General features: G+C 42.2%; 1 protein-coding gene across 4 annotated transcripts; it reads left to right on the forward strand.

Moving 5' to 3' along the window:
- The first annotated feature begins 6699 nt into the window (after positions 1-6699).
- si:dkeyp-19e1.3 (USP6 N-terminal-like protein) lies at positions 6700-96819 on the forward strand. Of its 4 annotated transcripts, none has more exons than XR_010464763.1 (15): positions 6700-6893; positions 43597-43670; positions 61295-61380; positions 61610-61649; positions 61720-61800; positions 62165-62272; positions 62837-62946; positions 79706-79754; positions 86208-86328; positions 86490-86584; positions 86738-86803; positions 86948-87047; positions 91055-91207; positions 91852-95541; positions 95588-96819. XR_010464763.1 is itself a non-coding variant. In XM_029668821.2 (15 exons), the coding sequence occupies exons 2-15, from the start codon at positions 43605-43607 to the stop codon at positions 93486-93488; spliced, it is 1788 nt and encodes a 595-aa protein (XP_029524681.1). In that variant the 5' UTR covers positions 6700-6893; positions 43597-43604; the 3' UTR covers positions 93489-96819. The 4 variants fall into 4 exon arrangements, 3 of the variants coding, with proteins under 3 accessions (XP_029524681.1, XP_029524680.1, XP_064878821.1); XM_029668821.2 differs by having other exon boundaries at positions 91852-92171; positions 93096-96819; XM_029668820.2 differs by having other exon boundaries at positions 91852-96819.
- Positions 96820-110961: the final 14142 nt, after the last annotated feature.

Here is a 110961-nt window from a genome sequence, read left to right on the forward strand (position 1 = left end):
ATTTGGCATGAGTCCACAGATCCTCAAAAGGTTCTACAGCTACACCATCAAGAGCATCCTGACTGGTTGCATCACTGCCTGGTATGGCAAACAGAGGGTAGTGCATTCGGCCTAGTACATCACTGGAGCCAAGCTTCCGGTCATCCAGGACCTCTATGCCAGGTGGTGTCAGAGGAAGGTCCTAAAAATTGTCAAAGACTCCAGCCACTCTAGTCATAGACTGTTCTCTCTGCTTCGCATGGCAAGCGTTACCGGAGCGCCAAGTCTAGGTCCAAGAGGCTTCTAAACAGCTTCTACCCCTAAGCCATAAGACTACTGAACATCTAATCAAATGGCTACACAGACTATTTGCATTGACTCACCCCCCCCCCCCCCCCCTATTTTACACTGCTGCTACTCTCTGTTGTTATCATCTATGTATAGTCACTTTAATAACTCTACCTACATGTACATATTACCTCAATTACCTCGACTAACCGGTGCCCCGCACATTGACTCTGTACCGGTACACCCTGTATAAAGCCTCGCTGTTGATATTTTACTACTGCTCCTAATTATTTATTAGTTGTATTTTTTATTTTTTTGTGTGTATTTTTCTTAAACTGCATTTTTGATTAAGGGCTTGTAAGTAAGCATTTCACTGTAAGGTCTACACCTGTTGTATTTGGCGCATGTGACAAATACGTTTTGATTTGATTTGAATCTCTGGTGGAGGCATTGCATCTGATGCAGGGAGGGATGTCTCATGGGTGTGCGAGAGTTCTTCCGATGACCCTGACTCTGACAGTGATACAGAGATGCTCCCGTGCAAAATAATGTGTTTGGGCACGTATCGTGTATGCAAGCCAATTATGATGTTTTGCAATATTGCTATTGTTGTGTATGAACGGAAGATTAGCCCTGCTTTACATTGTATTTCATTAAATGAAATAAACTATTTTGGCTATTATCATTTCAACAGTGCCGAATCCACAACCATTGCCATCTGCGCCTGTGCCACCCCCACAGCGCCCAGACCGCCAACACCTGTAGGCCTGGTGGGTTGTTGACTTTGTATTTCATTTTACATTTGACACCTGTTGTTACAATGACATGAAACGGTTTTGTTCCATGTTTCATTTTTGTATTTTTAAACCATTAAAACAACAAAACAAAATAATCTGAAATTAAAAATAAAAAAAATCTTACGGTCAGAAAATTACAAAATTGTCTTATTTTATTATTTTACAGTCTATGCGCATCTGAATCAATCAATAAAATGTCTGACTGATTACAATTTACATTTTGTGTCCTAAGGTTTCTTATCACATATTTTAACATAACAAATGCATTAATTTACTATTTTATTATATATTATGGAATAATTACAATTTAAATATAAACAGTCAGACTGACCGTCATGGCCATTCTAGTAGCCATGGAATTCTGGCGCTCCGAGTGTTAATTGCACTTTAGATGTTGTATCAATACACCCAGTTACTACAAAGATACAGGCACCCTTCCTAACCCGGTTGCTGGAGAGGAAAGAAACTGATCAGGGATTTCACCATGAGGCCCAGTGGTATAAAAATAAATGGAATAGAGCTAAGCACAGGCAAAATCCTAGAGGAAAGCCAGGTTCAGTCTGCTTTTCAACAGACACTGGGAGACAAATTCACCTTTCAGCAGGACAATAACCTAAAACACAAGGCCAAATATACACTGGAGTTGGTTACCAAGACAACGTTGAATGTTCCTGAGTGACCTAGTTACAGTTATAAATTATGTGGCCCTTTTCCCATGAAGACTACAGTAGAGATGTGTTTTCAACTGTCCAGCATCTGTGGAGTCATTGTCAACAGAAAAATTGGGGTGAGGTAATGAAGTGTGTTTTATTTATTTTACCTTTATAGGCAAGTCAGTTAAGAACAAATTCTTATTTTCAATGACGGCCTAGGAACAGTGGGTTAACTGTGTGTTCAGGGGCAGAACGACAGATTTTGTACTTTGTCAGCTCAGGGGTTTGAACTTGCAACCTTCCGGTTACTAGACCAACGCTCTAACCACTAGGCTACCCTGCCGCCCCGGCTACCCTGCGTGCGTAGTAGAGTAAGTGAAGTGGGATAGAAAGGTATCGAGTGATGGTGCAGTTGAGGCTGGATTGATAATAGTGTAGCAACCTTAACTCAACACCCAGTGACCTTGGCGTAACGGCTAAGGTGTTGGCTTGACAACTGCTGGACCTGGGTTTGAGTCTCGGTCAGGCTACCCCCTGAATTCACTTCATTGGTGTCAGAAGTGGGATCGTGTCTGTGAGGCCATCTGAGAGGTGTTTTTTTTTATTTCACCTTTATTTAACCAGGTAGGCTAGTTGAGAACAAGTTCTCATTTGCAACTGCGACCTGGCCAAGATAAAGCATAGCAGTGTGAACAGACAACACAGAGTTACACATGGAGTAAACAATTAACAAGTCAATAACACAGTAGAAAAAAAAAATGGGCAGTCTATATACAATGTGTGCAAAAGGCATGAGGAGATAGGCGAATAATACAATTTTGCAGATTAACACTGGGGTGATAAATGATCAGATGGTCATGTACAGGTAGAGATATTGGTGTGCAAAAGAGCAGAAAAGTAAATAAATAAATAAAAAAAACAGTATAAAAACAGTATGGGAATGAGGTAGGTGAAAATGGGTGGGCTATTTACATTTAAGACATTTAAGTCATTTAGCAGACGCTCTTATCCAGAGCGACTTACAAATTGGTGCATTCACCTTATGACATCCAGTGGAACAGTAGTGCATCTAAATCTTTTAAGGGGGGTGAGAGGGATTACTTTATCCTATCCTAGGTATTCCTTAAAGAGGTGGGGTTTCAGGTGTCTCCGGAAGGTGGTGATTGACTCCGCTGTCCTGGCGTCGTGAGGGAGTTTGTTCCACCATTGGGGGGCCAGAGCAGCGAACAGTTTTGACTGGGCTGAGCGGGAACTGTACTTCCTCAGTGGTAGGGAGGCGAGCAGGCCAGAGGTGGATGAACGCAGTGCCCTTGTTTGGGTGTAGGGCCTGATCAGAGCCTGGAGGTACTGAGGTGCCGTTCCCCTCACAGCTCCGTAGGCAAGCACCATGGTCTTGTAGCGGATGCGAGCTTCAACTGGAAGCCAGTGGAGAGAGCGGAGGAGCGGGGTGACGTGAGAGAACTTGGGAAGGTTGAACACCAGACGGGCTGCGGCGTTCTGGATGAGTTGTAGGGGTTTAATGGCACAGGCAGGGAGCCCAGCCAACAGCGAGTTGCAGTAATCCAGACGGGAGATGACGAGTGCCTGGATTAGGACCTGCGCCGCTTCCTGTGTGAGGCAGGGTCGTACTCTGCGGATGTTGTAGAGCATGAACCTACAGGAACGGGCCACCGCCTTGATGTTAGTTGAGAACGACAGGGTGTTGTCCAGGATCACGCCAAGGTTCTTAGCGCTCTGGGAGGAGGACACAATGGAGTTGTCAACCGTGATGGCGAGATCATGGAACGGGCAGTCCTTCCCCGGGAGGAAGAGCAGCTCCGTCTTGCCGAGGTTCAGCTTGAGGTGGTGATCCGTCATCCACACTGATATGTCTGCCAGATATGCAGAGATGCGATTCGCCACCTGATCATCAGAAGGGGGAAAGGAGAAGATTAATTGTGTGTCGTCTGCATAGCAATGATAGGAGAGACCATGTGAGGTTATGACAGAGCCAAGTGACTTGGTGTATAGCGAGAATAGGAGAGGGCCTAGAACAGAGCCCTGGGGGACACCAGTGGTGAGAGCACGTGGTGTGGAGACGGATTCTCGCCACGCCACCTGGTAGGAGCGACCTGTCAGGTAGGACGCAATCCAAGCATGGGCCGCGCCGGAGATGCCCAACTCGGAGAGGGTGGAGAGGAGGATCTGATGGTTCACAGTATCGAAGGCAGCCGATAGGTCTAGAAGGATGAGAGCAGAGGAGAGAGAGTTAGCTTTAGCAGTGCGGAGCGCCTCCGTGATACAGAGAAGAGCAGTCTCAGTTGAATGACTAGTCTTGAAACCTGACTGATTTGGATCAGGAAGGTCATTCTGAGAGAGATAGCGGGAGAGCTGGCCGAGGACGGCACGTTCAAGAGTTTTGGAGAGAAAAGAAAGAAGGGATACTGGTCTGTAGTTGTTGACATCGGAGGGATCGAGTGTAGGTTTTTTCAGAAGGGGTGCAACTCTCGCTCTCTTGAAGACAGAAGGGACGTAGCCAGCGGTCAGGGATGAGTTGATGAGCGAGGTGAGGTAAGGGAGAAGGTCTCCGGAAATGGTCTGGAGAAGAGAGGAGGGGATAGGGTCAAGCGGGCAGGTTGTTGGGCGGCCGGCCGTCACAAGACGCGAGATTTCATCTGGAGAGAGAGGGGAGAAAGAGGTCAGAGCACAGGGTAGGGCAGTGTGAGCAGAACCAGCGGTGTCGTTTGACTTAGCAAACGAGGATCGGATGTCGTCGACCTTCTTTTCAAAATGGTTGACGAAGTCATCTGCAGAGAGGGAGGAGGGGGGAGGGGGAGGAGGATTCAGGAGGGAGGAGAAGGTGGCAAAGAGCTTCCTAGGGTTAGAGGCAGATGCTTGGACTTTAGAGTGGTAGAAAGTGGCTTTAGCAGCAGAGACAGAAGAGGAAAATGTAGAGAGGAGGGAGTGAAAGGATGCCAGGTCCGCAGGGAGGCGAGTTTTCCTCCATTTCCGCTTGAATATGTAGCGAGGGCCAGCCGACTAGAGCATACAAGTCGCAGTGGTGGGTGGTATAAGGTGCTTTGGTGACAAAACGGATGGCACTATGATAGACTGCATCCAGTTTGCTGAGTAGAGTGTTGGAAGCCATTTTGTAGATGACATCGCCGAAATCGAGGATCGGTAGGATAGTCAGTTTTACTAGGGTAAGCTTGAGTGAAGGAGGCTTTGTTGCGGAATAGAAAGCCGACTCTTGATTTGATTTTCGATTGGAGATGTTTGATGTGAGTCTGGAAGGAGAGTTTGCAGTCTAGCCAGACACTTAGGTACTTATAGATGTCCACATATTCAAGGTCGGAACCATCCAGGGTGGTGATGCTAGTCGGGCATGCGGGTGCAGGCAGCGATCGGTTGAAAAGCATGCATTTGGTTTACTCGCGTTTAAGAGCAGTTGGAGGCCACGGAAGGAGTGCTGTATGGCATTGAAGCTCGTTTGGAGGTTAGATAGCACAGTGTCCAATGACGGGCCGAAAGTATATAGAATGGTGTCGTCTGCGTAGAGGTGGATCAGGGAATCGCCCGCAGCAAGAGCAACATCATTGATATATACAGAGAAAAGAGTCGGCCCGAGAATTGAACCCTGTGGCACCCCCATAGAGACTGCCAGAGGACCGGACAGCATGCCCTCCGATTTGACACACTGAACTCTGTCTGCAAAGTAATTGGTGAACCAGGCAAGGCAGTCATCCGAGAAACCGAGGCTATTGAGTCTGCCGATAAGAATATGGTGATTGACAGAGTCGAAAGCCTTGGCGAGGTCGATGAAGACGGCTGCACAGTACTGTCTTTTATCGATGGCGGTTATGATATCGTTTAGTGTGAGGACGTGGTATAGACCAGTTTGGGGACACGTTCTACCGAAGGAAGGGGGTAATGTAGCGACCTTAACTCAACATCCATGACTGTGACTGAAATATTCTGCATTTACTAAATGTTATGCTGTTTTCAAATGAAAAACAATACCTTGCTCTTGTTAAAGCTTTTAGGTTTATGACTGCAATCACAGATTATGAATTGGCGTCATTCGTTCAAGTTAATTTGGCTGACAATGCAAGATGCGACACGTTGCTATAATAACATATAACAGTTTATATCTAGTCTCTATCTAGTCTCACCCATAACTAGAAATTGTTGTATTTTATACACACTGATTCTCACTTTCACTTTTATTTCTAGCCCAGAAATAAAGCTGAATGATTTTAGGTCCCCTGAGAAAACAGTAGAATGTCCTAGACAGGTCACATGGTCGGGAGTAACGGTTCCTGTCTGGGGGACAAAGAGTTACCTTCACCACCATCAGTTACAGAGAAGAGGAGACTCTGGTTGTATCTGCTACTTGGGTTAACATAGTATGATTATTTGGTAGGGTAATATTTTTCCCAGCTGTGTGTGTCAAAGCGCTTGTATTGTAAAGTAGTAGCCTCTTTCTCTTTCGTTTGTACAAGGTTGGGCTTGTCACTCATCTTCCTCTAGTGGTGGATGCAGGTCTTGACAAAATATTAGAGGATTTAATGTTTTAGAAGTGACCATGCACCCAATCACCCGGTAGAGGACGTAACAATACCAGCAATTGTTGCACAAGCTTTTCAGACCTATTCAGATTTCAAAGATTGTGATTGATGTATAGGCTATATGGATACACATACATGTCTTACCTTCGCTTTCTACGGATTTAAGGACGTTCTCATTTGAATTGAATTAAGACATATTGGAATTCATATTTTGGAGCTATACCACCCCGCGCTCGTCACATTGCTCTATCGTGCGCATTTTGTGAATACCATTAACCATGTACTATTTTATCCCCCTCAGTAATTATGATACCGTTGGAAGTAACCTGGATGACAACACCTTTCACCTATTTTATCTTTCCTAAAACACCTTGTCGTGTGCGCGCCTCCTGCCGCTGCTGCGCGTGCTCCATTCTGTCACTGCTGGCACCCAGACAGCTGCAAGCTCGTGGCAATGCATCTTTCGAACGAGAGGGAGGGAGAACAGCAGCAGTCGTCTGGGCACTCGGCAAACTATCGCAGTTGTCTGGGTGACAGCTACCTCGGCTCGACAGTTTATGAGCGTGTAAAGAATGAGAAGAGAGGATTCTCTTACCGACTGGACAGCGCAGGAGACTCACCCTAAAAAAGTACGGTATTTGTGTTTGATCGTGTTTGTTAGCTAGCTAACGTTAGCTCGCTGCTGTGTAGCGCGAGCGACCGCCAGTCGGGAGGCTTTGTGTCCTGCCTTTGTGACAATGATGCTATGAGTGTTCGCATTGTGGATAGTAAAATGACATAGCTAATGTACTGAGGCTAGCTAGCAATCTAATTTATGTCGCGCTAGAGTTGATATGTAAAGAACAAACGCGTTGTTTGTCACGGAGGAAGTGTTTTCTTTTTGGAGCAGAACATGCTAGTTGTGGTTTCTCCTCCATCTAAGCTCTCTGGATTGTCTTGTCTTGATGACACAACACGTTGCTAGTTATCGGACTGGATGGAGTGAAGGAAGTTTCTGATGAACTTTACCAACTACGTGGAGCCGATAGCGTTTACCAGGCTTTGTGGAATCTAGCTCCGACTAGGATAAACTCCGTCAAGGACGATACTTAAAAACATTGAAATTATGAAACTCCCACCTTGTACCCATGTTTGTCCTCTGTATTTGCGAACCTTTTTTTGTTTGCTGAAAATATAAATTTTTCAATAAACGTGAATCAAGTACTACCACCTCCTGTTTCCTTTTTGAGATTACATTGCCACATGCGTATTTGCGCTGAGTTGCCATTTTAGTGCTACAGTAATGCGCATGCAGTCGTGGTTGTATTTGATTAACGTTTATTGAAAAAGTACGGTTTTGAGCAAACAAAAGGCATGCAACTACAAAGGACAAACATAGGTACAAGGTGGGCGTTAAGTAAACCTTTTTTTAGTATTGACCTTGGGCGAACCAATGTAGCTAGATTCCGCAATGCCCGTTCTCGGCTCCTCGGCTCCGCGAAGTTGGTTTAATGTAGTTACTTTTCCTTGGGTCCACAGTACAAATACTGTACATGATAAAGTACAGAACAGTTATAGACAAGGACATCAACATCTTAGAAAATGCATCATTTTAAATTGCCAATAAGTTATTGGAAAGACACCAAGAGACAACATACTATTTACACTTCATATGAACAGATTCTTATACAGTAACATTTTAACTTTAGAAAGAGGAGGCGCTTGTGATACAATATGTTTTATAAAGCTATACTTGCTTTTTACCTGAGTAACATCATGATGACATGGCTCTATATGTAACTGAGCAACGCATGAAATCAGTTTTTTGGGTACAGTGCAGAAACCCATCTTGGCATGTCTGGTGGGGTATATTACAGTTGAAGTCGGATGTTTACATACACCATAGCCAAATACAATTCCTGGCATTTAATCCGAATAAAAATCCCCTGTTTTAGTTCAGTTAGGATCACCACTCTATTTTAAGAATGTGAAATGTCAGAATAATAATAGAGCAAGTGATTTATATCATCTTTTCATCTTGTATTTCTTTAAGCACATTCCCAGTGGGTCAGAAGTTTACATACACTCAATTAGTATTTGGTAGCATTGCATTTAAATTGTTTAACTTGGGTCAAATGTTTCGGGCAGCCTTCCACAAGCTTCCCACAATAAGTTGGGTGAATTTTGGCCCATTCCTCCTGACAGAGCTGATGTAACTGAGTCTGGTTTGTAGGCCTCCTTGCTCGCACACACTTTTTCAGTCCTGCCTGCGCATTTTCTATAGGATTGAGGTGAGGGCTTTGTGATGGCCACTCCAATACCTGGACTTTGTTGTCCCTAAGCCATTTTGCCACAACTTTGGAAGTGTGTTTAGGGTCATTGTCCATTTGGAAGACCCATTTACGACCAAGTTTTAACTTCTTGACTGATGTCTTGATGTTGCTTCTGTAACCGATATGAAATGGCTAGCTAGTTAGCGGTGGTGCACGCTAATAGCGTTTCAATCGGTGACGTCACTCGCTTTGAGACCTTGAAGTAATGGTTCCCCTTGCTCTGCAAGGGCCGCGGCTTTTGTGGAGCGATGGGTAATGATGATTCGTGGGTGTCAGTTGTTGATGTGTGCAGAGGGTCCCTGGTTTGAGCCCGGCGAGGGGACGGACTAAATTTAAACTGTTACACTTCAAAATATCCACATCATTTTATTTCCTTATGATGCCATGTATTTTCTGAAATGCACCAGTCCCTCCTGCAGCAAAGCACCCCCACAACATGATGATGCCACCCCCGTGCTTCACAGTTGGGATGGTGTTCTTCGGCTTGCAAACCTCCCCCTTTTTCCTCCAAATATAACGATGGTTGTTAAGGCCAAACAGTAATATTTTGGTTTAGTCAGATCAAAGGACATTTCTCCAAAAAGTACGTTCTTTGTCCCCATGTGCAGTAGTCTGGCTTTTTTATGGCGGTTTTGGAGCAGTGGCTTTTTCATTGCTGAGCGGCCTTTCAGGTTATGTTGATATAGGACTCGTTTTACTGGATATAGATACGTTTGTACCTGTATCCTCCAGCATCTTCACAAGGTCCTTTGCTGTTGTTCTGGGATTGATTTGCACTTTTTGCAAAAGTACGTTCATCTCTAGGAGACAGAATGCATCTCCTTCCTGAGCGGTATGTTGGCTGCGTGGTCCCATGGTGTTTATACTTGCGTACTATTTGCACAGATGAACGTGGTAACTTCAGGCATTTGGAAATTGCTCACAAGGATGAACCAGACTTGTGGAGGTCTACAATTTTTTTTCTGAGGTCTTGGCTGATTTCTTTTGATTTTCCAATAATGTCAAGCAAAGAGGCACTTTGAAAGTAGGCCTTGAAATACATCCACAGGTACACCTCCAATTGACTCAAATTATGTTAATTAGCTTATCAGAAGCTTCTAAAGCCATGACATTTTCTGGAATTTTCCAAGCTGTTTAAAGGCACAGTCAACTTAGTGTTTGTACACTTCTGACCCACTGGAATTGTGATACAGTGAATTATAAGTGAAGTAATCTGTCTGTAAACAATTGTTGGAAAAATTGCTTGTCACGCACAAAATAATGTCTTAACCGACATGCCAAAACTAAAAGTTTGTGGAGTGGTTGAAAAATGAGTTTGAATTAATGACTCCAACCTAAGTATATCTAAACTTTCAACTTCAACTGTTTGTCTGACATATGTAAATTAAATATACAAGTGGTTAGGCATTTTCAACTCGCAAATGTCTCTTAAAAAGACTAGAAGTAGTACATTTGTTGATGTTTTGTGTGTGCTGTTAAGGGCAATGCGTGCTGCTTTGTTTTGAGCCAGCTGCAGCTTTGCTAGGTCTTTCTTTGCTGCACTTGACATTTAACCAGACAGTAATCAAGATGGAACAAGATCAGAGCCTGAACAACTAGCACAGTTGGTCTTTGTGTCAAATGCAGAACATATTTGTATAAGACATGCCTCTCCCCATCTTCACAAGAACTTAGTCAGTTGTAGTCAAGCCATATAGACAATCTGTTACTCCTAGGAGGTCAACTTGTTCAATGGTAATACCCTTTATGCACAACTCCAGTTGAGGTCTAGGTCAAAGAATGCTTTGAACCAATTACAGTGCTTTTGGTTTTAGATATATTTAAGACCAGTTTATTGTTATTTACCCATTCGGACAATGACTAATTCCTTTCTATGAGTCTCAGTGAGCTCATTGGCTAGATGCTAGTGTGTAGTGTGCAATCATCAGCATGCTTGGGCTGACCCCAGTTAGTCGACTGATCGATTGTTTGGTCGTTGGACTGTTGGTCGACCGATATTGTTTTAGTCGAGCAGTAGCATATATATTTGCGCCCATCTCGGTGAACTAATCCATTGCGGAGGCCTAGACTAAAAGACCATTTATGCTTAATCAGAAAATGTGGTCGAAGGCGCCATATGGAGATTGTGGAGCCTCTAGAGGCATGCAGAAACTAAATCGAGCTCCATACCGTATCGCCATGCGCCTCCCAACAGTTGTAACAATGCGGGGGGCTCTGTATACCTCCACATTGACATGATTTGTTGACGGTAGGTGGGGGCGGTACATCCTGTATCAATACAAACTCACTTCCTTGACAGCTCTGCACTTCTCTGTGAAGCCAAGAGGCATGAATGCCCTGACTTCTACTGAGCCCATGTTACCATAAATGCTGCATGGCCTATGCAGACGTCGGATTGACCATGCACTTCTCTCTCCAGAATGCGCTCTCTCACGCCAATTGGTGCACATTCATTGTTTCGTGACTTCATTGTGTGAATATTTTGTTTGATTGTTAGTGTTCAGTGCCTCCGGGAAAGTATTCAGACCCCTTGCCCTTTTCCACATTTTGTTACGTTACAGCCTTATTCTAAAATTGATTAGATTTGTTTTTCCCCTCATCAATCGACACACACTACCCCACAATGACATAGCAAAAACAGGGTTAACAAAATAATAATTGAAATATCACATTTATATAAGTATTCAGACCCTTTACTCAGTACTTGGTTGAAGCACCTTTGGCAGTGATTACTGCATCAAGTCTTTTGGGGTATGACTCTACAAGCTTGGCAAGCTTCTCCCATTGTTCTCTGCAGATCCTCTCAAGCTCTGTCAGGTTGGATGGGTAGTGTTTATTGCACAGCTATTTTCAGGTCTCTCCAGAGATGTTCGATCGGGTTCAAGTCCGGGCTCTGACTGGGAAACTCGAGGACAATTAGAGACTTGTCCCGAAGCCACTCCTGCATTTTCTTGGCTGTGCTTAGGGTCGTTGTCCTGTTGGAAGGTGAACCTTCACCCCAGTCTGAGGTTCTGAGCGCTCTGGAGCAGGTTTTCATCAAGGCTCTTTGCTCTGTTCATCCTTCCCTTGATCCTGACAAATCTCCCAGTCCCTGCTGCTGAAAAACATCCCCACAGCATGATGCTGCCACCACCATGCTTCACTGTAGGGATGGTGCCAGGTTTCCTCCAAACATGACACTTGGCATTCTGGCCAAGGAGTTCAATCTTGGTTTCATCAGATCAGAGTTTGTTTCTCATGGTCTGAGAGTCTTTAGGTGCCTTTTGGCAAACTCCAAGCAGGCTTTTCCCGTCTGGTCACTCTAGAATAAAGGCCCGATTGATGGAGTGCTGCAGTAGATGAGTGTCCTTCTGGAATGTTTTCCCATCTCCACAGAGGAACTCTAGAGCTCTATCAGAATGACCATCGGGTTCTTGGTCACCTCCCTGACCACCTCCCTCCCTCCCGGATCTTTAATGCTGCCTCGGAGCACTACGGACAATTCCTTCGACCTCATGGTTTGGTTTTTGCTCCAACCTGCTCTGTCAATTGTTGTCAAAATGTTTTTTCACTTTGTCATTATTGGGTATTGTGTGTACATTGCTGAGAATTTTTTAGTTAATCCATTTTAGAATAATGCTAATGTAACAATGTGGAAAATGTCAAGCGGTCTGAATATTTTCCAAAGGCACTGTATATCAATACCCCATTACATATCACAAGTAGGACATTTACAGTTAATTACTATAATTTCTAATCTACAATGTTCGTTACTTAGGTTATGGTAACTTATTTTAATGCATTCAATATTATTATTCCAGTCTTCACGTTCTCATTGTCAGCAAGCAAACTAAGTCTGTTTTTACACCCATTGAGAATTGTAATAGTTCCTCAATGAATTTGAAAAGTTTTTTCAGCTCTCTCACTTTCGATAACCTCTGTGTGAAAGGGAAAAATGTCATGCTCTGATCAAGTGGAAACGTCATAAAATAGGCCTAACTGATTTACTTTTTTATCATTTTGGGTGCTGGTACTGTTTTATATTTAGGTGCAGGAGTTCCACAATACTTTTGAGCTCATATTCTATAAGCAGAACTGGAGCTCAAGCAGTAGAACATTTGAGGTGCTGAGCTCTTGCCCAAGTCCAACACCGCTTCTTATCCCTTACTCGTATAGCCTACAGCAGCGTCTGTCCTGAGCTCACTGGCACGGGAAACTGAGGACCCTTAATATTTTATACAATGTTACAAGTTTGCTAACACACACTTCAGGCTAAACCCAAGTTAATAGTTGATACAATGTTTCAAGTTCGTTACAGACAGGCCATGTGTAGCCAATGTGATTCATATGATATATATATATCATTTAAAAACATTTTTTATGCAGGATATTCTGTATCTGCCGGCTGCAATGTTTTTATTTGTTGGCTTTGTGGGCTATTTGTACATAGTTGGCAATGGCAATATAATACTTAGTTGGTGATAGACATTCTAAATTAATTTGTTTATGAAAACCATAACTGGCACGCAGATCGGTAGAAATTAAGATAAATTGGCATTCCACATTAGAAAGGATGCTGCATCCGGTTATGTTGTTTTCCCTTCTGGTTATCTAGATCTCTTGCTCCCTCTTGAGGCATGTCTTATTTTATTAAACCGTAAGCTTAAAGCATCAGACAAGCTCAATGCATATAGTTTATTTTATTAAAACATGTGGTGTGTGTCTGTCAATATATGAGAAAGAAGAGAGAAGAACAGACTTTCGGTCGACCAAGAGATTTTTTTGTAAGGGACAGACCTACAGCATATGTAGGCATTTTAACTTTTTGTAAGACTTGGCAAATCACTTGTAAAAATAAAGAGTAACGGCCCAAGGCAACTGCCCTGATTGTTACCGCATTGTACATACTGTGGCGGTTTCGGCGCCAATAACTTTGTAAGGCAGGCTTTACACATAGAAATAATACACCGGTTTAACCCATCAGGCTTAGGCAGTGTTTCTGATATAGAAAACTCAAAAGTAGGGAGGTGAGTTCCACCATCAAAGTCCTGCAATAAGAGCGAAGACTCTAATATATTAAACTCTACATAGTTGTGTTTTGTGGATGTCACTGAGTAGGCTGATAGCCCATTTCATGGGTGCACAATCCATAGGTTAGGCTTTACAGTGCATATAAATAAGTAGGCTATGCCCCCAATGCAAATCTGATTTCAAAATATTTTTGGGGTGAGGTCAAATTTTGGTTGAAATTATATAACATTTCAACTTTGTTTATCATTATCTGGTCCAATTGTGGCATGATTCCGCTATTTTTATCCGTTCATCAGTTTCAATGAGTGACTTTTATTTTGAAGGCAAACAGCCTGAGCAACAATAGTGGAATCGGCAAACGTTGTTTACAACACACTGGTTTGAAATGAGCTCTTTACCCTACCAACGTCAACGATTCCAATCCATCAATGGACTGTACTGTAGGCTACAGCTAGCAAGACTAGTGCTCATAACAAAGATATTGGTAAAAATAAACTGAAAGCCAAACTTTGTGAGTGATCTTCGGTTGTCTATAAATGGCCTTGGTTCTTGTCATTGTGTGTGACTGTGAGTCAAGAGTATCTCTGCTATTATTAGCCATACTCTGCCTGTTTTCATTCTGTTGAACCTGAGCTGAAGACCAGCACAGGAAACGGATGTGTTTTTTTGAGTGGTTGGTGAATGGGCTTACTTCCTTTAGCATTTGACAAAGGTGGTGGGGAGGGCTGAATCAAGTCGAATAGCAGCCCTAGACGTACCAAAAAAGAAACCATTTTGTCATCCTACATTCTATCATAAACTTAAAATTATTGGGTTACTTGCCTTTTTTTTTATATACATTTGTTTTGTTGTGATGGGTGTAATTGAGCAAGTGCATCTGCCTTGTTAATTAAATAAGTGGGATTGTATGGGTGTAAGCCAGCATCCTGCTCATACCAGCCTCTTAACTAGTTGCTCCTACCCTCTACTTTTTTGAACATTTTGTTAAAAATCGCGCAACATTTCAGCGCCCTGCTACTCATGCCAGGAATATAGTACGTTCATATGGTTAGAATGTGTGTATAGGAAACCCTCGGACGTTTTTAAAACTGGTTAAATCACGACTGTGGCTATTACATAACGTGCGTTACATCGGAAAGCGCAGGGAAACCTGATCACAGAAAATGGAAATAAATATCCTTGCGCCACTTCCAGCAATTGTTAACAGTGAGCCGAATTAGATAAGACCGAGTATTCAACTCCCACAGCATCCCCATGCAGTCGAGTATCTTGTGAATTTAATCCTCTTTGATTCTTGGTTGAACCGAAAGAGGGGCACGACGTACCTCCGGTCTCCGCCCAGATCATTCCGGAAGAGCTCTCTCCTGAAATTTTTTCCAAGACGACAGCTAATGATATGTACATCGCCTACGGATGAATTTATCGCTTATTAACGTTTACTAATACCTAAAGTAGCATTACAAACGTATTTCGAAGTGTTTTGTGAAAGTTTATCGTCTACTTTTTGAATTTTAAAAAATGACGTTACGTTGTGAAATCGCAGTTTTTTTCGTTTATCACACAGTCTACATATAACGATATCTTGGCTTTATATGGCCCGATTTAATCGAAATAAAGACCCAATAGTGTTTATGGGACATCTAGGAGTGCCAACAAAGAAGATGGTGAAAGGTAATGACTGTTTTCTATTTTATTGTGCGGTTTGTGTAACGCCGAAATGCTAATTATTTTGTTTACGTCCCCTGCTGTGCTTTTGTGTTGTAGTGTATTGGTGCATGCTATCAGATAATAGCTTCTCATGCTGTCGCCGAAAAGCATTTTAAAAATCTGACTTGTTGCCTGGATTCACAACGAGTGTAGCTTTAATTTGATACCCTGCATGTGTATTTTAATGAACTTTTGAGTTTTAACTAATACTATTAGCATTTAGCGTAGCGCATTTGCATTTCCAGAGCTCTAGTTGGGACGCAAGCGTCCCAGGTAGAGGTAAGAGGTTAACACATGTACACACATCACACACTCACCGTAGATGCTTCCGTATCGAGAAGTAGGCCACTAACCGGCCTGTATGTCATGTCTTGCCTGTGGCGCTTCTACTACACTAGAGGCATCTCACTGGAGAACCCTTATTCATATTTATGGAAAAGGGAGGGCCTTCAGACTGGGCTAATATGAGCTGTCTCCTGTCTGGGGCAGTTTGTGTGTGTGTGTGTGTGAGAGAAAATAAATAAATAATGGACACCAGTCAGAGGATCTCTGTTTGTCAATTACTACCACAGTGTTATTATTCACCACAGATGTGAGTAGGGCCTAAAATTAACACCTGCCAAAAGCGGCATTTTTTGGGGCATTGGGTAAGTGACATGGTAAGATGTTTTTTTTTTTTTTAACCAGGCAAGTCAGTTAAGAACAAATTCTTATTTTCGATGATGGCCCAGGAACAGTGGGTTAACTGCCTGTTCAGGGGCAGAACGACAGATTTGTAATGTTTAGCTCGGGGGTTTGAACTTGCAACCTTCCGGTTACTAGTCCAACGCTCTTAACCACTAGGCTACCCTGCCGCCCCAGTTTCACTAGCCACGTTGGTGGATGGTCAGGGCTCCACAGTGCGAGCATTTCACTCGCATTTGTGAATTAATGTTGAGTATGAACACATTTATAGTAAAATAAATGCTGCAGTAGCTATTTTCAAAAGCATTTCTGCCGTTTGTTTCATAGCTAGTAAATTCAGTCTAAACTACGAATCCAATATAGCCTATCCCACCTCGCGCTGCAACATGACAAGGCATCAGTTACTCTTCCTGGGGAAGAGCAAAATTAAGGCAGTTATACCATTTAAAAATAAAAATAAACATTACAACCACAACAGACTTCACAACACTTCCACATATCTACAACACAACATCCATGTGTGTGTATGCATTTCTGTGCCTATGTTTGTTGCTTCACAGACCCCACTGTTCCATAAGGTGTATTTTTATCTTTAAACATTTTTTATCTAATTTTACTGCTTGCATGAGTTACTTGATGTGGAATAGAGTTCCATGTAGTCATGGCTCTGTAGTACTGTGCACCTCCCATAGTCTGTTCTGGACTGTGAAGAGGCCTCTGGTGGCGTGTCTTGTGGTGTATGCATGGGTGTCCAATAGAGGTCGACCGATTAATCGGAATGGCTGATTAATTAGGGCCGATTTCAAGTTTTCATAACAATCGAAAATCAGCATTTTTGGACACTGATTGTGGCCGATTACATTGCACTCCACGAGGAGCCTGCGTGGCAGGCTGACTACCTGTTACACGAGTGCAGCAAAAAGCCAAGGTAAGTTGCTAGCTAGCATTAAACTTATCTTGTAAAAAAACAATCAATCTTAACATAATCACTAGTTAACTACACATGGTTGATTATATTACTAGTTTATATAGCTTGTCCTGCTTGCATATAATCGATGCGGTGCCTGTTAATTTGTCATCGAATCACAGCCTACTTCGCCAAATGGGTGATGATTTAACAAGCGCACTTGCGAAAAAAGCACTGTCGTTGCACCAATGTGTCCCTAACCATAAACATCACTGCCTTTCTTTAAAATCAATACACAAGTATATATTTTTAAACCTGCATGTTTAGTTAATACTGCCTGCTAACATGAATTTATTTTAACTAGGGAAATTGTCAATTTATTCCTAACAAAGACTGTAATTAATTTGCCAGAATTGTACATAATTATGACATAATTTTGAAGGTTGTGCAATGTAACAGCAATATTTAGACTTAGGGATGCCACCCGTTAGATAAAATACAGAACGGTTTCGTATTTCACTGAAAGAATAAACGTTTTGTTTTCGAAATTCCAGATTTGACCGTATTAATGACCTAAGGCTTGTATTTCTGTGTGTTATTATGTTACAATTAAGTCTATGATTTGATATTTGATAGAGCAGTCTGACTGAGCGGTGGTAGGCAGCAGCAGGCTCGTAAGCATTCATTCAAACAGCACTTTCGTGCGTTTGCCAGTAGCTCTTCGCTGTGCTTCAAGCATTGAGCTGTTTGACTTCAAGCCTATCAACTCCCGAGATTAGGCTGGTGTAACCGATGTGAAGTGGCTAGCTAGTTAGCGGGGTGCGCGTTTCAGTCGGTGATGTCACTCGCTCTGAGACCTTGAAGTAGTTATTCCCCTTGCTCTGCAAGGCCTGCGGCTTTTGTGGAGCGATGGGCAACGATGCTTCGAGGGTAGCTGTTGATGTGTTCCTGGTTCGAGCCAAGGTAGGGGCGAGGAGAGGGATGGAAGCTATACTGTTACACTTGCAATACTATAGTGCCTATAAGAGCATCCAATAGTCTAAGATATATGAAATACCAATGGTATAGAGAGAAATAGTTCTATAATTCCTATAACTACAACCCAAAACTTCTTACCTGGGAATATTGAACACTCGTGTTAAAAGGAACCACAAGCTTTCATATGTTCTGAGCAAGGAAATTAAACGTTAGCTTTTTTACATGGCACATATTGCACTTTTACTTTCTTCTACAACACTTTTTATTTTTGCATTATTTAAACCAAATTGAAAATGTTTCATTATTTATTTGAGGCTAAATTGATTTTATTGATGTATTATATTAAGTTAAAATAAGTGTTCATTCAGTATTGTTGTAATTGTCATTATTACCAATAAATACATAAAAAAAATTCAGACTAATCGGTATCGGCTTTTTTTGGACCTCCAACTATCAGTATCGGCGTTGAAAAAATCATAATTGGTCGTCCTCTAGTGTCCAAGCTGTGCCAGTAGTTCAGACAGCTCAGTGCATTCAACATGTAAATACCTCTCACAAATACAAGTGTGATGAAGTTAATCTTTCTTCCACTTTTGACACAGGAGAGATTGACATGCCTATTATTAGGGTCAATAACGTAAACTCAGTGTAACGCTCATTCCTTCGACGATAAACGCAAATCTGACCATCACCCCTAGTGAGACAAAACCGCAACTCGTTAGTGAAGAGCTCTTTTTTTTCCAGTCCTGACTGTTCCGTGTCTGTGGGCTTGTGCCCATAGGCGACATTGTTGCCTATGTGAATAATGAAATAATCTGTCTGTAAACAATTGTTGGAAGAAGTACTTGTCATGCACAAAATAGATATCCTAACAATACATTTGTGCAGTGTTTGAAAAACGTTTTAATGACTCCAACCTAAGTGTATGTAAACTTCCGACTTCAACTGTATGTTGCAGTGCTTCTTTTGCGATATTGCTTTTGTTGAATAAACGTTGGTCAATGGAAACCTGCCTACTGGCTGTTTAGATGAGTCCTTAGGGACAGAGGGTCTATTCTGGGGGCCTCTGCTGTGATCTGGAAAGCGCCAGTGAATGAGGGGAGAGAAAGGGGGAGGAACAGATTATAGGAGTGAGCTGGAAAGGGAGAGAGTGGGAAAAAAGAGACCTTGAAGGAGACAGCGACAGGGACTGACAAGAGAGAGAAATTGACAGAAGGCGCAAGTCCCCTGTAGTAACTCAGTACTTACAGTGACATCTACTTGATCTGAACCCAGAGAAATAGAAAAGCCCTAACGATCCAAATGAACCCAGTCAGTGTTGTACGGGGTGAGCAGCTTACACAAGGAAACCAGTTCACAGAGGTTGACATGCCGGTAGTCCCTAACGGTCTTTTGCTGTCAAAGGGAATGTGTTCTTCTCAGTCAAGTTCCATGTTAAATCTCACTGAGACTTTGTCTTGACAAGGCACTGGAAACAAGGATGTAAGCCAAGTACTAGTACAGTAATAGCAAGTAATCATGCTCAGCTTTAGTACTTCAGCATTATTGCCCCTTGTACTTTAGATGATATCAGTCCTCAATATGTCTCAATGGGCGCACATATATCTATCTCACACACACACACCCCTAGCTAGTGCAGTTCCATTGAACAGTGACTCTTGAGAGGAAGCAACATGGTCAAGCATAAACAATTGACTATTGTCCATTTTGTGGCACACCTGCAGAATCAATGCGTATCTGGTAGACTAGTCATGTCTTTTGCATTTGGAATGTCATTGTATTTCACTATTTTCAAAGGGCAGCCAGGGACTATTCACTTACATTTTATGGTTAGGCCTAACTGAATTCTGTGGTTTTCTTATGTTTGATAGCCAGTATTCACTGCTATATTAACAATATATCAACCTTCTTTGTGCCTTGACCCACCTACAGTGATTTTAGCCATTGTCCTGGCTAGGGCTGGGAATTGCCAGGGACCTCGCGATACGATATTATCACGATACTTAAGTGCCGATACGATGTGATTATTGTCATGTAAAGATGACCCATGAGCACTAACGTGAAGTTGATAGGAGCGTTTCAAATTATGCGATGAGTCTATATTTTTGGAATTGAAGGCTTTGATCTGTTTTTAAACCATTTTCCATCCTAAAAGTTAGGAATAAGCAATGGCTTTGATTTCTGTTCACACAGATGGGAAAATTAGTCTTAAGCGGTTAACAAAGAAACAGGTCTTCCTATATGCTTACTTTAGTAATACAAAGGTCATGTGGGGCGGCAGGGTAGCCTAGTGGTTAGAGTGTTGGACTAGTAACCGAAAGGTTGCAAGTTCGAATCCCCGTTCTGCCCCTGAACAGGCAGTTAACCCACTGTTCCTAGGCCGTCATTGAAAATAAGAATTTGTTCTTAACTGACTTGCCTAGTAAAATAAAAAAATAAAATGTGGTTTGGTTTGGTAAGAAGAATGCACCTCTCCCCACCTGAGTCAGGATTTGAGTCCATGCTAGGCCCGGGCCTAGTTCATGTTGTTTGGCAGTGTCTGTGATGATTGTAATCATGTACTAACCAGCATGATACTGGTGGCGTTAACTACAAGCTACTCAAAATGCTAAAACCTTCTTTAAAAGATGTAACTTAACCCAGGCTACAGTTTGTAGGTTGTTCTCTACACAAGTAACTGTGGAATGTAGCCTTGCAATAACAAAGCTGCCGATGATCAGGCCATATGTAGAACATCCCTGTAAGCTCCTCTCTTCTGACACACCAAAGCACAGCTCTTAGCTATAGCAATGTCTTAAAGGGATAGTCCAGCCAAATTACGTATTGGTTTCCTTAGTGTAAGCAGTTTATGGACAAGGTGAGACAGCAGGGTAAGTAAACTAGTAGATCTGTCATTTTGTAATTTAGGTAAACTATCACTCTAAGGTGATGTAGCCTACTTTTGTGTTCTTGGTTTAAAGCTGTGAGACGGAAGAGGGCTGAAAGTCACTGTGCTAGTTTGGTCTGGGACTTGTACTGGTCTTTGCCAGATTGATTAGGTAAGGCAAGTTGTTGGCCAATGCCAGTGAGGTATTAACTCATCATTCAGCACCAAGAGAGATAGAAGTAGAGAGAGTCTGTCTTCTCGCCCCTCATCACTCCATTAGCAATATGAGAGACTGAGTCGGGTATGTGTGATTTTTACTTTACCTTCTATAACGGTATTTTAATGTTTGATTTGCTACATTATAATTATGTAAAGATTCGGAAAAAATCATGGCAGTCATTTTTATCACCAGTATAAAACTGCTAACAGCTGAGAGGAGAACTGCTAGTTAACTTGCAAGCACAACAAGTCTTTGAAAACAACTTTGGGAGTACAGACCCCCAGAAATCGCCCAGTTTTGACCCATTATTTTTTATGAAACTTAGGCTGAATGGTTTAAAAGTCAGAATGGAGAAAGCCCATTAAAACTAGAGGTTGACTGATTGATCGGCGTGGTCGATTAATTAGGGCCGATTTTCAAGTTTTCATAACAATCGGTAATCTGCATTTTTGGATGCCGATTTACATTGCATTCCATGAGGAAACTGCATGGCAGGCTGACCACCTGTTACGTGAGTCCAGCAAGGAGCCAAGGTAAGTTGCCAGCTAGCATTAAACTTATCTTATAAAACAACAACAATCAGTCTTCACATAATCAGGGTATATGCAACAGTTTGGGCCGCCTGGCTCGTTGCAAACTAATTTGCCGAAATTTTACATAATTATGACATAACATTGAAGGTTGTGCAATGTAAACAGCAATATTTAGACTTAGGGTTGCCACCCGTTCAATACGCAACGGCTCCGTATTACACAGAAAGAATAAACATTTTGTTTTCGAAATTATAGTTCCCGGATTTGACCATATTAATGACCTAAGGCTCGTATTTCTCTGTTCATTATATTATAAATAAGTCTATGATTTGATATTTGGTTGAGCAGTCTGACTGAGCGGAGGTAGGCATCAGCAGTCTCGTAAGCATTCATTCAAACTTTACTGCCTTTGCCAGCAGCTCTTAGCAATGCTAGAAGCACAGCGCTGACTCCAAGCCTATCAACTCCTGAGATTAGGCTGGCAATACTAGAGTGCCTATAAGAACATCCAATAGTCAAAGGTATATGAAATACAAATGGTATAGAGAGAAATAGTCTACACGTCATAATTCCTATAATAGCTACAATCTAAAACTTCTTAACTGGGAATATTGAAGAACTGGGAATTTTGAACCACCAGCTTTCATATGTTCTGAGCAAGGAATTTAAACGTTAGTTTTTATTACATGCCACATATTGCACTTTTACTTTCTTCTCCAACACTGTATTTTTGCGTTATTGAAACCAAATTGAACATGTTAAATTATTTATTTGAGACTAAATAGATTTTATTTATGTATTATATTAAGATAAAATAAGTGTTCATTCAGTATTGTTGTAATTGTCATATATATATATGACAATTACAACAATACTGAATGAACACATATACAGTTGAAGTCGGAGGTTTACATACACCTAAGCCAAATACATTTAAACTCAGTTTTTCACAATTCCTGACATTTTATCCTAGTAAAAATTCCCTATCTTAGGTCAGTTAGGATCACCACTTTATTTTAAGAATGTTAAATGTCAGAAAAATACTAGAGAATTATTTTATTTCAGCTTTTCCCAGAAGTTTACATACACTCAATTAGTATTTGGTGGCATTGCCTTTTAAATGGTTTAACTTGGGTCAAACGTTTCGGGTAGCCTTCTACAAGCTTCCCACAATAAGTTAGGTGAATTTTGGCCCATTCCTCCTGACAGAGCTGGTGTAACTGAGTCAGGTTTGTAGGCCTCCTTGCTAGCATACGCTTTTTCAGTTCTGCCCACAAATGTTCTATTGGATTGAAGTCAGGGTGTTGTGATTGCCACTCCAATACCTTGACTTTGTTGTCCTTAAGCCATTTTTCCCCAACTTTGGAAGTATGCTTGGTCATTGTCCATTTGGAAGACCCATTTGCCACCAAGCTTTAACTTCCTGACTGATGTCTTGAGATGTTGCTTCAATATATCCACATAGTTTTACTGCCCCGTGATGCCATCTATTTTGTGAAATGCACCAGTCCCTCCTGCAGCAAAGAACCCCCACAACATGATACTGCCACCCCCGTGCTTCACAGCTGGGATGGTGTTCTTTGGCTTGCAATCGTCCCCCTTTTTCCTCCAAACATAACGATAGTTGTTAGGGCCAAACAGTTCTATTTTTGTACGATTTTGTATGAAAAGTACAATCTTTGTCCCCATGTGCAGTTGCAAACCGTAGTCTGGCTTTTTTATGGCAGTTTTGGAGCCGTGGCTTCTTCCTTGCTGAGCGGCCTTTCAGGTTATGTCGATTTAGGACTTTTGCACCTGTGTCCTCCAGCATCTTCACAAGGTCCTTTGCTGTTCTGGCATTGATTTGCACTTTTCGCACCACAGTACATTCATTTCTAGGAGACAGAATGCGTCTCCTTCCTGAGCGGTATGATGGCTACGTGGTCCCATGGTGTTTATACTTGTGTGCTATTGTTTGTACAGATGAACGTGGTACCTTCAAGCGTTTGGAAATTGCTCCCAAGGATGAACCAGACTTGTGGAGGTCTACAATTCTTTTTCAGAGATCTTGGCTGATTTCTTTTGATTTTCCCATGATGTCAAGAGGCACTGAGTTTGAATGTAGGCCTTGAAATACATCCACAGGTACACATCCGATTGACTCAAATGATGTCAATTACCCTATCAGAAGCTTCTAAAGCCATGACCGCATTTTTAAAGGCACAGTCAACTTAGTGTATGTAAACTTCTGTTCTGACCCACTGGAATTGGGAAATAATCTGTCTGTAAACAATTGTTGGAAAAATTACTTGTCATGCACAAAATAATGTCTTAACCGACTTGCCAAGACTTTAGTTTGTTTACAAGAAATTGTGGAGTGGTTGAAAAACATGTTTTAATGACTCCAAGCTAAGTGTATGTGAACTTCCGACTTCAACTGTACGTGTGTGGGTAGATAGAAATGATTTGTTGCCAGTTGGGGCGGTTCACACCTAGCTTGGCTATTACAGAATTCTTTAGTAAAGGTTGAATAGTCTATTGTTCAGCTAATAGCCCATCATTGAAACATTATTAGCAGAATTCACAGCCTGATCCGCTTGTGAAAAATAAATACTTTTTGCCCTTCCCACTTGTTAAAGTTTAGAATTGATAGTGTTTTTATCCACAATCGGCTCCGTCCCCAATTAATACATTTGTGCACAGTCAATTGCGTGCTGGACTTCTGGCTAGAATGTTGAGGGTTCGAAACCTGCTCCCTTCTTGTTTCATTACATTATTATGCCGGTCTCAGAGCAAATAGCCTGGATTGTTACTCCCATCTCGTTACTCTTCCACGCGTCATTCTCTTTTTGTGGGCGTGCTGGCAGGACATGGCAGCACCTTCGGTTCAGCATAGGAAGTTTATATGAAGGTCTTGTAATTCACAGGCAAATGGTAATATGCTCTAAACCGCTCTGGTGACAAACAAACTTTGCTGCCCTGTTTTCAATCATCCACATAGTCGGGAGAACCTCCTCAGATTAACCTCTCTGGGATATGTGGGACACTAGCGAACAGCCAGTGAAATTGCAGGGCGCCAAATTCAAACAGAAATCTCATAATTAAAATTCCTCAAACATACAAGTATTACACACCATTTTAAAGATGAACTTCTTGTTAATCCAGCCACAGTTTCTGATTTCTGAAAGGCTTTACGGCGAAAGCACACCTTACGATTATGTTAGGTCAGCGCCTAGTCACAGAAAACCATACAGCCATTTTCCAAAGAAGGAGAGGTGTCTAAAAGACAGAAATAGCGTTACAATTCATCTCTAACCTTTGATCTTCACCAGATGGCACTCCCAGGACTCCATGTTAGACAATAAATGTGTGTTTTGTTTGATAAAGTTAATCTTTATGTCCAAAAACCTCATTTGAAATTGGTGCGTTATGTTCAGAAATGCATTGTCTCAAACAAACATCAGGTGAAAGTGCAGAGAGCCACATCAAATTACAGAAATACTCATCATAAACATTGATCTAAGATACAAGTGTTATACATACGATTATAGATAAACTTCTCCTTAATGCAACCGCTGTGTCAGATTTCAATTTTCTTTTACGGTAAAAGCACACCATGCAATTATGTTAGGTCAGCGCCTAGCCACAGAAAAACATACAGCTGTTTTCCAACTGAGTAGAGATGTCACAAAACTCAGAAATAGCGTTATAAATATTCACTTACCTTTGATGATTTTCATCGGAATGCACTCCCAGAAATCCCAGTTCCTCAATAAATGTTTGTTTTGTTTGATAAAGTCCAACATTCATGTCCAAATACCTCCTTTTTGTTTGCGCGTTTAGTCCAGTAATCCAAATGCACAATGCGTGAGCATTAAGTCCAGAAAGTTGCATAACAGTTAGTAGAAACATGTCAAATGATGTATAGAATCTATCTTTATGATGTTTTTATCATAAATCTTCAATAATATTCCAACCGGACAATTCCTTTGTCTTTAGAAATTAAAGGAAACGCAGCTCGCTCTCACGGCCACTCGCGTGTTTTAGCTCATGGCATTCTGCCAGACACCTGGTTCAAACAGCTCTTATTCGCTCCCCTTTCATAGTGAAGCCTGAAACAAGGTTCTAAAGACTGTTGACATCTAGTGGAAGCCTTAGGAAGTGCAATCTGACCCCATTTACACTGTATATTGGATAGGCAAAGACTTGAAAACCTACAAACCTCAGATTTCCCACTTCCGTGTTGGATTTTTTTCTCAGGTTTTTGTCAGACCTATGAGTTCTGTTATACTCACAGACATCATTCAAACAGTCAAGAGTGTTTTCTATCCAAATCTACTAATTATATGCATATTCTAGCTTCTGGGCCTGAGTAGCAGTCAGTTTATTCTGGGCACCTTATTCATCCAAGCTACTCAATACTGCCCCCCAGTCCCAAAGAAGTTAATGCAGATGAAAGGAGTTAGATGCATAGGAAGTGTAGTTAAAAAAAAATCCTATATATATGAAATACAAATCAGCCTTTACTTAAATCATGTTTCTAGTCTATTGCATAGTTACAATGTGTAATGATTTGATGTCCCAGGAGGAGGAGTGGTGTAAAAACTGTTGAAGTGTATAATTATAATGCATACATGCAGACACGGCATCATTCAAAGAATGGAGTTTAATACACCTGGTATTGCATATGGCTGAAAAAAATCTTGCTCAAAACAATCGTTTGTCTCTACATTAACTAACATATTCCTCTCAATTGTGCATTTTTTGCTTGACTCGTTATGCCGTTATAATTACTTACATTTGCTTCCACCGTAACGTTTTTGTCAGACATCTTTGCTGAAAAAAAAGACACAAGTGACAGGTGGCATAATGTCAAATTTGTATTTGGAACCACTCACTATGATTGATTGGTCATATAAATACCTTGGGACCCAAATGCATAATGAGTGCTCTAACTCCCCCTGCGGTGGTCTGGAGCAATGAAGCCGTGACGCTGGGTACCTCTAAGTTCCGCGACGTAAGCTCACAACTTTTAAAGGAGGAACCACTGTCGGTCTTCTGAGATCTCTTTTGTTCAATGCTCACATCAGGCAATGCTTCTTGTGAATAGCAAACTCACATTTTGTGAGTTTTTTATAGAGCAGGGCAGCTCTAACCAACATCTCTAATCTCGTCTCATTGATTGGGCTCCATGTTGGCGCACTCCAATAAGCACACTGTGTTTGTCTATCGTTGTGACTTAAACGAAGATCCTATCAAATGTTCTAATCAATTTATCGAGAAATTTAGGTAATTCCAATAGGTTGACACATTGTTTCTTGCCACTGTATATTGTTTTATGGCACACGAGACTGTCTTATTTGCACCCATCTCAGTCAACTAATCCATTGCGGAGGCAGAGGCTAATCCATTGCGGAGGACGCGGGGATGACACATTCCAAGAAGGGTTGTGGCTGCAGAATGCGTGCTCTTCCGTCAGTTTGTGCACATACAGTACTAGTCAAAAGATTGGACACACCTACTCATTCAAGGGTTTTTCTTTATTTTAACTCTTTGCTCAATTGTAAAATAATAGTGAAGACATCAAATCTATGAAATAGCACATGGAATCATGTAGTAACCAAAAAAGTGTTAAACAAATCAAAATATATTTGAGATTCTTCAAAGTAGCCACCTTTTGCCTTGATGACAGCTTTGCACACTCTTGGCATTCTCTCAACCAGCTTAACCTGGAATGCTTTTCCAACAGTTTAAGTTCTGGAAGGAGTTCCCACATATGCTGAACACTTGTTGGCTGCTTTTCCTTCACTCTGTGGTCCAACTCATCCCAAATCATCTCAATTGGGTTGAGGTTGGGTGATTGTGGCCAGGTCTTCTGATGCAGAACTCCATCACTCTCCTTCTTGTTCAAATAGCCCTTACACAGCCTGGAGGTGTGTTGGGTCATTGTCCTGTTGAAAAACAAATTATTGTCCCACTAAGCGCAAATCAGATGGGATGGCACATCGCTGCAGAATGCTGTGGTAGCCATGCTGGTTAAGTGTGCCTTGAATTCTAAATAAATGTCACCAGCAAAGCCCCACCACACCATCACACCTCCTCCTCCATGCTGCACAGTGGGAAATACACATGCTTAAATCATCCGTTCACCTATTCTGTCTCTCAGAAAGGCTGCGGTTGAGACCAAAAATCTCAAATTTGCACTCGGACTAAAGGACCAATTTCCACCGGTCAATTGTCCATTGATCGTGTTTTTTTTGGCCCAAGCAAGTCTCTTTTAATTTGTGTCCTTTAGTAGTGGTTTCTTTGCAGCTCTTAACCAATCATGCTATTTTGTTTGTGTTTTTGCGTTGTTCGTAACTTGTTTTGTACATAATGTTGCTGAAAAAAGCTTCTGGACATCAGGACTGGGATTACACACCTCAAATTGGACAAGGAGTTCTTCAATAAGTGGGACACGAGGGATATACTATGGACACCCGACCAGGCCCAGATCCCCGCGATTTGCTGGAAAAGGAAACAGGTTTTGCGGAAAGAGATCAGGATGCCTTGTGAGGATCAGGCTAAAAAGTAAATGGGATGAACATGTATATCCTACCTACGGGACATTAACTGTAATATCTTATATTTCACCGAGTCGTGGCTGAACGACAACATTAAGAACATACAGCTGGCGTGTTATACACTCTATTGGCAGGACAGAACAGCAGCTTCTGGTAAGACACAGGGCGGGGGCCTATGCATATTTGTAAACAATAGCTGGTGCACGATATCTAAGGAAGTCTCAGGGTTTTGCTCGCCTGGGGTAGTGTGGTCTACAGCTTATCATGAGATACTCTATCTACCTAGAGAGTTTTCATCTGTATTTTTTGTTGCTGTCTACATTCCACCACAGACTGAGGCTGCACTAAAACCGCACTCAATAAGCTGTATTCCGACAACTTAACAGGAAAACACTCATCCAGAGGTGGTGCTCCTAGTGGCCGGGGACTTTAATGCAGGTAAACTTAAATCAGTTTTACCTAATTTCTATCATCATGTTTTAAATGTGCAACCAGAGGGGAAAAAAATTCTAGACCACTTTTACTCCACACACGCATTCAAAGCTCTTCCTTGCCCTCCATTTGGCAAATCTGACCATTACTCTATCCTCCTGATTCCTGCTTACAAGCAAAAATTAAAGCAGGAATCACCAGTGACTCGGCCTATAAAAATAAAATAAAAAGTGGTCAGATGAAGCAGATGCTAAACTACAGGACTGTTTTGCTAGTACAGACCGGAATATGTTCCGAGATTCTTCCGATGGCGTTGAGTACACCACATCAGTCAATGGCTTTATCAATATGTTAATCGAGGACGTCGTCCCCACAGTGACTGTATGTACATACCCCAACCAGAAGCCATGGAGTATAGACAACATTCGCACTGAGCTGAAAGCTAGAGCTGCCGCTTTCAAGGAACGTGACTCTAACCCGGAAGCTTATAAGAAATCCTGCTATGCCCTCCGACGAACCATCAAACAGGCTAAGCATCAATACAGGACTAAGATCGAATCTTACTACGCCGGCTCCGACGCTTGTCGGATGTGGCAGAGCTTGCAAACTATTACAGACCCTGCCACATACTTCTCGTGTGAGCCGTTGAATTCCGACATTTGGTATGTTTGATTGCCTTCGCTTTCAGTTTTGTGCGAATTGCCGCTGTCTATCCACGGCTTCTGGTTAGAGCAGGTTTTAATAGTCACAGTGGGTACAACATCCCCAATACACTTCCTTATAAACTCACTCGCCGACCCAGCATATGAATCAATATTCTTCTCTGAGGCTCACAGTGAGGTGAGTTTGAAAAGCACAGTACTTTGTTGATAAGTGTTTGATGTGATTTTCGATTTCATTTGCATTGATGTCAGAGTTGTTAGAAGGACAATAGAGTTCTGAGTACCAGAGTTGGGTACTACCAATGCATGTCCAGAGTGCATAAAGGGAGATTACCGTGACTCACCGATCAAGTGGAATTTTACTGCGGTCATGACTCATGGCTGCCAGTGTTGTATTAATACGGTCACCGCAACAGCCCACTCCCCCCAAGGGCTACTGTATACACATTATACACAAAAGTATAATTTGTGTTTTGTTTCTTCATTCTGAGACATTTCATTTTGTGTGCAAATGTCATTTCCATAATCCAGGAATTGCCCCTAAAACAGGCCTTTGAATGTCTGGCTGCTTGGCTGTTTTTGTCTCCGCACTTGGTCTGCTGAAATGTTTACTTCCTGTAAGGCCTCGTCCAGGGGAACATGAAATTCTGGGTAGCCTTGCAGAAGAGAGAAACTTCCTGCCCCACTTGTCACACATCTTCAGTAGACTGTAATGATATACCAACAGAAGGTTTTGGCCCCCATGATTCAATTGTAGTGGATAGGAGGTAGGGCTGTGACAGTCATGGAATTTTGGATGACCGTAATTGACAGCCAAATGATCGGTCACTGCACATTTTCTCCTCTGCTCCCGACTGCATGTGCTGCAATAGAAGGGCGTCCCTATTCAAGTAAATTATGGCGTAATGGGTGGACTGGCGGCCGGAAGTAAGCGTACCCATCAATATTTCTTGATTCAACTGACATTACAAAAAATACATTCCATTGCATGAACCACATCGGTTAACATTTTAATAATCATTCTACATTACTATGGAATAGATTGCGTCATAATACCAGGCAGCCATTGAGAGTGTACACGAGTTACCCAGTCAAATACCCAGGGTTAGAGGTTCTAAGCCCCTTCTATTCATTCTATTTATAGGTGTCTTGCTGCTGCAGGGAGGGGGTGTTGCCTAGACAACCAAAGACTCGTTTGCGACAAAACCTTGCTTGTTTCAGCAAAGAGCAACAAAGTTTTATCACGCTAAGAGCCCATGCTTTTTTGCGGTTATGACGGTTATTTTATTTTCATGACGGTCTTCATCCATAACCGTTGGTGAGTAGGCCAAAAGCAGTCTGAACAGTCTGATTAAAGATTTGATAAATTTACTTTAAAGATATAATGCTAGGGGCATTAATCATAGTTTCAAACCATTGCATCTTGGTATAGGCCTAGACTGGTTTTATTTACACATACAAATACATATGCTGAGAAACATTTTGTTTGATGAGCTGCTCAACAAATGTCATATTGGCTAACATTCCGTCACAGGACATTTGTATTCCAGAGTTAGAGTCTGCGGTCACCAACAGGAAATTATGTAATTCGGCCCCCTGCCCTGTAGAAAGACGAGCTTCCTTAATGTCATCATTGTTTTGGCCGCAGTTCAGAATATCACTCCATCTCTCTCTCTCTCTCTCTCTCTCTTTTACCCATGTCTTTCACTCTTACTCTGCACTGGGCAATTCCAGCATTATGGACATGGCATTTGCACACAAAATCACAACTTTCATGACAAACCAAATATGAAATAAACTTTTGAAGTGTCTATAGTACACCTTGGGGGAGGTGTATAACCCCAAACAGTAGACTTGTAAATAATGACATGTTGGAGAAATAAAGCAAATAAAACCTCTTGAGCTGACAGGTGTTTTAAACTGTTTTGTAAGAAGGCAATATTTTGAATAATGTATGGTTGGCTTTCACCTGGAATTGTTTCTCTGAGAAAAAAACAATACTTTTCAACCCATATGATCTATTAAATAAATAAAGGTATAATTAACCTAATACAAATATCATGATATCATAGCCTTTTCATACTTTGTTTTTATATACATTACCAGTCAAAAGTTTTAGAACACCTACTCATTCAAGGGTTTTTCTTTATTTTTTACTATTTTCTATGTTGTAGAATAAAGACAAACTGAAATAACAAATATGGAATCAAGTAGTTACCAAAAAAGTGTTTAAAAAATCTAAATATATTTGAGATTTTTGGTTCGAACCGCCTTCTCTTTGTGAGATGTGGTGTGGGTGAACGGATGATCTCCGCATGTGTATTTCCCACCGTAAAGCATAGAGGAGGAGGTGTTATGATGTGGGGGTGCTTTGCTGGCGGCACTGTCTGTGATTTATTTAGATTTCAAGGCACACTTAACCAGCATGGCAACCACAGCATTCTGCAGCAATACACCATCCCATCTGGTTTGGGCTTAGTCCCACGATCATTTGTTTTTCAACAGGACCATGACCAACACACACCTTGCAGGCTGTGTAAGGGCTATTTGACCAAGAAGGAGATTGATGGAGTGCTGTATCAGATGACCTGGCCTCCACAATCACCCGAACTCAACCCAATTGAGATGGTTTGGGATGAGTCGGACGGCAGAGTGAAAGAAAAGCAGCCAACAAGTGCTCAGCATATCTGGGAACTCCTTCAAGACTGTTGGAAAAGCATTCCAGGAGAAGCTGGTTGAGAGAATGCCAAGAGTGTGCAAAGCTGTCATCAAGGCAAAGGGTGGGCATTTGAAGACTCTCAAATTTAACATATATTTTGATTTGTTTAACAATTTTTTTTGGTTACTACATGATTCAATATGTGTTTATAGTTTTGATGTCTTCAGTATAAGTCTACAATGTAGAAAATAGTTTTAAAAACTAAAGAAACCATTGAATGAGTAGGTGTTCTAAAACTTTTGACCGGTAATGTATAGTTAGAATCAATTTTAGGACCATCTACCTACATTTTTTCCACCTGTCATGACATTAGTGAGTCAAAATGTGACAAAATTGTGAATGTCTAAATCAACTTTAAAACGGCGTGTGTAGGTTGCAAACTTCATCATACTGCTGTGATAAATGTGACTCCCCAGTGGCACAAGGCAATGCATCTCAGTGTTAGAGGCGTCACTACAGACCCTGGTTTGATTCCAGGCTGTATCATAACCGGCCGTGATTGGGAGTCCCATAGGGCAGCGCACATTTGGCCCAGCGTCCGTCCGGGTTAGGGTTTGGCCAGGGTAGGCCGTCATTGTAAATAAGAATTTGTTCTTAACGGGCTTGCCTAGTTAAATAAAAAAAAGATATACAGTTGAAGTCGTAAATTTACATACACCTTAGCCAAATACATTTAAACTCAGTTTTTCACAATTCTTGACATTTAATCAGAGTAAAAATTCCCTGTCTTAGGTCAGTTAGGATCACCACTTTTATTTTAACAATGTGAAAAGTCAGAATAATAGTAGTGATTTATTTCAGCTTTAATTTCTTTCATCACATTCAGACATACACTATATTAGTATTTGGTAGCATTGCCTTTAAATTGTTTAACTTGGGTTAAATGTTTCGGGTAGCCATCCACAAGCTTCCCACAATAAGTGGGGTTAATTTTGTCCCATTCCTCCTGACAAAGCTGGTGTATTTGAGTCAGGTTTGTTGGCCTCCTTGCTCGCACACACCTTTTCAGTTCTGCCCAAAAATGTTCTATAGGATTGAAGTCAGTGCGTTGTGATGGCCACTCCAATACCTTAACTTTGTTGTCCTTAAGCCATTTTCCCACAACTTTGGAAGTATGCTTGGGGGTCATTGTCCATTTGGAAGACCCATTTGCGACCAGGCTATTGAGATGTTGCTTCAATATATCCACATAATTTTCCGTTCTCATGATGCCATCTATTTTGTGAAGTACACAAGTCCCTCCTGCAGCAAAGCACCCCCCACAACATGATGCTGCCACCCCCGTGCTTCACGGTTGGGATGCTGTGCTTCGGATTGCAAGCCTCCCTCCAAACATAACGATGATAATTATTCCCAAACAGTTCTATTTTTGTTTCGTCAGACCAGAGGTAATTTTTCCATAATACCATCTTTGTCTCCATGTGCAGTTGCAACCCGTAGTCTGGCTTTTTTATGGCGGTTTTGGAGCAGTGGCTTCTTCCTTGCTGAGCGGCCTTTCAGGTTATGTTGATATCGGACTCGTTTTACTGTGGATATAGATACTTTTGTACCTGTTTCCTCCAGCATCTTCGCAAGGTCCTTTGCTGTTGTTCTGGGATGGATTTGCACTTCTCGCAAAGTACATTCATCTCTAGGAGACAGAACGCATCTCCTTCTTGAGCGGTATGACGGCTGCGTGGTCCCATGGTGTTTATACTTGCGTACTATTGTTTGTCAGATGAACGTGTGGTATCTTCAGGCGTTTAGAAATTGCTCCCAAGGATGAGCCAGACTTGTGGAGATCTACAATTTTTTTGAGGTCTTGGCTGATTTCTTTTGATTTTCCCATGATGTCAAGTAAAGAGGCACTGAGTTTGAAGGTAGGCCTTGAAATACATCCACAGGTACACCAATTTGTAAGTCGCTCTGGATAAGAGCGTCTGCTAAATGTAAATGTACATCTCCAATAGGCTAATTAACATCATTTGAGCCAATCAGAAGCTTCTACAGCCATGTCATTTTCAAAGCTTTTTAAAGGCACAATCAACTTTGTGTATGTAAACTTCTGACCCACTGGAATTGTGATACAGTGAAATAATCTCTCTAAACAGGTGTTGGAAAAATTACTCGTCATGCACAAGTTAATGTCCTAACCAACTTGCAAAAACTAGAGTTTGTTAACAAGACATTTGTGGAGTGGTTGAAAAACAAATTTTAATGACTCAAACATAAGTGTATGTAAACTTCCAAATTCAACTGTATATATATTAAGAAACTCCTGCTTGATAGGAATCCAGTGACGTCTGTGTAATGAGCAAGTTGAACAAGAGAGCAGCTTTTCTAAGGACTCCCCTTGACTTGGCAATCTGCTGATGAAATGGATTGTAACGACCCAGCCGACCACTGGATGGAGACAGATTCACGGTTATTCGACAGAGAAGCCTGAGTTTTTTTTGTATTTTTTTTGTATGCTGACATAACATGTTGGAAAATGAATAAGGCATATAAAACATAAGTAATTACCAGTAAATCTAGTGCCCGAATGTTGGCACTGTAATCTTAAGTGGTTTTTAAGAAGCATTGTGGAAGATACATGAAATGAACAAGCTTGTAAGTCTTAGGTCAAAACATGATTGACATTTCGAAAGAAAGGCTTGGCTGAACACATTGTAATTTTTATTTTCTATTGCTTTAGAGAGGAAAAACAACAGTTATGGATGTTAGTCTGAAATAGAAATTCAAATCTTAAAGGTTTCTTGATCAATATGTATATAACACATTTGTTGTCATTTGGAATGTTTTTAAAATGTCAGCAGAAGGCGTAGTACCACAGGCTTGCATAATTGCAGGTAGCCTGCATTTCAGAAGAAGAAATCACAGAACAAGCACACAATGTATTGAATGCACAATATATAATACCTCAATATCCATCACATCCACAACCGTTATGGAAGTTACAGGTATAATAACGCTGAAAAAGTATACTGACTAAGAGAAACATTTCTAGACCATATAAAACCTTTACAGTTACAGAAATGTCAACGAAAACAACAACATTATGGATGTTACATTGCCTGTCCTAACCATGTAACCCCCCCCACATCTTTAACCTCTTGCTTCTACTCGGGACGCTTGCGTCTCAACTAGAGCTCTGGAAATGCAAATGCGCTACGCTAAATGCTAATAGTATTAGTTAAAACTAAAGGTTCATTAACCTGTTGCTCCTACCCTCTACTTTTTTGAACATTTTGTTAAAAATCGCGCAACATTTCAGCGCCCTGCTACTCATGCCAGGAATATAGTACGTTCATATGGTTAGAATGTGTGGATAGGAAACCCTCGGACGTTTTTAAAACTGGTTAAATCACGACTGTGGCTATAACATAACGTGCGTTACATCGGAAAGCGCAGGAAAACCTGATCACAGAAAATGGAAATAAATATCCTTGCGCCACTTCCAGCAATTGTTAACAGTGAGCCGAATTAGATAAGACCGAGCATTCAACTCCCACAGCATCCCCATGTTGTCTAGAGTCTTGTGAATTGAATCATCTTTGATTCTTGGTTGAACCGAAACAGGGGCACCACTTACCTCCGGTCTCCGCCCAGATCATTCCGGAAGAGCTCTCTCGTGAAATTTTTTCCAAGACGACAGCTAATGATTTTTACATCACCTAAGGATGATTTTTATCCCTTATTAACGTTTACTAATACCTAAAGTAGCATTACAAACGTATTTCGAAGTGTTTTGTGAAAGTTTATCGTCTACTTTTTGAATTAAAAAAAATGACGTTACGTTGTGAAATCGCTGTTTTTTTCGTTTATCACACAGTCTACATATAACGATATCTTGGCTTTATATGGCCCGATTTAATCGAAATAAAGACCCAATAGTGTTTATGGGACATCTAGGAGTGCCAACAAAGAAGATGGTGAAAGGTAATGACTGTTTTCTATTTTATTGTGCGGTTTGTGTAACGCCGAAATGCTAATTATTTTGTTTACGTCCCCTGCTGTGCTTTTGTGTTGTAGTGTATTGGTGCATGCTATCAGATAATAGCTTCTCATGCTGTCGCCGAAAAGCATTTTAAAAATCTGACTTGTTGCCTGGATTCACAACGAGTGTAGCTTTCATTTGATACCCTGCATGTGTATTTTAATGAACTTTTGAGTTTTAACTAATACTATTAGCATTTAGCGTAGCGCATTTGCTTTTCCAGAGCTCTAGTTGTCCCAAGTAGAAGCAAGAGGTTAAAATACACATGCAGGGTATTGAATTAAAGCTACACTCGTTGTGAATCCAGGCAACAAGTCAGATTTTGAAAATGCTTTTCGGCGAAAGCATGAGAAGCTATTATCTGATAGCATGTAACAATACACTACAACACAAAAGACCCGCAGGGGATGTAAACAAAATAATTAGCATATTCGGCGCTACACAAACCGCACAATAAAATAGAAAACATTCATTACCTTTCACCATCTTCTTTGTTGGCACTCCTAGATGTCCCATAAACACTATTGGGTCTTTTTTTCGATTAAATCGGTCCATATATAGCCTAGATATCGTTACATTTACATTTAAGTCATTTAGCAGACGCTCTTATCCAGAGCGACTTACAAATTGGTGCGTTCACCTTAAGACATCCAGTGGAACAGCCACTTTACAATAGTGCATCTAAATCTTTCAAGGGGGGTGAGAAGGATTACTTTATCCTATCCTAGGTATTCCTGAAAGAGGTGGGGTTTCAGGTGTCTCCGGAAGGTGGTGATTGACTCCGCTGTCCTGGCGTCGTGAGGGAGTTTGTTCCACCATTGGGGGGCCAGAGCAGCGAACAGTTTTGACTGGGCTGCGCGGGAACTGTACTTCCTCAGTGGTAGGGAGGCGAGCAGGCCAGAGGTGGATGAACGCAGTGCCCTTGTTTGGGTGTAGGGCCTGATCAGAGCCTGGAGGTACTGAGGTGCCGTTCCCCTCACAGCTCCGTAGGCAAGCACCATGGTCTTGTAGCGGATGCGAGCTTCAACTGGAAGCCAGTGGAGAGAGCGGAGGAGCGGGGTGACGTGAGAGAACTTGGGAAGGTTGAACACCAGACGGGCTGCGGCGTTCTGGATGAGTTGTAGGGGTTTAATGGCACAGGCAGGGAGCCCAGCCAACAGCGAGTTGCAGTAATCCAGACGGGAGATGACAAGTGCCTGGATTAGGACCTGCGCTGCTTCCTGTGTGAGGCAGGGTCGTACTCTGCGGATGTTGTAGAGCATGAACCTACAAGAACGGGCCACCGCCTGGTTAAATCACTGCTGTGGCTTTACCAGAACGGCATTTACATCGAAAAGCACAGGAAAAACTGATCACTGAAAATGGGAAAATATATCCATGCGCTACTTGAACCCATTGATAAAGGTGAACCACAATTAATTGACTGAGGTTGCAGTACCTACAGCTTCCACACGGTGTCTAGAGTCTTGTCATTTCCCTTTGAGTTTTTTCTTGGTCAAACACATACAGGGCACCGTATCTCCTCAGGTCTAGGACCGGATATTTTCGTTGAGTTTCTAGCCGGACATTTTTCCAGACGGACAGCTAATGATCTTTACATCGCCTCCTGATGAATTTTATCGCTTATTAGCGTTTACTAATACCTAAAGTTGCATTACAAACATATTTCGAAGTGTTTTGTGAAAGTTTATCGTCGACTTTTTGAATTTTAAAAAATGACGTTACGTTTTGAAACAATGTTTTTTTCGTTTATCACACAGTCTACATATAACGATATCTAGGCTTTATATGGACCGATTTAATCGAAATAAAGACCCAAATAGTGTTTATGGGACATCTAGGAGTGCCAACAAAGAAGATGGTGAAAGGTAATGAATGTTTTCTATTTTATTGTGCGGTTTGTGTAACGCCGAAATGCTAATTATTTTGTTTACGTCCCCTGTGGGTCTTTTGGGGTGTTACATGCTATCAGATAATAGCTTCTCATGCTTTCGCCGAAAAGCATTTTAAAAATCTGACTCGTTGCCTGGATTCACAACGAGTGTAGCTTTAATTCGATACCCTGCATGTGTATTTTAATGAACTTTTGAGTTTTAACTAATACTATTAGCATTTAGCGTAGCGCATTTGCATTTCCAGAGCTCTAGTTGGGACGCAAGCGTCCCGAGTAGAAGCAAGAGGTTAATGAATAGGTGTCCAAACTTTTGACTGGTACTGTAGATCTTAAGGATACTTTGGAACATGCTTTAATTTGAAAATTACTAACTTTATTTGTGCATCGTCAGGTTTAATTTTACACAATCACCTATATACTAAGGCTACTATAAATATTTACTGTCTCCCTACCTATTTTGTGTAATGTGACTACTACACATGCCACTGATTTGAATAGGCCTTTTGCTCTCACTCTACATCAAAATATCTCCTCTTTTTCACTTTCCCATTCACCCTTTCTTTTTCTCACCTCTCTCGCCCTCGCAATCTCTCAAATGTTCTGTTTTATTAGTGCTTGATTTGATCCTCTTCTGCTTATTCACTTGTTCTTCCCGGTTAGTCTGTCTTCTGTTTCATACTCTGCTGATCATGGCTAGTCACCACTTGAAAAGAAACCCCTAGTAAAGCAAGGCGCTTTGAATTGATCATAAGCCATCATGCTTTGATTCAACCGACAAAGAGGGTGGAACTCAACTGTTGCGTGCGATTCACAGACAAAATAAGGACAGTTGGACTTAATTTGACCTGGCTGCTCAGTGGCCGTGCTGACTACATGCAAACACACATGCAAGAACGAGCCCACAGAGCAGTGCACTTTGTGACCGGAGATCCTGTTCAGTAGGGGACACTCACTTCATTTTTTCTCCCCCACTAGCCTCACGTAAATACTAGTCCAAGTCACCAACAACACCATCATCCCTTGTATTGAAGGAGTGGTGGCGGTGTTTCCTTCTCTTCCTGACCAAACACAATATTATCAGCAGTCTGAGGGTCATAACACAGGAAACCGACTGGAAATCTTAAGAGCAGCCTTTTAAAGGCCCAGTGCAGTCAAAAACCTGATTTACCTGTGTTTTAATGTATGTACTGAACAAAAATCAAAACGCAACATCCAACCATTTCAACGATTTGACGGAGTTACTTCATTTAATAAATGTGTCAATTGAAATGAATTCATTAGGCCCTAATCTATGGATATCACATAATTGGGCAAGGCCACCCACTGGGAAGCAGTCAACCTAGCCAATAAGAATATTTTTTCCCCCACAAAAGGGCTTTATTACAGACCGAAATACTCCTCAGTTTCATCAGCTGTCCGTGGCTGGTCTGACGATCCCGATATACTGGCTAATTCTCTAAAATGACATTGAAGGTGGCTTATGGTAGATAATTTAACATTCAATTCTCTGTCAACAGCGATGTCGGACATTCCTGAAGTCAGCATGCCAATTGAACGCTCCCTCAAAACTTGAGACATCTGTGGCATGGTGTTGTGACACAACTGCAGATTTGAGTGGCCTTTTATTGTCCCCAGTACAAGGTGCACCTGTGTAATAGGCATACTGTTTAGTCAGCTTCTGTCAGGTGGATGGATTTTCTTGGCAAAGGAGACATGCTCACTAATAGGGATGTAAACAAATTTGAGAAGTTTTTTGTGCATATGGAATATTTCTTGGATCTTTATTGCAGCTCATGAAACATGGGACCAACACTACATGTTGTGTTCATATTTTTGTTCAGTATATATTTCCAAACTGAGGTTGCAATGATACTGTGAAAATGATGATAATGCCCTTTCAGTGTAAGCTGTTTGAAAAGACTGCCTGAAATTTCAGTCTATTTTCGTGGGATGGAGTTTTGGCCTCCCTGGTGACATTACCAGGTGATATAAGTTAACCTCTTCCCTCTACCCTCTACTTTTTTGAACATTCTGTTAAAAATCGCGCAACATTTCAGCGCCCTGCTACTCATGCCAGGAATATAGTATATGCATTTGCTTAGTCTGTGTGGATAGAAAACACTCAGACGTTTATAAAACTGGTTAAATCACTGCTGTGGCTTTACCAGAACGGCATTTACATCGAAAAGCACAGGAAAAACGGATCACTGAAAATGGAAAAATATATTGCTGCGCGACTTGAACCCATTGATAAAGGTGAACCACAATTAATTGACTGAGGTTGCAGTACCTACAGCTTCCACACGGTGTCTAGAGTCTTGTCATTTGCCTACGAGTTTTTTCTTGGTCAAACACATGCAAGGCACCGTATTTCTTCAGGTCTAGGACTGGATATTTTGGTTGAGTTTCTAGCCGGTCATTTTTCCAGACGGACAGCTAATGATTTTTACATCGCCTCCTGATGAATTTTATCGCTTATTAACGTTTACTAATACCTAAAGTTGCATTACAAAAGTATTTCGAAATGTTTTGTGAAAGTTTTTATCGTCGACTTTTTGAATTTTAAAAAATTACGTTACGTTTTGAAACAATGTTTTTTTCGTTTATCACACAGTCTACATATAACGATATCTAGGCTTTATATGGACCGATTTAATCGAAATAAAGACCCAATAGTGTTTATGGGACATCTAGGAGTGCCAACAAAGAAGATGGTGAAAGGTAATGAATGTTTTCTATTTTATTGTGCGGTTTGTGTAACGCCGAAATGCTAATTATTTTGTTTACGTCCCCTGCGGGTCTTTTGTGTTGTAGTGTATTGTTTCATGCTATCAGATAATAGCTTCTCATGCTTTCGCCGAAAAGCATTTTAAAAATCTGACTTGTTGCCTGGATTCACAACGAGTGTAGCTTTAATTCGATACCCTGCATGTGTATTTTAATGAACGTTTGAGTTTTAACTAATACTATTAGCATTTAGCGTAGTGCATTTGCATTTCCAGAGCTCTAGTTGGGACGCAAGCGTCCCGAGTAGAAGCAAGAGGTTAATAAATCAATAACAAATAGTTTCAAATATTTCTGCCAATAACAGCTAGTTTTAAGGTTACATATCCCTCCCATTAGGCACTCAGACCACTCCCAGGCAGTCCTAGTGAACATCTTGCTTGTGAAATTGCTCCCTGCTAAGAAGCTCTTTTTTGTTTATTTTTGACCATTTTAATAATAAAACAATTGTCACCCTGAAATTATTTGATATTGAGATAATGGCTGCATTGAGCCTTTACAACCTAGCCACCTCAAGATGATAAAAACAGCTCAGACCGAGAAAGGTTCTAGAGCTTAGATAAGAATATGGCTGGGTCGTGAACATTAGGCACCAAACAGAAGAAAACAGACCATAATAGTTTGGGACCTACCTAGACTTGTCCAATAAGAAATGCACATTTTTGCTTTCTGTTGCAAAACATTTTTTAAAGTTTTCAGTTATTTTGTCCGAATGAACACGAGCTTAGATAAGAAATTGGCTGTGTCACTTTATGTGCTTTGGGACTTGGTTATTCACTTGTCTTCATGATTTCCAGCCTAACTCTCGTCATTGCAAACTGTTGAGATTGATGGCCAGGGGCTGTATGTAAGCGAACAAGCGTGTCAGATTTTAGAACCAGTTTTGCCTTTTAGATTACAATGAACAAGATTACATTGACAGCAGGGTCCTGATCCTAAATCAGCACTCCTACTCTGTGACACTTGATATTGCTCCAGATAAGGAGAAGAGACTTCACTATTATCAATCGTTTTTGTGTAGGCTAATCATAACCTAGGCTGTCGGAGCCTAGCTCATTTGTTAGAGCTGTGATTGTCATGTCATTTTAGATGATGGTTATTGGTGAGCCAAATGACTGCGGTCACCATTATAGCAAAATATATACAAATGTTTTAAAGACAGTTTCTCCTCCTGATTTATTGCTGCCATAGAATATTCATTATAGTTATACATGCTGCTGCGGGGAAGGGGAGCATTGCCTGTAGGCAAATGAAGACTCGTTTGCTACAACAAGAGGCAACAAAGTTTCATCACGTTAAGAGTCCATGTTACCACAGAAATGGACTAAACTACACGAATACCTGACCGTCCAGTCTTCAGTCAGCTTTTCATTCCTAACAAAAAAATCATCACAACTTGAAAATGTGGTGTTCTTGCTAGCTGTTAATGTATTTATGGTTGTGATATAGTAGTGGGATTGACTGGTTATAGTTTGAAAAAGTAGATAGATTGAATGATTGATTGGATAAGCCTGAACATGAGAAAGTTGGTTCGGTGTCTCTTGCTTGAACAGTTCAAGAGTTACTGTTGGAGGGTTATTTTATGCATATGTCTATAGTTAAGAGTTCGATTTTAAATAATTTGAAGTTAGAATACCCTGAATGTTTTGAAGTTGGCCTTGGAAGCAGTACCATTCACAAAAGCTACCTCTGTATTCCTATGGTCCTCATTTAACCCATGTTAATTTATGCAAATGGTTACTGCTAGCTAGCATGAGGACGAAAGTAGCAGATTTCCAGGAAAACGAGCAGTATTTCAATCTTCTCAATGGAGCAGTGTGTATTACGGTCAAATTTGAAGTGCAGTGGCATATACCATCCCTGTATTACGTTTTCCGACCCATATCTCTCGCCGGCTCAACGGTGTGGAACCAAAGAGACTTTGATAAGGGCTTCACATAATGTGCTATTCTATTGTTACTAACAACACGTTGTGGGAAACATCTTTCCCTAAACAGGCCAAAGTTATTTTGACCACTGTCTGCTCTCACTGTGCTATGCAGACCTTGTACATAATCAGATCAGGTAAAGACTGGAGATAATGTAGACCGACTATTGTTTCTTTCTTTCTTGTGTCTTTGTGGCACGAAGCAAGGCTAGTAGTAAAAGTTATTGATATTGCTAACTGTTGTGCATAGGAATGTTGCCTACAGTTTGGGTTTTGTCCTGTCATCACATGCAACTGCTAGCCAGTATACTAAATGCCTGCTCCAGATCACTTCTCCAGACCTAGCCTAGTTGATGTGTGAACTTAAGCTATGAGTACTGGATTTGCATGTGGTGGATTTGCTATTTGCTGGTACTAATTTTAAACTGAACATCGTAGGATAGTAGGCAGTGAGAAATACCAAAAATAACAGGTGGTCTCGTTAGTACATAGTTGTGAACTAGGCCCTATATGGATTGTTACTTTGCTTGCTCATAGGATGTGCCACATGCCGCTATCTTGTACTTTCTTTTGGCAATTAGGTGTCTACGAGTATTTAGGGTAGTGAGTGATGATGATGATATAGCCTGTAGACGACCTTGATCGAGCAGTTGATTGATTGGTTGCTCTGATCCATGACCTTTGAACCTCTTACTATGCTAATGTTTGGTAGGGTAGTGTCAATACCAGTATTGCGATACTTCTTAGTATCGTGGCAAGGAAACAAAACATTAAATGGATTTAACTTCTTTAGGAAAACAGCCCTAATGTTGTAAACAAACATCGTTGTCATCCTGTCCCATGTGTTTATTTTCCAAGCTATAGGATACAACAGGTTTTTTATAGGACCGAACAGTTTGGTCTGCTTCGTGTTTCATGTTTGCCGTGGAAAAAATATTGCGATACTGGTTTTGTCACAGCCCTGTTTGGCTTTGTGCTAGTGATTAGGATGAGTGGCTCAGAGAACCACTTTAGATGTCTTATTAGGCTAATGGGAACTAAGAAAAGAATAGACTACGGTACTAGACTCTCTTTGTGATCCGGGTGTTTTTGTATTTCATTACGTTATGTTATCATGCCTATTATGGATGATCAATGTTGACTGGTGTTAAAACTCATCTCTTCCCCCTCTCCCTTCAGACTTTGACATGAAGAAGGATATTGAGACGCTGATAGCAGAGGAACGGGCTGACATCATCTCCAAGTATGACAAGGTGAGTTTGTGTGTGTGACATCATCGGTTCTGTAAGTCGCTTAAGACGAGTGCTTTGTCCAAAATAGGGCTGAGTTTAAAATCACATATGGTGCCATTTCAGATTTTCCCAAGGTGAGTGTGACAGCTGTGTGTGTGTGCGCGTGCGCGCCATCAAGTATGACAAGGGCTGTTTGCCCCATTTTATATTTGGATTGTTGTTCAGATGATTTGTAGCCTAGATGCCGAGACTGTCAACTAACTCAAATTGATTTACACAAAACGAAACGAGCAATCTGGGATTGGTACATACATTTTTTTTAAACTTTTGAATTAATGATATATAGGCCTGGCCATTTGATCTTAAAGAATATAACTTACGATTGCATGTACTCGATTATTTTGTTTTACTCCATTGTTTGTAAACAATGTAATCGTAAACAAACACTGTATAGCTTCCAAACATTTTGATCTCATAGATAGTCTATGAATTTGAGTGCGATTACATTTCTCCAACCCCATCCCTCAGCTGTTTATCTAAACAAGTGGAGCGCTTTGTTGTTTTCGAATCCCAGACTGTCCCTTTATTAGAAATGTCTTCAGTCTTCAGCCACTCTTGCTGTGCTCTTGTGGAAGATTAGTTGAAGGGACTGCTCAAATGAAGGACCACAGACAGATAGCTGTGCCCAGTCCTGACTGTAGGGACAGATTGTACCGTCCCTGTCCCCTGCCTAGCCTCCATGCAACTGATGACATTAGACCGGCAGACACTCAGAACAGCCTAGCTGAAACGTTTGATAAACAGTCTAGTAAATGTAAAACTCTAATGAAGGGTAGGGGAAGCTTCTTCTTTTATTCCAGTGTACTTTTGGCAAAGTTTGTGTGATTTTGCAACCCAAAATAAGGGTAAATAGAGCAGCTTTATGGTGAAGCGAAGCCCCAGAGTAGAGGTCTTCACAAATCCACCTGTACCTGGATTCACAATTCTAAATATTGTCACTGGTTTGGGTCGGATCTGACACGATTGTCACAGGTATTAGGTACGTGTAATTTTAACTGATTTGTCCGGAAGGACCCATACAGATCCGAATGCGACTGCTGCAGTAGAAAGAGGGAGAGACATTGTATCATTATGCTGCTGACTCGTGCTTTTCACGAGAGTGGCTTGTGTAGCTTGTTGTCCAATCATAAGTGATCAAAGTTGTAATAGGCTATAGTGATAGAGCCTCTGTGTGTGGCAAAAGTTAGGAGATACTAATCAGGATACTAATCAATGGGGTGGCAGGGTAGCCTAGTGGTTAGTGTTGGACTAGTAACGGGAAGGTTGCAAGTTCAAACACCCGAGCTGACAAGGTACAAATCTGTTGTTCTGCCCCTGAACAGGCAATTAACCCACTGTTTCTAGGCCGTCATTGAAAATAAGAATTTGTTAACTGGCTTGCCTAGTTAAATAAAGGTAAAATAAAAAATTTAATAAAAAAAATGGAAGATGGTGTTAAAATTACGGGATTAAAAGTCAAAGGAGAAGGATACGCTACAACAGCCAACATATTCTGAATGTTTGTAACTGTGTAGAATAAGAGCGCATGCAGCCTCAATTAGCCAAGCTAGCTAGCTTAATTAGCCAAGCTAGCTAGCTTAACTAGCTTCTTCTGGTTTGATGCAGTCAAGACAGACCGTACATAATCATATTGGATAACCTAACGTTAGCTATGGCAGCTAGTAGTCTATTATAGCATGAGTAGGCTTGGTTGGTTGCTGTCTCTCCCTCCCTCACTGCTCCGTGTGACACTTGGTCACACTCACAGTAGCCAACACGCACAGAACGGCCCCTGCTAGAGCGTCACCTCTCTCTACCTCGTCTCCCTCACTCCCTTATCAGCTTTGGGCCCAGTTTCCCAAAAGCATCTTAAGGCAAAGTTCATCGTGAGAACCTTCGTAAGAGCATTTTAAAATGTCCAAGCGGTGACCCAAAACTGTCTTTATTAACGCTGCACTTGAAATCACTGTATCTGCTACTCCCACCATGATCTGGATATGTGTAACGTTCAATATAACTTCATAGGGGTCTCTATATTGTACAGTTAGCTGTACTCCCTCTCCTATGAGCAATCCCCTGTAACAATATACATAGAGGAGTGGTATCATTCCCCAGAGACTCTATTACCCACTTCCTTAATTTATGAGCCCCACGATTTCCGCCCCAGTCACATTCCGCTCTCCCAATTCCCTATAACGTTAATGCATTGATTTTTGGGACTCCACAGAATACACTGATGTCGGTCCTGCCAGTCTCTGCAATTAACAGCTTTATGAAAAACATTCTGTCTCAAACACAGGCCACGTACGTACCTCGTCTCCTGCTACAAATACATTTGCACATAAATCATTCCATCAAAACCATAACACAATCACTACTAATCCACTTCTATAGTTATCTACATACTAAAACATTCTCAAGTCAATTAGTCAATTTCCAACAATCCCTCCTCTTGAACAATGATCACTCTTATGTTCCATCACACCTAAAAACATATTGACTGAACAGGGAAAAGACAAAATACACTACCGGTCAAAAGTTTTAGAACACCTACTCATTCAAGGGATTTTCTTTATTTTTACTATTAAGTGAAGACATCAGAACTATAAAAGAATATAGGAAATAGGAAAAATAAAGTAGGGAAAATAAAGAAAAACCCTTGAATGAGGTGTTCTAAAACTTTTGACCCATAATGTACATGTTTAATGATTTCACAACACACTTGATGCGACTTAGACTGGGGAAAGAACTGTCCATCTGTTCTGTTTCATGCCCATGGGATGCTAGTCGTCTTCATCCTCGGGTGTCAAGGCAAGACAGACTATGAGCCTTGTACGTTACTTGTACTGTATCATCCAGCAAGCCATATGTATTGATGTGCTTTAACATTAGGATTATGATGACATGGTAAAACAAAACCCCTTCATGGTTGACCCAAGCTATCATCTAGTGGGTTCACTAATTTTGTCAGAGGTCATTAAAAGATAATGTTTCTAGGGAGAAAAACCCTTTCTAGACCCAATAAAATCGAGCAGCTCACCCTCCCCCCTCCTCTCCTCACAGCTTAGGAGCAGCACTCTCTGTCTCTCTTTCTCTCCTTTCCTAATCATAATTAAAACATTTGATATATTAGAATGACAGTCCTCAGTGCTTTACATTGAGTCTATCACTCGAATTCATGCCCCTCAACCTAGCACACATCATCACGGTTAGAATGTACATTTATAAACAGGACCATATATAACGGGTAAAAACTTTTCTCCTTACAACCCCCGATTGTCCTTGTTTTACTGTCGCGAGTGGCATATTAATGACAGATCGGTATCGCGATGCATTCTTAATCTAAATTACTATAAATTTTGCAGTGTGCAGACCTCCACAGTCAACCTGATACCCCAAATAAACAATTATGGGCACGGTTGACCCCCCCCCGATTTCAATATCTGAGGAAATAAATTTGTTTTTCCCAAGCACATGAGTCTCTCACCTGAGCTGCCACCACCATTATGTACCGTTCATTCTGTCTGGTCCATTTTCCCACCAGTACCCCCGTAGCATGAGAGAAGATTGGACGTGATATCTCGCCATGTTCACTCCACATGCACAGTCTCAGGCCTCATGCCGCACTCCTGCCGCTCGTACACAAGTTGATGGCTCGGACTCATATCACAGGTAGGAATGGTGGAAGATAAGGTCTAGTGAACGCCTTTGTCGCTATTTCTTCAGCTGGTTGGGGGTGAGTTGAGGTACACACTGTTCTTGGTCAAATTATCTCTCCAGGCATTAAGACACCATCTGTGTTCACCTTCACCATAACTTGATAAAGGACAGAGCAGAACAACAATTTAAGACATTTCTGATTCTGGAAATCCAGACCATCTATTCACCGTATGACAAGTTATTACATTCCCAATTTTCTTAATACCTAAATCTCTCAGACAAATGTCAGAGCATTATAAAACACTGTTGAAACCATTTTCCAAATTCGCTCATACTCCCTTATCATATTGGCGACCTCACCGCAGAGTTACTGGGTCAGGGAGTTAGAGCACTAACCCTTAGGGAGAAATCCTGATAATGCAGCAGACCCAATCTGGTATCGAAACAAAGACATAAACAAGAGCGAAAACAACAGCAATATACATATCACAATCTATTCAGTCACTATCAACATATATTTTCCTTTTTAAATGCAGAATTAACATAACATTTACATATTTACCAAAGGGCCTGGGCCCCAGGGAACTGGTACTTTCCCCGTTGAACACGACTCACATCGTGATTCAAAAACAAACAACACTTCCTGTTAAATCAAAAATAAACAAATTAGAAGAACAAATCATATTAGAATTGCAACTCTTGATAACTCCGTAAGCAAATAATTGTAACCCATAAGGTGATGGTAAAATAGACTAGAGACAGGTGTCCCTCATTCATACACTGCTCAAAAAAATAAAGGGAACACTTAAACAACACAATGTAACTCCAAGTCAATCACACTTCTGTGAAATCAAACTGTCCACTTAGGAAGCAACACTGATTGACAATAAATGTCACATGCTGTTGTGCAAATGGAATAGACAACAGGTGGAAATTATAGGCAATTAGCAAGACACCCCCAATAAAGGAGTGGTTCTGCAGGTGGTGACCACAGACCACTTCTCAGTTCCTATGCTTCCTGGCTGATGTTTTGGTCACTTTTGAATGCTGGCTGTGCTTTCACTCTAGTGGTATCATGAGACGGAGTCTACAACCCACACAAGTGGCTCAGGTAGTGCAGCTCATCCAGGATGGCACATCAATGCGAGCTGTGGCAAGAAGGTTTGCTGTGTCTGTCAGCGTAGTGTCCAGAGCATGGAGGCGCTATCAGGAGACAGGCCAGTACATCAGGAGACGTGGAGGAGGCCGTAGGAGGGTAACAACCCAGCAGCAGGACCGCTACCTCCGCCTTTGTGTAAGGAGGAGCAGGAGGAGCACTGCCAGAGCCCTGCAAAATGACCTCCGGCAGGCCACAAATGTGCATGTGTCTGCTCAAACGCTCAGAAACAGACTCCATGAGGGTGATATGAGGGCCCGACGTCCACAGGTGGGGGTTGTGCTTACAGCCCAACACCGTGCAGGACGTTTGGCATTTGCCAGAGAACACCAAGATTGGCAAATTCGCCACTGGCGCCCTGTGCTCTTCACAGATGAAAGCAGGTTCACACTGAGCACATGTGACAGACGTGACAGAGTCTGGAGACGCCGCGGAGAACGTTCTGCTGCCTGCAACATCCTCCAGCATGACCGGTTTGGCGGTGGGTCAGTCATGGTGTGGGGTGGCATTTCTTTGGTGGGCCGCACAGCCCTCCATGTGCTCGCCAGAGGTAGCCTGACTGTCATTAGGTACCGAGATGAGATCCTCACCCCTTGTGAGACCATATGCTGGTGCGGTTGGCCCTGGGTTCCTCCTAATGCAAGACAATGCTAGACCTCATGTGGCTGGAGTGTGTCAGCAGTTCCTGCAAGAGGAAGGCATTGATGCTATGGACTGGCCCGCCCGTTCCCCAGACCTGAATCCAATTGAGCACATCTGGGACATCATGTCTCGCTCCATCCACCAACGCCACGTTGCACCACAGACTGTCCAGGAGTTGGCGGATGCTTTAGTCCAGGTCTGGGAGGAGATCCCTCAGCAGACCATCCGCCACCTCATCAGGAGCATGCCAAGGCGTTGTAGCGAGGTCATACAGGCACGTGGAGGCCACACACACTACTGATTCTCATTTTGACTTGTTTTAAGGACATTACATCAAAGTTGGATCAGCCTGTAGTGTGGGTTTCCACTTTCATTTTGAGTGTGACTCCAAATCCAGACCTCCATGGGTTGATAAATTTGATTTCCATTGATAATTTTTGTGTGATTTTGTTGTCAGCACATTCAACTATGTAAAGAAAAAAGTATTTAATAAGAATATTTCATTCATTCAGATCTAGGATGTGTTATTTTAGTGTTCCCTTTATTTTTTTGAGCAGTGTATTTTACTTAAATCTCACCTAATGTCTCAGATAAATTCTAGTGAAGTTAATAAGGCCTCACCAGAAAGTCAAGACACAGGTCATTCAACACCATTAAATATTTTCTTTCCCTGTACTTCAGAAACCATTTAACAACAATTCAAACATGTCCATCATTCTGCGTACCCAGTTTAAAACCAAATTAAGAAGACCCCACACAATAAATCAAACACGGTATTAACACTTCTAACCCATATTCATAACCGGTGAGTTGTGTGTGCATGCTGGTGTGTGTGGCCAGGCCATACTTATCTGTGAGCTAACTTTACGGCTGAATCCGGATACCTTTATACTTAGAAAACTGAAGAATTTCAATAACTGCTCTCCCAAGACAACAGTCTCGGAAAACATTTCATAGAGCGATGACACCCCATCTTCTCCTGGAAGAGAAAGTGTACATTTCGTTAGCATTCACTATGCTACATCTTAATCAGCAACCCAAAATGTTGAATTATAAACAAAACTGTCCTCCATCCAATTGTTAATCGTTTGTTTTAATTCACCCCAAAATTTGTGCTCTTATTTAGCATGTACTACCCTTAGACACGGCAACATTTATCTCACCACCAAGTGGTTTACTCCCGTTTCTCTTTTCCCCATGATTTTCCGTATCCACCGCACCACAATTTCTTGTGACCCCTCCTCCCTCTCGTCAATTCTATAAGTCTATTTCATAATAAGACTCCATAGATTCCACTCTGAAAGCATCCTGCTCTATTTCATCCATATTTGAGATGGCTTTATTAAACTTAGCTTTGAAAGTTGATAATCCTGGCAACTCACTTTTGAGAAAATCGCCTTTGAATGTTTTTGTACTACTATACCCATTCAGTATCGTTCAAACCCTCTTAAGCTTTAGCCCCACCCATCTCATTTAAGGCTTGATCCGAATGTACTAACAGCAGGCAAGCACCCAAAGGAACTTGGTAGATACTAAGTGAGAGAACAGCTGATCATTACTCGCCCTAGCAGAGCTGGTTAGGCTGTTATGTTATCCAGAGCATTGGTGGTTGCAACTGTGCTGTCAGATTGTCCGTTCGTAAATTCAGAGCGTTTCACGTTCAGAGCGCACACTCGTCGATGAGTAGGGTTGAACCGAACCTTCTGACCTCACATCGGCAATCAAGCACCCAAGCGAACTGGCTAACATTGGCTAGCTTGCTAGCTACTTCCAGACACAGAATGAGAGAACATCCCACTCTGACCATTTTACGCATCCTAGCAGAACAGCTTACGCTGTTTTCATGTTATCCTGAGTGTTGATGACTGTAACTGTGCTGCTGGCAACTATTTAATTCCGCTTTTTTGCTGATGTTTACTGACACCGGCCGTATTAAACGGGTGTCGAGTGTTTGTAAATTCATCAGTTTTGTTGCCCTCTGGCACACTCAGACAAAAGTGCTCTGAAATCGGAGTAAATGGCCAGACTGAATTTAAGAACGCACCCGAAAAGGTTACTTGCATAGTAGAGTCTTTTGTTAAGACATGTAGCTAGCTAGGTAAACAATTAACCATAATCACTACTCATGACGTTTACTACCGTAGCTAACCAACCAGGTTCAATGTTAGCTAGCTTACATTAGGCTATAGCTAGCTAAGAAAATTACTCTGAGATACGAATGTCATACATGTAACATTAGCTAGCTAGGTAAACATTGAACCATAATCACAACTCATGACGTTACTACCCTGCATGAATCTGTAGGTAGCTAACTAACATTAGGCTGTAGCTAGCCAAGCAAATGGCTCTTTCTGACAAAATAGCTAGACTAAAATAGCTAGACTATCTTACCCTTATGCATTATTCATGGTTAGACGCATCTCCTGTCATGCCATGGATGCCCTTAGTTATGTAATATGGAGACAGGTGTTTTCTCCATCTCCTTAGCTATCATACTCAAATTCCACTGATGTTCATTAATGTCCTCCAGAAATGGAGAGCAACACTTATGCAGTTTTAATACACAACACTTTTTTTTTTTTTTTGCGTGCTATTTGGCAGACCAATCCAAACTCATCTCTCAGCATTTCATGATCTCAGCCAATCAGGGCTAGCGGGAAGGTTACCGAAATGTTCTTTGGCTAAATCAACTAGGCTCATATTTTAATAATTTTATTAATATTTACAGTCGGTATACAAGTTTAAGGCACATGAAAGTTCACATGTTCGAGAAGGCATTTCTGCCACACAAAAAAAACGCATTTTGATTAAAAAAAGTAAGTTCAAATGTCTCTCCTGTGAAGTAGTGACCCGCTACATACGCCTCATTTCCTAAAGCGGGTCACATATCACTTATGAATGCAAGAAACAATGCTTTTTTTTTTGCTGCTTTTTCTAATCATAGTCGCACACCTCATGTAGCCTAGCCCACAGGCCTATATGTTTAGACTTTTTCCCACTTTTTTTTACGTTACAACCTTAATCTAAAACTCATTAAATACAAATGTTCCTCATGAATCTACACACAATACCATCCCATAAAAAGTTGACATTTTTGCAAATTTGACTATTCAGACCATTTGCTATGAGACTTGAAATTGAGCTCCGCTGCATCCTGTTTCCATTGATCATCCTTGAGATGTTTTTACAACTTGTTTGGAGTTCACCTGTGGTAAATTCAATTGATTGGACATGATTTGGAAAGGCACACACCTGTCAATATAAGATCCCACAGTTGATAGTGCATGTCAGAGAAAAAACCAAGCCATATGAGGTCGAAGGAATTGTCCGTAGAGCTCCGAGACAGAATTGTGTTGAGGCACAGATCTGGGGAAGGGTACCAAAAAATGCCTGCAATCTTGAAGGTCCCCAAGAGCACAGTGGCACCCATCATTCTTAAATGCAAGTAGTTTGTAACCACGAAGACTATCCCTAGAGCTGGCTGCCTGGCCAAACTGAGCAATCGGGGGAGAAGGGCCTTGGTCAGGGAGGTGACAGAGCTATAGAGTTCCGCATTTTTTAAATTGTTATTCTAGTGGTTTTTATTCATTTGGGATCTATCGCATCCCACGACTGTCCCAGACTATGTTTGGAACATTTATTTCTCACAAAAAATAGGTCAACTTTGGTACTATGGGGGATAGTCGATTTACATAGGCTAGTGCTTTTGCTGTTTGTTAGGACACTGTCCGCACAAGGCATGATTTATTTTTAGGGTGCATTATACGGCCACACAAAGGGGAGGCCGCATTAGTAAATGTTTCTCAAATTGTGAATGAGAGACTGATGAAGTCTGTACAGCTTCTTAAATTTGGATTTATTTCACCTTTATTTAACCAGGTAGACTATTTGAGAACAAGTTCTCATTTACAACTGCGACCTGGCCAAGATAAAGCAAAGAGGTGTGACACAAACAACAACACAGAGTTACACATGGAATAAACAAATATACAGTAAATAATACAATAGAGAAAGTCTATATACAGTGTATGCAAATAAGGTAGGATAAGGGGTGAGGCAATAAATAGGCATAGTGGCAAAATCATTATAGTATGGCAAATTAAACACTGTAGTGATAGATGTGCAGAAGATGAGTGTGCAAGTAGCGGTACTGGGGTGCAAAGGAGCAGAATAAATAACAATATGGTGATGAGGTAGTTGGATGGGCTATTTACAGATTGGCTATGTACTGGTGCAGTGATCTGTGAGCTGCTCTGACGGCTGGTGCTTAAAGCTAGTGAGGGAGATATGAGTCTCCAGCTTCAGTGATTTTTGCAGTTTTTGCTTGCGCAAGAAGCAAAGCAGAGCTCATGCCTTTCAAGCCACTTTTTTTCAAATCATCATGCAGCCTTGCAATTATTAAAAATCAAAACATATAGCCCAATGTTTGTAGAATTACATTTATATTAATAACTAAATTAAGCATATTGGAGTACCTATTTCTTTGTTAACCGCTCAACGCTGAATAGCCAAATGTGCACACAATATTCTTTCTATTTTATTCCGCTTGGTTCAATTGTATTCTTCATACTATAAAATAATGCCATGGAATTGTAAGCAAATCTTGTCTGCAAAATGAACTAGTGTAGCCCAGATCAGGACCTAACATAAGGACAACTCAGAGTATGCTATTCTGTTCTTCATATCATGTTTCTTTAGACCTGTCGAAAGTAAATAATGGATTTAATTGTGAAGGTGTAGGCTGTATTACATGGAATTATTAGACTTTTTTAAGAAATCTTGCTTAATTTGATATTATGGTGTTTCTATTCCACGAAACCTCTCTGGGTTTCCGTTAGGATGGAACTTCAATATACTCTTTAAATAAGTCAGATCTACACCACTTTTAACAGCACATTACTCAACACTAGTGAGACTCATGTCGCCTACGGTAGGTCTACAGTATATCGAAAAATATGACATGACTCTCCACCAATAATTACATATAGAGGATTGGAGGATATTTCTGTAATTCAGTGATATTCATTCCCATAGTAATTCGTTATGAATCTATAATTAAATATACATCGGCATTTCGAAAGAGTATTTTTATCATTATTTTATTAACGAAAGAATAACATTACTAGTTACATAGTTTTCACTTGACCGTGCAGACTGGCACTAAGAACAGTGGGAACGTTTCCCTTGTCAGCGCCATTATTAGTGCAATGCCCTTAAAAGTTCACTCCCACCCCACTTCGCGTCCTCCCTTCCCCATGCTCTAGGTCATTCTTGTGTGCATGGCTCTGCGTCCCATCTCGTTCCCTCTGCTCTCGTGCCTTGAACCTCGCACGCTTTCAGTGGATACAGCTGGAGAGCTGCAAGGCAATACCATTGTGAGCCACTCGGGAGCCATGACCAATATGACGTCCTGCTAATAACAGGGTTAATAATATACAGTGGGGCAAAAAAGTATTTAGTCAGCCACCAATTGTGAAAATATTCCTACTTAAAAAGATGAGAGAGACTCTCACAGACCTGTAACTTATTCTTTAAGAGGCTCCTCTGTTCTCCACTCGTTACCTGTATTAATGGCACCTGTTTGAACTTGTTATCAGTATAAAAGACACCTGTCCACAACCTCAAACAATCACACTCCAAACTCCACTGTGGCCAAGACCAAAGAGCTCTCAAAGGACACCAGATACAAAATTGTAGACCTGCACCAGGCTGGGAAGACTGAATCTGCAATCGGTAAGCAGCTTGGTTTGAAGAAATCAACTGTGGGAGCAATTATTAGGAAATGGAAGACATACAAGACCACTGATAATCTCCCTCGATCTGGGGCTCCACGCAAGATCTCACCCCGTGGGGTCAAAATGATCACAAGAACGGTGAGCAAAAATCCCAGAACCACACGGGGGGACCTAGTGAATGACCTGCAGAGAGCTGGGACCAAAGTAACAAAGCCTACCATCAGTAACACACAACTCCGCCAGGGACTCAAATCCTGCAGTGCCAGACGTGTCCCCCTGCTTAAGCCAGTACATGTCCAGGCCCGTCTGAAGTTTGCTAGAGAGCATTTGGATGATCCAGAAGGAGATTGGGAGAATGTCATATGGTCAGATGAAACCAAAATATAACTTTTTGGTAAAAACTCAACTCGTCGTGTTTGGAGGACAAAGAATGCTGAGTTGCATCCAAAGAACACCATACCTACTGTGAAGCATGGGGGTGGAAACATTATGCTTTGGGGCTGTTTTTCTGCAAAGGGACCAGGACGACTGATCCGTGTAAAGGAAAGAATGAATGGGGCCATGTATTGTGAGATTTTGAGTGAAAACCTCCTTCAATCAGCAAGGGCATTGAAGATGAAACGTGGCTGGGTCTTTCAGCATGACAATGATCCCAAACACACCGCCCGGGCAACGAAGGAGTGGCTTCGTAAGAATCATTTCAAGGTCCTGGAGTGGCCTAGCCAGTCTCCAGATCTCAACCCCATAGAAAATCTTTGGAGGGAGTTGAAAGTCAGTGTTGCCCAGCAACAGCCCCAAAACATCACTGCTCTAGAGGAGATCTGCATGGAGGAATGGGCCAAAATACCAGCAACAGTGTGTGAAAACCTTGTGAAGACTTACAGAAAACGTTTGACCTCTGTCATTGCCAACAAAGGGTATATAACAAAGTATTGAGAAACTTTTGTTGACCAAATACTTATTTTCCACCATAATTTGCAAATTAATTAATTAAAAAATCCTACAATGTGATTTTCTGGATTTTTTTTCTTCTCATTTTGTCTGTCATAGTTGAAGTGTACCAATGATGAAAATTTACAGGCCTCTCATCGTTTTAAGTGGGAGAACTTGCACAATTGGTGGCTGACTAAATACTTTTTTGCCCCACTGTGTCTGAGAATTTCCAAGGGGCTTTTATATAATCAAAATTAATAATAATCGCTTTATTTATAAAATAAAAAAAAGTTTTCAAATAACGTAAAATGAGCAAGGAAAAAGGCTGTTCTTGAACATGGGGTGAGACATTGTTACTAATTTGTAAATAAAGCCAGTTTGTTATTTAGTATAATTTATTTCTGTTTTTAGAGGGAGAGAAACCAAAAAACCTACAATCATCTCATGGGTATTGAACCAGCATCTGTAGCAACACAGCTTGCACTGCTATGCAGTATCTTAAACCGGCACGCCACTCAGGCGCTGTACAACGTGATCGGTCAGGAGTGGGCTACAATACTACAGTAAGAGCAAAATAATCCTAACAAAATAAAATAATAAAAAACGTATTGTAACAGTTTTAGTAAGTCATGCACAATTATCAGTTTCTATTTAGGTTTATGTCGCCCATTCATTGTCAGTTAGACACAGTAAGACCCAAATGCAAAATCAGTGCTCTAACTCCCCCTGGTCTGGAACAATGAAGTGGTGATGCAGGGTACCGTACTAAACCACAAATTACCTCTAAATCCTGCAGCAACCGCTGTAAGCCTACACTGCCTGCAATGTTTTTGACCAGCTAACTTAGCTAGTGTCATAGCCTCTCTCTCTCTGCTAGCTAGCACGTTTATCCAGTTTGTCAACTTGTGACTGTGTTCCAAAAACATGTCAACACATTGCTGAGATTGAGAAATGGGAGCCAGTCAGCCAGCCACCTCTCCTACTTGGATAGCTAGCTAGAACGTGCGTCGAAGATGTCGTTCCCATAGCAACGATAAAAACATTCCCAAACCAGAAACCGTGGATTGATGGCAGCATTCGCGTGAAACTGAAAGCGCGAACCACTGCTTTTAATCAGGGCAAGGTGTCTGGTAATATGTCCGAATATAAACAATGCAGCTATTCCCTCCGCAAGGCTATTAAACAAGCTAAGCGTCAGTACAGAGACAAAGTGGAATCTCAATTCAATGGCTCAGACACAAGAAGCATGTGGCAGGGTCTACAGTCAATCACGGACTACAAGAAGAAACCCAGCCCAGTCACGGACCAGGATGTCTTGCTCCCAGGCAGACTAAATCACTTTTTTGCCCGCTTTGAGGACAATACAGTGCCACTGACACTGCCTGCAACGAAAACATGCAGTCTCTCCTTCACTGCAGCCGAGGTGAGTAAGACGTTTAAACGTGTTAACCCTCGCAAGGCTGCAGGCCCAGACGGCATCCCCAGCCGCGCCCTCAGAGCATGCGCAGACCAGCTGGCCGGTGTGTTTACGGACATATTCAATCAATCCCTATACCAGTCTGCTGTTCCCACATGCTTCAAGAGGGCCACCATTGTTCCTGTTCCCAAGAAAGCTAAGGTAACTGAGCTAAACGACTACCGCCCGTAGCACTCACTTCCGTCATCATGAAGTGCTTTGAGAGACTAGTCAAGGACCATATCACCTCCACCCTACCTGACACCCTAGACCCACTCCAATTTGCTTACCGCCCAAATAGGTCCACAGACGATGCAATCTCAACCACACTGCACACTGCCCTAACCCACCTGGACAAGAGGAATACCTATGTGAGAATGCTGTTCATCGACTACAGCTCGGCATTCAATACCATAGTACCCTCCAAGCTCGTCATCAAGCTCGAGACCCTGGGTCTCGACCCCGCCCTGTGCAACTGGGTACTGGACTTCCTGACGGTCCGCCCACAGGTGGTGAGGGTAGGCAACAACATCTCCTCCCCGCTGATCCTCAACACGGGGCCCCACAAGGGGTGCGTTCTGAGCCCTCTCCTGTACTCCCTGTTCACCCACGACTGCGTGGCCATGCACGCTCCAACTCAATCATCAAGTTTGCGGACGACACAACAGTGGTAGGCTTGATTACCAACAACGACGAGACGGCCTACAGGGAGGAGGTGAGGGCCCTCGGAGTGTGGTGTCAGGAAAATAACCTCACACTCAACGTCAACAAAACTAAGGAGATGATTGTGGACTTCAGGAAACAGCAGAGGGAACACCCCTATCCACATCGATGGATCAGTAGTGGAGAGGGTAGCAAGTTTTAAGTTCCTCGGCATACACATCACAGACAAACTGAATTGGTCCACTCACACTGACAGCGTCGTGAAGAAGGCGCAGCAGCGCCTCTTCAACCTCAGGAGGCTGAAGAAATTCGGCTTGTCACCAAAAGCACTCACAAACTTCTACAGATGCACAATCGAGAGCATCCTGGCGGGCTGTATCACCGCCTGGTACGGCAACTGCTCCGCCCTCAACCGTAAGGCTCTCCAGAGGGTAGTGAGGTCTGCACAACGCATCACCGGGGGCAAACTACCTGCCCTCCAGGACACCTACACCACCCGATGTTACAGGAAGGCCATAAAGATCATCAAGGACATCAACCACCCAAACCACTGCCTGTTCACCCCGCTATCATCCAGAAGGCGAGGTCAGTACAGGTGCATCAAAGCTGGGACCGAGAGACTGAAAAACAGCTTCTATCTCAAGGCCATCAGACTGTTAAACAGCAATCACTAACATTGAGTGGCTGCTGCCAACACACTGTCATTGACACTGACCCAACTCCAGCCACTTTAATAATGGGAATTGATGGGAAATTATGTAAATATATCACTAGCCACTTTAAACAATGCTACCTTATATAATGTTACTTACCCTACACTATTCATCTCATATGCATATGTATATACTGTACTCTAGATCATCGACTGCATTCTTATGTCACTAGCCACTTTAACTATGCCACTTTGTTTACTTTGTCTACATACTCATCTCATATGTATATACTGTACTCGATACCATCTACTGTATGCTGCTCTGTACCATCACTCATTCATATATCCTTATGTACATATTCCTTATCCCCTTACACTGTGTATAAGACAGTAGTTTTGGAATTGTTAGTTAGATTACTTGTTGGTTATCACTGCATTGTCGGAACTAGAAGCACAAGCATTTCGCTACACTCGCATTAACATCTGCTAACCATGTGTATGTGACAAATAAAATTTGATTTGATTTGATAGCTAACGTCAGCTAAAGTTATTTTTGCCGATTGTCCTGTTTGTCATTGTATACCAGAAGTTATCTGCCAAAAATTGTCTACCAAATTTGGTAAATATCATTGATTGCATACCAAGTTGTCAGCCTAAAATGTTGTGCCTAAAATTGTCTGCCAAAAGTTTTCTGTCTAGCTAGCTAAGTCAATTGACAGCCTAGCTAGCTAAGTCAATTGACAGCCTAGCTAGCTAATTCACTTGTAGCTCTATTATATAATATTGCTTGCATGATGTGATAAATGATAGCTTTATAAATACATTGCGCTGATATATTAGTCTGAGATAAGATATACAGTTGAAGTCGGAAGATTACATACACCTTAGCCAAATGCATTTAAACTCAGTTTTTCACAATTCCTGACATTTAATCCGAGTAACAATAACCTAATAATGTGAAATGTCAGAATAATAGTAGAGAGAATTATTTCAGCTTTTAATTCTTTCATTACATTCCCAGTGGGTCAGAAGTTTACATACACTCAATTAGTATTTGGTAGCATTGCCTTTAAATGGTTTAACTTGGGTCAAATGTTTCGGGTAGCTTTCACAAGCTTCCCACAATAAGTTGGCTGAATTTTGGCCCATACCTCCTGACAGAGCTGGTGTAACTGAGTCAGATTTGTAGGTCTCCTTGCTTACACACACTTTTTCAGATCTGCAGACAAATTTTCTATAGGATTGAGGTCAGGGCTTTGTGATGGCCACTCCAAAACCTTGACTTTGTTCTCCTTAAGCCATTTTGCCACAACATTGGAAGTATGCTTGGGGTCATTGTCCATTTGGAAGACCCATTTGCGACCAAGCATTAACTTCCTGACTGATGTCTTGAGATATCCACGTCATTTTTCCTCATGATGCCATCTATTTTGTGAAGTGCACCAGTCCCTCCTGCAGCAAAGTACCCCCACAACATGATGCTGCCACCCCCGTGCTTCACGGTTGGGATGATGTTCTTCGGCTTGCAAGCCTCCCCCTTTTTCCTTCAAACATAAGGATGGTCATTATGGCCAAACAGTTCTACTTTTGTTTCATCAGACCATCAGACCAAAAAGTACAATCTTTGTCCCCATGTGCAGTTGCAAACTGTAGTCTGGCTTTTTTATAGTGGTTTTGGAGCAGTGGCTTCTCCCTTGCTGAGCGGCCTTTCAGGTTATGTCGATATAGGACTCGTTTTACTGTGGATATAGATACTTTTGTACCTGTTTCCTCCAGCATCTTCACAAGGTCCTTTGCTGTTGTTCTGGGATTGATTTGTACTTTTCGCACAAGTACGTTCATCTCTAGGAGACAGAACGTGGTATGACTGCTGTGTGGTCCTATGGTGTTTATACTTGCGTACTATTGTTTGTACAGATGAACGTGGTAACTTCAGGCGTTAGGAAATTGCTCCCAAGGATGAACCAGACTTGTGGAGGTCTACAATTGTTTTTCTGATGTCTTTGCTGATTTCTTTTGATTTCCCCATGATGTCAAGCAAAGAGGCACTGACTGAAGGTAGGCCTTGAAATACATCCACAGGTACACCTCCAATTGACTCAAATGATGTCAATTAGCCTATCAGAAGCTTCTACAGCCATGACATCGTTTTCTGGAATTTTTCAAGCTGTTTACAGGCACAGTCAACTTACTGTATGTTAATTTCTGATCCACTGGAATTGGGATACAGTGAATTATAAGTGAAATAATCTTTCCGTAAATAATTTTAGGAAAATTTACTAGATGTTCTAACCGACTTTCCAAATCTATAGTTTGTTAACAAGACATTTGTGGAGTGATTGAAAAACAAGTTTTAATGACTCCAACCTAAGTGTATGTACATTTCTGACTTCAACTGTATATTTAATGGAAAAGAGATGTATGTTTCTGAACAATGCATCATGATGCATTGTTGACAATATGAACGAGCGGTGCAGATTGCGATTCAATTTGAGCAGGGCACGCCTCCCCAACACTTTTACAGTGTTAGTTTAATCAGCAGTTGTACAATTTGATACAAAAATCCAAAATTGGACTGTATGCGTGCATGCGTTTCTACTGCTGTATGGGTACTATAATTAAATACACGTTGAATCTAACTGATCCTGCTGTATTGTCCTTTTAGTCTGTGTGATTTGAGGCTTTAAAAAAATGTTGGTGTGTTTTCAGGGCAGGCAGGAGGGTGTCCACATCGACCCCTGGGAGGATACTGACTACAGCATCTATAAGTTCACAGACCGCCACGGCTTCCTGCAGTAAGTTGACAGCTCCATTACAGCTCCGACTGTGTTCACCTCTCTTCTGGAGCCAGGGGTTCACCCCAACCATGTGCCTAGGTTTAGAGCTTCAACCTTAGCAGAGTACTGGGTTTAGAGTACACACACACAACATGCAAATGGGAGGAGAAGAGAAGGGAAGCCTTTAACCGCTGTAATGAATGAACCATTATCCACTGACTCACCTTTTGTTTGTCTTTCTCCTCAGCGAAGAGGAGCTGCCCACTCCGAGTGCAATTGAAGAGAAGGTATGTACTGCTGATCACCTTTGGGTTGATTGAATGATTGATTTGATTATTTCTTCTGTCTTACCTTCAGCAAAAGCATCACGAGATAGAGCGGGTGGAGAAATGGCTGAAGATGGTCAAGAAGTGGGACAAGTACAGGAACAGCGACAAGGTGACCGACCCAGTGCTGAGTGACTATAGGCACCACAAACAACACCTCAGCCCTCTCTCCTCTCTCTCAATTGTTCATTGCTTCCCTTTTTCAATCTCCAGTCTTATCATTTTTGGGACAGAGGGGGAATCATTAGTTGTAGTTTTCATTTTTCCTCTTTTAGCCCTTGCGTCTTTCTTTAGATGGTGAAGACTAGGGGAACCTCCTCTTTAATGATCACCCCATCTCTACTGATATCTACTCTCTCTGGTCTTTCAGTCTGGTCTCTTTAGAAGGTGAAGTGTGTTTAAGGCAGTCTTAATATAGCTCTTCCTCTCTCTTTCTCTGGTCTCTGTTTCTTTGGTCTCTCTCTCCCCATCTCTAGATGGTGAAGCGTGTGTACAAGGGAATCCCCCTCCAGTTGAGAGGCCAGGCCTGGGCTCTGCTACTGGACATAGAGAAGGTGAAGCAGGAGAACTCTGGAAAGTATGAGGTAAGCACACTATAGAATTAAACCCTTTCTCCCTCCATTTCCCATCTTATTGGCTTGGTGGAATGTTTTTTTATATTGCTATATTGCACACCTATCCACATCCTTTCAGATCTACAGAATAGCCTAGGGGTAGGGGCTAGGGGTTGATTTGGGATTCTGCAGAAGGGTAGCTCTCCTGGAAGAGAGTTGGCTACCCCCTGTATATAGCAGACCTGAGTTTAAATAATAATAGGGTATTTCAATTACTTTGAAAGACATTTGGAAGTAAGTTATTTGAATAGAGAAGTAATTGGATTTTGGAATGTATTTGGAAATACACTTGGAAAGTATAAACTGACTCAAGTACACTCCCTTGCTTTTAACCCAGGTCAGTTTGGTATTGGTTGAGTATTTGAAATAATGTATTTGAAATTACTTTCAAATAGTAGGGTATTTTTAGGAAAGTTCCAATAGGAGTAGTTGATTTGGGCCACATTATTTGTAAATACTCAAATACACATGTATTTTAACCCAGGTCTGATATACAGTAACTGATGTTATTCTGCTTGGTTCCTTTATGGCCAGACTATGAAGGAGCAGGCCAGGAGTTTCTCCACAGAGATCAAACAGATTGATCTGGATGTCAACAGAACCTTCCGGAACAACATCATGTTCATGGAACGCTTTGGAGTCAAGTACGTCATACTCATAGTTATCACCCTAAAGCCACTAACCAGGGCTGTAACAAAGCATGCTATTGGTATATTTTGAACAGGGTTGTACAATTCCGGAAACTTTCTCAGGAAGTGTCCAGGTTTTTCAGAAATTCCACTTGGAAGATTACCGGAACCATGAGGGAATAAGCAGGGAAAACCCTTCAACCAGAATTTCGGAAAAACCTGGGAAATTCCTTGGAATTTTGCACTCCTTATTATGCACATCATGTTCATGGGTGGTTTCGGAGTCAAGTGAGACACCTGCTACTGCTACACCATCAGGCACATCAATTACTTTCCATGGAGGGCCACATAAGAATAGAATTGTGCCATTGCGTGCCAGAATCATATCAAATTTGATTTGTCACATACACATGGTTAGCAGATGTTAATGCGAGTGTAGCGGAATGCTTGTGCTTCTAGTTCCGACCGTGCAGTAATATCTAACAAGTAATAACAATTTCACAACAACTACCTTATACACACAAGTGTAAAGGAATTAATAAGAATATGTACATACAAATATATGGATGAGCGATGGCCGAACTGCATAGGCAAGATGCAGTAGATGGTATAGAGTACAGTATATACATATGTGTAATGTAGTGGCTAGTGATACATTTATTCCATCCAATTTTTTTATTATTAAAGTGGCTAGAGATGAGTCAGTATGTTGGCAGCAGCCACTCAATGTTAGTGATGGCTGTTAAACAGTCTGATGGCCTTGAGATGGAAGCTGATTTTCAGTCTCTCGGTCCCTGCTTTGATGCACCTGTACTGACCTCACCTTCTGGATGATAAGCGGGGTGAACAGGCAGTGGCTCTGGTGGTTGTTGTCCTTGATGATCTTTATGGCCTTCCTGTGACATCGGGTGGTGTAGGTGTCCTGGAGGGCAGGTAGTTTGCCCCCGGTGATTCGTTGTGCAGACCTCACTACCCTCTGGAGAGCCTTACGGTTATGGGCGGAGCAGTTGCCGTACCAGGCGGTGATACAGCCCGACAGGATGCTCTTGATTGTGCATCTAAAAGATTGGGTGTTTTTGGTGACACGCCAAATTTCTTCAGCCTCCTAAGGTTGAAGAGGCGCTGCTGCGTCTTCTTCACCAAGCTGTCTGTGTGGGTGGACCATTTCTGTTTGTCCGTGATGTGTACGCCAAGGAACTTAAAACTTCCCACCTTCTCCACTACTGTCCCGTCGATGTGGATAGGGGGCTGCTCCCTCTGCTGTTTCCTGAAGTCCGTTGATCATCTCCTTTGTTTTGTTGACATTGAGTGTGAGGTTATTTTCCTGACACCACACTTTGATGGCCCTCACCTCCTCCCCGTAGGCCGTCTCATCGTTGTTTGCAAACTTGATGATTGAGTTGGAGGCGTGCGTGGCCACACAGTCATGGGTGAACAGGGAGTACAGGAGAGGCTGAGAACGCACCCTTGTGGGACCCCAGTGTTGAGGATCAGCGGGGTGGAGATGTTATTTCCTACCCTCATCCCCTGGGGGTGGCCCGTCAGGAAGTCCAGGACCCAGTTGCACAGGGCAGGGTCTGGACACAGGGTCTCGAGCTTAATGACGTGTTTGGAGGGTACTATGGTGTTAAATGCTGAGCTGTAGTCGATTAACAGCATTCTTACATAGGTATTCCTATTGTCCAGATGGGTTAGAGCAGTGTGATTGCAATTGCAGGATTATACATAATATATATGACTTTGTTGACAGACATAACTGTAAATCACGTCCAGGTATTCTACTTATTTTACTTTTTTAACATGCACAGAAATAATCCACATCCATGTTCTCCTTTTGGTAGGTATTTTCATTATTAAGCATGCAATGAACTACATGGAGGGAAAAGTACACTGTGCATTCAGCACCACGGACAGAACTCTTGGTAACGGGGATGCACAAAAACACAAGAAAGAGAGAAAGCTCAACATTACGTTTAAAATACTCAATCAGTGTGAGAAGTGAAGTCTCTGATGGGCATTGACTAGAGCAGTGAAGTCTGGTATAGTTTCTGATGTCGCTATGCCCAGTGGGACGTTATCCACATTTATAGTGAAAGGAGAGGAAACCAACAGCATTTCATTTTCCAACACTTTGAAATCCTCAAAACGATGAGAAAACTCACCGTTCAAAGCACGCAGCAGCAATGTATAATCCCACTGGTCATCTGATAGGGAACTGACTAGTAGTGTCGGAAGGTCATCTGATAGGGAACTGACTAGTAGTGTCGGAAGGTCATCTGATAGGGAACTGACTAGTAGTGTCGGAAGGTCATCTGATAGGGAACTGACTAGTAGTGTTGGAAGGTCATCTGATAGGGAACTGACTAGTAGTGTCGGAAGGTCATCTGATAGGGAACTGACTAGTAGTGTGGAAGGTCATCTGATAGGGAACTGACTAGTAGTGTTGGAAGGTCATCTGATAGGGAACTGACTAGTAGTGTTGGAAGGTCATCTGATAGGGAACTGACTAGTAGTGTTGGAAGGTCATCTGATAGGGAACTGACTAGTAGTGTCGGAAGGTCATCTGATAGGAACTGACTAGTAGTGTTGGAAGGTCATCTGATAGGGAACTGACTAGTAGTGTCGGAAGGTCATCTGATAGGGAACTGACTAGTAGTGTTGGAAGGTCATCTGATAGGGAACTGACTAGTAGTGTCGGAAGGTCATCTGATAGGGAACTGACTAGTAGTGTTGGAAGGTCATCTGATAGGGAACTGACTAGTAGTGTCGGAAGGTCATCTGATAGGGAACTGACTAGTAGTGTCGGAAGGTCATCTGATAGGGAACTGACTAGTAGTGTCGGAAGGTCATCTGATAGGGAACTGACTAGTAGTGTCGGAAGGTCATCTGATAGGGAACTGACTAGTAGTGTTGGAAGGTCATCTGATAGGGAACTGACTAGTAGTGTCGGAAGGTCATCTGATAGGGAACTGACTAGTAGTGTCGGAAGGTCATCTGATAGGGAACTGACTAGTAGTGTTGGAAGGTCATCTGATAGGGAACTGACTAGTAGTGTCGGAAGGTCATCTGATAGGGAACTGACTAGTAGTGTTGGAAGGTCATCTGATAGGGAACTGACTAGTAGTGTTGGAAGGTCATCTGATAGGGAACTGACTAGTAGTGTCGGAAGGTCATCTGATAGGGAACTGACTAGTAGTGTCGGAAGGTGGGTGAGATTGTTGTCATCTGATAGGGAACTGACTAGTAGTGTTGGAAGGTGGGTGAGATTGTTGTCATCTGATAGGGAACTGACTAGTAGTGTCGGAAGGTGGGTGAGATTGTTGGCTTCTACTTGGCGGGTCAGGAGCAGTAATTGTATAATCCCACTGGTCATCTGATAGGGAACTGACTAGTAGTGTCGGAAGGTGGGTGAGATTGTTGGCTTCTACTTGGCGGGTCAGGAGCAGTAATTGAAGGCTGTACATCAATGCTGTACATCTGATGTGCAAAAAGGCCCTTCCCTTGTAGTTTGGAATGTGTTCCTGTGGGCCATGATGTCCACGGTGAAGGCAAAATCAGCCAACCATTCTTTATGTTGCAGTTGAGGGAAATCCACATATTTTCCTTTCATTTGCAAAAACTCAGCAATCTCCGACTTCAGGTCCCACACCCTTTTAAGCACCTTCCCCAAACTCAGCCATCTCACGTTTGTGTGGTAGGGGAGATCTGCATGACCTCTGACTCGGTCTCTTCCAACTGTGAGACAAACTGCCTGTGGTTTAAAGATTTTGCTCTTATGAAGTTGACTACTTTAGTGACTGTATCCACAACATGGCTCATTTTCAGAACACATTACAGAGCACCTCCTGATGAATAATGCAATGCAGGAAAATACTTTTCTGATCTGGGTTCAGCTCAGCTACTTGATCTTGTGTGCTTTTCAAAACGCCAATGTTTTTTCCGTCAAGTTTGGGCACCCATTAGTGGTCACACTGGATAACTTTTCAAAACTCAGTCCCAGCTTTGCTGGGAAATGAATGTATTTCGGTCTACCAAAATGCCATGACGCTGTCGGTGTGAAATTCACCGACAAATACAAATGTGACTCCAAATTCACTCCATTCATTAAAACCACCATTTAATCAACACTCATCTATTTGTGTGACTACCTGGACCTGTCATTTGGTTGTGAAGTATTGAAACCAAACCATATGATTTGAATGAAAAGTATTTTAATAAATAACATGAAAAGGTGACTGTAAGAAGCACTCACCATTTCAAATATGCTGTTTAATTTGACCTATAGCCTATGAACATTAAATAGGTCAGGAGCCAGACAGGTAGCCTAAGAAGGAACGAAAATGTATTATTTAAGCTATATTATTCGCATATTATTTCAATTACTTTCAGGCTATATATAGCCTACAAAAAAAATAATTGTGAACCGTTTGCGAGTGCGACACTAGTCTTGGCATAAATATTAAGCACTTAGCCTTTAAACAACATATCGTTGTATTAAATCATTATAGTCTAAATTGCGCATATAGACTGTGACTTCAATCAAAATGAAACAAAAATTGTCTTGTTAGGCTCAGTGCCTTTTTGAATTCACTTTTGGAAACACGAGTTTGGCCAGTCTGTGGCTTCAGACTCATGTGATGGTGCCTGGAGAGCAGGCCAGCAGCAGAGAATACCCTCTCCTCGCCTGCACAGCCACTGGGGATGCTAAACACTCTTCGGATCACTCTTGTCAGTCTGGGCAGGGATGCTGAGTTTTTTTTTTTTGTACTATAGGTAGGCCTAAAGGATTTTAGGCAAAATAACCCTTTGAAAACAGAAAGCTCCTTGAAAGCGGTAATATGTCAGGCCTATTGGGCCAAAATCAATGATAGCCTATTGTATAGATAAGAGAAACAAAAATGAACTAAACTTTTAAGAGAGCAGATTTTTGGTTTATAAATACTTTGCTAGAATGACACACTTAGCTATCTTTATGAAAATATTGCGTGAACTCCATGACAGTAGCTAATGCAAGGGGCTATAGCAGCACACAACTAGCCTATAAATACATGCTGGTCCGGACATGCCCTGAGCTTGTGAAGTGAGCGGTACTGGGGCAAAATTGGAGCGTGCAAGAAGGCCGGACCAGCCTTTGGGAAACTCGCTCCTCACTCCAGTCAAATTGAGCATGCTCATACCCTTGTCCCCACAAGGATAGTAAAATGAAAAACAGAGGCACATACACGTGCTAAAACACACACAAATACACCACACAAACACAGGCATAGGCACACAAGCACAAAAACGTGCTCACACACACACACACACAGGCATAAAATACATGCCTGCACACATACACAGATTAAACCTTAGACTAATACACCCACGCGGGCACACACACACACACACACAGGCTACCCCGGGGTGGCAGGGTAGCCTAGTGGTTAGAGCGCTGGACTAGTAACCGGTTGCCAGTTCAAACCCCCGAGCTGACAAGGCACAAATCTGTCGTTCTGCCCCTGAACAGGCAGTTAACCCACTGTTCCTAGGCCGTCATTGAAAATAAGAATTTGTTCTTAACTGACTTGCCTAGTTAAATAAAGGTAAAATAAAAAATAAATAAACACACACACAGGCTTGCATTCATACCGGGCACGTACACATTCTGCCATCCCCACTTCTACACATAGAAGGGTTTTTCTTTATTAAAAAAATCTACACAGTAGAATAATAAAGACATCAAAACTATGAAATAACACATATGGAATCATGTTGTATTAAAGTGTTAAACAAATAAAAAATATATTTTAGATTCTTCAAAGCCTCCCTTTGCCCTGATGACAGCTTTGCACACTCTTGGCATTCCCTCAACCAGCTTCACCTGGAAGGCTTTTCCAACAATCTTGAAGGAGTTCCCACATATGCTGAGCACTTGTTGGCTGCTTTTCCTTCACTCTGCGGTCCAACTCATCCAAAAACATTTAAATTGGGTTGAGGTTGGGGGATTGTGAAGGCCAGGTCATCTGATGCAGCACTCGATCACTCTCCTTCTTGGTCAAATAGCCCTTACACAGCCTGGAGGTGTTGGGTCATTGTCCAATTGAAAAACAATTGATAGTCCCACTCAGTGCAAACCAGGTGGAATGGCATATCGCTGCAGAATGCTGTGGTAGCCATGCTGGTTAAGTGTACCTTGTTCTAAATACATCAGACAGCAAGCACCATCACACCACCACCTCTGTGCTTCACGGTGGAACTACACGTGCGGAGATCATCCTTTCATCTACTCTGCGTCTCACAAAGACATGCCGGTTGGAACGACACATCTCAAATTTGGACTCATCAGACCAAAGGACAGATTTCCACTGGTATGATGTCCATTTCTTGTGTGTTTCTTGGCCCAGGCAAGTCTCTTCTTATTATTGGTGTCCTTTAGCAGTCTTTTCTTTTCAGCAATTTGACCTTGAAGGCCTGATTCACACAGTCTCCTCTGAACAGTTGATGTTGATGTGTCTGTTACTTGAACTCTGAAGCATTTATTTGGGCTGCAATTTTTGAGGCTGGTAACAAATGAACTTATCCTCTGTAGCAGAGGTACCTCTGGGTCTTTCCTGTGGTAGTCATCATGAGAGCCAGTTTCGTCATAGCGCTTGATGGTTTTTGCGAATGTACTTGAAGAAACTTTCAAAGTTCTTGAAATGTTCCACGTTGACTGACCTTCATGTCTTAAAGGAATGATGGACTGTCATTTCTCTTTGCTTATTTGAACTGTTCTTGCCATAATATGGACTTGGCTTTTACCAAATAGGCCTATCTTCTGTATACCACTCCTACCTTATCACAACACAGCTGATTGGCTCAAGTGCATTATGAAGGAAAGAAATTCCACAAATTCATTTTTAACAAGGCACACCTGTTAATTGAAATGCATTCCAGGTGACTACCTCATGAAGCTGGTTGAGAGAATGCCAAGAGTGTGCAAAGGGTGGCTACTTTGAAGAATCTCAAATATTGAATATATTTTAATTTAAGTTGCAGCAGATGTCTGTGGATGGGGCCTTGACCACGCTCTGACTGTTCTCCAGGCAGCGGTAAAGCTGGAACGTGTCCCAGGCACTGTTGGTGGCCACGCCACCTCCCTCAGAACCAGTGAAGATGTCCAGGTTCTTAGTGTGGCATCACAATCTATAGAAAGTTACAGAAGATGTAGTTAGATTTTGTATGGCATGGAAAGACTGAATCCCAACTTAATATCCTTGTAGCTTGAGTTTTTATGCAGGTGAAATCAATGTAGGCTTCCCGCAAAAGTCTCAATTGTGTCTCGGTGTGGGAACTAACCGAGTCAATGAGTGTGTATGGGGACTGGACATCACTGAGTGAAGAGTAGAGGGTCAAGATTAGACAAACACGGTAGTCCATCCCTGCCTCAACACTGGTCTGGGAAGCACCAAATATCAAATCAAAATTAAATCAATTGTTATTTGTCACATGCTTCGTGAAACAACAACCGGTGTAGACATTGAAATTCTTATTTACGGGCCCTTCACAACAATGCAAAGAGAAAAAAGAATAAATACTCAATGAGTAACGATAACTTGGCTACATACAGTGGGGCAAAAAAAGTATTTAGTCAGCCACCAATTGTGGAAGTTTTCCCACTTAAAAAGATGAGAGAGGCCTGTCATTTTCATCATAGGTACACTTCAACTATGACAGACAAAATAAGGGGAAAAAATCCAGAAAATCACATTGTATGATTTTTAATGACTTTATTTACATATTATGGTGGAATAAGTATTTGGTCACCTACAAACAAGCAAGATTTCTGGCTCTCACAGACCTGTAACTTCTTATTTAAGAGGCTCCTCTGCCCTCAACTCATTACCTGTATTAATGGCACCTGTTTGAACTTGTTATCAGTATAAAAGACACCTGTCCACAACCTCAAACACTCCAAACTCCACTATGGCCAAGACCAAAGAGCTGTCAAAGGACACCAGAAACAAAATTGTAGACCTGCACCAGGCTGGGAAGACTGAATCTGCAATAGTTAAGCAGCTTGGTTTGAAGAAATCAACTGTGGGAGCAATTATTAGGAAATGGAAGACATACAAGACCACTGATAATCTCCTTCGATCTGGGGCTCCACGCAAGATCTCACCCCGTGGGGTCAAAATGATCACAAGAACGGTAAGCAAAAATCCCAGAACCACACGGGGGGACCTAGTGAATGACCTGCAGAGAGCTGGGACCAAAGTAACAAAGCCTACCATCAGTAACACACAACTCCGCCAGGGACTCAAATCCTGCAGTGCCAGACGTGTCCCCCTGCTTAAGCCAGTACATGTCCAGGCCCGTCTGAAGTTTGCTAGAGAGCATTTGGATGATCCAGAAGGAGATTGGGAGAATGTCATATGGTCAGATGAAATCAAAATAGAGCTTTTGGGTAAAAACTCAACCCGTCGTGTTTGGAGGACAAAGAATGCTGAGTTGCATCCAAAGAACACCATACCTACTGTGAAGCATGGGGGTGGAAACATCAGGACGACTGATCCGTGTAAAGGAAAGAATGAATGGGGCCATGTATCGTGCGATTTTGAGTTGACGAAACGTGGCTGGGTCTTTCAGCATGACAATGATCCCAAACACATCGCTCGGGCAACGAAGGAGTGGCTTCGTAAGAAGCATTTCAAGGTCCTGGAGTGGCCTAGCCAGTCTCCAGATCTCAACCCCATAGATAATCTTTGGAGGGAGTTGAAATGTCTGTGTGGCCCAGCAACAGCCCCAAAACATCACTGCTCTAGAGGAGATTTGCATGGAGGAATGGGCCAAAATACCAGCAACAGTGTGTGGAAACCTTGTGAAGTCTTACAGAAAACATTTGACCAGAAATTTCAGAGCGCCACCTATAGTTTTAGATAAAACTCAAACTTTCATTAAAACACAAATGCAAGGTACTGAATTAAAGCTACACTCGTTGTGAATCTAGCCACCAAGTCAGATTTGTACGTTTTGACCTCTGTCATTGCCAACAAAGGGTATATAACAAAGTATTGATAAACTTTTGTTAGACCAAATACTTATTTTCCACCATAATTTGCAAATAAATTCATTAAAAATCCTACAGTGTGTTTTTCTGGATTTTTTTCCCTCCTTTTTTCTGTCATAGTTGAAGTGTACCTATGACGAAAATGACAGGCCTCTCTCATCTTTTTAAGTGGGAGAACTTGCACAATTGGTGGCTGACTAAATACTCTTTTGCCCCACTGTATACGTGTTTACCTGTACCAAGTTGATGTGCAGCGGTAAGAGGTAATTGAGGCAGTTACAGGTTTTTTTTTTATGCAAAAATTCCAACTTTTTGAGGGGGAAGTTGCCCACCTCCGGACCTTTCCCCATACCCAACCTTAGGCCTACATAAGCACCCCCTTGTCAGAAAATCCTATGGAGAGCCCTAATTCTACATTTTAACATATTTCTAGTTAGTTACTGAAGAGCTGCCCTTTACAAGTACCCATAACAGTCTATAGCCTACCATTCCTACTGAGGCGGCCAACATTTTAGGTTCATTTTAGGTTAATTTACCTATAATTTGAGCAGTGTAGGGTGTCACGCCGTCGTGGCGACCGGGGTCGCCTTCGCCGCACTGAAGGGGTAATCATAGAAATTTGTCCAAGTTGGCAGGTCTGCTTTTGAACAAAGCCAATCTAATTCACAAGGGGCACATGCCAGCATGGCACTGATTGGTTGGCATTACTCACTCAGGCCCAGGAGTAGTCCATTGGCACAGTGCAAGGAAGCACTTCCTTACAACACACAAGACACTCATAGATACACAGCACTGATTTACATTATAAATGGTTGTTCGATGAATTCCAGGACAAATAGTATTTTGATAATTGACCAGACCAGGTCAAATGTGACAACTATCAAGTGCTTTCCATTATTCTGAAGCAGGAATGGCGTCTGACCACTGCCTCAGCCTTCTTTAACAGCTCCCCATATGGTAGTGGGGTTCCCACGACGCTGCTGGCAGTCGCCATACCCTAGCTCAAGACCAGAAATATAAAGGTAGGCTACAAAAAGTAGACAAATCATTTCAATCCCAATTCAAATGTAACGGCTGTTTTAATGAATTGGTTGGCTGGATTTAGGACCATGCAGAATATCGCTCGGAGAGAAGCTGCCAGGCTGCACACCTTTCTCTCTGCATAGAGCAGAGACAGTGCCAGATAGTTTACTTTGCCATTTAGGCAGTGCACTGATGCTTTGAATTTGAAGTTGGCATTTGAACTCGGCCTTGTGAGCCTCGCGGCCAGCTGGTTTTTGCACCGATTATTTTCAGATTTATGACGGCATAGGCGGCGTCTCCAATAAGCTAGGGGAAGATAAGCTTCCCCTAAAGTTAATTGAATTAAATGTGCTAAAATTACCTATATACAGTTGAAGTCGGAAGTTTACGTACACCTTAGACAAATACATTTAAACTCCGCTTTTCACAATTCCTGGCATTTAATCCTAGTAAAAATTCCCTGTCTTAGGTCAGTTAGGATCACCACTTTATTTTAAGAATGTGAAATGTCAGAATAATAGTAGAGTGATTTATTTCAGCTTTGATTTCTTTCATCACATTCCCAGTGGGTCAGAAGTTTACATTCACTCAATTAGTATTTGGTAGCATTGCCTTTAAATTGTTTAACTTGGGTCAAATGTTTCGGGTAGCCTTCCACAAGCTTCCCACAGTAAGTTGACTGAATTTTGGACTATTTCTTCTGACAGAGCTGGTGTAACCGAGTCAGGTTTGTAGGCCTCCTTGCTCGCACACACATTTTCAATTTTGCCCACAGATTTTCTATGGAATTGAGGTCAGGGCTTTGTGATGGCCTCTCCAATACCTTGACTTTGTTGTCCTTAAGCTATTTTGCCACAACTTTGGAAGTATGCTTGGGGTCATTGTCCATTTGGAAGACCCATTTGCGACCAAGCCTTACCTTCCTGACTGATGTCTTGAGATGTTGCTTCAATATATCCACATAATTTACCTCCCTCATGATGCCATCTATTTTGTGAAGTGCACCAGTCCCTCCTGCAGCAAAGCACCTCCGCAACATGATGCTGCCACCCCCGTGTTTCACGGTTGGGATGGTATTCTTCGGCTTGCAAGCATCCGCTTTTTCCTCCAAAACATAACGATGGTCATTATCTTTGTCCCCATGTACAGTTGCAAATCGTAGTCTTGCTTTTTTTATGGTGGTTTTGGACCAGTGGCTTCTTCCTTGCTGAGCTGTCTTTCAGGTTACGTCGATACAGGACTCGTTTTACTGTGGATATAGATACTTTTGTACCGGTTTCCTCCAGCATCTTAACAAGGTCCTTTGCTGTCGTTCATGGATTGAGTTGCACTTTTTACACCAAGTACGTTCATCTCTAAGAGATAGAATGCGTCTCCTTCCTGAGCGGTATAACGGCTGCATGGTCCCATGGTGTTTATACTTACATTCAATTGTTTGTACAGATGAATATGGTACCTTCAGGCGTTTGGAAATTTCTCGTAAGGATGAACCAGACCTCTGAGGTTTTGGCTGATTTCTTTTGATTTTTCCATGATGTCAAGCAAAGAGGCACTGACTCAAATTATGTTAATTAGCCTATCAGAAGCTTCTAAGGCCATGACATCATTTTCTGGAATTTTCAAAGCTGTTTACAGGCACAGTCAACTTAGTTTATGTAAACTTCTGACCCACTGGAATTGTGATACAGTGAATTAATCTGTGTGAACAATTGTTGTAAAAATTGTGTCATGCACAAATTAGATATCCTAACCGACTTGCCAAAACTAGTTTGTTAACAAGAAATTTGTGGAGTGGTTGAAAAACGTTTTTTTCTTTTTTTTATATATAATACATTTTACCCCCCATTCGTGGTATCCAGTTGTTAGTAATTACTATGTTGTCTCATCGTTACATCTCCCGTACGGGCTCGGGAGAGACAAAGGTCGAAATCCACGCATTCTCCAAAATACAACCCAACCAAGCTGTACTGCTTCTTAACACAGCGCGCCTCCAACCCGGAAGCCAGCCACACCAATGTGTCGGAGGAAACACCGTCCACCTGGCTACCTTGGTTAGTGCGCACAGCGCCCGGCCCGCCACAGGAGTCGCTGGTGCGCGATGAGACAAGGATATCCCTACCGGCCAAACCCTCCCTAACCTGGACGACGCTAGGTCAATTGTGCGTCGCCCCACGGACCTCCCGGTCGCGGCCGGCTGCGACAGAGCCTGGGCGCGAACCCAGAGTCTGGTTGCACAGCTAGCACTGCGATGCAGTGCCCTAGACCACTGCACCACCCGGGAGGAGAAAAACAAGTTTTAATGACCCCAACCTTAGTGTATGTAAACTTCCGACTTCAACTGTAATTACTCGTGCCCATACAGAAATCGATCAAATCTTTGAAAATATTACAACAGAGAGCATGATTTGGCCACAGAGGCTTCTTTTAAAAATGAGCTGTGGATTGTTTTAAGCACACAATTTGGGCAGCGTGTGTGGCAAATAGCCTACCAAATAGCTGACTGTTGAGTTGCAGCGCTCCGTGAAAAGCAGGTAAATAAGCCTAGGCCTTTTGTAATGTTCCAAAATACAATCGTAGGAAAGCATAGTTTAGAAAGCAAATGGCTGTCGCTGAAAAGAGAAGACAAAGAAATTACTAATCTGTCTATAGTTATCAAAATTCTCTTCTCCCAATTGAGTGAACAGTATCTAATTGGCACCAGCGGAGCGCATCGGCCATATCCCCTGTGAGTGTGTGGATATTCACTGTCTTTATCATTGGATCAGTACCACTGGAAATATTTTTGGCGGACAATAATTCCCTCCAGGCTTGTTGGTCGTCATATTGTACAATTTGTGTCTCCCCTTTTCGTAAGCCTAGATTAGATGGTTACAAGACAAGGTTGTTTTTACTGATTGCTTATGTCTCCAGTCATATAAAGTGTGGTAGAATTGCATGAAATGTGTTTTATAAAAGGCCACATTTTTCCTGTGCAAAGAATGAAGATGAAACATCTCTGATTAGACCTACTCATTACATGCTCAGACATGCGTTGTTCAGAACTGTGTTTCTCTTGCAGTGATTGAGTAATATTATTAGCCTAGTCATCATATTAGGCATAGTAGCCTATATTACATTAGTCTGCAAATGCGATGATAGATGCATATGCAATCCTTAATTATAAAGGTGCAATTTTATTTTGAAGAAGAAAAAAAGCTTTCCCAAACATGAAACTCACGCACTGCGTATGGATGTTGGCATTTGAAGTCGGCCTTGTGACTTGATATCGTGTGTTATGCATCTATTTCATGTTGCACTGTATGCGCCGGTCCACAAGTAAATTAGTCAATCTATGACGTGGTTGAGTAATGGTTGACATTGTACATGTCGTTTCGCAGACCTTTTAACCTAATATTGCGATGATAATTCATGTCTATGGCCTCCTACAGAAAATGACAAAAGGACACATTAACAGACAAAACCTACCAGATGTCACATCCAATGATATGGACACTGAAACTGACCCGAAATAGAGCAGGATTAGGGTTCTGCTTGAACACTAGTTGGTATGGGCTGTAGCCATGTACATTGTGCATTGAGGTTTTTTTGCCATCAAAGCCAATCCAGGGCTGTTGAATTTCTCAGCCATTTCTCTTATTTCATTATTATTGAATTTTCCTCTGTTAGGTTCTTAATTAACTTAGTAAACCTCACGGACGATTAGTAAAGCTTAAACCAAGTTTATTCTCCCATTGGGTCAATACAGCTGCATAAGACAAAAGACATTCACACACTGATATTTAACATTTTCTCTTACACATCTGAAGAGCCAGTGCATCTTTGTTGCTAGACAGAACCTTAGTGATACCTGTTCTTCCTCACTTCATCTGACCTGACCTCTGCCCCAAAGTGCTCACTCCTCCACAACTCACAGCTGTCATGTTGACTCGTACCAGACGGTGTATTTCCTCCTCCCATTGGATCCCTGATAGCGAACAGTAACATCTCCTGACATAATGTAAACGTTATAAATTACCCTCTCTCCCTCAGTGAAAGGAATAAGTATAAGTCAAGAAATCAGAACCCATCAACTCCATTGTCACTGTACAATTTCTGGGGCGGGCCATGCACACTTATCCAGGAATGAAGTGCTTGACGATTTCACTGGGTTTCTTTGTATTCACAATGCTTCCAGCGCTGAAGCGTGTGAAGTGGTTGATTATGTGAAGGTACCACACACTTGGTCTCAACTCATGTAGCTCTACAGCCACTGTTTCATTGTACTTGGACACCAGTGGCAAACCAACAGCTGGTCTGGGCTTAGGTTTGCTGTATTTCTGGCATGTCTCAACTGTTAACTATCTGCCGTAGAATGGAAATACTCGTTATTTCCAGAACTGCTGAGTAATTTCTGACGTCTGTCAACTGTAGCATGTCCAAACGGTTAACAATAATTTGTGTTTTTTTTCTCTGTGGTCATGTTCTCTTCGACTGTCAGAATCTCCATGTGCTCTGTGTCCATCAGAATCTCATTTTTACATGGACCCTGTGTAATGTCTTTGTCTAAAATGTACACAATAGTGGCCTGAGGTATTAAGTTCAAGGCTGAATGGTTGTTTAAACATCACTGCCTTGCCATTTTTGTATGTCTAGTACAGCCCCTGCTTCTTTAGGAAAGCTTTGCTTAATAGTAAGGGGATATCTACAGGGACCACCTCTGTTTCAATGTGACACTTAGTCTGACCATTTTTTTCTGGTATCTTGACTCTCTTGGTAGAATTGACGACTGTTGATTGGTATGTCAATCATATTTTGTACTTTCATATTTAGTTCATATATAATACGCATGTACATGCAGTATCAATCACAGCCGATCATAAGGTTGTTTGAAAACAGTGTAATGTTACGCTGCTCCATGTCTGTGTTTACATTTTCCTCTGTTAGTTTAACTTGTTAATTTTTATGAGGACAGTCTTTAACACAATGGTAAGTGCTTTGACAAATAGCACTTTTTGATATCCTTCCATACCTGTCCAGTGGATTTGTGCAGGGCAATGCCGCCCTCCTCTGGTTGTCTTGAGAACGTGACTTGTTGGCGCCTTTTCTCTGCTGCTCATTGTAATATGCCGCGTCACTCACTTGCATTCCATTTGTTATGGGTGCGACAGACGTATTTTCACCAAAAATACTTTTTTTGTGCCGACTTCCATTGACGCAAAAAGTACAAGCAGTCAAAGCTGATTGTTTCTCCCTACCATCCAGACAGGCAGTATCTAGCAACTTGAGAACCATGTCGTACTTGCGCATCCTATTGTACCTCATTTTGAAATCAATTATGTAGTCCGTCATTGCAATCAAAATTTCTCTAGTAAACACTGTCAAAGTTTGAATATGCCTCGTAGGCATGGTCTTTCTCTTCTTTACGAAACACAGAATCAGGTGCTCTGATAAGCTCCCATACTCTCATCCTTCAAATCCTCCAGGGATATTTCTAGTGCTGTCTCTCTCGCTCTTCCTTCCAGCGATAATACCACCGCAAGTGCTAGCTTTTTTTAAACCCAGCCCAAATTACATGACCTCTTCATTGTAGATATTAGCCATCCTCTGCTACCAATGATACCTCAAAATGACACATGGACTAGGTTCCAGTTTAACATAGTTTACTTCACCGTATTTCCACAGTACATAGTTGACATCACACTCCATCTCCATGGAGACTACCGCGCAGGAGTACTAATAACAGACTGATAGCACCATAATAACAGAAATATAGGGATACTTAAAACATGAACTTAACATGCGTTGCTCCCCTATACAGACTTGACTACAAATATCCACATAGCAGCTGGGGGCGGATCACAATGGTTTTTGTCTCTGGGCAATTGGGTATCATTGGCAAAGGTGGGCATGTAAGTAAGCCATAACCAAACCAAACTTCCCGTAAGTCATGACGAACTAACTTACAAAACTGTGTTTTGGATGAGACGGAATTAATAAGCAAAATTATCCAAGTTACCCAATTTTGACACGAGAATAAATGTTTCTGACTCATCAATGCCACATGGGCCGTTTTCAAGGGCAGTTGACCTTTAACACTTTATCATTGATTTGATGCAGGGCAGTAGTAGATACCAGCAGGAGTTTAGTACTTAGACGAAAAGAGAGGAATGTCCTTGACATCCACATGGATACAAAGTACAGTACACAGTTCGACTACATCCCTGTGTTTGAGACTGGCGGTCGCTGCCAAAGTCTTTTCACTCTAGTTTAGTTCATGGATGTTTTCATTATAAATCTGCCTGTGAGGGGCTAAAGCTTATTCCCAAATGGCACCCTCTTCCCTATGTAGTGTACTATAAATGGGGAATAGGGTGCCATTTGGGATGCATGCTCATTAATGGAGATCATGTAGGGGCAGGGTGGGGGAAGAGGATGTGGGTGGGAGGGGTAGATGGTTTATGCATGAGTAATCGTTCCTGGTGTGGTCGGTCTTGAGAAAATGCATGTTTTGAATAAGAGACACCATCTCTCTACTTCAGTTGCTTTGGTTATGATTTCTATTATAGTTAAAGACAAGCTTAGTTCTAAAGAACGTCATATTTCTCACACAGTACAATTGCCATTGTACTTGAGCCTTCATTCTTCCTTTTTTGAGTGTTATGTTACCATTCTGACAACTGGCAACGATACCGTGTGTGAAAGGTGTCAATGAGCTGGTTGTAAGTGTTCTTTCTCTCTTCACAGGCAGCAGGCCCTGTTCCATGTGCTAGCGGCCTACTCCGTATACAATACGGTGAGTGTGTGTGGTACCTATGTCATGTCTGCGTGTACTCATACAGTGTCAACGGAAAATATTCAAACCCCTTGACTTTTTCCACATTTTGTTATGTTACAGCCTTATTCTAAAATTGATTAAATTGTTTTTTTCCCTCATCAATCTACACACAATACACCATAATGACAAAGCTAAAACAGGTCTTTAGAAATGTTTGAAAAGTAATATTTTTTTTAAATAATAAACATCACATTTACATAAGTATTCAGACCCTTTACTCCGTTTGTTGCAGCACATTTGGCAGCGATTACAGTCTCGAGTCTTCTTGGGTAGGACGCTACAAGCTTGGCACACCTGTTTCTCCCATTCTCTGCAGATCCTCTCAAGCTCTGTCAGGTTGGATAGGAAGCTATTTTCAGGTCTTTCCAGAGATGTTTGATCAGGTTTAAGTCCACCCTCTGCCTGAGCCACTCTAGGACATACAGAGACTTGTCGGGAAGCCACTACTGCGTTGTCTTTTCTGTGTGCTTAGGGTTGTTGTTCCTGTTGGAAGGTGAACATTCCCCCCAGTCAGAGGAGCAGGATTTTGTCAAGGATCTTTCTGTATTTTGCTCTGTTCATCTTTGCCTCGATCCTGACTAGTCTCCCAGTCGCTGCCGCTGAAAAACATCTGCACAACATGATGTTGCAACCACCATGCTTCACCGTAGGGATGGTAGCAGGTTTCGTCCAGACATGATGCTTTGCATTCAGGCCAAAGAGTTCAATCTTGGTTTGGTCAGACCAGAGAATCTTGTTTTAGGTGCCCTTTGGGAAACAACAAGCGGGCTATCGTGCCTTTTACTGAGGAGTGGCTTCTGTCTGATCATAAAGGCCTGATTGGTGGAGTGCTGCAGAGATGGTTGTCCTTCTGGAAGGTTCTCCCATCTCCACAGAGGAACTCTGGAGCTCTGCCAGAGTGAACATCAGGATCTTGGTCACCTCCCTTACCAAGGCCCTTCTTCCCCGATTGCTCAGTTTGGCCGGGCAGACAGCTCTAGGAAGGGTCTTGGTGATACCAAACTTCTTCCTTTTAAGAATGATGGTGGAGGTCACTGTTGTCTTAGAGACCTTCAATGTTGCAGAAATGTTTTGGTACCTTCCCCAGATCTGTGCCTCGACACAATCCTGTCTCGGAGCTCTATGGACAATTAATTTGACCTCATGTCTTGGTTTATGCTCTGACATGCACTGTCAACTGTGGGATCTTATATAGCCTGGTGTATGCCTTTACAAATTATTTCCAATCAATTGAATTTACCACAGGTGGACTCCAATCAAGTTGTAGAAACATTTGTGGTAACACCCCACAATTTCGTCTCTCATAGCAAAGGGTCTGAATACTTACGTAGATAAGGTGTTTGTGTTTTATATTTAATGCATTTATAAAATAAAAAAATTACCTGTGTTCGCTTTGTCACTATGGGGTAATATACACTACCGGTCAAAAGTTTTAGAACACCTACTCATTCAAGGGTTTTTCTTTATTTTGACTGTTTTCTACATTGTAGAATAATAGTGAAGACATCAAAACTACGAAATAACACATGGAATCATGTAGTTACCAAAAAAGTGTTAAACAAATCAAAATATATTTCGTATTTGAGATTCTTCAAATAGCCACTCTTTGCCTTGATGACTGCTTTGCACAATCTTGGCATTCTCTCAACCAGCTTCACCTGGAATGCTTTTCCAACAGTCTTGAAGGAGTTTCCGCATATGCTGAGCATTTGTTGGCTGCTTTTCCTTCACTCTGCGGTCTGACTCATCCCCAACCATCTCAATTTGGTTGAGATACTCCATTACTCTCCTTATTGGTAAAATAGCCCTTACACAGCCTGGAGGTGTGTTGGGTCATTGTCCTGTTGAAAAACAAATGATAGTCCCACTAAGCCCAAACCAAATGGGATGGTGTATCGCGGCAGAATGCTGTGGTAGCCATGCTGGTTAAGTGTGCCTTGAATTATAAATGCATCACAGACAGTGTCACCAGCAAAGCACCCCCACACCATAACACCTCCTCCTCTATGCTTTGCGGTGGGAAATACACATCCAGAGATCATCCGTTCACCCACACCGCATCTCATAAAGACACCGGTCTAATGTCCATTGCTCATGGTTCTTGGCCCAAGTAAGTCTCTTTTTCTTATTGGTGTCCTTTAGTAGTGGTTTCTTTGCAACAATTCAACCATGACGGTCTGATTCACACAGTCTCCACAGAACAGTGCTTCTACACCTGCATTGCTTGCTGTTTGGGGTTTTAGGCTGGGTTTCTGTACAGCACTTTGAGATATCAGCTGATGTACGAAGGGCTATATAAATACATTTGATTTGATGTTGATGTGTCTGTTACTTGAACTCTGAAGCATTTATTTGGGCTGCCATTTCTGAGGCTGGTATCAGCAGAGGTAACTCTGGGTCTTCCATTCCTGTGGCAGTCCTCATGAGAGCCAGTTTCATCTTCGCACTTGGTTTTTACGACTGCACTTGAAGAAACTTCAAAAGTTCTTAAAATGTTTTGTGCTAACTGACCTGCTTTTTTTTAAACAATGATGGAATGTCATTTATCTCTGCTTATTTGAGATGTTCTTGCCGTAATATGGACTTGGTCTTTTACTATCTTCTGTATACCACCCCTACATTGTCACAACACAACTGATTAGCTCAAACGCATTAAGTAGGAAAGAAATTCCACAAATATGTTTTTAACAAGGCACACCTGTTAATTGAAATGCATTCCAGGTGACTACCTCATGCACTTAACAAGTTTGTAGAATCACAAGCTTGATGTAGTCATTGTGTGCTAGAAATATGGAACCAAATACTGAACTTTTGACTACTTTTGACTACAAGTGAATTTGTCCAAATACTTTTGGTTTCCTAAAATGGGGGGACTATGTACACAGTAATTGTATAATTTGAAATCCAAAGTGCTGGATGGGGTAAAGAGCCAAAACAGCAAAATTGTCCTCACGGTCTTATGGCTTGGGGGTAGAAGCTGTTTAGAAGCCTCTTGGACCTAGACTTGGCGGTCCGGAACCGCTTGCTGTGTGGTAGCAGAGAGAACAGTGTGACTCGGGTGGCTAGAGTCTTTGACAACTTTTAGGGCCTTCTGACATAGAGGTCCTGGATGGCAGAAAGCTTGGCCCCAGTGATGTACTGGGCCGTACACACTACCCTCTGTAGTGCCTTGCGTTCGGAGGCTGAGCTGTTGCCATACCAGGCAGTGATGCAACCCGTCAGCATGCTCTCGGTGGTGCAACTGTAGAACCTTTTGAGGATCTGAGGACCCATGCCAAATATTTTCAGTCCCCTTAGGAAAAATAGGTTTTGTCGTGCCCTCTTCACGACTGTCTTGGTGTGCTTGAACCATGTTAGTTTGTTGGTGATGTGGACGACAAGGAACTTGAAGCTCTCAACCTGCTCCAATACAGCCCCGTCTATGAGAATGGGCACGCTCTCGGACCTCCTTTTCCTGTAGTCCACAATCATCTCCTTTGTCTTGATCACGTTGAGGGAGAGGTTGTTATCCTTGCACCACACGGTCAGGTCTCTCACCTCCCTATAGGCTGTCTCATTGTTGTTGGAGTCATCGGCAAACTTAAAGGTCTTACTCACATCTGCTGCGGAGAGCGTCATCACACAGTCGTCCGGGAACAGCTGATGCTCTCATGCATGTTTCAGTATTACTTACATCGAAGTGAGCATAGAAGTTATGTAGCTCGTTTGGTAGGTTCGTGTCACTGGGCAGCTCTCAGCTGTGCTTCTCTCTGTAATAGTTTGCAAGCCCTGCCACATTGATGAGCGTCTGAACCGGTATAGTATGATTCTATCTTAGTACAATTCGACCGTGAAATTATCATGGTTAGAATGTACACTTACAAATGGAAACTTTTATTGCTGGTAATAACTCAGCTCATTACAACCCGCATTTGTCCCATGCATTCTTAGTCAGAATTGCTATACATTTCGCAGTGTGTCGACCTTCCTCAATAAACCTGTCACCCCAAACAGTTACGGGCACAGTTGACCACCCCTCCTCCTCCTGGCACCTATCCTTCTAGCGTGTCTTCATTGGTTCTTCAGATAGCGGCAAATATGTAACTCTTGCCTGTCACATCCCTATTTCAATATCCAAATAAATTAATCCATTTTTCCCACGTACACAAGTCTCTCACCTGAGGCGCCACCAGCAGTCTGTCTGGTCCATTTTTCCCACCATTTTACTGGCGACCTCTCCGAAGAGTTAGAACTCTAACCCATCGAGGAAAAACCCAACAATCCAGCAGACCCCAATCTGGTGAAATTTTTATCGAAACAAAAATTAAATCAGCGATACACATATCACAACTCATCCCTTATTAACATATATTTCCCTTCTATATGCAGACTGAACAAAATACATTTGTGTATATACACCAGGGCCCCAGGGAACTGGTAATTTACCCTTCGAACACATGATTCACATTGTGATTAACACTGCATGTTAACTAAAAAATATACAAATTTGAATTCACTAACTTAGAATTACAACTCTTGATAACTACTAGAATAGTTAATGGTATTGCATTAAGGTAATGGTAAAATAGACTAGAGATTGGTGTCTCTCATTCATATTATAATTAAATCCTGTCTCAATCATTTCGAGTGAGATTGATCAGGCCTCACCAGAAAGTATCCTATAATTGGTTCAGCCTATGACTCTCATCTCCCCAAGATGTCCAACATCACTACTCTGGACGGCTCTGACTTAGAATACATGGACAACTACAAATACCTAGGTGTCTGGTTAGACTGTAAACTCTCCTTCCAGATCCACATCAAACATCTCCAATCCAAAGCTAAATCTAGAATTGGCTTCCTATTTCGCAACAAAGCATCCTTCACTCATGCTGCCAAACATACCCTTGTAAAACTGACCATCCTACCAATCCTCGACTTCGGCGATGTCATTTACTAAATAGCCTCCAATACCCTACTCAACAAATTGGATGCAGTCCATCTCAGTGCCATCTGTTTTGTCACCAAAGCCCCATATACTACCCACCATTGCGACCTGTACGCTCTCGATGGCTGGCCCTCGCTTCATGACCTCAACCCCCTTCCTCACTAATCCACAGCTCTTCACCCTTATCAGTGCCTGCCAACATGTGATTTATCTTTCCTTCACTCAGTACATTCCAATGTTAATTGCTTCCACCATATACATTCATCGTAAAGATAACCATTAACTTTCTGGTGTAGACCATCTAGACCAGTGGTTCCCAAACTTTTTATAGTCCCGTACCCCTTGCAATGTTCAACCTCTAGCTGCGTACCCCCTCTAGCACTAGGGTCAGTGTGCTCTCAAATGTTGTTTTTTGCCATCATTGTAAGCCTGCCACACACACACTATACAATATATTTTTATTAAACATTTTTAAAAATGTCACAACCCAGCTCATGGGAAGCTGAGCTCTGCAATGTTGGGTTGAATTGGAAAGTCTGTCTTAAATCATTTTCCACACAGAGTCTGTGACTGTATTTATTTAGTTTTCATGCTAGTGAGGGCCGAGAATCCACTCACATAAATATGTGGTTGCAAAGGGCATCAGCATATTAACAGAGTGATTTGCCAAGGCAGGATACTCTGAGTGCAGACCAATCCAGAAATCTTTTCTCTCTGAAAATGTAGCTAGCTATCTTACCTATATACATCATTGTGCATGGACACGTCTCGTAGTCAGGAATGCTATGCCACGGTTTCCCTTAGTTTGAAGATGTAATCCAGAGACAGGTGTTTTCTCCATCTCTTTAGCTATCATACTCCAGTTCCACTGATTTCATAACTTGATCCTCCAGAAAGTGGAGAGACACACTTATGCAGCTCCACGACGCAATAGATTATTTTTAAATCCACGTTCGACAGGATTACCAACACAGACTGATGAGCTTCTATGGCCGACCAATCCAAACTCCTCTCTCGGCATGTCCAGCCCACTCATCTCAGCCAATCATGGCTAGTGGGAAGGGTGCTAACTTTTTCTGTGGCTTAACCAACACGACTCGTAATTTAACCATTTTATTCATATTTACAGGTGGCATACAAGTTTGTTATTAAGGCACATGGAATGTTCAATAAGGCATTTCTGCCGAAATATGCATTTTGATTTTATAAAATTAAGAAATAAAAATTCCATTCAAACGGCTCTCCTGTGAAGTCGTGACTTGCGACATGTGCCTAGTTTCCTAAATCGAGTCACAAATGTCTTTACTGCCTGTGGTGCCGGCCTCAATTAACCAAATCTCTTTGTTAGCAAATACAACACTGTCTCAAAAACAGCAAGGTGTCTATAGCAATTTAACTTTTTGACGTTCTATGACGCCTCCACTTTCCAAGATCTATCCACTTTCCAATAACTATTTTTTAAAGATCTATTGTCCTGTCCCCAGGAGGTGAGCTACTGCCAGGGGATGAGTCAGATCGCCGCCATCCTGCTCATGTACCTGAACGAGGAGGACGCCTTCTGGGCCTTGTCCCAGCTCCTCACAAACAACAACCACACCATGCATGGTGAGCAGGGGAGGAGAGGGAGAGCGAGGGATGTAGGAGGAGTTAGTTAGGTTGCTACTGAACTACTGTCATAGACCTTGTTTACATTTTTGTTTTACATTCTTGACATGGCTCCTAACTATGCATCCTCTTTCTTTTTTGTCCCTGTATGTGTGTGGTAGGATTCTTCATCCCTGGGTTCCCCAAGCTGCAGCGCTACCAGGCCCACCACGAGCAGATCCTGTCCAAGCTCCTCCCCAAGCTAAAGAAACACCTGGTGAGAAACGCATTTCCCCAGCGTTTGTCACTAAAGTCAACTCTTTTCAGAAAGGCAGTACTTAATCTGTGTTAGATATCCTTTTTCTCTGGAAAGCCAGGGCTGTAAGTATACTAAAATAATTACTCTGTTTCACTCTTCTATTGCCTGTAGGACAGAGAGCAGATGTCCAACGGAATATACACCACTAAATGGTTCCTGCAGTGCTTCATAGATAGGGTGAGAGTCATAAATTTGAACCCCCCCCTATTGTAAATTTAGCCACCTGATGTCCAATGACCCGAAATACTATATCCAAACATCTTTTAATGTTTATTTACAAGAGTTTCAAAATGTCTCCTCTGACGTGTGTCTCTGCGACAGACCCCGTTCACCCTGACCCTGCGCTTGTGGGACATCTACATCCTAGAGGGAGAGCGGATACTCACAGCCATGGCCTACACCACCCTCAAAATACACAAGAGTGAGTATGGCATCATCAGAGAAGGATAGAATCGACACACTGGAGGTCATATTAAATTTTGTCATGTGTTGAGGTGTTCATACTACAGTGCCTTCAGAAAGTTTTCAGACCCCTTCACTTTTTCCACATTTTGTTACGTACAACCTTTTTCTGAAATTGATTAAATTGTTTTTTCCCCTCGTCAATCGACACACAATACCCCATAATGACAAAGCAAAAACAGGTTTTTAGAAATGTTTGCAGGAATATCACATTAACATAAGTATTCAGACCCTTAACTCAGTACTTTGTTGAAGCACTTTTGGAAGCGATTACAGCCTGAAGTCTTGAGTATGACGCTACAAGCTTGGCACACCTGTATTTGGGGAGTTTCAAGAATGCTGAGTTGCATCCAAAGAACACCATACCTACTGTGAAGCATGGGGGTGGAAACATGCTTTGGGGCTGTTTGTCTGCAAAGGGACCAGGACGACTGATCCGTGTAAAGGAAAGAATGAATGGGGCCATGTATCGTGAGATTTTGAGTGAAAACCTCCTTCCATCAGCAAGGGCATTGAAGATGAAATGTGGTTGGGTCTTTCAGCATGACAATGATCCCAAAAACACCACCCGGGCAACGAAGGAGTGGCTTCGTAAGAAGCATTTCAAGGTCCTGGAGTGGCCTAGCCAGTCTCCAGATCTCAACCCCATAGAAAATCTTTGGAGGGAGTTGAAAGTCCGTGTTGCCCAGCAACAGCCCCAAAACATCACTGCTCTAGAGGAGATCTGCATGGAGGAATGGGCCAAAATACCAGCAACAGTGTGTGAAAACCTTGTGAAGTCTTACAGAAAACTTTTGACCAGAAATTTCAGAGCGCCACCTATAGTTTTAGATAAAACTCAAACTTTCATTAAAACACAAATGCAAGGTACTGAATTAAAGCTACACTCGTTGTGAATCTAGCCACCAAGTCAGATTTGTAAAATGCTTTTCGGCGAAAGCATGAGAAGCTATTATCTGATAGCATGCACCCTCCAAAATACCAGAACGTCACCTAAACAACAGATTTTGCATTCATTACCTTTGACGAGCTTCTCTGTTGGCACTCCTATATGTCCCATAAACATCACAATTGGGTCTTTTTCCCGATTAAATCCGTCATTGTATACCCAAAATGGGGGGCGGCAGGGTAGCCTAGTGGTTAGAGCGTTGGACTAGTAACCGGAAGGTTGCGAGTTCAAACCCCCGAGGTGACAAGGTACAACTCTGTCGTTCTGCCCCTGAACAGGCAGTTAACCCACTGTTCCCAGGCCGTCATTGAAAGTAAGAATGTGTTCTTAACTGACTTGCCTGGTTAAATAAAGGTAAAATGTAAAAATAATTCATGAAGGACTGTCTGATCCAGGAATATTCCGCTTTACAAGACGCAACGTCACTTTTTAAAATTACAAAAGTTGCCTATAAACTTTTACAAATCACTTCAAACTACTTTTCTAAACCATCTTTAGGTATTAATAAACGTTAATAATCTATCAAATTGATCACGGGGCGATCTGTATTCGATAGCAGCAAGTCTTGAAATCATACTCCCATGTTTTCACTTTCATAACATCCTGCGGTGAGCCCCAAGACAGGAAGTGCCTATACGTCATCTAACCAAGGATAAAGCAGCCAAAAAATGCCAGTACTGGCGACATCGTGTGGAAGCTGTAGGCATTGTAATGGGGACCTCGTTTTTTGTCTGTTGCATTAGACAATACATTGACTGGCGGATGAATATTTTTTTTGTGTTTTTGGAGAACAGTTTTCCCTGGGATTTTTACTCCTACTCCTAAACACGTTCTGTTATAGCCACAGACACGATTTAACCAGTTTTAGAGACTTCAGAGTGTTTTCTATACACACATACTTATCATATGCATATACTATATTCCTGGCATGAGTAGCAGGACGTTGAAAATTCGCATCATCCCTAACAGGATATAACAAAGTATTGAGAAACTTTTGTTATTGACCAAATACTTATTTTCCACCATAATTTGCAAATAAATTCATTAAAAATCCTACAATGTGATTTTCTGGATTTTTTTTCTTCTAATTTTGTCTGTCATAGTTGAAGTGTACCTATGATGAAAATTGCAGGCCTCTCATCTTTTTAAGTGGGAGAACTTGCACAATTGGTGGCTGACTAAATACTTTTTTGCCCCACTGTATGTCTCGTGTCTGAGCCGTTGAATTGCGACTCCATTTTGTGTCTGTACTCACGTTTTGCCTGTTCGATTACCTTACGGAGGGAATAACTACACAGTTTTATATTCAACCATATTCCCAGTCACCTTGTTAAATGCGGTGGTTCACGCTTTCATTTTTGCGCGGAAGCTGCCATCTGTCCATGGTTTGGGTAGGTTTTAATAGTCACAGTGGGAACAACATTCCCTATACACTTCCTGATGAACTCAGTCACCGTGTCAGTGTATACATCAATGTTACCCAGGAATTTATCCCAGTCCATGTGATCAAAACAATCTCGTTTGGTCAGACCAGCGTTGAATAAACCTTCGCACAGATACTTCCTGTTTTAGTTTCTGCCTATAGGAAGGGATGAGCAAAATGGAGTCATGATCTGATTTGCCGAAGGGAGGGCGGGGTAAGGCCTTGTAGGCATCCCGGAAGTTGGAGTAGCAGTGGTCGAGTGATTTAGCAGTGCGAGTACTACAGTCAGTGTGTTGTTAGAGCTTCGGTAGCGTTTTCCTCAAATTTGCTTTGTTAAAATCCCAAGCTACAATAAATGCTGCACAAAGTCCAGTGTAGTTCTTTGAGGGCCGTTGTGGTGTCGGCTGGAGGGGGAATATGCACGGCTGTGACTATAACCGAAGAGAATTCTCTTGGGAGGTAATATGGTCGGCATTTGAGGTATTCTAGGTCAGGTGAACAAAAGGACTTGAGTTTCTGTACGTTGTTACAATCACGCGATGAGAAGTTAATCATGAAGCATACACCCCCACCTTCTTCCCCGGAGAGTTCTTTATTCCTGTCTGTGCGATATCCTGAGAACCCAGCTGGCTGTGTGGACACGGACAGTATATTCCGAGAGAGCCATGTTTCCGTCAAACGAGAGTATGTTACAGTACCTGATGTCTCTATGGAAAGAGATCCTCGCCCTGAGCTCATCTACTTTATTGTCCAGGGACTGAACATTAGCAAGTAATATACTCTGAAGCGGTGGATGGTGTGCACGCCTCCTGAGTCGGACTAGAAGTCCACTCCAAATACCTCTTCTCCGCCGGCGGTGTCTTGGAGCAGCCTCTGGGATAAGTTCAGTTGCCCTGGGGGGTACGAACAAAGGATCCAATTTTGGAATGTTGTATTCCTGGTGAGTTGCCGCTGCTCTGATATCCAAAAGTTATTTTGGGCTGTATGTAATAACACAAACTTTCTGGCTAATGTAAGAAATAACACACAACTAGAACCAGGAACGAGAACCAGAGCTGCCATGTCTGTCGGCGCCATCTATAGGGTATTTCCACGTGAATGACATCGGTACACATGTTGCCTCACAGTTGGTTGGCTGCTTCGCTTACATAATGCAGATGGTCACTGGTTACTGTGGAGAAGAGAGGAATGCCGTCTTTTCATTGGATGTAGTGTGATTGTTGAGTAATTCAGCTGATTGGCGAATTGGTTTCATCACACGTCACTTGATGTTTGCTGTTGTTTGATTATTTATGATTGGCTACTATTTTATTATTTAACCTGTAAGCGGATTGATTAGCTAGTTGAATGTTTCAGATCAAATACTGAAAGACTTCCGGGCAAGCAGAAGAGGTGTATCAGTGACAACAAAGTTGTACTCTTTTCAGTGGTTTTCTATCAGAAAAGATCATATCAACGTGGCAGTGTCACACTGTCAACGTAGCTGCCATTGTTATCTGAGTCAGAATGTCGATTGATTTGGTCTGCATATTAATTAGTAAAAAACAATCCTAATTTGCGCTCTCCTGTGTCCATCCTGTGTCTGTTTAATCAGAGCGCTTGCTGAAGCTTCCTCTGGAGGACCTGAGGGAGTTCCTCCAGGAGCACCTGTCCAGCTCATTCTTCCTACCCGACGACGTGGTGGTGGAGCAGCTGCAGGCGTCCATGGCCGAGCTCCGTAAGATGAAGCTGGACCTCCCACCATCAGGTGGGGCTTTCTGCCTAGTCTATCAGTCCCCAGACAGACAGGCGGTCGGTTGGTCAATCAGTCAGTTAATCTGTCAGTCAGTCAATTGCCTAAAGCTAACTTTCACGCTGGGATAGTGGCCCTTTTTAAATACTTCAGAAATGCATCCCCTCTTTGTCATTTCCTTGGGATAAGCACAGATCTATAAGTGATTGGATAGATGAGAACAAGGTTACCACCCTTTATATTTTCACCAATCCAACATATTCAAGGATGCATTTCTTAGTTGCACTATGCAGAAATCGCTCCGCCATTTCCTGGTTGCTATCAGTTTTATAAAATAAGCTAGTATAGTGTGTAGAGAGTCATAGTACCATCAAAACCACTGTGAAATACATTTTCCATATTCAAAAATGTTGTTTCTGCTGTTTGAAGCTGGTGTACAGAACCGAAAGTAAAAGATCAAAAAACAAAAGCTAAGAATGGGTTACCTTGAAATAGCGCACACAGAACAGATCAGGTCACCCAAAAAGTTACGTATTGCCACGAAGTATTTGAACACGGTCAGTGTTTAAAACATAAAAAGCCAAGTGAACTACAACCATGTGTTAATATTATAATAGTTATTCTGTTTTTAATTGCTATGTTATCTTCCCCTACTGTAGCCAAGTCAGAGGAGCTGCCTAAGAAGCCCCTCGGTGAGGAGCGGCCTGTTCTCCTGATGCCCTTCCAGCGTGATCTAGCCCTCCCTCTGGACCAGCCCAAGACCAGTCTCCAGCCCCACATAGAGGCCCACAGGCCGGACACCATCACCCTTGATCGCTCCTTCTGTCCCGGGGACACCCAGGACACCAGCAGCATCCCTGGGGCCCACGACCCCCTGCCCTCTCAGGAACCGGTGGTAGTCCACAATCAGGCTCTGATGCCAGAAGGGCCTAAAATGTGTCCAGTCACCCCACCCAAGCCTCCGCCGAAGCCACATAAGGTTGGTTCCACTCCAGGGGTGCGGGGTGTCAGGGATAGGGTGGAGGAGTGTCCGAGTGACCATGTCTCAGAGGTGGAGAAAGGAGGAGAAAGGAGTCTGTCTGAGGGTAGGGGTGGTAGAGTGGGGATGGAGGCCCGATCTGCAGGTCCAGAGACCCAGGAAGAGCCCGGTTACTGGCCTCCGCCCTACGTGCCCCCTGTTGGGGATGTTTCCATCACACAGTCTGGATCAGGGTCCAAGACACTGGAGTTCCCGGATCTACCCCCTCCACCCTTTTACTCTATGGAAGAGAGCGCCCACACACCCCTGGGCCCCGAACCTCTATGCTTGCGAGACGGGACCAAGGTAGGGCTGAAGTCGGACTCTGTGCCCCCCTGCTCGGCTCTTTCACTAGAGGTAGAACCCCTACCGAAGCCTAAGAGTCCGCGTCCACCTCCACCCACGTCCCTGGACCTCATCCTGGAGGAATCCCCATCCTCGCGGCCCTCTTTTTCACTCGCCTTTGCCAAGCCGTCCCCCCGAATCACCTTCAAACCCACTATGTTCCCCGTGTCACTCTGCGTGCCCCAGGCGGCAGGGGACCGCCGGCCCTCAAACACTTCCCAGTACGACAACCTCTCGGAGGCTGACGGCGAGGACTGCTTCATGGACCGGCTGCTGGAGGTGGCCACTGCCCTGCCGCAGAGCCCCTTGCCAGGCACCAGCCCTCAGGAAACACTGGGGATGTTCGGCCTACCACCACCACCGCGCATACCTGAGCTAGATGATGACCCCTCATCCTCCTCTCTTTTCCATCCCCTACCGCCGCCTCCTCCGGTGTTCCTCCTTTCCCTGCCCGACACCTCCTCTCCCACCCTTCTCTCTGCCTCTCCCTCCCCCTCTCTTCTTCCTACCACCTTCTCAGCCCTTCCCTCTCTTCCACAGGAGCCGGACTATGAAGGACAGGAGGAGAGCTGGGTGGTAGACTCCATCGTCATCCCTCCGCCGCCGCCCTGCTTCGCCGATAGACTGGCTCCTTTCCAGTGTAGCCCTCCTCCTAACCACCACACTGGGCTCCACAGCCCAACGGACACACACAGAGCCACCACTGCCAACCAGAGCCAAAGCTCAAACCAGAACCAGGTCTCCTCCCAGTTACAAAAACTGCCCACGGCCCACAGGCCCCTCCCTGCCCTGCCTGCCTTCACGGCCCAGATGCTGCTTCCGGGGCCCTCATCTGGACAGTCGGCAGGAGAGGTCACCTCAGTGCGATCCAACCCAGACTTTTATAGAATGCATGCTGGAAGCCACCAGCTGCCCAAATCGGTCACCTTTTAGGGTTTCTATAGTTTGAAAGAGTTTGAAAGGTAAAGAATTTGAGACACGTGGCTGTGTGGGAACGAGACAATGGACTGAAGACTGCTGCAATTACCTACTGTGCTCATCTAACATACAAAGCCATTTTGTAGGAGGGAGAGGGAAAAGCCCTTAGTGTGGTCAGTTGCTGTTTTTGGAGAGAGCAAATCACTTTTTTCATAGTTATGTATAGATATTTTGTGGTGTTTGCACCTTTGTATTAAGAGCAACAAGTAGTTTTCTAAATGTTCACCTAAATTTGAAACCGTAGTCTTGCCTCACATTTTGGAGGTAGTTTTAAGGTGTGTGTGCATGTGTCTGGCAATATGACCAGTTGGTCTTTTCATCATGTAGGAATCTGTTTCTTTCGGTTCCTTTTTCCTGTAACAGCAGTGTCTTAAGCGTTGAGCAGTTTAACATCCAATGAAAACAGGAATTTCTGTTCAAGAACTTAACTCAAAGGGCTTTCCAAGTTGGCATACAGTCATTGTGAAGCACCAAAGGCCTATATCCCATACCAGTACTTAATTTATTTGAGCAGGCTCACAGAACTCAATAAAATATAGTTAGACCATATGGTTATTGAACTTATTTGAATTTGCTTATACACTGCTTAAAAACATTATTTGTAAACTATTTAAATAACATTTATACGGCCTGTTATTCATGATTTTGTAATGATGAATAGTTGGCAGTTTATACTTAAACGTATGTTACATACTGAACGTGAGGAAATGACATATGATGATTTACAAGCCATTTGTTCATGGTTACCAAACTATTTAAAGATTTTGTATAAGCAAAATGTTTAAGCAGACCTTCAAATTAGGTGCTCTCACTATTTAACTCTCTCTCTCGTTGATAGAGCCATGGTGCAATAGTCATTACTGTATATACTGACGCATGTTTCATTGAGCATCAAGGACTTATAGTCGAGTCCTTTTTCTTTTATGTTAGAAGCAGTACTGTGTTGGTTTGGATTTTGCTGGTTTTCTTTGTTTCATCTTGTGGATATCGTTTGCATTTTCGAAGGCATTTTATTGTGTTACTATTATTCCAGTTTGTTTTGATACCTTTCTGTGACATCACAGCAATAACGTACTGTACATATTTTATGGAGAAGGGTTATGCACAGTACCAGTCAAAAGTTAGGACGCACCTACCCATTCAAGGGGTTTTCTTTATTTTTACTATTTTCTACATTGTAGAATAATCATGAAGACATCAAATCTATGAAATAACACATGGTATCATTTAGTAACCAAAAACAAGTGTTAAACAAATCATTTTAGATTCTTCAGAGTAGCCACCCTTTGCCTTGATGACAACTTTGCATTCTCTTTGCATATTTCCAACCTTCATGGGAAATGCTTTTCCAACAGTCTTGAAGGATTTCCCACATATGCTTAGCACCAGTTGGCTGCTTTTCCTTCACTCTGCGGTCCAACTCATCCCAACCTATCTCAATTGGGTTGAGGTCGGGTGATTGTGGAGGCCAGGTCATCCGATGCAGCACTCCATCACTCTACTTCTTGGTCAAATAGCCCTTAGGTGTAGGTGTGTTTTGTAGGTGTGTTTTGGGTCATTGTCCTGTTGAAAATCAAATGATAGTCCCACTAAGCGCAAACCAGATGGGATGGCGTATCGCTGCAGAATGCTGTGGTAGCCATGCTGGTTAAGAGTGCCTTGAATTCTAAATAAATCAGTGTCACCATCACACCACCTCCTTCATATTTCAAGGTGGGAACCACACATGCAGTCCAAAATTCTCAAATTTGGACTCCTCAGACCAAAGGACAGATTTCCACCGGTCTAATGTCCATTGCTCGTGTTTCTTGGCCCAAGCAAGTCTCTTCTTCTTATTGGTGTTCTTTAGTAGTGTTTCCTGTGCAGCAATTCAACCATGAAGGCCTGATTCACACAGTCAAGAAACAGACACATCTCAACATAAACTGTTCAGAGAACTCTGAAGCATTTATTTGGGCTGCAATTTCTGAGGCTGGTAACTCTAATGAACTTATCCTCTACAGCAGAGGTAACTCTGGGTCTTCCTTTCCTGTGGCGGAAAGGAAGACCCAGAGTTACCAAAAACCCAGAGCCCCAAAACCCTTGAATGAGTAGGTATGTCCAAACTTTTGACTGGTACTAACTATATGTACAAAGAAGACAGAAGTGTTGTGGGTGAAGCAGAGCTATGTTCAGTAGGCAAACGGTTCAGAAAGTTGCAGATAGGAATGTCTTGAATACAGCTGACGTGATTAGTTATTCTACATGTCAAGAGGCATATTTGCTCTACATAACAAATTGCTACCTGAACATTGTGTGATGTTGTATCCTGCTGAATGTGCAACATGTTTACTTCATAAACAAACCATTTAACACAAAAACAAATGGGAACACAAAATGGTGTTATTAGGGAATCCAATCATTCTTTAGCCTACCCAATACCATTTATGAAAGACTGGTTTCACCTATTGGAGAAATAGAAACCTTAAAGGCCCAGAGCAGTCAACTTGATTGACCTATGTTCTTTATATACATTTCCACACTGAGGTTGGAATAATACTGTGAAATTGTGAAAATGTAATTTAAAAAATGCCCTTTTAGTGTATGTGCTGATTGAAAAGGCCGCCTGAAATTTCAGCCTGTTTTTGGTGGAATGGAGTTTTAGCCAAACCTTTCTGCCAAAAACAGTTTTCAGTTTTCCCCTCCCTAAATCAGATCACTCCCAAACAGTCCTAACAAAATTGCACTTTGCTAAGAAGCCATTTTTGTTTCTTTTATACCATTTTAATTTTTGAAAAATTATCTCAGTAAGTTACTTAATTGTTACCCAGAAATATGATATTGAGATTTAAAGAATCCCTGCATTGGACCTTTAACAGTGTTGACATGCATTTGTTGTGGGACCCTATCAACAATGGAACAATGGAACAAAAATATTGGCTGGAGGGTGTTTCGACAATTTTTAAACCCAAGAGAAAGGGTGCAAGTGCGTGCTTCAGGAGAAGTGTCGAGAATCAGGACACAACCGTAGTTGAAGAGCCACAGCCCATCTAGAAGTGAGGTCAGTGTTGATTGGTTGACAAAAGAAACCAGCATTCAGAAGAGAGGTATTCTTGGAGGAATGGAAGTTTGAGCCATAACATAACAAGGAAATATGGGATCCGTCCTAAATGGCACCCTATTCTTTGTATAGTTTACTACTTTTGACAAAAGTATGTAGGGAATTAGGATGCCATGTGGGACGCAGTCCTAGTCTACCTTTTATCTGTTGTTTGCTGATTTTATTAAATTATATGAGTGTTATGGACATCTGTTTGAAGTTTTTGTGCTCGCACTTCTACTTTTATTTTCTCCAGTCTGTTTGGAGTGTGTTGTGTCCTTGGTTACTGTGCATTCTTTTGAAAGGCTCCGGCCTGTACAATGTTCTGAAAAGAGCTACGTCATTCGGCTTGTTCACAGGGGTTGGTTTGAACTAACACAGATCTTTTTCATCATAAGGATCTGTTGGTGTCCAGTTTCGAAGTATAGCTTATCAATATCTTAATCTGGGCAGTGCCTTGAGCTCAGACCAACCTCGTGAACAAGAACATACTTTGACAAATGTTGTATAAAAAAAGAAAAATGTTTGCGTTTTCTTTCTTTCCTCCCACAGAACAGACCAGTGAGTGTAAAATCGGAGTATGGTATATGTTATCCACAATTAACCCTTTAACACTATTCTCAACCGGCTGGTAGAGGATATTTTGACAGTGAATTTAGAACTGGGTATGGGAAAAAAATCTCAACTTGAACTTGATTGGTCAACTATCCTAGCCCTCCCGCATCAATTTGTATCCTTTTGAGTTCTTGCAGTTCAGTGTTTGCCACTGAGGGCTGTAAGAAAATGCATGATCTAGTACCAAAGATATTGGATAAAGACAGGAATTTGGTGAGGGATGAATATTGCACCATTTTTGTTAGAGACCTTGAAGAAAAGAAATATGTAAATAAATTGTAAAAAAAAAAAAAAAAAAAAGTTTTAAAAAATGTAAGAATGCACTCAACCAGGCAGTTGATACAGTGCATTCGGAAAGTTTTCAGACCACGTGACTTTTTCCACTTTTTGTTATGTTACGGCCTTATTCTAAAATTTATTAAATTGTTTTTTTCCCCCGCATCAATCTACACACAATACTCCATAATGACAAAGCAAAAACAGGGTTTACATTTTTGCAAATGTTTTAAAAAATAAAACGAATTTACAAAAGTGTTCAGACCTCTGACAGCAATTATTGCTAAATTCTTCTTTGGTATGACGCTACAAGCTAGTCAAACCTGTATTTGGGGAGTTTCTCCCATTCTTCTCTGCAGATCCTCTCAAGGTCTGTCAGGTTGGATGGAGAGTATCACTGCACAGCTATTTTCAGGTCTCTCCAGAGATGTTCGAGCAGGTTCAAGTCCTCTAGCTGGGTCACTCAAGGACGTTCAGAGACTTGTCCCGAAGCCACCCCTGCATTGTCTTGGCTGTGTGCTTAGGGTCATTGTCCTGTTGGAAGGTGAACCTTTGCCCCAGGCTGAGGTCCTGAGCACTCTGGAGCAGGTTTTCATCAAAGATCTCTCTGTACTTTGCTCCGTTCATCTTTCCCTCGATCCTGACTGGTCTCCCAGTCCCTGCCGCTGAAAAACATCCCCCCACAGCATGATGTTGCTACCACCATGCTTCACCGTAGGGATGGTGCCAGGTTTCCTCTAAACGTGACACTTTGCATTCAGGCCAAAGAGTTCAATCTTGGTTTCATCAGACCAGAGAATCTTGTTTCTCATGGTCTGAGAGTCTTCAGGTGCCTTTTGGCAAACTCCAAGCGGGCTTTCATGTGCCTTTTACTGAGGAGTGGCTTCCATCTGGCCACTCTACCATAAAGGCCTGATCGGTGGAGTGCTGCAGGAATGGTTTTCCTTCTGGAAGGTTTTCCCATATCCACAGAGGAACTGGAGTTCTGTCAGAGTGACCATCGGGTTGTCAGAGTGACTATTGAGGCCCTTCTCCCCCGATGCTCAGACTCTAGGAAGAGTCTTGGTGGTTCCAAACTTCTTCCATTTAAGAATGATGGAGGTATGATAGAAAAATGACAAGATTGTTGTAATACTGTTTATGCATCGAATAGCTTTGATGAGTACTCTCATCTGTGTCTGTGGGACTGAGTTGGGCCTCTGAGGCTTGACGCTGGCAATTGATTTATGATGGCTTGGTGATAGAACCTAAAGCTTGCATTCTGTTGAATGACTAGTATCTGTGTGTTAAGGGGTGCGAAACTGACAAGATAGCCCTGTAAAACAAGCAGTAAATGACCTAGAGACCGAAACCTGGTGCAATGTAAATCTTGCTGTATGTTGCTTGATAGCGCAATGTATCTTTGTATAATTCTATTCATCTGTTTGTCATGAACATTCAAGAGGATGTACTTTGTTGTAAAATACTGTGGTTCAAATCTGCTCGTTGAGCTCTCGGCATCATACTTCAGAGTGTGGGATCGACCAGCTTCACTATTGCAATAATTCATCGATATTAAAGAATGATTGTTTGAAGAAATAAGTCTCTCTCACTTTAGTTATAATTTCCACCACAATACTTAGTGACGAGGAAGGAATAATAATCTTAATTTTGCTGATTGTTCCCGGGGAAATCAAGGTTAACCGTGCACAGGAGTTGCATTAGATGCAGCTGGGGAAGCCATACTCCACTAGACGGAGCAGATCGGATCCCCGCCTGGCTGGGAGCGTCAGCAGAATGGATAACTTTGAACAGAGACAGATAAATAGGGTGAGACTGACATTTCTGGGAAACCAATACATTTTTTGGTTGAGAAAATGGAATTCTGAGGGATCTGCAATCAAGCGTTAACATCCAAATCTGTGTGAACTAGTTAAGATCATTTAATGTTAGCTTCCAAACCTGTGTGGACCGGATGGAAACTAAGAACATGTGTGGACAAGTTAAGACTTTAAATCAAAATCCCAGTGCGGGTTAGAGACCTGTGTGGACTCAAAAGCGCTATAGACATATTAGAGAATGCATTACAATGATATGGTATAAGATAGTAAGGTGCACCTGTAATTGTTTTAAACCAAATCCCATTTTAGAGATACAGAGTCCTGAAGGTACTGCTGTTTTAAGGTTATGAGATCCTGATGGTATTGTCATAATAAATAGGAATTTGTGATAGTATGGTCCTAAAGTAAGAAATTGTTCGGAGTATATGGTATTGCGGTGATACATTGCAATATCATGGGTTAGTACTGTAAGATGGAAATGTATGAGTTGCGTTATCCCAGGAACTAACCCTGAGAAAGAAATTTAAAAAATATTCCTGCAAGTTATTAAAAAAAAAAATTGTAAAAAAACTAATTGATTAAGTGTGTTTTGGGAACTGTGTGAATTGTGATATGACTGGAAGTGTAATCTGAGGCTTGGATAATAAGATATAGAAATGTGTATAATAAGCTGATTTTAAATATGGATAATGCATTTCGATATATATCTTGGGGTTCTGTCCATCACTGCCTATCATAGAATATCACGGTGTTATTGTGCGCGGGATGCTATTTTAGAAGGTAGTGGGATTTCTATAGGCTTTTCTGGGAGGCTAGAGAGTCTCTGAAGACCAGCTGGGTTTTGGGTTCCGCTGCGAGTATCGCGATGGAGAGTCGTTGGAAACGCACATGGAGTGGTTGATGTGAGTACCTAAGATTTCAAACGGAAAAAAGGGGAAATAGTATGTGTGTATAATTGATTACTGGAGATTTGATGAAATAATAATATACAAACTTGCACACCCACACGTAGACGTACGTAAGGGGAGACATTTTTGTTCTGAGTTGGTCCCTTTATGGATCATTTAGATTTTCTCCATCCAGGTAAAACATAAAGAGGAATTGCTAAATTTATCGAATAAACCATTTTTCCATAAAGTTAGGGACAATTAACACGGAATGTAGGCATAACCTGTAACAAAGTAAACATTTAAAAAAAATATATGAATTATGTCGCACAAGAAAAGTTCATCTGCTTTTACTAAACTCGCCAGATCAAAACAATGAATGTGGTAAACAATGAATGTTGACTCAACTTGTTGACTGCTAAATCCCCTTTGCGCATGTGAAATCTTTGCAAAGAAGCACTTGGCTGAACTTTAGAGCTATTTTCTGGTAATTGTGTTATTACGATCTGTCATGGTCACGCATCAAGACAGTCGTGAAGACTGCACGAGAAAACCTTTTCCCCCTCAGGAGACTGAAAATATTTAGGCATGGGTCCCCAGATCCTCAAAGTTATACAGCTGCACCATCGAGAGCAACCTGACCGGTTGCGTCACCGCCTGGTGTGGCGACTGCTCGGCATCTGACCGTAAGGCGCTACAGAGGGTAGTGCGTACGGCCCAGTACATCACTGGGGCTAAGCTTCCTGCAATCCAGGATCTATATAATAGGTTGTGTCAGAGGAAAGCCCATAAAATTGTCAGAGACTCCAGTCACCCGTCATAGACTGTTCTCTCTGCTACTGCACGGCAAGCAGTACTGGAGCGCCAAGTCTAGGACCAAAAGGCTCCTTAACCCCCCGCCAAGCTATAAGAGTGCTGAACAAGTAATCAAATGGCCATTGGACTATTACATTGACACCCCCTCTCCATTTGTTTTGTACACTGCCGCTACTCACCGTTTATTATTTATCCCGTGAGAAATTGAAATTTGTCTCATGAAATAGATTTACATTTTATGCCATCTTATTCTGAAATAGATTTCTAGAATGGAAAAAAGGTTTGTTTTTACCATACGTTATGAATATTTGTTAGTATATTACTGTATTTGATATTGTGTGGGGGTGTCTTATTTGGTTTTAGTGGATTTTTCACGGGTTGCTCCTTAAAGGGCACACAAATGAATTTTTCTGAAGTTTCTATTGTCAGAGTTTTGGTTGAACACACGTAAATTATTTTGATAGAGTTTTGTCAGTACATTCCTTATGTAAACCTGGGTACACAAAATGTATGAAATGTTTAACATGTTTTGAAATAATTAGTCTGGAGTACAGGGAAAGGACAAGGAGAGAAACACTCACTTGAAGGGGTTGAATGACCTCTGTTCTGACTTTCTGGTGAGGCCTGATCACCTTCGCTAGAGAGCCCAGAAACATTTGGGTAAGATTTATATGTAATATGTGTAAACTCATAATTACGGAGAAGTTTATAATTAATAGTTCTATGTGTGATATCGGACCACAAGAAGGACATACCTGTCTCTAGTCTATTTTACTATGACCTATATATTTTGTGATACAATTATTTCCTTATGTAGTTAAGGGACATTTTATTTTTATTTAACCAGCAGTGTTGTTTTTTTAAACATTAATCACGTTGTGTCGTGTCAAAATGGTGGAATTACCAGTCCACTGAGGTTTTTTGGATATAAGTTTTACACACCTCGAGTGATATGAAGGAGTGTATTGTTGTGGTGTTTGTTCTGTTTCCGTTTTGTTTCGATACAAATCTCACCAGATTGGGTTTGCTGGATTATCTGGATTTCTCCCTAAGGATTAGCCCTCTAACTCCCTGACCCTGTGACTCTGCGATGAGGTCGACAATGTGATAGGGGAGCGTAAGCCAATTTGACATTTGTCTTAGAACTTTATATTAAAAATATTGGTAAATTTAATCATTTGTCTTAAAGTGAATAGTTTGTCTGGATTTCCTGAATCAGGAATGCTCTTAACTAAACTGTTCTGATCTGTTCTCTTTCGAGATTATGGCAAAGGTGAACACAGATGGTATCTAGATGCATGAAAGAGGGACAATTTGACCAAGGAATGGTGTGGACCTCAAACCCCCTCTTACTGGCTGTAATGGTGAAAATGGTGTTTCATTATGGTCCTTCACCACTTCTACCTGAGTCCGAGCCAGCAACCTATACACAGTATCCAGTCGAAGCTATCAACTGTCTTTTCTGTTATGCCTCTACACTCAGGAGTGCTACATGAGTCCACGTGGAGGGAGCATGGAGAGAGATCCGTTCCAAACTTCTCATGTTGCTGGTATACTGGTTGGCAAATGGACAATACATAATGAATGGGTGGTAAAGGTGGTGGGGGCCCAGGTGAGACATTGAAATCTGGACATTATCATGGGCCATCCACTTTGAACTGTGAAGATTTCTGAAGAAGACAATGAGTGTCGTGAAGGAGAGGGGGTTGGTCAACGGGACCCTAATTGATATAGACTTGTCCAAAATGGTTTATTTGGGTTATCAGGTTGATTGTGGAGGTCTACACACTGCAAAATGTATAGTAATTTTGACTAAGAATGCATTGTGATACTGATCTGTAATTATAACCCTGATGAGAAAAGTTAATACTAGAATTAAGGTTAATATACTTTATATTAATATAAATGTACATTCTGCCAGGGTCGACATGTGCCAAATTGAGTGAATCGGGAATCACTAAGCATTGTAATTCTAATTTTGGGTTGTTTAATTAATTGGGTTTTAATTATAATTTGGAAACAAAGATTTTTATAAACTGACTGATTTGAAGAAGTTTGTAGTATGTTAATAACTATATGAGTGAAGCAATTAATGTATTATGAATGGATTGTTATGCTGATTATGACATGTGTAAAGAAGTTGTGTACTAAAGATGTTGACACTATTCTCACCGTGCCCCGGCTGAACGGAGAGGGGGGGAACCCTTTTTGATCCTGACTGAATCTGATCCTAATCTGTTTGACCTATATCCATTACCAATTTACATTTTGATAATGATAATACTCAGGAATTATAGCAGGTTTGTGCTAATGGCACATAGAGTCCATAGGGCGATGCCCTTATAAATAATGGGATCATGATGCTTGTCCTGGGTCATGTTCATTAGGCACCAAACTGAATACATTTTACTTAAACATGGAGTCACTACCTGGGTTTGTCCAAGATATTCTAAGATATTCTTCTACAGATGGTGACCAATGGGAGTATGCTCGGTGTCAACATGATTGTTTCGTACTGATTAAAAATGTACCGATAATTTATGTTAAGGTTGAAAACTCAATGAGCCAACGTGTGGTCATTTGCAATGGTAATATACTAGTGCAAGGAAGTTTGTTTATGCTTAAGTTAGAAATTGATGCCTCGTGTTTTTCTACATTTGTATTTAAAAAATAAAAATATTTGCTTTGAAGTTGAGACAAGTCTCAAAATGGGAGATAATGGTAGAAAAATTGCAAGATGATGTTATAATACTGTTTATGCATCGGCTAGCTTTGATGAGTACTCTCATCTGTGCCTGTGGGACTGAGTTGGGCATCTGGGGCTTGGCGCTGGCAATTGATTTATGGTGGCTTGGTGATAGAACCTACAGCCTGCACTGTATGTCAGTAAAAATGATGGTGGACTAAGAATAGGGTATACAATAGGGTATATACATTTATTTTGTAAAATACTTATTTTGAGGAAAAATATGATTTGAAATGTTGAGACACTATTATGCAACATAAATGGGTTAAACCACATTTCATTCCCATTCTGTCTAAAAGTCCCATATCAAATAATGTCTATAATAGTAATAAAAACTGCACTTTGTAATTTCTCATGTATAAAATGTGTGGTTCGATCCCAGAATGCTGATTGGGTATGAACAAATATTTATTTTTACTCTTCTAACGTTAAGTATAGAATGGCAATAAGGCACCTCGGAGGGGTTGTGGTATATACCACGGCTACAGTGGCGGTCAGTGCCATTCATGATGAGGGAGGACACTTTTTTTTTCATGAGCATGTCCTTTTCTATTACAGCATGTTGGATGACTGTCATTCATATTCCATTCACCCAGTTCAATGTAACATCGATAGATTTCGACGACTACATGATACTCACATTTTCCATATACCCATCATGAGGTTGCTATGAATGAAAGTTTACAACCTAGGTGCACACAGGTCAAGAGAAACATTTGAGATAAGACAGTGACACATTCTATACCGCTTTGCACACTCTTGCCTGCATCTAGCTTATCTAGGGTGTAATCGTTAGTCCAACAGTTGCAAACGAGAGTTTCAATTGGACAAATTCAGGTATTTTTTATCCTTATTTCGTTTGCTTTCGTTTTAAGAAATGTTTTTCAAACAGAATCAGCGGAATGAATACACCCCTGAACACGCATAAACACAGTTCACTTTCGTAGCAGCCACATTATATTCCTTCTCGCCTCTTTGCACTCTCCTCTCACCTTTTCCCTCCGTTTGTGGACTTCAATGAACAACACATCAGCTATGTGACCAGGTGAGAAAATCTTTCCAAGCCAAACCATATAACTGCTACACAGCCTACATCGTTGTCCCCATATTATCTAAAGTAACGTCCTAGTCAACATAGCTAATAGAATTAATGTGTTGGTAAACCCGCTACAATCATGCAGTAACGTTAGTGTACAGTCAGTAAGCAGTTACACCGGTGGGCCTGGTGGCAATAAATTAGTCAAAATAAATGCTTATCTTGACTTCCAGTGTTGTGTTGGATAGTCATAGCCAGCTAACTAACAAAGTATCCCTCTGTTTGAGCCAGGTGTTTGTTACTAAACTAGCCATCTCCATTTGCTAGCTACACCATGGTGCTACCCTACAGAGTGCTGTTGAGGCTACTCTAGACCTTCACTGCAAAACAGTGTTTTAGTCTATTATTTGGTGACGTGAATATATTTAGTATAGTTTTATCTAAAAAGGATAACTTTTTCAAGTTTAAAAAAAACATTTTTTATGAAATTGACTGAGGAGACTCCACTGCACAGCTACTGGCTGTATCCAGGCACTCCGTGTTGCTTTTGTCACGCCCTGGTCGAAGTATATTGTGTTTGTCTTTATTTATTTGGTCAGGCCGGGGTGTGACATGGGTTTATGAAGCAACAGCGGCAACAGGAGCAACAATATCTGGACTACACAACTTGGGAGGAGATAGACAGGTGGGCGGTCGACCCAGGGAGAGTGCCGGAGCCCGCCTGGGATTCGATGGAGCAGTGTGCAGAAGGTTACGAGAGAATGAGGTTGGCGAAGCAAGCACGGCGGCACGGAAAGAAGCCCGAGAGTCAGCCCCAAAAATGTATTGGGGGGGGCTCAGGGAGAGTTGGCTCAGGTCCTTCTGTTCCTTCTGTTTATCGTGAGGAACCAAGGACGAGACCAGAACCAGAGCCGGTGTTGGAGGTGAGCGAAGCAGAGACTGTGAAGGAGTTAATAGGGAAATTGGAGGAGAGAGTAATGAGGGAGTTGCTGTGTTGGTGTTTTAAACATGGAATTCGCCCGACGGAGCGTGTCGGGGATTTGATGGCACCTGGGTCAGCGCTCCATACTCGTCCTGAGGTGCGTGTTAGTCGGCTGGTGAAGTTGGTGCCAGCCTCACGCACCAGGCCTCCTGTGCACATCCCTAGTCTTGCACGTCCTGTGCCAGCACTGCTCTCAAGATCTCCAGTACGCCTTCACGGTCTAGCCCATCCTATGCCACCTCCACACACCAGCCCTCCGGTGGCAGCTCCCCGCACCAGGCTTCCTGTGCGTGTCCTCGGCCCAGTACCACCAGTGCCAGCACCACGCATCAGGTCTACAGTGCGCCTCACCTCTCCAGCGCAGCCAGAGCCTTCCTCCTCTCCTGCGCTGCCGGAGTCTCCCGCCTGTTCAGCGCAGCCAGGGCCTTCCTCCTCTACAGCGCTGCTGGAGTCTCCCGCCTGTTTAGCGCAGCCAGAGCCATTCCTCCTCTCCTGCGCTGCCGGAGTCTCCCGCCTGTTCAGAGCTGCCAGAGCCTTCCTCCTCTACAGCGCTGCTGGAGTCTCCTGCCTGTTCAGCGCAGCCAGAGCTGTCAGTCTGCATGGAGCAGCCAGAGCTGTCAGTCTGCATGGAGCAGCCAGAGATGTCAGTCTGCATGGAGCAGCCAGAGGGTTCAGTCTGCATGGATCAGCCAGAGATGTCGGTCTGCATGGAGCAGCCAGAGCTGTCAGTCTGCTTGGAGCAGCCAGAGCTGTCAGTCTGCAAGGAGCTGTCAGTCTGCAAGGAGCTGCCAGTCTGCAAGGAGCTTCCAGTCTGCAAGGAGCTGCCAGAGCTGTCGGTCTGCATGGAGCAGCCAGAGATGTCAGTCTGCATGGAGCAGCCAGAGGGTTCAGTCTGCATGGATCAGCCAGAGATGTCGGTCTGCATGGAGCAGCCTGAGAAGTCAGTCTGCATGAAGCAGCTAGAGCTGTCAGTCTGCATTGAGCAGCCAGAGCTGTCGGTCTGCATGGAGCAGCCAGAGATGTCAGTCTGCATGGAGCAGCCATAGGGTTCAGTCTGCATGGATCAGCCAGAGATGTCGGTCTGCATGGAGCAGCCAGAGCTGTCAGTCTGCATGGAGCAGCCAGAGATGTCAGTCTGCAAGGAGCTGTCAGTCTGCAAGGAGCTGCCAGTCTGCAAGGAGCTGCCAGTCTGCAAGGAGCTGCCAGTCTGCACGGAGCTGCCAGTCTGTAAGAAGCTGCCAGAGCTGTCAGTCTACAGGGAGCAGCCAGAGCTGTCAGTCAGCATGGAGCAGCCAGATCCGTCAGTCTGCCAGGATCCGCCAGTCAGCCAGACTCTTCCAGGTCAGCCAGACTCTTCCAGATCTGCCAGTCAACCAGACTCTTCCAGATCCGCCAGACTCTTCCAGATCCGCCAGACTCTTCCAGATCCGCCAGTCAGCCAGACTCTTCCAGATCCGCCGGTCAGCCAGACTCTTCCAGATCCGCCGGTCAGCCAGACTCTTCCAGATCCGCCAGTCAGCCAGACTCTTCCAGATCCGCCAGTTAGCCAGGATCTGCCAGAACCGCCAGCCAGCCAGGATCTGCCAGATCCAACTACCTGCCTGAGCTTCCTTTCAGTGCTGTGCTTCCTTTCAGTGCTGAGCTTCCTCTCAGTGCTGAGCTTCTTCTCAGTGCTGAGCTTCCTCTCAGTCCTGAGCTTCCCCTCAGTTCCGAGCTTCCCCTCAGTTCCGAGCTTCCCCTCAGTGCCGAGCTTCCCCTCAGTGCCGAGCTTCCCCTCAGTGCCGAGCTGCCCCTCAGTCCAGTGGGGTTCTGGGTGAGGACTACTAGGCCATGGTTGGCGGCGAGGGTGGACTATCCTAGGACGCGAGGAGGAGGGACTAAGACATTGATTGAGTGGAGTCCACGTCCCGCGCCGGAGCTGCCACCATGGACAGACGCCCACCCGGACCCTCCCTATTGTTTTGATGTGCGTCCGGGAGTCCGCACCTTAGGGGGGTTCTGTCACGCCCTGGTCGAAGTATATTGTGTTTGTCTTTATTTATTTGGTCAGGCCGGGGTGTGACATGGGTTTATTGTGGTGTGTTTTGTCTTGGGGTTTTGTTAGGTATTGGGTGTGTGGCTTAGCAAAGTCTATGGCTGTCTGGAGTGGTTCTCAATCAGAGGCAGGTGTTTATCGTTGTATCTGATTGGGAACCATATTTAGGCAGCCATATTCTTTGAGTGTTTTGTGGGTGATTGTTCCTGTCTTTGTGTTTGCACCAGATAGGGCTGTTTCGGTTTTCACATTTCATTATTTTGTAGTTTCTTCATGTATAGTTTTTTCCTTCATTAAAATATCATGAATCATCATCACGCTGCATTTTGGTCCGATCCTTGTTTCACCTCTTCGTCAGAGGAGGAGATAGAAGGGAGCTGTTACAGCTTTATACATAACAGCCTTAAGCCGTAGTACATTGGCCAAATACAGTGCCTTCGGAAAGTCATCAGAACCATTTTCCCCATATTTTGTTACGTAACAGCCTTATTCTAAAATTGATTAAATTCAATTAAAATCCCTCAGCAATCAACAACACAATATCCCACAATGACAAGGCAAAAACTTTTTGGGCAAATTTTAGCAAATGTATTAAAAATAAAATCATTAAGTCATTGAAGGGTATTTATTTCTATTTTCTACATTGTAGAATAATAGTGGAGACATCAAAACTATGAAATAACGCGAAGGAATCATGTAGTAACCAAAAAAGTGTTAAACAAATTATGTGAGATTTTTCAAAGTAGCCACCCTTTGCCTTGATGACAGCTTTGCACACTCTTGGCTTTCTCTCAACCAGCTTCATGAGGTAGTCACCTGGAATGCATTTCAAATAACAGGTCTGCCTTTTTAAAAGTTAATTTAAGGAATTTATTTCCTTAATGCGTTTGAGCCAATCAGTTGTGTTCTGACAAAGTAGGGGTGGTATACAGAAAATAGCCCTATTTGGTAAAAGCCAAGTCCATATTAGGGCAAGATCAGCTCAAATAAGCAAAGAGAAAGTACAGTCCATCATTACGTTAAGACACGAAGGACAGACAATATGCAACATTTCAGGAATTTAAGGTTCTTCAAGTGCAAAAATCATCAAGAACTACGATGAAACTGGCTCTCATGAGGATCGCCACAGGAATGGAAGACCCAGAGTTCATTAGCGTTACCAACCTCAGAAATTGCAGCCCAAATAAACGCTTCAGAGTTAAAGTAACAGACACATCTCAACATAAACTGTTCAGAAGAGACTGTGTGAATTAGGCCTTCATGGTCGAATTGCTGCAAAGAAATCACTACTAAAGGACACCAATAATAATAATAAGAGACTTGCTTGGTTCAAGAACCATGAGCAATGGACATTAGACCAGTGGAAATGTGTCCTTTGGTCTGATGAGTCCGCAGTGTCTTTGTGAGAGTTAGTAGGTGAACGGATGATCTCCGCATGTGTGGTTCCCACCTTGAAGCATGGAGGAGTAGGTGTGATGTTGTGGCTGTGCTTTGCTGTTGACGCTGTCAATGATTTATTTTGAATTAAAGGCACACTTAACCAGCATGACTACCACAGCATTCTGCAGCGATACGCCATCCCATCTGGTTTGCGATTAGTGGGACTTTCATTTGTTTTTCAACAGGACAATGACCCAACACCTACAGGCTGCGTAAGGGCTATTTGACCTAGAAGGAGATTGATGGAGTGCTGCATAGTTTGGGCTCCTGAGTGGTGCAGCGGTCTAAGGCACTGCATCTCAGTGCAAGAGGCGACACTACAGTGCCTGGTTAGAATCCAGGCTGAATCACATCCGGGCATGATTGGGAAGTCTCATAGGGCAGCGCACAATTGGCCCAGCATCATCCGGGATTGGCCTAACTAGGCCATTGTCGTGACTATGTCGTTAATGTGACAACTGCTGTTTATTGAATAATTAACTATGTTTATAATTATGTGATGAAATTTATCCGGTAATCATTAACTCAGTAACCTGGTGCACCATGGGAAAAGTTTGTTTAATGAGTTTCCATTTCCCAAATTAACTCAATATCAGAATATTGATTTTAGACCAGTCACTAATTAATTAATTTCCTCTACAGTCTCATGCTGAACGTCGGATAATTCGTAAATCTGCACAAACCCAGGTCTCACTAAATCATTCTGTACCAGACCAATTGAGTTAATTATTTATAAACCAACAAGCTAAATGATAATATAACATACATAAGAACAGTCTAGGCTATTGATTAGAACTTAGTACAATGAAACAGGTCCCTAAAAATAAAATATATGAATTATCTTGCCAAAGGATAAATGCTCCTTTGCATTATATATTATATAAACATTTGTGCACAGATTTTAAGAGAAATAATATTTTTGTGCATGTGGAACGTTTCTGGGATCTTTTATTTCATCTCATGAAACAAGGGAACACTTTACATGTTGCATTTAGATTTCTGTTCATTATATGTATGTATGCAGTGGATGTTGAACATTTCTAGAGGTAAATGTGTTAAGTTATAGCCATGGTATAAAAGGGATAATCATCTCCGGGCTTTATGCGTTCTATGGAAAATAATGTAACTCCTTCCACGTATTTCATTATTTTCCAGAGAACTCATAGCTCCTCGTTGATTATCCCTTAAATGTAGTCTGAATGTGAGAAACATTATGTAAGAACCTAAAACATTTGAAATTGAAGAAAACCATTTTAGGGGAGATTGCACTATACACCACCTGAAAACACATTAATGTTGATACAATTACCATAATTAGCTGAAATTTGACATCAGTCCTCATTTAACAAAGCTACCTACCTATGAAAGCCATTTGAGGTAGACCTAAAGTAATTTGTAGTATGTTTTAGATTACTAAAATGCTATGCAAATTGTCATTCTGATGTGGCATTGACTTCTCAAATGCCTGGTAGAGCCCTGTAATTTCCAAATTAAACCAAGTTTAAAAAAAAAAGATAGGAAGTTCTTGTGAGTTGTTATTAATGACATTTAAGGTGAAAATATATATTTTTTACATCCAAAAGAGACAGTTAAAGGGTTAATAAACATACAAATCTTTACTTTAGTATGTAATAGCATTTAATCTCCAGCAGTTAGTGTATGTACAACACCAGGTTTCAAAGTTTAACACACACTG

The sequence above is a fragment of the Oncorhynchus nerka genome, linkage group LG9a (assembly GCF_034236695.1).
Source record: "Oncorhynchus nerka isolate Pitt River linkage group LG9a, Oner_Uvic_2.0, whole genome shotgun sequence".
Taxonomy (NCBI): Eukaryota; Metazoa; Chordata; class Actinopteri; order Salmoniformes; family Salmonidae; genus Oncorhynchus; species Oncorhynchus nerka.

Excerpts from the sequence above, each read along its gene's own strand:
- si:dkeyp-19e1.3 (XM_029668820.2), top strand. The coding sequence starts at position 43,605 with ATGAAGAAGGATATTGAGACGCTGATAGCAGAGGAACGGGCTGACATC. Across the intron at positions 62,947-79,705 it reads ATGGAACGCTTTGGAGTCAA|GCAGCAGGCCCTGTTCCATG; the intron begins GTACGTCATACT and ends CTCTCTTCACAG. Across the intron at positions 86,585-86,737 it reads CCAAGCTAAAGAAACACCTG|GACAGAGAGCAGATGTCCAA; the intron begins GTGAGAAACGCA and ends TATTGCCTGTAG.